Source organism: Uloborus diversus, chromosome 4, assembly GCF_026930045.1.
Source record: "Uloborus diversus isolate 005 chromosome 4, Udiv.v.3.1, whole genome shotgun sequence".
NCBI classification, from domain to species: domain Eukaryota; kingdom Metazoa; phylum Arthropoda; class Arachnida; order Araneae; family Uloboridae; genus Uloborus; species Uloborus diversus.
Window position 1 is genome coordinate 128,980,142 of NC_072734.1, and position 144,179 is coordinate 129,124,320.

General features: G+C 33.4%; 1 protein-coding gene across 1 annotated transcript; it reads right to left on the reverse strand.

Moving 5' to 3' along the window:
* Positions 1 to 25,714: 25,714 nt before the first annotated feature.
* Positions 25,715 to 104,370, reverse strand: LOC129220334 (poly(A)-specific ribonuclease PARN-like). Its single transcript, XM_054854737.1, has 20 exons — positions 104,265 to 104,370; positions 101,921 to 101,998; positions 99,716 to 99,783; positions 97,347 to 97,414; positions 97,175 to 97,256; positions 92,102 to 92,162; positions 89,968 to 90,136; positions 82,138 to 82,366; positions 80,519 to 80,653; positions 79,482 to 79,568; positions 74,621 to 74,696; positions 71,888 to 71,998; positions 66,896 to 66,965; positions 61,860 to 61,915; positions 50,759 to 50,845; positions 39,284 to 39,358; positions 33,751 to 33,907; positions 33,211 to 33,269; positions 27,745 to 27,798; positions 25,715 to 25,960 (listed from the first exon to the last, which is right to left on the reverse strand). Exons 1-20 carry the CDS (start codon positions 104,281 to 104,283, stop codon positions 25,869 to 25,871), a joined length of 1,833 nt encoding a protein of 610 aa, XP_054710712.1. The 5' UTR covers positions 104,284 to 104,370; the 3' UTR covers positions 25,715 to 25,868.
* Between the last annotated feature and the right edge of the window lie 39,809 nt (positions 104,371 to 144,179).

Below are 144,179 nucleotides of genomic sequence, written 5' to 3' on the forward strand. Positions count from 1 at the left end.
ACAAATCACATCAACAATAATTATTTCACAGTTAAAACCATAGCGTCGGAGTCGGAGTCAATCTAATTTTGGGATGAAGGAGTCGAAGTCGAATATCCAAGAATCGGAGTCAGTCATTTGTCCGTGTATAAATTTTTGCCAAAGCTAGGAAGTCATAGCCGAAGTCGGGGAGTCGGAGTCCGATTAGTTGTCGGGCACAGGAGTCGGATTCGGATTCAGGTGCCCCTAAATTCTCGGAGTCGGAGTCTGGAGTTCGGCGTCAAGAGCTATTTCCAACAAAATTTGTTTGAAGTAAATCCGCCTTCAAGTACGGAATCTACATTGACTTTCAGTTTCCCCGTAGGCGCTGATGTTAAGGGATTTGAACTGTTCAAAATTGAACAGAAAATTGTTCAAATCAAAAAGATATTTTATATACATGTTTTTCATCAAAAGCTTTTTCCTACAAAGTTTGTTTGAAGCAAATTCGCCTCACAGTTCGGAATTGCCTTGAATTTCCCCGTAGGAGCTAATGTTAAGTTTTTTTAACTGTTCAAAATTAAACAAAAAATAGTTCAAACCAAAAAGCGAAATATGGGAATGAGGTGTCCTTGCGGAGATCTTTCGAACAAAAAAAAGTTTGTTCGAATCGGACTATTCATTCAAAAGTTATTAGGGGGGACAGACAGACAGACCGACAGACAGACCGACAGACAGACCGACAGACAGACCGACAGACAGACCGACAGACAGACAGACCGACAGACAGACCGACAGACATTTTTCCCCATCTCAATACCCTACTTTCCAATTTTTCTTTTTTCGATATTTATTTAATTATTTTATTTATCTTTGACTTTTTTTTGTTTTTCGGGATATTTTTAAGATGCATTAAGCCTTCTTTCATGCTTTTTTCTTCTTTTTCTGACTTTTACTGGGAAAGTAGGCTAAAAACAACCGCTTCACTTGCAAAAGGGCTATGTTCCGGTTGCGTGGTCGCTTGGCGCGTCAAGCGCTGAGCAGTTCAGTCTAGGATAGCGACCCTTTATACTAAGAGATGCGACACAGGCTGAAATAGCGTTTCTGCGCATACTTCCGAGTCGAAAAAACCGTCCAACTCGAATTGGCGAGGGCAATACAGTGTACGGTCCCCCCCCCCCCCCATCACAGAAGGACAGTCGCTATTCTCTTCATCTTTACTTCTGAACTAACGCAAATCAAATCTTGTTAAAGGTTTATAAAAAATTTTAATAATAATATTGAGGCAAACCTAACACGGCAGCGCTGCGTAGCCTTCACAATGTTGCGAGGTTATGTTTACTACCCCAACCATAGAACTTTTTATACATGTATTAAACACATTTAACATATTAAAAATTCATTAATATCAATATATGATATTTTAAATAAATTTCAGTGATGAATTAAGTTTCAACTACTTAAGTTTCAACTATTTTTTACTTTCTTCTATATCTAATATATAGAAGAAAGTATTGGATTCGTGCAAATTTTCGAATTTCGAATTTTGACGGATTCGAACGTTTTGAGGTGTGCTGAGTCCATTTCGACCATTTTTGGAAAATATCTGTCTGTCTGTGTGTGTGTATGTATGTGTGTGTGTGTGTGTGTGTGTGTGTGTGTATGTATGTGTGTCACGTCTGTGTGTGACCAGTTTTTTGTGGCCGCTCTACAACAAAAACTACCGCATGAAATCGAACGAAATTTAGTACACATATGTGCCCCTATGTGAACTTGTGCCCATTAGTTTTTGGCGCGAATTCCTCCAAGGGGGGTGGAGCAATGGGACGTTTTTCGAGTTACGCGTGCTTGCTATTCCTCAGGAAGTTACTGGCGGAATCAAACAAAATTTGGTCCATATGTTGGTATTAACAGGAACAGGTGCTGATTCAATTTTGGTGTCAATAACTCAAACGGGGGTTGAGCTATAGAACGTTTTTTGTCGTCAATTGTGACTGCTGTATCTCAAGAAATAATGAACGGAATGAAAGAAAAATTTATCGGCAAGTAGCCCTTAGTGGGTATAAGAACTGATTTTATTTTTGTGTCAACAGCTAAAAAGGGGGTAGCGCAATCACCCGTTCTTTTTTTCCATTTTGAGTGCCCTATCTCAAGAAGTAATGCTACGTTCTGGTTGAAATTTGGAATATATGTGAATCTATATGTAAACAGGCTTTGGTTTAACTTTGGCGCCAATCGCGCCAAGAGGTGCTGATTTATTTTTATTATCATTATTTTTTAGCGAATAAAAATAGTTTTATTAATGCAACAATAAGAAAGATAAATCGTAATAGATTGTCGTCTGCGTATTTCTCGTGATTTTAATTGTATGGAAATGATCGGAAATATTATCTCAATGATTTAAAATTTTTAACTGTTGCCATCTTATATTTGTTAACAAATAAAATATTATTAATTAATTCAAGCAAGGCTTTTAAAATAACTTTCAATTTTCGCTCTTTGCTTTGCTTTTGCTATAATTCAGACATTGGGATGGTCGTCAAGTTTTTGCATGTGTAATTTCGTTTTTGTTGGGAATATTGCTTCCTCGTCAAGCATGGGGAGGGATCAGAAAAAAAAAAGAAAAATATAGAAGAAAGTTTCGTGATGGCCACAACATACTAGTTTTTTACAGGAGCATTTTGAATTCAAGGACATTAGCTTTTAATATCGTATGAGGAAGAAATCCGTAGAACTGAATTACAACGAAAATCGTTTCTTCGCTCAATTAAAATTAAATTCTGTAAAAGAATAATTGAGTACATTATTTGTGCAAGTCATTTCAAAAAATTTCTACTTAAAAAAAAATCTTTTTTTTATTTTTTTTACAAATTTTTATTTAGTAAAAAATTATTATAGGATTTTAATTGGTGATAAAACTAATTATGGCAATGATAATACTAAAAGTTTAAAATGCGCTGAGGAAAACGATTTGCTTCCATCGGGAATCGAACCGACGCCCTCTCTAGCTTTAAGCGCGTCCCTTACCCACCATGCTACATAGCCTCGAAAACAGAGGAACTAAGTAATATTCATATACGATACTGCAAGCATCGTGTTTCCAAAAATAAATATCGAAATTATCAGATATCATGATAATTTTAAAATAAACGTCGGATTTATATGTACTAATATAGCAGCAAACCCTGCGAAAACAGGAGGGAATAAAAAGAACTAAAATGTTTTTAGAATGTAGAAGCCAATTGATTAAAAAGTTCACGCTATCAGATTTAAAAATTTAAAAAAAAAAGGTCAAACGTACACTTGCTAATGGTTTTAAAGCAACAACTTTATTATATAAATCACGTAAAAGAGTATCCTTCAATTATCCAGCTTTGTTTGCTTGTAAATACAAACTTTTTAACATTGAGTACAGTAACCTGATTGGCGCGTGTTTAAATCCCGAATGTCGCCAAAGCATGCTTTTTTTCATGAATCGGAAAATCCAGCATTAAAACTAATATTACAGGAAAGAAAACACTAGGAATTTCGAGAGAAAGTAAGTTAACACATTAAAGTATATCCTAAATGTATTGGTTTGCCATCAAAGTCGAAAATATCGCTTAGGATACAAGAAACAAAACCTTGAACGTAAGCCTGGCAAAACAAAACAATTTTTCAGAAATTCCTGGGGGAATTTTCTCCTTAGTGAAGTCAAGATATAGGTAACCAACACATCAAAGAATGTAAAACCAAAAATTAAATTGCATAGTTCTCCGTATTTTAAAAGGAATCCACCTTTTTTCTTTGAGCGCGTGTTGCGCGCAATGTAAATCCTATGGACGGGAACTTGAGCGTTGGACGGTTTTTGCCAGTGACCAATCAGCGCGCAGTACGCCTGTGTCGCATGTCTCAGTATAAAGGGTCGCTAGTCTAGGATTATTGCTTTAAAGCAGTCGTAAATGTAATTCATCGTTTTGGCGATTTGTTTTGGAAGAAAAGAAACTTTTGATTTGTTTTTATCCGAGTGAAATGTACGACATTTTCTTCTTTTTTCTGACGATAATTTTTAAATGCTCCAATGGATGTTTTTTTTTTTCTTTTGTTTGTTAGACGGATGGTCTATGAGAGCGTGGTTGCTGGGCGAGTTTGGCGATAAACAATAGAGTTGCGGAACTATTTTTACATTTGAAAGATATTATTTGATGTCTTTTTTTTTTTTTTTTTTTTTTTTTTTTTTTGTTTATTTGGCGAAATATTTTAAATTGCAGTAAAAACCGCTTCACTCGCTAAATAGAGTTTTAAAGCAACTATAAATCTAATTTGATGATTTAACGGAAAGTTTTAAATTCCAAAGAAACTTTCATTTTTTTTTTCTTTGAAAAGGTGTGTACGCATTTTATACAAAGAAAAATGATCATTTTACATCAGAGGGGGAGGGGGTGTCAATTTTTTTTATTCAACGGACTTCCATTAAATTTTTAGCACGGGCATCGCTGTGCGGGTACTGCTAGTACTTATAATAAAAATGAAAACACAATTTGTGCGAAGTCATCTGAATATATCATGTTTCTTTCGCAAACTATTCTTCTTTCAGCAACAAATTGTTCTATTACTGTCTGTATGAGGCCGGACTGATTTTATTCGTATCCCTTTTATAAATATTTCTTTCCAATAACAGTAGAACCTCATTCATCCAGATTTATGATCCAGGTTGTCCGAATTAATGAAAGTAAGGATGAAACAAAATAACCTATAAACTGAGCTAAGGATCACAGACAAAAGTACTGCATGCAGTAAAAATTCTCAAGAGCACCCCAGCTTGCTGTTATTGACATTATTCGATGCCACCGGCACCACAGTTACTTCTATTGCCGTGCCACGAGCATAACACAGGCCTACAAAAAATATTAGTGCTCCTACTCGTCTTTTATTTATGCAATCTTTACATCAAAATGACTGTCCGGATAAAGCGAAGTCCGGTTTAAAAAGGTTCAGATGAATGAGGGTTTACTGCATATTTTGTCCTGGCTAAAAATTATAATTTTTTTTTTTTAATTTCTAATATATTTCATCGCACTTATGTTTCCTATTTTTGCTTTTTACCTTTTATAGCCGCTATTTTGAATTTTGCCATTTTCTGAGAAAAACGCTCAAGGTTTAGCGGCTGGTACTCAACGGATTTGGAATCAGCGGGTCAAAATATTATAGGAACAGGAAAAAAAACATTATATATGTTCGAAAAAGAGGTATACGGCCTTCTAGCCAGAACATTCGCGATCTGGTGATTGTGAGGTATGTTCTTAAAACATTAAAAAGGGTTACATTTTCTTGATCTGATGACAAATTAGCTCTAAGAGAAAAATAGTGAGAAATATTTAGGACAAAAAATAACCGTGCAAATAATGCTTATTATGCGGGTGGTCTGAAAACGTGCCGCATACACATGAATATTTGATTCATTTGGCGAGTTTTCGGACAACACCCAAGTATCGTAAATATAGTTATTCCCTCAGACCACACATCGACATGTTGTTCCTTCGTCGAAATTGATAATCGATTATACACAATTTCATTTGTTGTTGAGAACTCGCATGAGGTGAACGTTATGAGCGATTAACATTTTGTGAGCTAATTTAACGAAATTTCTAGCAAGTTAGAGTTGAAATTTCGAAAAAGAATAATGTAACACGCCCAAATAGTTCAGTAAAATTAGACGTTGATGCAAAAAATTGAACCTGTTTCTGTGTTAAATCTTTCAGCATCACTAAGAAATACAGCGGGGTACACCGATTTTACGTTTTCTGTCGGACCAGTGATAAAAAACACTCCAAGCGGAAAAATGTCAAATTTGGGCCTCGTTAAAAATTTAGCCTTATTGTTTAAAAATTACTCTTATTCAATGAAGTCGTGGGGGTACTAATTTTCTTTTTTTAAATTTGCTTCTTAGTTAGATTTTTGCAAAAATTTAGAAGTAAAAATAGTTTTAGAGTTTTTATGCTTAGAATATTTGACTCTTATCTAATAAAGTGTAGGTGGGAAATGCGTAATACACACGTACTTACTTATTTTTTCCTTTTAGATACAATTTCATTTATAGCACGATCTGATTTTTTTTTTTTTTTTTTTTTTTGGTTTTGCAAATTTACTTCTTAGATTGGCGTTTAGAAGTAAAAATAGTTTCAGAGTGTTTATGCTTGGAATAATTGACTCTTATCTAATGAATACGGGGGTAGGATGTGTAATCTTTACTTGACTTTTCCTTTTAGGTAAAATTTCATTTATAGCACGATCTGTACCAAATTATTTTTGCAAATTGCTTCTTAGTCGGCATTTAGAAGTAAAAATTGTTTTAGAGTTTTTATGCTTAGACTCGCTTGATCAGCAGTGAGAGCACCCGGGACACGAATAACCTCCGAAATTACAGGAAACTCGGTCTCATTTTGGAGTCCTACACTTTTTTTAATAAGATATTTTTCTAAACATTCTATGCATATTGACACAACACTGACAAATGCTAAATGGCTTAACAGAAATCAGATTTAAATTTATTCCACCTTACCGACTGATAGAAATTTTACTCATTACATACACTATATGACCAAAAGTATTGGCACTCTTCCAAAATTTCACATTTTTACGGATTTCTCGAGAAATAAACGACCAATTGATCTGCTATTTTTTTTTCACATAAAAGGTACACACCAGCCGACATTTTCAACAAAAATTAAGTACACTATTCATTTAGGGGACGGCCAATAAATAGAGGAAGCAAAAAAAGGTTTTTAAACATTTTTCATTGTAAATAGCTAGGAATAAGCTAAACATTTCAGAAATAAGTTAAAAACCTATCTAAAATTTATTTTTATATTTTCGTGAAAGTATGTTTTATACCCACGGAAATATAGGCATTTCTTTCAAAAGTGCAAATTTTTTTTGAAGGTTTTCGGCTTATATCACGCAGAGTGTGCCGTCAAACGTTACTAAACTTTCAGAATATTTGACAGCATATTAGAAAAACATAATAATAAAATTTGAAGTTAAAATATTGAAAATTTAATGAAATATGAACGTTTAAAGCAATTAATTTTTCACTGCGCATGCGCGAAAGATAGCAATTTATAACGTTTATAATCCAAAGCACAGATATATCATAAATGTCATATAAAAATTCCACCTTGATATCTTTAAAATCTAAAAAGTTATCAGCGATCTAATGAGCAAAATCTTTATATATTAATAGGCAAGCCGTTTTCTTTCGGTACCGATTTCTCCTCCGTTTGTGAACCGATTTCCTTCATTCTTTTTTTGTTCGGTAGCTATTGCCGAGTTTTAGTGTCATCAACAAATTTTTTTGAAATTGAACGCTAATTAACGGAGATATTAATAAAAAACGCATTTTCGTCCTAAACGGCTCTTTCTACGCGAACAGATGGTGCAATTTTTTGAAATTTGATATGGTTGGAAAGGTCTTTAAAAAATACTCGTAACGAAAAAATTGTCAGGGCGCCCAAGGTCCAATAACCTAAATCCAATAGAAAAAAGTTATAAGCGTTTTTTAGTTAGCGAAACTCAAAAATTTTAATTTTATCTGTTTTCCATTGTTGAAATTCATTGTTGGAAGCGTGAAACATTAAGTTTTAATTCATTTTTTAAACCGCTTTTTCTACACGAAAAATGCATTTTAATGCTTCAAGCTTGGTATGGTTGGAAAGCTCGCAAAAAATGCTTTGAAACACGTTCTACCCGGTTTACCGAGCGAAAACGCCAACCCGCTAGAAGCACTAGAAGCAATTAAAAGTTAGTGAAAATTCATTTTTATTTGCTTTTTCACGCGACATAGTTAGCGTAAAGAAATTGCTGGATAATATTGTGCTGTTGCCAATTCTCGCTTGAGTATAAAGAAATGAAATACTTGCATTTGTTTTTATCATTGAGGCTTTTTGGGTAACTACGGGCATTTAAAATATTTTCATTTTGATTATGTTTTTGCGATTTTAATTCGCAACTCCAATAAACTAAAGGGGGCGCAGCATTCAGTGTCTAACGGCGGACGAAAAAGGTAAAAAAAAAAACCAATGCCGTAACTCATAACTTACTTTGAAGCTTAGTGACTAACAGTAATTTTTTGTTGTGTTTATGGGAAGCTTTCTTTCTATTCCTTTGAAATTACATTACATCGCAAACTGTCTGAAATCTCTAATTACCCCAAAGAAAACACGTGGAATGGAATGTTTTACCTTTTTCAGTTGTATTGTTAATCACCGCAAGGTAGCGTATTCGAGCTCTGGAATTGCGAATATTTAAATAAATTATTTTACGGAGTGAGGGACGACTTTCAGTTAAAGCTTCCAATAATACCTGCATTTACTATCACCACAAACAGATCTCAAGGTGAAACTATTGATAAAATTGGCGTATTATTACGACGTCCAGTGCTTTCGCATGGAAAGTTATATGTTGCCGTGAGTGGAGTTTGTTCATTTGAATATTAGAAATTTTATATTTAACAGCAAGATCATGGCTACTTTTACAAAAAATATTGTTTGTGTAGAAGTTTTACGTATTAAGGGAGTTTTGCGGCATCATTTCATTCAGAACGACTTCCATAATTGTGAAATTGGTGAACTTAATCCATTTTGGCACCAATGCCAGGACGAGAAATATTTTTCTTCTGCATTCGTAAAAAATGAGTACAGAAATGTGTATTGGCAAAGAACTGACTACGAATGAAACTTTAAGGCGGGGTTCATTAAATTGTAACCGTTCGTGACAAGGCGGAGGAAATAAATGACAAGAGGAACATACGATGGGGAGAATGAGACATCAAGCTTTTTTTTTTTTTTTTTTTGATAAGAACGTTTATGAAAAACAGTGTGATATGTGGCAAAGGGAAGAAGGATTATGGTGAAGTGTGAAACTTTGCGACAAAAAGGAGAGAGATCAAAAATTTTGAAAAGTGCATTTGTCAGTTTTCCCCTAAACCGTAAACAAATCACAAAAACGATTTTTTTTAAAAAAATACACTATTATTGCGACGTCCAGTGTTTTTGAATGGACAATTTTTAATGTAGAAAGTAGGATTCGTTCATTTGACTGTTTGGAATTTAATAATTCTAACGGCAGAGGTCAAGGCAACTTACTCAATAATATTAAACTTATGAAAAGAAGCATTGTTCATGCAGAAGTTTTACGTTTAGTCTGAGTTTTGCAGGATCATTTCCATTCGGGAAGATTTCGATAATTGTGAAATTGGCGGGCGCTCTTCATCTATTAGCGTCAAATTTTTGGCACCAATAGGGTTGTTTCCTTCAGTCAAAAGTACTACTTTTAGTCACTAAACTTGATAGAATAAGCAAAAAAAAATATGAACCCAGAAAATACTTTCATTTTTCTAACAGTTATTTTTTAATTAATTTTTAAAATGTCCGATTTTTCAAACAAGGCGTGGTCTTTATGACGACACAAATGATGCAATTTGGCGCATCTTTCTACCAAATTTCCACGTTATGATTATCAAGAAGCGAATTACATTTTGCGCTCTACGCTTGCTATCAACCATATCGTTGTCAATACACGTGAGTAAAGATGCGAATTAAATATTGTAGTCTGTGAATGGCAACATTGAATGGCATTTCATCATTTGTGATGTCACACGACAGAAGCGTAAACAATGAAAGCGCACCAATTTAAGTATTTTTTTTTAAATATTAAACTTAAATAAATTATTTTAAAAATGGTCAGATCCTACGTTTTTAAGCATGCTCATTCAGAAAAAAAAACTTTTAAAATTTTGGAAACGACACCATTGCAGCTCGAGAAATGTTTTTACTTTGCATACGAAAACAAAGAGTAGGGAAATGTATATTTGCATACGGTTGCCACAAAATAGGGGCTGTCCACAAATGAAATCCCGCTTTAAGGTGGGATTCACGAAATAGTAACAGTTTGTGACAAGGGAGAGGAAAGACATGACAAGAGGGGCATACAATAGGGTGAACGTGACAACAAGACTTTTTTTAATAAGAACTTTTATGAGAAACAGCGTGACATGTGACAAAGAGAAGAGGGCGTATAGTGAAGTGCAAAACATTGTGACAAAGGGGGGGGGGGGAGAGGGTCGAAAATGTTGAAAAGTGTGACATCAGTTATGCACCGGCCTTAATCAAAAAGCAAATCACAAAGTCTACCGTTTTTAAAAATTGTACTATTATTACGACGCCCAATGTTTTTGAATGGACAGTTTTATGTTGACACGAGTAAGAGTTCGTTCATTTGATACTTGGAAATTTATATTTCTGATGACGAAGAAGCAACTTACTCAATAATAGTAGACGTTTTATAACTAACATTGTTCACACAGAAATTTTGCGTATAAATTGAGTTTTGATGCTTCATTTCATACGGGAAGATTTCAAAAATTGGATAATTGGTGATTTTTATCCTTTGGCGTCAATTTTTTTGTTTCCAATGCCAGAGCGAAAAATGTTTTTCCTTTGCATACGTAAACAAAGCGTACGGGAAATATTTATTTGCCTAGGGTTAGCACAAAGTAACATAATATCCAAAATAAATTATTCAAGCCAGCAATTTGTCGACCACACCAATTTCTCAATGAGGTTGTTTCCTTCAATGAAAAGTACTACTTTTAGGCACTGAAATAGATAGAATAAGAAAAGAAAAAAAAAACGTTGAGCCAGGAAAACAGGAAAAACTTTTATTTTCTCCACAGTTGTTTTTTAAAAACTATTTTGAATGTTCGATTTTGGAAATAAGGCGTGGTCTTTATGACATTATAAGTGATGTACTTTGGCGCGCGACTCGACTGCCGCGCTAAATATTTACGGTTTGCTGTCAACCGTGTTTTCGGGTTATGATAATTTGCGCTGTGGCTAATGGCATCAATGAGTGGCATTTTATCGCTTTTGATGTCAAAAAAGTACTTTCAATCTGCGCACCAATTAAAATAGTTGTTAAAAAATATTAAATTTTTTCATATTATTTAAAAAATGGGTAAAACCTTTGTTTTTAAGCATCTTTTTTCAGTAAAAAATACTTTGAAAATTTCGGAAACGACCCCATTAACGAACCCTTTCATCCATTTATTTTGAGATTAACAGACAAAAACCAAAATTTTAACAAATTATTACTGTTTGGTATTGTGTGCCCGTATAAAAATACAGCTATGCAGTAAACATGAGTAAGAGTAGAAATAAAAATGTTGGAAATAGTTAAATTCATACAAGTTTTCTCAAATATTCATTTGTGAATATGGTCGAATTTCGACCACTGGGCGAACACTAGTTTTAATAATTCCTGGGTAGACAATAGGGTGGAGTGAAAAAATTAAAATTGGATAAAAGCTAAGTAATAGTGCGGAAACGTTGTGTGCTGTTCAGATATTTAGTCATGCAAAAGCATTTTTAAAACAAAAAATATCTTGAGGGTCCGCTTTTGCTTTGAAAGTGACCATTATTGCATCAAAACTGATAAAAGTTATAAAAATTTCCTCAAAAATCAAAATTTTTTAAAAGCTAAGCAATAACGTAGAAAATTTGCCTTTTGTACAGATATTTTGTCATGCACAAACAGTTTTATGACAAATAATATTTTGAGGGTCCGCTCGCGTCTTGAAATTGATCATTATTTCATCTAAACTGACAAAAGTTGTAACAGTTTCATAAAAAATCAAAATTTGATTAGAGCTAAATAATAGTGCTGAAAAGTTTCCTCTTGTATAGATATTTTGTCATGCAAAAGCATTTTCATAACAAAAAATATTTTGAGGGTCAACTCGGACCTTGAAATTGACCATTATTGCATCAAAACTGATACAAATTCTATTGATTCCATTAAAATTTTCCAATATGATGAAAAAGCACTTTAAAGTTGACCGTTTGTGTAAATTACATACCAAACTCAAATATTTAAATAATAAAATATACTAAATATCATATACCTTAAAATCACCCAATATCGAGTTAAAATTAAGTGACATTACAATACTTAGCACACTGAGAAAAATGTATTAAAAGCTACTCCTTTAAAAAGATTAGCTTTAATATGCATCAATTATTATTTATATAAAACTAAAAATTATAAAAAACTAACAAGTAAAAGCATTTTTGACGTAAAAGATTCTCTGCTTGACAAATGTGACTTTGCACCAAAATGTGATTTTTAATATGATAGATTACAAAATTTAAACATAAAAGTATGAAATTATCAATCCAATTTTTTACAGTCACAGGAATTACACAGCAAAACTAAAGAAGTTACTAAATGAATTCTCAAACTGTTGTTCCTTCAAATTCAAACTATAATCCGCACACTACAAACAATCACGCATAGTTTGGCGGAAAAGTTGACTTGGAGATCAGTTTTATGACTGACAATATTCAGACTTAGTGTTATATTGCGACATAAGTTTTCTGGATTCTAATCTTACTCTAATTAATCCTTCTCTCTTGCTTACACCACAAACCATAGACGGTTCTGTGACTAATTTAACGCATCGTTCCACTGCTTGAGTGTGACATGGGAGGCTATGGAAATCAAACAATTCAGAAGGTACGCCATCAAGCATCTGGAATTGTAAATTTTCGCAATCCAATCGGTGCCGTAGATCTTGCATTCATAATTCGACGCAAATTAAGTTCTCTGACACAGTGTCGATCATCTGTGATCATCGTTATCAATATGTTTTCCGGATTAACAAAGTAACCATTGCGCTGAATCACAGGATCGATTACAGCTTTTAATTCAGAAGAGAAATAACGTGATTTTTTTATTTTGACATTCCCTTGCCAATTTTGGTAAAGGAACTCACATTTGTTGAGGGTGGGTGGTAGCTTCGTGAAACATGGTGTCTCCTTCACTTTTGCTCTAAAATTTGAAGTAGAAGCCTGGAAAATTTTGTCATTTATGTCCATTTCTGATGAACTTGAAGTCGATTCTAAAATCATAGGTGTTTCACTTTCAGTTTGTTTTGCAACTTTAGAAAGGCGAGCATTGTCTTTTGATTTTCTCTCTGCCTTCCGTCGAAGTCTTTTTGTTGCAGTTAAGTCAACAGTGCTCATGATCATTTTTCTAACAGTTCTCTGGTCATGAAGAAACGCCTGTTCTTCCACAGGAACTTTGCGAGACTTTTCACAACTACAAGAGGAAAATTTACATTTACAAGACGAGATATCAAACAATTTTTGTTTTGCATCCTCAGCGAATGCTTTTATTTTGACCAGATGACATTCATTTTTTTGTTTTTGTATAGATTTTAATAATTCTTTGTGCTTGGTATTGTATGAACAAATGAGTTGAAGAACACGAGTGTGAGTAACTATAGGTATTGAAGATTTCCTCCACAGTTCTTTGATTTGTAAAGTTATTGCCTCTGAGACTTCAGTTACCGTGGGTTCTTTCGTTACTTCATCTGTCTTTAAATGGTTCCTAAAATGCAAATAGTATTTCATCATGTCTTCATACGTGGGCAAAACTAGCTTACTCAACTCTTCGGGTATTCCAAACACAGGACACTTTAATTTAGTTCTCGTTTTAATTCTGCAACTAGTAGCCATTTTCCTTACAACTCGACTAACAAATCGACACTCAACTGCTCACATACACTCATTCGAGAAAAACAAATGTTCGACTATGTAGGCAAGGCATAATCTCAGCTAAGCAATGTGATTGCTTATTTTTTCTCAGATGACATGCGAAACAGGTGCCACATGACTTTGGACGAATTCATTCCTCAAGCTAAGAATGAGAGGGAATCGAAGTACCCCTATACGCAGAGGCTAAAAGTAAAGGCTTTCAAGGGCCTCCCTTGAAGTAAATAAATAGGCAAGATAAAAGTGTTTTTCCTCATATAGTGATATTGGAATTCTTTCATGACATTTACAGTTGATTTACGGAAAAGAGAAATGACTTATAAAAACCGTAGTTAAAAAAGTAAGATTTTTCAAGAAAAAAAAAAGTAAAAGCAGATATTTAAAATGAAATCTAGGATATAAATATATGAATTCTAAGTTTATAGTATCAAATAACAATTTTTTAACTTATTAAATTAAGTACAGAAAAAACAAAGTTGCGATTAATTCACTACAAAACAAAAGCAAGTTTTTGAGATGCAAGGTCAAAGCGACCCACAGAACTAAAAAGTAAAATTAAAATAATTTTTCCCTATTTTTTATGATACCCAGTCACAATTCTTTCCCTCCACCAAAAATTGAGCATCTAAAATAAAAATTACTTGCATTAAAAGTGGAATTTTAGGAAAAAAGTGTAAATTTTGTAAACTTCAAGGTCAAAGCGGACCCTCAAGATAGAAAGGTAGAGCAAAAATATTTTAGCCCTTTCTTTGTGGAACCAAACCACAACTTTTCCGCGCTATTAGAAGTTGAATTTCGAAAAAAAATTTTTTTGCCTATACAGTAAAACCTGTAAAGTTGACCACCCTTGTAAGTTGACCACCTGTCTATGTTGACCGCTTTTGTCAGGAACGGAATTAGTCCTATCTCATATAATGAAGGAAAATCTCTGTAACTTGACCACCTCTCTATCTTGACCACCTCTCTATCTTGACCACCTGTCTATCTTGACCACTAATGTACGCCAAATTTGGTTTGGAGTATTCTAAAAAACCCTTTGTAAGTTGACCACTTGGTTTATTTTCTTAAACTTTCTTCAGCAAATTATTTTATTTTATTACCTATTTATTTATTTATTATTAGGTGTCAGTAGAAAAGTTTAAGTCTTTTCTTTCAGTTGCAATATGTTGTGGCGACACAGGAATTGCGTTACAAAGAACAGGCCCGGATCTATACATTTCAGCCCCCCCCCCTGCTATAAAATATGTAGGGCCCCTCCCTAGTGGCCAGCAGTATCTATTTATAAAGTGAATAAGACTTAGTGCTAGTTTTTTTTCTTATTTTTTCTTCAATTTCTAGGGCCGTTAGCTCCTTTAAGGATGCGGGCCCTCGCATTGCGGGTACGCAGATCTGGGCCTGCTAATGAGTTAAGTTACATATTTCTGGTGCAAGGGATTAAGAGATAAGACATTTTAATTGTGCCTTTATGAATTGGGAGAGTCGAGCTTGTTGCTCTTTGTGCTATAAGTTTTACATAAAAAGGCTTCAAAAAGAAAGTTAGCTGAACTTGAGATTAATAAAAAGTATGAAATATTAAAATTAATTTAAAATGAAGAAAGCCAGAGAAAATTAGCTGGCACATATGGAATTTCTAAAACTACAGTGTCTAATATTAGGGACAAGGTTAAAAATAACAAAATTATTTGAATGGTATTTTTAATTATTGTTTCATTTTCAATGATGTTAAACAATGAAAGTGAGTTGAACAGAAAGAATAAGGGTGAATTACTTAAAAAATGAGTACATGGTGCAAGAAATGACAAAAAAAAAAAAAGCATTACCGCCCTTTATAAGTTGACCACCTGTCTAAGTTGACCGCCAAAGTACTGCACCGCGAGTGGTCAACTTACACAGGTTTCACTGTACTTTCACTCCACCCTAGTAGACAACGAACTGTGTGGGATCGTTCGCAAATAATCTGTTCTTATCATGAATCACTCTGCGACGATAACAGGAAAGTATTGCCAGTTTGCGAACGGCGCCTTTCCATTCGTCACCTCGCGCATACCACCTAGATCGTACGACCGATTTTCAACCAATTTGGCATAGAATTAGTTCGTAGCATAGGAGTGAGCACCTCGAAGCGATTTTTCGAAAATTCGATTTTGTTCTTTTTCTATTCCAATTTTATGAACATCTTCACGAGCAAATTATCATACCGTGGACGAGTAAATTACCAAATTGTCATAACGAGAAACCGTAACATGAGCGAGCAAATGAACACAGCAAATTGGCCAGAAATTCATCATCCATTATTTGTAAATATGCAGGCGAATCAACTGACCTTTTCATTTTTCTTCTACGGGCAGAACCGTCAACCGTGCGGGTACCACTAGTAACAAATAAATAGAGAACAGGCTTCAACAATAAAAGTGGATTCAAGCAAAATTTTCTGAAAACAGTGTGAAATTTTCGGAAACTATCCGGAAACTCGACCTCCCCCCTCCCCCGTAAAAATTCTTCAAATATGCATACAAAATCATTGAGAAAAAAAAATGTTGAATCCCCCCCCCCCCGGCCTTCTTTTGAATATTTTTTCAGTTTTATGTGTTGTCAGCTCTAAATGTTTCAGAAACAGCAATCCAAAATTTTCGGAAATTCGGGTTACAGACACCCCTGCTTCTTAGAGTTGGCAGGATATTTAGAAATTGTTTCTTTCCCAATGACTTCGAAACGCCACTCATCCCCACTAAAAGCACTTGGAAAAGATCCGAAAACACGATCAAAGTGAATGAAAATTCCCTCCCTCATTAGCCGATTGCCGCATCTTTATTTAATAAACCATTCGCGGCTTTTCAGCACACCGTGTTACGTCTCGGTAATTGAAAAGACCTCAGCTGGATTGATGATAGGCATTTTCGTTAACGATGCGGACGTGATACATTGTTGTGGGAATTGCGGAACACAACCAATAACCTTTTGACACGCCGCTTCTTTAGCCCACCGAATCTTTTTAATTCCACTATTAAATCTTCATTCACATTTTTCTATAGCCCCGAGATTCATGGCAATCATTAGCATCAATGATTTTCTTTTACAACTACCTTCATAAAAGCTGATGGAGAGAGCGCATTAAGAAAAAAAAAAAAAACATTGGTGCGCAAAACAAAGTTAATCCGAGAAAATGAATTAGTCAGCAAAATTGCTTGGTCAAGACGGTGTCTATTATTAAAAGTATGCTGTTTGTGTGATACGAAATTCCGTTTTTTTATATCTAATGTCAGGGGCCATGGAAAGGAATAATAATAAGAAAAGTGAACAAAGACGCGATAACGATGTAGTAAAATCCAAAAGTTCATAAAAGTCAATGGTTATCGTTCTGTAAGCCTTATAAACATCAAATATATTATTCTTGAAGACATCAAATGCTTTGAATAATAATGAAAAGGGGAAAAAATAAAATAGAAAGAAAAAGATATCGCTTCCCAATATCTCAATGATTCCGCATTTTCACGCAAAGAAGTATTCTAAAATTGTTGAAACTTTGTGTGAGAATTCCAGGGGAATGCTTCGAAATCCTTTCTAACAACATGATCGAAGAAGGTTATTTAAAATTGCACTTTTTAGAACTTCAGTTTCAAAAAATTGTCGGAGGAAAGTCAATGAACTTATTCCTTCCCCTAATACTACATGAGATGTCTACAATAGACCTTTTAGGCTTAAATTTTGCAAAATGCCCGTGAGAAAGATTTCAAACTCTTTCTTCTATCATTAAAGATCGTCTAAAATTTGCCTTTATGGCACTCCGATGACGATAAGTTCCCGGAAGAGAAATTTGAAACCCATTCCTTTCCTTTTCGTCATCAAAGATGGTGTTTCGTTTTAGAACTTCACTTCGGAAAAATTACCGGTGTAGGGTCTATGTGCGCCTATATGCAAAATTTTTAGGGGGGGGGGGGCTCAGATATTTTTTCCAAGGAAACCGATTTCAGTACAGATTAGAGTTAAGATAGTTTGACTTTTTTATAACTTATTCATTAATGTCTGGAGAATAAATGTTTTTACACTTTTGAAAAGAAAAAAGTACTAAAAGCAAGGAAATTCTAATTTCTATGGAGGGGGGGAAGCTTGAGCCCCCACTTGCCCTCCTATGTGGGCGCCCATAGTAGGGTCCCTCAAGGGAGCACTGTTATTGAGATGGGCGGTAAGGCAGTCATGCCCGGTAACTAAGCAAAATGCTGCCACTCAACCAGATATATCTGAGAATGTATGTATATAATATACACAGGTGTGCAAAAATTAAGGACGAGACGGTTTTTTCAATATAATTTTGTACAAAAGCTTTCCAAATCAACACATTTAATACCGTAAGATCTCCAATACGTAGGGACATGTGTAATGTAAGCAACACTTACTAAAAGAAAATTCAGAGGGATGAAAAGAAGCTTTATTGAAAAAAAAAAGCATGGAGCGCAATGCGACTGAAGGTCGAAACATCCCTGTGATGGGAATGGGTGTCCAGCAAGAAACATCCGGTCTTTAGCAGGGAACATGATCTCCCCCGACTGCTAGGCAGGTTCCACAGCGTCTGCCCATGCTGAGAATGAGGGTGTCAATGAGTTGTTGAGGCATTGCTGCCCATTCGTCTTGCAGCGCCTATCGAAGCTCCCAAATCGTTACTGGTGGTAAGGTACGAGCTGCCAAGCGTCTGCCTAGAAAAACCCATACATGCTCGATGGGATTGAGATCCGGAGATCGTGCCGGCCAATCCATACGTTCAATATCCTCACTCTCTAAGAGCTGTTCGGCAGCTACTGTGCGATGACATGGTGCATAGTCGTCCATATGAAAAGGAACTGCGGACCCATATAGCGCCTCTAAAAAGATGCACATATGGAAGAAGAATCTCGTTACAATAACGGGTCCCGTTGACTGAACTTGCGCCGAAGATGTGAAGGTCTGTACGACTACCAAGCATGATGCCTCCCCAAACGAGAACACCGCGACCTCCATACCTGTCCCTTTCAATGATGTTCGAGGGATGATTGCGACTTCTCCGCGCTCTCCAGATGAGTATGCGAAGAGAATCGCTATTCAGACTGAATCTGTTTTCATCTGTAACGAGTACTCGTTCCCATTCATTGTCTCTCCAATTCCGGTCTTCCCGGCACCACACAGAGAACGCCTTCTCCGATGGGCAGGCGTTAGAGGTACACACCGTATAGGGCGTCGTGCAAACAGACCACCACCGTGCAGTCTTCTGGCCACGGTAAAACGCGATATCGGTCGTCCAGTCGCCTGTGTCGTGTGTCTAGCGATTTCTCCCGCTGTCTGTCGCCTGTTGCTTCTGGCCTGTAAGACAATATACCAGTCATCTGCGGGCAGTGGCGCAGCCACGGGAGGGGTTTTGGGGTTAAAACCCCTCCCAGAACACAAGCACATTCATTTCTTCCATTAAGATCAAGGGAAAAAGCAGAGTATTTGAGCTTTTCCAAGCGGAATAGGTTTCAACAAAATATTTACTGTTTTTAATAATCGGGAAGCAGTCAGAAATTGCTTTTCAATTCGTAAATATAAAAGTTGTATTTCATGATAAGCACCCCACGTCCCCCTTGGTATAAGATAGCTAAAATGGTGTCAATAAAGCTCTACAGTGTATCATGGTCCCTCAGCACTTCCATCTTTGCACAACTCCTTTTTAGGGACATCTAGTGAGAGGAAGCCTACCGCACCCGATTTTCTGACGCTCTTAACCAATTCTCATCGAAAGATAGAAACTGTTATTAGCTAGCATTTGACATTCAAAAATACATGAATGTATTTTAGAGGAGCTTCTAAGTGATCTTGCGAAAAACACGCAAAAAATGAATATAAGATTAAAGTAAAACTAATAATAAATATTCTGTGCTTTTCCCACTTTCTTCGTTTCATAGTGACAGCAATACGAATTATTAATTGTTTTTAAGAAGTTACTTAGAATGAATAATTACTAATCTGTAGAAATTCTTTGATATTGAATAATTACGCACAAGGGCACCCATATGCAAAATTTTAAGGGGGGCTCAAAAGTTTTCCCCATGATTTAGCAGAATATTTTCCCCATGGAAACTGATCTTAGTACAGATTAAAGATGTTAAAATTTGACATTTTTTATAACTTATTCATGATTGGCTTATATTAGTCATTAATGGCTGGAAAAGAAATTTTTATACATTTTTGCAAAGAAAAAAGCACTAAAAGCAAGGAAGTTCTCATTTCTAAGGGGGTAAATGAATGATAAAGAAATCAACAATTTTTGGTTTTGAAAACCCCTCCCAGAAAATTTTTCTGGCTGCGCCACTGTCTGCGGGTGTGGTTCCTCGTGGACGACCACTACTGAACCCCGGATAGCTGTTCCTGTAGTTTGAAATTGTCTCCAAAGTCGTGAAACGATGCTGAGAGCAATTCCGAACTCTGCAGCCACACTTGTCACACTGCGGCCTTCCTCCAACTTCCCAATGATTCGACCTCCGGTAAAAGCATCCAGATGTCGTCTAACAGATTGATTATTCGCCATTTCTCGCTGAGGCAGCAACTCGGTGTGATTTTAACTGCTATACGGCGTGCACTCTCTTTGCCAGAAATACTGATCTTACACCGACAACATGCTTTATACTACTCAGACACTCCCCCATTATGTCTGCCTGCATATCTGCGCATGTGCTACCGTACATCACCTTACTTAATCTCCTGATTGGTCTTTCTGTCCGCTCTGCCTCTTCGTTCAGCTGATATGCTAATTTTTCGACTTCGTCCTTAATTTTTGCACACCAGTGTAGAATAAATCTCCCCATCCGTCGTTGTACTGACTAGAAACGCTGAATATATTGGAAGGGTAGATATTGTCCCAAAGTTTCAAATTCCAGTGAAAACGCCATTGTAATTCTGGAGTGGTGTAAATCAGTGTGGTTCAGACGGCAAAAATTTGGGAGTCACGAATCTGAATTTAGGTCAATTCGTACTCAACATGAGCCCAGTTAAAATCGTTTGAGTGCATAGACTCGAGTTTGGCTGCAAGAAGGGTCTAAATTTGCATGCTTGGCTCTGGAACTGCGATAGCGTTTTCTTTGGAATTTGAAATGTTTGCACAATAGAGAGAGAGAGAGAAGAGGAAGAGGATTCAGCTTATGATTAAAGAGGGAGTCATTAGCTATTACTAAATCTAAGTATTCACTCAGAAATTGGATGTTGTTGAATATACTTCCCCGTTCATATTCCAAAATTGAAACTTTACAAAAGTAGTAGTTGTCTGATTATATTAAAGAGAGGGGGTTTGGAGGCTCTTCCCCGTCTATAATTTATCCCAAATCACACAAGTCAGTCATGTTTTTCCAAAATAGTTCACTCACGTAATCTCTGATTGAGCTATATAATACCATTTCTTACAGCAAAACATTTAATATTATTTATAAGGCTTTCTTCAAATTGTGTAAATTAAAAATTGATTCACTTCAAGAAAAGTGACTTGGAAAACTTTTTTACCTTGAGCATATTACTAATTTTCTATTTAAATTAAGTCATTCAAAATCAGTCATTTTCTCTGGATAGTTCTTCTTGAAATTAACCTACGGCGTTCTATTCTAGGGTTGTCTCGGGTAGGATCGGCGGGCGGCGGAAAGGTGCGTTCTGACTTGAAGCGCTTGATTAGTGATTTTGACCAGGGCTGTGGAGCCGAAGTCAAAAAGTCGGAGTCTGTCTGATTTTAATGTGAAGGAGTCGTTCGAAAACATGCCGACTCCGGGCTTCTTTTTTTCTTTCTTTTTCACTGACTCTCCTTGCATTTTTTAAAAACTGACTACCAATTGGTTCGATTACATGTATAAAAAGATACTAATGAGAAAATAACTGCCATTATGGCAATCAGCTAGCTTGAGTGCTTACCGAACTTTCTGTAGCCGTCCCCTAGTTTGCTTGCTTTTTAACTTAACTAATAGCAACTGTCAGCAAACGGTTTTGTTGCCTAACATTTTCAAGTAATCACTTTCAAATATAAATATAGTGTTTTGTTCGATCTCAGTTATAAAATAGTAGAAGAAAAGTAACAAATTAGTAAGTCGAGGCCCGTAGTTAAGGTTGAAACGTTTAAGGGTGATCGACAAATTCAAAGAAGTTCTGGCGCGAAAGCAAGTATGCAAAAGATTCGATGAAATAATCTAATGTTTTTGTCTTTATTAAGACTATTTCTATAAGCTTGGTTCTCACTAAAAAGTATGGAACAAAGTAAGTGTAAATGATTTCTTGATTACAACACTCAATAATTGCAGTTAATCTTAAAATCTTCATATTAAGGTTAATTCTAAAGCAGCCAATAACATTTAAATTAAAAATTTAGCGAAGAAGAAATATAGATGTAGTAAACGCTATTCGTACAAATTTGTATACTGCCGTATTTCGTGTAAAATTAGCTCCTGACGTATATGTGCCCTATTTTCGTGGAAATTTTATTGATGAAATATAATTTAAAATATATTCACAAAAATTTTCAGTATTAAAATATTTATATTTTTCATAAACTCTGAAATTAACTTTGGGTGTCACCTGGGGCAAACCACCCCCTCTCAAGAACTTGGATTTAGAAAAAAAAAGCTTTTTTTGCTCTCAAATTACAGTTTTCAAAAATTGAAAGCACACGATTTGATCAGTATCTATTTGTTAAACATTAAAGGGGGGCAAATTACAAATAATCCTTTCCAAATTTTTTATAAGGGATTTTTAAGTCATCTCACTTTTTAACTCGTAACTATTGGAAAATTTGATTTTTAAATTGAATTTCTAACGTTGTATGCGTCTTGGGTTTACAATAAAAAACAAAATTTTCATAAATAGGAATTAATGTTTCAATCTCTGTTTAGAAGTTTTTCCCCTTCCCCTAAAGGGGGAGAGGGAGTAAAAAAATACCAATTAAAAATTTTTTTTAAAAATCCGGAGTCGGCCATTTTTCTTCCCACTCGGCAGCCCTGCTAAAAACGCAATTTTAGAAGAGGAAAAATCGGTAGCCCACCTACAGAAATTTTGTGAATTTGTAGTCTTAAAATCGCCTTATAGGCGATCTTTGGTAAAATTAGTAGAAACTAATTTTGATGGAAAACCTGAATTTTGATGAAATTTTAAAGAACTTACCAAGAATAAATGCACAGTTGAACTCTCCCCTTATTGTTTAATGTGCTGATCCTTTTGTCTCCTTTTACTTCCTAAAAATCATTAATTTTTTAAGTAAATGTAGCAATTTTTCATATATTAAGCTACTTTTTAACTTTATTTTTATACGAACGAATTTATCGCTAATCGTTTTAATATATTATCATTTGTTATACTTTTACGTTGAAACAGCAGTAAACCGCAATGAAAATTAGTTCCTATTCAGAGTCACAACTGACTACAACTGTATTTATGTCGAGGACTGCATACTAAAAGCCTTGCCTCCATTATTTTATACACCGATAGATGGCAGCACCATCACCGGATCGAACAGTTAATGAGAATTTAGAACTAGTCTAGGAGCTAATAGCTACCTAGTGCTAGCACCCCCAGAGGTATCGTTTCACTTGGAGGACATTGAGACCACGAGCATATTTAACGTCGCCCAGTCCCCTTTAATGACGACGGTGGATCTTCGACCATCGAGATTCGAACCCAGGACCCTCCGGCCCCGAGTCCGACACTCTACCGATCGGGCTACCACGGCCCCATGAAAATTAGTAACAAGGAGTTTTTCTCATTATTTACTCTATACCAGGGCTTCCCACACTTTATAAACAGCAAAACCCTTTCATACACCAAAATTTAGGTACATTTTTATACTTTTTTTTTTTTTATAAATGAAGTGAGATATTCACTGAAATCAAGTTTTTATCTTCGAAAAGGAATTTAAAACAGTTCAGTTATTATTCGAAGTTTTTTAAATAATTACTACTATTGATAGTTATTTATGTAATTCCAATAATAGCCAATGACTGAAGGTACATTTCCATTGGGTATAATTGGAATTAGTATATTACGTTCATTTAACTTCAGGGGAAAAAAAAACTTTCTATAAAAATGAAAAAGCATATTTTCACTTGTGCTACAATTAGTGTAGTCATGGAAGAAAAGACTGAGGACATATAGAACCACTGGAGTTAAACAGTCATGGTTATTAAAAGTGTGAGGACGCTTGATTTACAATAAATAGGGAAAAGGAGGACGCTGCTCCCGATTGCATCACTGCTGCTGTGTAATCTTTACTAATAATAAAGCTGAAAGTCTTTCTGTCTGGAATAGAACTTTGTGCGGCGCCTAGACCATTCGGCCGATTGTTATGAAATTTGGCACTAAGTTAGTTTGTAGCATAGGGGTGTGCATCTCGAAGCGATTTTTCGAAAATTCGATTTTGTTCTTTCCAATTTTAAGAAAAATTTATAAAGCAAATTATCACAACGTGGAAGAGTAAATTACGAAATTTTCATAGCGTGGAACTGTAACATTGGTGAGCAAATGAACATAGCAAATTGGCGAGAAATTTGTCATCCATTATTTGTAAAGATACAGGCGAACCAAATGACCTTCTAATTTTCAACATGGGCAAAGCCGTGCGGGTACCACAAGGAGAAATATAAAGTGAAATATGTAAGGAAGCACAAACTGCCGCCAAAATTGCATACATGTTTTTTAAACGCAAAATGAAATTCTCCTTCCATTTGTGGAAGACAGAGCTGTATGACAGCTTTTTCAAAGGCTGAAGAATATGCAATCAAAAATGTATGCCTTAATATATAACTATTATCTTTCTTTATACAACTTTTTTTAGCTTAAATTCATAAAATTGGCTTAAAATTTTCTTCATATTTTGACTTATATTAAAAAATTGGGACAAGGGACATGGTCTCTTGGATTCCATGAAGAAGATAGACAATGACATAAAATGAACTTTCATTTTTTTCAGCAGAATAGCCACATAAAAAAAAGTAGTAGGAACTTTTTGATTGAAAATCAATGTTGATAATGAGTTTTTTTTTTTCCATCTCACTTTTTGTTTTTGAACTTGTGTCCACTAATTTCTAAGTTTTTATGTGAAAATTATTGAGGGGGACTGCCCCCTCTACCAAATTATTGGGGGAGACAAGTTCTCAAATCCTGTAGTATGTTAGTTTTCCATTTTTTTATTGAACAAAAACGAGACCATTGAGTTATTTTATTAGCTTCTTCAATGTGTACAAAATTATATATGCTGAAAAAGATGTTGACTTGGCACTTCCACGTGGCAGGCCCGGTTTGATTCTCAAGTTGGGCATGGTCGACTCAACCATTTGTATCTTCAGTAGTTGACAAAATGAGTACTAGAGATGAGACGGGCTCAGGCTATAGAACCGAAAATAGGTTTCGGGCTTGGGCTCAAGCACAGGTATTCAGTCGCAAATTTCCATACAAATTCAAAGCAAATAAAACTTTCCGTACTGTGAGAGAACAAAAGGAACATTTAAATCAGTTCAATTAATGTCAAATTTACCCTCCCCCTCCAAAAAAATAAATAAATTAACGCTTATAGCGTTTTTTCGTGATTACTATTGCAATATGTCATACAGTAATGCATTTGAAGTGGAGCATTTTAAGAAAATTTAGAAACTTCTCTGTTAATGAAGAACATTTGACTAACATTTTTCATTAACAGAGAGATCATGTCAGACTGTGGAAGGCTCGGTTTTTGATACAAGATAGTTTCCTCCGGATTCGGGCGGGATTTTGGTCTGAGACAATATGACTCGGGCGGGCTCGGTTACAAATTTTTGGGTTTGGATGGGCCCGGGCTCTCAAAAATGAGCCCGAACTCATCTCTAATAAGTACCAAGCGTGCTTGGTAACTAAACACTGTATGTTCTGCGTTCGGCTGACCACATAAACGGAACTAACTGCCTTGCACCCCAGAGCCCTTGGTCAGGAAAACTGGGACAGGCACAGTAAGCTTTGGCCCTCATGGGCTGTTATGCCACTGGGTTTGGTTTTGAAAAAGAAAGTTTTAGTACATCTAAATCTTTTTCGGTAATCTTTTCAATTACAATTCCTGAAAATAAACTTGTTTCAGATTAACCTGAATTTCGGGTAAGCGGGGCATCTACTGTAATTAATAATTGAGACTTATTTTGCAAGACTTCAAAACAATAAAAAGATACATATTTATTACAAATAAGTTCTGATGATTTACAAAGAATGATCTCAAAGGATGTTAAAAGTTCGCACAAAGATCTTGTGCTCAAAAGAGCTGCTGATGATGCTGGATACTTGGAATAACTATGAAGCGTCCACATTTCTTCAGTAGAATTCCTGCCTTTACCAATCATTTTCTTCTTCAAATACAGGTGCAGTGGAGGTCACCTCACCGTCTTCATTGCACTGCCTTAGCCTCTTAGCCGATGGAGCAGCTGAAAAATCAAAAACAATTGTTCATACAGGCGACAATTTGTAAACACAGTGCTACAACACATGCACAGTAGATTCTTGAAAATACATGTCTAAAGTTCAAGGGGTTCTATTCGATTCAAGGTGCTTTATTTATTTTTTAGGCAAAATTTTTCATAGCTAAACAAATTAAAAGCTTAAGAACTTAAAATATTGCAATTGTAAAACTTTCTCAACCACATGGCATATGCAATTAACAGGGAACACTCAGTTAGACAGATTTATTGCAACCTTTGGAGCAGGAAAAATCATTCTAGTAAAAATAGAAAGGCTTGCTTTAAATCAAACTTATGGAAAACGCGTGGAAAAGGTAATATACCAATTTTTATTGCATTAAATATCATAAAAGTAAACAGTCAAAGATAAATTATTTTTTACCAAGTGTTTTGAAACTTGTTTGGAAAAATTATCTGATAATGAGTGACTCTAATAACAAGTTTGAACATGCCAATTAATTGTTTTGTAACTTTAACCTTGCCCTCCACTCCCTAGTCACCCCTCTCATATAACTAAAATAGCAAAAAATAACCTATACTTATGTCAGAGGAGTTACTATCACAAAAGTAATGAAATGGGGCAGTAATTTAAGGGGCCACTCCCCCCCCCCCACATCACACATGTAAAAAATGAAAAAAAAAAAGAATTATTATATTTTAACTAAACATGAAGTTAATAAAATATTTTCAGAAACAACTAATTTTGTATTTTGTGGAGCAACAAAAATTTAAATGAAAATATAAGTATAAATTCCAAATGCATTTTGTGTTGAATTTGCCTTGGATGCATACATAACCACCCTCTCCCTGTAATATTGTGCTCTATTTTTGTTGCCATTTGATAGATTAAGTATGATTTAAGATACTTTGGGAAACATTTTCAGAACCCAAGTTATATCAGTGACATGTGGTCCGCCCAAGCGAACCAAGCAGTTTGGGCACTCCAAAAATAATTTTTAATTATCATTTGTATCCTCATAATTGAGAGAAGCATACTGATTTTCTTTTCATGGCTTTCACTGAAAATAAGGTAAAAACATTTATTAGTCACTCAAACAACGATTTCCCTGGAAAACGTATGCCCAGGCAAAGTAAAGAAAAAAATCCACACCAGGATTAGCGAATAACCAAGCTGGAGGCAGATGTCATCTCATTGAAGTTGAGAGTGCTGAAAAACTGGTAGATAAACTTATTTTATCTATCAGTTTGTTGGCACTCTCAGCTGTAATGAAATCTGCCTCCAGCTTGGTTATTCGCTAATCCAGACTAACGAGTTCTAATAAGAACGAAATTGCAGTCTCTGAATGTAAAAACTGGACTGTCTGGTATATTACATTAAAAAGCATTAAAAAAAATAAAAACTTTTGTTTTGGAACAGAAAACACCAAAATAGCATTTTTTGCAGCAGGTTGTTTTTTCATTTGACATAGGAGGGTGACACCTCAATAAAGTAATTTAATAATTTTGATTTGATCTTAAATCCATTTATCAATTTTTCATAAAGCTAAGAAGTAAATTTTAAAATCCATTGCACTTTTACAAAAATAAATTTTTTTATGAAATGTGCCAGAAAATGGCATTAAACAGCCAGCAACAAATTCCTTGGTAAAAAAAACAGAAAAGTATATTTTAAATTCAATTCTAACCTATAACCATGCATCTCAAATAAAAAGTAATTCGCTGGATTAAGCAGAACTTGTAGCATGAGCAAACAGAATAGAGAGAAAAAAACCACACGAGAACACCCTTACTTGAAGGACTTGCTTTGGATTTCTGAGCACTACTACTTTCAAGGCTTGTTGATACTGAAATAAAATACAAATGCATGAGCATTTTGATAACAAGCAAGCATTAATTTTTCTTTCATGAGAAGCAACACCTACAAAGGCATAATTAAAGCGACAGAAAATTATGGATTTTCTCAGAAAGGCGCATTAGAGGGCATATTGTAAAAAGGTTCCTTTTGGCTTATTTTTCCATAAAAGTTTTTAAAAAAAGAAGTCATGAAAGATCGCTTAATGCATCGCAAAAACATCACTACAGACAAAGAAAAAAAAAGTTGAAAATAAATAAAATAATTAAATAAATATCAAAAAATTAAAACCTTGAAAGTAGGGTTTTGAGATGGGGAAAAATGCTTTTGACTGTAACCTTTGAGTTAATAGTCCCGATTTGAACAAACTCTTTTTTGTTTGAAAGATATCGGAGCAGATATCTCATTCCCATTACTTACTTTTTGATTTAAACTATTTTTTGTTCAATTTTAAACAGTTCAAATTCTTAACATTAGTCCACAAGAGGAAATTTAAAGTTAATCTAGATTTAGACCTAAAAGGCAGATTTGTTTTTAATAAACGGTTTTGGAAAACTATCTTGATAAAGAACATGCATAGAAAAAAATTTCATTTAGCGATTTTAAGGGTCTTTTTGAACAGTTCAAAGTTTTTAAATTGTTTTTCGTGTTGTCGTTAACGTTATGTAGCACCAAAAAATTGAAAAAAAAGAGTGACTCTGAATATACAGCATAACTTTGATTTAACGATACCCAATTGAATGATTTCTTCAATTTAATGATACATTTCAATTTAATGATACAGTAAAAATGAGGAGTTTTCTAGGGAATGGGAATCCCTGTTGGATAAAGCAACCAGCTTTTCGATGAATGTCCAAGTGGTTGGTTTGCTTCCCAGGTATGGAGTTCATAAGAGCTGGCTAAATCAACGTGCGGGGTGTATGAACTTGCTACTGAAGTCAATTTGCGAAAAGCGCTGTATCAGGTTCATTGATGTATGGAGTCATTGTAAACGGGATTGGATTGCTAGGGATGGCCTGCATCTGAGCTCTACAGGGGTCAAAATGGTTAGTGGATTAATTTTAGGGCCTTCGGAGTCAAAAAACTAAGTTGGAATGGGGGGCATGGTTCAAGCATCAGGTATCGAGAGAATGAAATTTTTTTGGGTATTGCTAGAAATGGAAATAAAGTGTCGAACAAGAGTAATAATAAAGTCAGACAAATTGTAATTTAGGAAATTTCAGGGTGTTAAATAAAAGCAACTTAGGCATGCTTAAAGTTTTCTATACCAATGCTCGCAGTATTAGGAACAAGATGGATGAATTGAAAAGCATAGTTATGGATGAGAAGTTGGATGTTATTGGAATTACAGAGACATGGGCTACCGAATCTGATGCAGAGTTATTACATATTGCTGGGTATAATTTGTTCAGACAGGATAGAGTAGGTAAAAGAGGTGGTGGGGTTTTATTTTATGTTAGAGACAATTATATTTGCAATGAATTGGTCATAAATGATAAGCTTACTGACATTGATATGGTTTGGTTGGAGTTGATGAGCAGTAAGGGCAAAAAGCTACGCTTTGGAAACATTTATAGGTCACCTAATTCAAACCAGGGACAAGATGAACAGATGTACCGTATTATTAGTGTCATGTCCAGAAGGGATCCATTATCATAATGGGGGATTTCAATTTTCCGGGTATTGATTCGAATAATTTTCCTGGTAATGGCAAAGAAGAGGAATTTTTAAAAGTAATTGGTGACTGTTTCTTAGATCAAGTTGTAACTCAGGGAACTCGAGAGGAGGCGATTTTGGATCTAGCTTTTTGTGACATAGGTAGTTTTGTTCAGGGGTTGTGTGTAGGGGAGCATATTGGAGATAGTTATCATAACAGCATTAGGTTCCGGGTTAAATTTGAAGTGTGCAAAGATGATAATTTTAGGTTTGTGCCCAATTTCAGAAACACTGATTTTGTTGCACTTAGGCAGAGCTTGAAAGAGGTTTTTTCGTCAGGATTGGAAAATAGCGACGTAGATCAGCAGTGGACCGAATTTAAGGATAAACTTGCTAAAACGGTTGGGGACTATGTTCCATTTAGGAGAAAAGGTGTTAGTACCAAAATTTGGCCCATGTGGTTCTCCAGGGAGACTAAAGAAGTTCTTAATTATAAGCAAGCCACTTTTCGTCAGTTTAAAGAAACTGGTCAGAGTGCGGAGAGGCTCCAGTATGGTAAGGCAAGGCGAAAGTTTAAGTATTTGGTACGGATTCAGAAAAGGGAATTGGAGCAAAGGCTGGCAGATGACATTGATGGGAACCCTAAGAAGTTTTTTGCTTACGCTAATTCTGGGAAAGCTCGTAACAGTCAAATTGGGCCTTTGGTTGATGAGTATGGAAATTTAATCCAAAACGATAGGGATATTGCAAATGTTCTAAATAACTTTTGTTCCAATGTGTTTAACGATAACTGTATCTCAACAGTTGACACTAACAAGACACAAGCTATTATACAGCTTGAGGATTTCGTATTTTCCAGGGAGGAGGTTTTATTTCATTTGAAAAAGATTAAAGCAACTAAAGCTCCGGGACCAGATAATATTTATCCAAAAATTTTATTTGAATGTGCAGAGGAATTAGTGGATGTTATTTTGAATATTTTCAATGCTTCTTATAACTCGGGGATGGTGCCAGAGGACTGGAAGCTGGCTAACATAACGCCACTCTTCAAGAAGGGGTCTAAAGGTATTGCTGGGAATTATAGACCTGTAAGTTTGACTTCGGTAATTTGTAAGATTTTCGAAACTTTGATCAAAATTAAGATCATGAAGTTCTTAGAGACTAATAGTCTGTTGACTAGTTTGCAGTATGGTTTCAGGAAAGGTAAATCCTGTACTACTAATTTATTGCATTTCTACGACAAGGTTACTTCAGCTTTAGATAACAAAAAATGTGTGGATGTTGTTTATATTGATTTTCAAAAAGCTTTTGACAAGGTACCGTATGTTGCTCTTCTCAGCAAGTTAGCCGACATAGGAATAGGAGGAAAAACTTTACTTTGGGTTAGAAATTGGCTTACTGGTAGGAAGCAAAGAGTAGTTGTGAGAGGAAATCATTCTAATTGGAGTGATGTTTTAAGTGGGGTTCTCAGGGATCAGTTTTAGGGCCTCTTTTGTTTATTATATTTATGAATGACATCAATGAAAATATTTCTGGAAGCATGAATTGTTTTGCTGATGATGTAAAAGTCATGGGGATTGTCGAAAATGAAGAACAAGTAAAACAGCTGCAAGAGGATTTAGATCATATTACTAAGTGGGCAGATAAATGGGGTATGGCAGTTAATGTAGGGAAATTTCAAGTGCTACACTTAGGTCATGGAAATAAGCGTATGAGATATCGTTTACAGGGTTCAGTCATAAATCAGGCAGAAAATGCTATGGATCTGGGTATCTTTATAAATCAGGACTTCAAGTTTAGTCAACAGTGCAGTATTGCTAGTAACAAAGCCAACAAAATGTTTGGGTTTATCAATGAATCTATTTCAAACAAATCTAAAAAAGTTCTTCTGTCTTTATATAGGAGTTTAGTAAGACTTCATTTGGAGTATGCTATTCAGTTTTGGTTGCCTTATCTGAAGAAAGATATTTTTGCATTGGAAAGGGTTCAAAGAAGGGTAACTAAATTAGTAAGGGGACTCTCAGAGTTAGATTATGATACCAGACTTAATAGGCTTAACATGTATAGCCTGGAGCAAAGGAGAGTCAGAGGTGACATGATTCAGTTATTTAAATTTATCAAAATGAAAGATGTAAATGGGTTAAATTTTTGTGGGGAAAGCAGGACAAGGGGTCATTGTTTTAAGCTATTTAAATCTCAGGCTAACTTGGAAATCAGGAAAAACTACTACTTTAGCAGGGTCGTGGGCACTTGGAATAGCTTACCGGAAGAGGCAGTAATGAGCAAGGGAGTGGATAGCTTTAAGAGGGCCATTGATCTTCACTGGGGACTAATTAATTGACTAGGACCAGCCTAGCTGGGCCCAGAGCCTGTTGCTGGTCGTCACATTTGTATTTGTATTTCAGTGGTTCAGATTTGACTGCATTTAATGTTTATACTACTCGAAATAAAGGATTTTCTTGATTTAACGATAATTTTTTCCTGTCCCTTGACAATCGCTAAATCGAGGTTATACTGTATTTTCAATTTTTAGGTTCAAGAAATAGAAAAAACGCTATTCATAAAAATCCTAATACCATGTCCATTGATGCAAGTTAGCGAGAAACATGACAAAATCAAAATGAATGAATGAATTCAAAGCACAAATGCTTTTACAAGGGGTGTGGAGTCAGTGGGAAAATGACCAAATACCGACTCAGACTCCTAGAATTTTAGGTCATCAACTTCTGTACCCCAAAATCAGCCTAAATCCAGTCTTGGCAGAAACACATACTCAAAGGGAAAATTACTGTCACTAACTCTTAGAATTTTAAAGCCTTTGAGTCCGACTGCTTTACCCAAAAAGCAGTTCTACTTCAACACTGCAGCCCTGGTTTTAACTGGGAAATTACGGTAGTTGAGATGATTTGTTTTTATTTTCTTTCTTAAGTTTTAATTTATTTCTTTTATTTATGGTAATGGAAAATATAAAGAAATTTGGAAAGCTTTATTTTTTAACAGAAAAAGAAAAGAGCTATGCAGACTAATTTAGTTTTGATTTATTTAAGAGGACATTTCATTGTTCATTTTCCAAAGTATTCCTTTTTTTTTTAAAATAATTTCTGGCAATGAGGGAAAAACGAAGTCTGAGGCACTATTACTTTACCCAAAAGAAAGAGCAATAGACTTTTCTTTGTTTTTTGAAAACAATTAAAGATTTTTTTTTTATGCACAAAAATATTTTTTTTTTATACCTGCATTGTTCAAAAGGTGATACGATTTTATTTGTTCATTACTCAAAGACATAAAAACATTAAACAAACTAAGTAATTTTTTATTAACAAACTAATTAACTAATAATTCATTGCAGTTATAACAATTTAAGGCATTGTTGATGTCTAGAATTTTTCTTACACTTTTAATGCGTTAGTTCTCGAATAAAAAAAGGTGATGTTTTCAGACAACGACAATCCTTTAATATTTTTCCTAGGTGATAGAACGAGATTCAAAAATGCATTTACGTGAAGAAAGTACAAGAAAGACAACTGGTCTACAGTCTTATTTCTGTGGGTTTTTAAAAACAAACAGTAAGTTTCAAGACAAACAAATACTAAATTATGCTAAATTATATTAAGAAAAAATATTTCTACAATGGGGGAGGGGGGGGGGCATATGCAAATTGGACAAATTAATAATTTTATCTTAGAGAAAAAAAACTCATGCAGAGCTAAATTTGTCATTGGACAAAATTGTTAGAACAGATAGATACCTGAATCATCAGCTTTATCTGCTTCATTTTCATCTCCTTCAGGTATCAAATCCATTTCCCTAAAATTACAAAAAATAAAAACATATGTTAGGCATTACAAATCAAAAGTACCCAGTCTTGCATTCAATAATAGAAAAAAAAAGGTCTGTCACATATGTTTTGTTATCAAAAAAAAAAAAAAAAAAAGAGCATTCTGCATATTCTGCTATCCAATAAGAAACAAAAAACTTACAAAAAAGGGGTTGAAGCAAAAAGACTCCTGTAAAATATATATAATATTTAAAAATAAAAAATAAAAAAATGTAAAAACCCTTTGCAGTTAGAGCACACTAATATAATACTCATCTGTCGCTACTTAGCTATAACACTAAGTTATGAAGATTACTGTTCATTACATGGAATTTGGAAAAAAATTAAATCATACGACGGAAAAATTCTAATAAATAAGAAAAAATATTTTAATGGAAAAAAAAGAAGAAAAAAACCCCCTATAATAGTGCATAAATTATACGGAAATTATACTGTGAACGATCTCCTTACTCAGCAGTGATAATGGAATTCCTCTTTTTATGGGCTGATTCATTATTCAATGCTGCAGCAGATGTTTTGTTTGACGCAGGCATACACATTTTCTGATAGTCCGCATATGTCTTGACAGTGTACACTTTGCTGGTTTTTTTAAGTAAGCATGTCTTTGCTGGAAAGAAAATCAAAATTATTCAAGAAGAATTTAAAAAATAAAACAAATTAGAGAAGAAAGCATCCAAAAACAGAAAAATATGCTCATGAACAAAACAAAGTAAAATAATTTCATCTTGATGTTTTTCTTCCAAACAATGAACTGTCGCTTTATATATAACAAATAAAGACTTTATCAAATATTCTTGAATTCAAGCTTTCATTCGGAATTTATTGAGTGAAACAAATTGATGCAAAACCACTGTTCCTCATTTTTTCATACAGGTTATTTTTAACAAAACATTTTTTTTTTTCAAAATTAATAAAAAAAAATTGTGTCATTACAATTTAGTCTTTTAAGGGCAGTACTTTCAGAAGAATTATCTTATCAAACTCTAGTTTGTGAGAATTCTAAGCTATGGAATGACTAACATCTTATCTTCTTCAAATGCAACTTTCATGAATAACCTGCTTCTTTCTCCTATCCCAATGGAGTTATAACGAGTAACTTTTATTGCAATTTTCAGACTTAATAACAGGTCATGACTTTCTATATGGATATTTACACCATATTGTATAGTAAGTAACAATAACTATTCTTCATGCTCCTCAAACGAAGTAATGAACCCTTGGCATTTGACAAAACATTCTGCACTGTCTAGCTTTAAGAATTTTATCTCTACATAGTATAAAATGAAGTCCCCAAAAAGCGTCTGTGTGTTTGAACTCGCAAAACTCGAGAACTACCCGGCCGATTGTGCTGAAATTTTCAGTTTGTCCCTTTAAGTCCTGAAGAGGTTTGCAGATCAGTTCGAATAAAATTCGATGAATAGTTCATTTTTTATTCCAATTTACGTCCAATTTTCACATAAATTCTCAAATATGGGGGGGTGAAAAATTACTTGCACATATTAATATTACATATCGTTAGAAAGGGTCGTTTTTTCCGCGTTCCACTCAATTTGCTTTAATGCTCTAACTTTATTATGGCGGGAGTTATTTGCGTTTTTAGCTCGAATTTTTTTTAGGTTTAGCTGAAATTTATGCACTACTTCCTTCATTAAATAAATCAATAAAAAGTGAAGGAATTGTCCCACAGCTTTCTTTTTGACGCCATTGGAAAAAGCGACCTTTTTACTCCAGATCTAACATGACCTATGGTCGAAAAAATAAGCTTTTATCATGAAAGGAAAAAAAGTTACAAGCCTTTTTAAATTAAGTTTAAGAAATCTCGATTCCAAATTGTGAACCATTTTCTTTCGCATTTTAATTCCGTAAAACTTATTTTATTTTGTGTTTCCATGGTTACGCATTTTAAATACATCTTTCTGGATTTAATTTCTTAAAAGTATTTTCATATCTGTCGTCATTGTTTGGAAGGGAAATCATGATGTTTTTTTATTTATTTTTTACGCCTGATTGTTGAATATATGTCACTTGACACAATTTTTATTTTCAAGGTAGACCGGGGCGAAGACTGGCAATGCAGCTAGTCCTAGATAACTATACCTAAGGTAAACTTTATTGGTCTACTAGCTGGTTTGTGGCAGATATTGCCACAGAGTAATGATGAATCAAGGAAAAATTCACGAATAAAAATATTTCCATTTATCAAACTAATTGCGTAATCCTAAAAGTGTTATTAATGTAGAAATTTAATTTTTGTAATTCATTCAATGATTTGAACAAGGAAAAATAAACAAAAACTCTATTTTAAGCAATTTAAAAAAATCTTTGCACATTGAAAGTCCTTGCTAAACTTCAAAAAAGAAAATATTCATTATAATATTTTAACAAAAAATGTTTGAAAAGTAATATAAAAATTTCAATAGAGTTAATCATTAAAAGTACAATTAAGCTTCAGAAATTAACTTGTAGCGATTTTATAAAAAAAAAAAGAAAATTCTTCACTTTGAAGCTAGATTTAATACTAAAAGAGCACAGACTTTCATACAAACAATTGTTTGAAGCCTTATGATGCATCAGCTAAACAGAGAGGTGAACCATTTTCGGGATGACTTTGGAGAACTAAGATGGAACTTTCACAAAAATAGACCAGGGAACCAGAATACACTAGGATTTTTATTACTAGTAAAAGTACTAACACCTTTCAAGTCAAAATTTTACTCTCAAAATGTGGTTTTACTCTTTTTACTCATAAACATTTCTCTGACCAGTAAGTAATATCCTAAACTCTCTTTAAAATTGTGGAATTTCTTAATATTCCACTTCGCTTGCCGCCAAATGAAATATATATATATATATATATATATATATATATATATATATATATATATATATATATATAAGGATATAAGGGTATTTTTCTAACAACCTCACAAAAGATTATCATAAAATCTGCCCAATAACAGCTAAAAGCACATGTTATTTAAAAACAGTGCCAAGTACATGCATCAAACAAACCTTAACGTAAAAGTAATTAAAATGATGTTGAAATTAAACATACTATAAACAGGAACAGTTTATTCAAAAACAGGAAAGAATGAAAGAAAAAGATAAGTGCTTGCTTACTCTATGCAAAAGGATGAAAAGCAGTGTAAGCATGTTATAAGTTTTCATTTTTGATTTCAAAAATTTGGCAGTGTCGTCCTTCCTTTCTGTTCAATAAAATTGGTTAAAAAAATCATTTAAATTTTTGTTTACATTGTTAATGTTCCACAATTTTGAAAATGAAATTCAAGTACTTTTCAAGGACTTTTTAAGGACTTCTACAAAATTTTCAAGGACTCAATTTTTCGGAAGTATCTATGAAAAATTTAGATAATTGACAAGACGAAAGTAATTATTGTACAATATTATAATGTATTAAACCATTAATAACATGAATTCCTTTTTCATTTTATCTTCATAAAATTATTAGTAATGCAAAAATATTAATGTTGATGTTTAGTGCATAGTTAATATAATATTAACTATGTTTTTTTTTAAATTCATGTGAAATAATATTTCACGTGAATTTAAAAAAAATCGCCCTGACTGACAAATGCATATTTTATAAATCTAAACCATCACTGTAAAAGTAACTAACAAAAGAAGATTGAATAATCAGTTAATGCTAAAGTATCTCAACTAAAATCTATTAAGTTTAAAGTAAAATCACAATTCTGAAACACACGTTATAAATATCGCATCTTCTGTAATTAATAAACTATACTAATATAAAACGCAGTGGTTGCAGCGCTGACCATCGGTGCTGGATTCGGCATCCGACCTAGAAACTAGCGCATGCTACGAACTTTCAACGGATTGACACGCCTCCTTCGCTTCGCGCGGCGCGACGGTATCCACATGGGCGTCTAGCCGCAGCCCCAAAAACTTATCACAAATGCTCCGAGTCACATGCGCATGCGCAGACTTGCTTAACTGTAGCCGTATTGCCGAACCGCGCTCGCTCATTCATTTTAGCGTTGTTGATTTTTTCGCACGTGCTGTTTCATCTTGTCACATATAAATTTAATAAACCGGCCCAAAAATGGTGTCAATTTATACATATTACTTGTCATTATTGTACATTGAACAGAAGGAGCCACCCTTGTGGTGTCTCCTCTAATGCATAAAAAACTGTGACTTATATCCGACTGTGATGTATATAAACAGTCGGAGGGATAACGGACCGAGCGGAGCGAGGTCCTGGAGAGCCAGAGGTCTCATATCCCGGAGAGAGCGTGAAAAAAAAATTAATGCATTAATTTCAATTTGTAATTAATACGTTAATTTATTTCATGTTATCAGATGTTGTTTACAAAAATCCCCGGCCCTGTAGGTCAATTAGAAAGCGAGAACCTACGATCTCCTGTAGAAGTTCTCTTGGAGCTTTTCATTATACGAGACAGAACCTTAAAATCTGGGACGTTTGGCAATCCTGCTAATAAGTGAAGTCAAATTGTCAACAATAGTGGAGTTTATTTTTCAGAATAGCTTTTCTACCATAATCTTCAAAAACAACTCTCTGAAAAACGCCTCAGTATTATAATCAGGAATATTCTTAATCTTAATATTTTTAGCATAAGCCTGGTCTGAAGGTAAATTTCAGCATATATCTAAAAAACAAAAACATCACTATAAGCATTTTTATTTTGTCGTGGATCGTGAATATATATAGCGCAAATGATGATAGATCATTTTTAAGTGCAATAATAATGAAATTTTTGTGTGTTAACATCAGATCGATAATCTATTTTGCGTAAGAAGAAATAATTTATATTTTTGTTTATACGATCAGAATCAAGCAGTTTGAAACTAAACACTTATTTTTTGCGACAACGGGTTTGTCTTATGCAATAAATGACAACTTCTATGACAACTGTAAACAAACAACATGGATACCGGAAGTCCGAAACTCGGACATCCTCAATGCGCAGTATGAATGCGCAGTGAAGAAAGAGCATTTGTGATAAATTTTTGGGGCTGTCGCTAGCCGCGAGTGAGAAAATACGCCCGCGCATGCGCTATTGATGGCTCTTATCGAACCGGTTTGCTGGAAAGTCACGTACGCGGTTCAATGGGAAAAGAGAAATTTTTGATTTTCGCCATCGGCAGTTTGCAAGGACTTTTCAAACTTTTCAAGGACTCCAGATGATTTTCAAGTACTTTCAAGGGCCCTTGAAAGTCCAAATGAAATTCAAGGACTTTTCAAGGACTTTGGCAAGGCCGCGGGAACCATGTGTAAACAAAAATTTTTAACTAATGCATGCAATGCATTGCATGTATTGCATTGAATACATTTATTGTTTGCATGCATGCATTGCATGCATGCAATGCATTAATGCATTGTTAATGTGTATGAAGTTTTCCCAGTCTCAAAAAATGTGTTTTGAATTTTTTTTACATGCAATAATAATTGAACATTACTAAGCACCTGTGAGTATATTAAGCACCTTTGAAGGCTCTTCAAAAATAAAAACCAAAATTAAGTACATTTTACGTACTACATGAAAACCATGTTAAATTTCTGGTGGGGCAGAGCTATAGATAAAACTGTTTCGTAGATTTTTGCTGTAGGGTACATTGTTACAATGCATATACAATATATAGTAAAATCCCTCCTAACGGACACCCCTCTTATATGGACATTTTTTAATTCCCCGATTCCAATGCGAATAACTTTATTAAAACCCCTGTCCGGCAGACACCCCTCTATTGTGGACAAAAAAACGTGTCCCGTTAGTGTTCGCATTAAAGGGGTTTTACTGTATGTTTACAAATACATATACAATTTATTTGAGTACTTGTTCCTTTCTTTTTCAAATGTGCATAGATAAATTCCAGTTAAAAATTAAGCAATGAGAATAAGTTCATACAAAAAAAATATGGAGAGAACATTTATACAAAAATGAAATCATACTTCATATGTATGGTTTAAAAAAGGATTTACCATTGATTATGTGATCTCTGTTCCTTAAAGCTACTAATGCAGAAACATCGTTTAGCCAACTAACATATATATTACCTAAAACATAGCAAAAATATAATTAATTAGCATTTTTTTTTCAATTACTGTCTGACCAAGGATTGTATGGAAAGACAAACATCCGTTTTACAGCTGGAAATGGACAAATCTAAGATTTTCTACCGATGTCAGCTTTTGCAGAATTCAAATGCAGAATGCAGGATTCAAATTAGCAGAATATGCGCATCAAATTTTTACTTTTCCCCTTTATTCACATAGATTCGTTTTATCTGGATGTTTGAAAATTCCATGCAATCCGTGGTTGGACAGTAATAACACTCACATTTTGTTATTATGTTCAAGCATTTGGAATAAGCAAACAAAGTAACCTTTACTCTACAATGGGTCCTTATGGGGTTGGTCAATATGTATTTCATATACTGATTTAAATATGAATAACAACACTGGGAATGCTTTAAAATCAATATCTTGGCTTTTAAGTATAGGGAGAAGCAATTAAAAGAAATTTTATTATTTTCAAACATACCTAAAATATCAGCTACTAACAAGCAACTGAATAGTTTCTTGTTAGTAGACATTGCTTGTTAGTTACATATAAGAGGAGGCGGGAGGGGGGGGGGGGATCTCAACAAGTGTTTTTTCTTTTTTTTTTTTTTTGAATGAAAAAAGAAATAAACAAACACAAAAAATTTATTTTTTGGTATAATAACACATAAATAAATATCAAGAAGAAACTTATCAGAGCAAAAGTCTGAATGAGAATCATTCAACAAATGAAATGAAAAAAATTTTGTGCACATTAAATAATTCAAATGTATGTGCACATCTCATTTAATGAGTAGGGGCAAATCCCCCTCCCCCCTCGGCTTTGAGAAATCAATTTTGTTACACATAAATGGCATTAAAAAAATATATATATAATTTGCATTGAATTTTGACCCTTTTCTACACTTGCAAAAATTCAAAATGAGTCTTGGATGCAAGGTTTAGTCTTACAATAGTGAGCTACAGAATGCTTGCTCTACCTGAAAACATTGCATTTGAAACAAGTTTTGTAACAAAAAGAGCCTACAGATCTTTTGTTACTGCTGAAAATTTTGAATTGCACAAGTCATGAATTACTAATAAAACTAACTCAGGTCTTGAAGCCTTTAGAGTCCTGCATGCAGGTAGAATGAGAACAGAAAAAGAATAATAAGAAGAGCAACTAATCACAATACAGCTTCCACTGGTTACATTGCTCATTCAGATATAGCATTTTCTCAATATTCCCAAAAAATTAAATATAAGTAAAGCTTTGCTTTGTATGTTCTTTCTTTATCTAAATTTCCTGCAGCTGAAGCTCCAACTTCAAATTTTTATTCCACCAAAAAGGAACAGAAATATATTAAGGTTTTTTTTTTTTTTTTTTTCAATTTAAAAGAACAATTTGAAAGATAAAATTTTCTTACGTAGTTCACATTATGAAAGCAATCCAAACACGTCAGAAAGCAACATTTTTTGTAGTTACACACATCGCCGATAGAGGGCGCTAGTGTTGCTGGGGTGATATTTTGCTGCTCCTGAGATAAGTGATTTTTTACTGTAATTGATTATTTTACTGCTTTAATTTCAGTATTTTTATTGTATTTTATTATATATTTAAGTATTTTTGTGCTTTAAAGTCTTATTTTTGATTAACTTGCTTTCTTAAAGCGTTTTTCTATTCTTTGTAGCTAAGCCTAAAATGTGCTGATTTCTTGTTAAGCCTGAGTGCTCTATTAAGTGTGTAACTTGTTTATTTTAATTTACTGCTTGTATTAGGATTTTGTAATTTTTGTACCTTTTACTTCCAATGCTTTCTAATTCTAATAATTGGTTTTATTTATTCAATTTTGCATTTTTGTATTGACTTTTAAGTGTATCATTTTGAGCTAGAATAAGGGTTATATGCATAATGAAGCAGGTTAAAAGTGGTAAAGGGGACAAGTGGATTTCTTGTGACCTATGTCAGATGTTCTGCTTGTTTAAGGGAAAGGATGAGCCTGAGAAGGATTTCATTTGCACTAACTGTGTTGAACTCTCAGAAATCAGAGTTAGGATGCTTACTTTGAGGGTGAGTTAGCATTAGGCTGTAGGAGTGTAGATGGGGTAAACACTCAGTGGCGGATCACCGCATAGGCGCATGAGGCGATAGCTGGGGCCTCCAGAAAAGCAGGGGGCCTCGGAGCTGCGAACTGGCCTATCCTCAAAACCAAAATTTTTGTTTTGAGAATTTGTCATGGAAAGCTATAATTTTGAGTGGTAAATGTTCAAAACTCATGAAAATTGATATTTAATCATGAATTTTAGGCACGGGCTGATTGCTTCCAATAGGGCCCCCTGAGTCTTAGGGGGCCCCTGGCTTCAGGTGCCTTTGTTTGGATTTTCCCTTGAGTTTGGATTTTCCTTTTTCTTCCCACAATTTCAGCATAAAATTGTCTTTGTAAAATACTCGACAAAATTATTCTGATAAAATGCACAGTTAGTCTTGCCAGCAGGCCCTGCGTACCCGCAAACCACGCAGTGCAGGGGGGGGGGGGACACGACCTGAAAGGGCTCAATGTCCCAAGAAATTGAAAAAATAATAATAAATAAAAATAAAAAAATTAACACTAAGTTCTTATTAACGGTACGAATGTACACACTGCTGACCTCTGGGGAGTGACCCTACAGAGTTTTTGCAGGGGGCCCAAAATTTATACTTCCGGGCCTGCTTGCCAGAAGAACTTTTCCCGTTCCATTGAGTTCTTTGACCACTTACAAGTCGCCTTCGTCTGAGTAAGGAGTATGCATCTTGTTTTAAAAAAGTACTATTGATGTACACATGAAGATACTTGCTTTAATTGGAATAGCCATATAGCTAGCAAGTGTCGAAAGGGGGTAGAATGGGGTGAGACCCCCCCTCTTCTCAAAGAAATGATAACCAGTAGTCATTTTTGTGTCAGTATTATATCAGTCCTCAAATTATACCAATCGTCATTTGAGCGATTATGCGCGAATCGGTGTTTTTCTAAATAAGGGGAGCAGGCAGCAGGATTTACAACATGGGTTGTAAAACTCGACCTCTTTTAATGGTCACTCTTCTTGACTAACAATTATATTCCCTTTCCTTATCTAGAATGCTGAAGGGAGAAGACACAGATCTGTGGGGGGTCCAGCTCGAAGTCGTTTTCACACGCTGGGCACAGCGCACAGCTGTTTTCCTGTGTTTTCTTTTTTTATTTTTTGCTAAATTTCCGACTTTCCCATCAGTAACCAACTCATAACAAGATAGTTTTATGACGTATTTAACTAAATAAGCAGTTTGGAAAAGGCAGAATTTTTTCTTTCTTTCTTTTTTTTTTGGAGGAAGAACGAAGAAGTTATGTCATTTGCTGTTTTGATTCACTCGTGCTCGTGCTTTTGCTCTGTGTCTTCAATCAAAGACAAGACCATCATTCCTTTTGAGATAAGTTAAATATGTTTTAATAACTATTTTATTTTTAGAATTATGCTGCAATCTTGGTGTTAAATGATAAATTTTGAAATAGGCTACAATTAAAGTTGTACAAAGGTATTGCTTTTGAAGAAAAGAATATACTGTTAATTTTTCTTTAAATTATATTTCCATTACAGAGAAAAGAACCATTTGTCAATTCATTACAAATGCGCTTTATAAAATTATTATAAAACTTTTAAATGCCTCTGCTGCGAAAGTAGTTGATTTTGAGTGTTCTCCCTCTTTCACTGGTGCCATTTGTTGTAATATATTTTACAATTTCAACTTCATTAAGATTGATTTACTTATTAAAGACAAACGTTTTATATAAAAACTGTAGTTGCGGCAAACCTAACCTGACAGCGTCGTAATGCTATAATTAAGATCTGCGTAGCTTTCTTAATGCTGCCAGGTTAGTTTCTCCCCAACTATTGAAGTGTTTCAGTTTTATTTTCAGGAGTGTACATCAACATTTGCCATATACTAAAAAGCATGTTTTACTGCTTCAAAAAAAAAAAAAAAAAAATGATGGTAATGATTATATAAAAAATACATAAGGTTTAAGATTTGCTTGAAAACTTCTGAAGAATCAGAATTTTCAAACATTAAAGGAAATTAAATTACGAATTTTGAATTTCAGTATATAAATAATTTCAGGAAAAGTAAAATATGAGAGTAAGAATTTCACTTGGATTTGTTCATAGTTGCGCGCGCGCGAACTCATTATACTTTTCTGATAAACACTAAGTTTATCCTAAGCACAATGTTATTATTTAATTATATGTATCTCATCATTTACAAATTAAAGCTATTTAATTGTAAACTTACTATGCATGTTAGCATGTTCGCGTTGTACTATCCTTTTTGCTTTGACAAGCAATTCTTCCCGCGTACTTCAACTTCAGATGAAAACGTAAACAATGAGTGAATCTGTTTTCGCTTCCCGGCGAATTGAAGGTCAGATGATGTCACTCGTTCTCAGACATTCTAGAAGCTTTTTGCACACGTCTTTTCCGCACGTGTCGAACTTGAGATGACGCGTTATGCTAATTGGGAAAGCAGTATTTATACGCTCGTGTGATATGACTCTTTCTCTTTTTCACTTCTCGCATCTGCGATAGATGTTTTAGTTTGCCAACTTGCAGGTTGCAGTTGGGGGTTTTCGGCTCTTGGCTTTTCAGCCATCGAGATAGCCATTCAGTTTTTAGAATGGATTAATAGGAAGTTAGTTTTCTGATCGGTAGTTAGATGTGATCTAATAGATACTACTAGAACTCGCCGAACTTAGTGTTCGTGATGCATTATTGAAATGTTAGTATTAGAGATCTATGAATAGAGATCATGAAAACATCTTCAATGGAATATTTGGTAATACTTAATAGAATTAGTAAATAGATATAATAGGTCTACAAAGCTCATGATTATACTTTAATTTTGCGTATGGCTTTGAGTTATTGATTCTTCAAGTTACTTTATTATTTTCTCATTTTATCTTTTATAATTGTTAATTGTTTAATAAATCGTTGATATTTTTAAAGAATGACTTTTCGTCACTTAATATAAGATTCTTCATGCAGCAGAAGATAAATTTCTATTTGATAGTTTGACTACTCCAATCGCGTATTACACTTTGCTAATTTAATAACTTTGAATTATCATTATTCTTTGCAAAACTTGGGCTATTCTCTTTCTTGCTTTATGCTGGAGAATTATAGCCCATCAATGGTTATGGTAGCCCAGATTATAGAGTTGGTCAAATACGAGATGAAATATAATGCTGTTGTCTGAAGTCAGATTATCGGAAATTTAATTCCTTTTTCAAGTGTCAAGATTTAAAAGAAGATTAGGAGGAATTTTTTGCAAGATAATTGAACTTTTTGTACAGGTTTATTCAAGATTTGATGAATTTTTTTCAAATTTGAACTTTTTTTCAAGAGATTACCGTTCTTCAAGATTTCTATGATGGTTAGTGACGGGGGGGGGGGGGGGACCGTTCACTAATTTACAAAATGAATCGATGGATCCAAGAGTCGACATCTTTGACTATTTTAGTTAAAATTTAAGAAAAATTTGAAATTTTTTTTGAAAATGGCAGGTCCTACTTACACCATAGAAAAATTGAATAGCAACAACTACACCGAATGGGCGGTAAATGTCAAATTCCTACTTATGGAAAAAGATTGCTGGGATATTGTCATTGGTTCCGAAGAACTTCCCGTAATTTCAAAAGACTCTGACGTCACTAAGCGAGATATCAAAGATTTTCACTACCGCAAGAGACTTGCCCTATCGTTAATTTTTCTTAACATCGAACAAGAATTTAAAAAGATAATTGAAAATATAGAAGAACCTACCTTATCTTGGCGAAAGCTCAAAGATCACTTCTTCCCGGAAAACCGCTGCATTCAGATGCAACTGTACGCAGAGTTAAATAATTGCAAAATAGAATCGGGAGAAAAATTAAACCTATACGCAGCCCGCTTAAGATGCATTTACGAGAAGATAAAAATTGTACACAAAGATTTCCCTGAAGATTTTCTAATTTTTCAATTGTTACAAAACTTACCTATAGAATTTGACCATATAGTACAAACGATATTAATCAGACCAGATGCAACTTTTAAATTTGAAGAAATTATAGTTGATCTAATAGTAGAAGAAGGACGTCTAGCACTTCGTGAAAATTTAAATACTAAATCGGAAATCGCTTATGTTGAAACCAGAATGAGGTTATGTTACTATTGTAAGCAGCCTGGACACTTGAAAAGAGATTGTCCACGACTATATCGGAATTCTTCAGCCCAGAACAAGAAAAGTCAAGGATCCCAGGACAGAACCAATAGAAGAGGACGGAGCCCATATAGGAGGAAACAACATTTTTCAAGGGAGAGGAATCGTTCACCTTCAAGCACCCGATGTGAGTACAAGAACTTTTTTATTTGTGAAGCTAACTTAAACCATGTAGAGGAAAAGCCCTCTGTATGGCTTTTTGATACTGCTGCCAGTGATCATTTTTTTGGAAACAGAGACTGGTTTAGAACTTTTACACCTTTAAAAAATAGCAAAATGGCTGTTGCCATCAAAAATCAGACCTTCCCGATTGAAGGGAAAGGAGATATTAAAGTAAGATTTAGAAAAAGGTCTGTAGTTCTAAAAGATGTTCTGTATTCCCCGCAATTAAGGCGGAATTTGTTATCTGGTACAAAATTCGACAAAGGAGGAGCTAAATTTAAAGGGGGGAATGGTTTTGTGGAAGTTTCTGACAAAGAAGGTCTAATTTTAAAAGCAAAACTTAAGAAGGCTTCTCTGGAGCAAACAAGACATTTATTGCTTTCTTAGGATTTTTATCCTCATCTATATATATAAATGGCTACTTCTGTATGTAAGGATGTCCGGAGTAATCTTCAAAACTACTGGATGGATTTTAACCATTTTTTCACCATAGATAGCTACATTATCGGTAAGCAACTTAGGCTATAATTTATTCCTAAAAAACGTTTAAAAAAGTTCTGATGGAAAATAGTAAATTTCATGTAATTTCCCCATTAAATGATTAAAAATTAAACCCATTGTTACAAAAATTCGTTGCCTTACAACAGCAATATTAATAGTAATCATAATGAAAATTTTGAATCAAGGCTTCTCTTTTGCACACTTAGGGAAACATAGTAGAGAGCTTTTTTTTGTGTGTGTGTGTGCGTGTTTGCGTGTACTTTATTTTTAATTTAAAAAAGTGCATGATTTTTTAATGATCTTTGTTTTTTGTTAGTTCATATTTTGGAAATTCTCCAAATTTTTATATGCTTAAATTTCGTGCTTTTGTTCCTAACTGAATATTATTTTGTTCTTTATACTTATTGCTATTTTACTTTTATGGCTATGGAAGAAGCTCAGTTTTTAATCACGTTAATGCAGTGTGTTTTGAGTTCTTTCATTTAAAATAGAAAATGAATGAAAGTAGCGATACTTTCTCACAATTATTACTGACCCAGGCAACGCGAAGTATACCAGATACAGAGTTGATTGTGAGTTCATCAAAAAATACCTGAAAGTTTCAAAGCGAGAAGGGGGGGGGGGGGTAATCTTTGGCCCCTATTACTTAAGTGCACCTTTGCTATAGCTTTAAATAGTTATGAGTAGTTGATGTGGATCGGGTAAATACCCAGCGGGTAGGTAAATATTTTTTGGGTATTTACCCAAGGCCTGGGTAAATACCCAAAAACTGGGTATTTTATAAAAAATGCAAAAAAGTGAATGAGAATTTTTTTAAAAAATCTAAATATGAAATAATTGGTAAAACTGATACAGTCGGACCTCCATATATCGAAGTAGCAAATTGCCGGAAAAAAATTCGATATATAGAAATTTCGATATATAGAAACGATCTGTTTTTATCACAAAAATCTCCAAAAACATTAAAATTAAAGCTAATTTTCGTGTATGAAACCCAATTTCTAATTTATACGAGCATCGGATTAAACGAAAGTTAAGAATTAAAAAATTAACAGAAATTACATTCTTGCGCTTTCATACATCTTCATTCTTCGGCAATTCAACTTGATGCGCAACTTGATGCGATAGTGAGGGGATTTTCGTTTTGACAATGGAATCGAGAGAAAAGTAAAAAATCATTTTACCCAACTTGAATGATTTTTACTGAAGCTAAAAAGACTAGGAATGATAATCAACAGAGAAAAGGGATAACTTGAAACTGATTTTACAGTGCTACTGATTAAAACTAAGATTTGAAATAAACTTGGGGTAATTTAAGAACTCCAGAACGAAACAACGACCTAGCTACTCACCCCTCAACACCAGATTCCTTTTGAATTTCATAGCAACCTTTAGTGAACATAATTTTCTCCCATAACCTTCATTTTTCATGAGACAAACAGTCTGAAGTGGGAAAAAAATCTACGAATGTCTCGAGAAAAATTTCGATATATAGAGATTTTTTCGATATATAGAAACAAATTTTCTATGTAATGAACATGGAAATGTGCTGGGATTTCGATATATAGAAAATTTCGATATGTGGAAGTTCGATATATGGAGGTCCGACTGTATATACATATGTATTACACAGTTTATAAAAAATTTTATTGAAAGACTTGATGAAATCATGAAAGAAACATATCGTGAACCAAGGAATCTTTCTTTTCAATGTCATAATTGGAGAAGTAAACCAATTCATTATGAACTTCAGGATTTCAAAATCACAATCTAGGTTAGTCATATCCAAAATGAAAAAAAAGGAAGCATGAGGGATGTTTGGAAGAATAAACTGAGAAGTTATTAAGACACTATGGTGTTATTTATTTTATTGATATTTAAGTGATAACATGGAAAATATAGAAACAGTTTTCACATTAATAAGCAAAAAAAAAAGCAAAATTTTCTTTTCTGTTGCCTTGCTCGTTTGCATTTGCTCCCCTGTAGGGTGGGAAGGTAAATATTTTTTTGGGTATTTATCCGAAGACAGGGTAAATCCCCTAGTAATTGCGCATTTTGCAAAAAATATTTAGGTAGTATTAAAAGGTGACTATTTTTTTTAAACATAAACCCTAAAATAAAAGATTAAAAATTTTAAATGTTTATGTATATTATGTGTGTATATATATATATATGTGTGTGATACAGAATACACCTGAACAATTGAACTAAGTTTGGAGGAAATTTCTGCATAAGATATAAGTAAATAAATAGTAATAATAAATTGAGCGACATTTCGTTACATTTTGATGCCATGCAAGGATATATTACTGGGTTATGAAAGACTAGGACCTTAAAAAATTGATGTTTGCTTTTTTTTTGTAACCAGTTAAGCTTTTTTCTTTTTGTAGAATGGCTTTTTATATCTGAAATTTGGCTATCAACATTGATTAGGCATACAAACACATTTAATGTGAATTAATATATATCATCATAGATATATGTCATATCATATTAGATTGCTAAGCTGTTTCACACAATAATTCTTTAAATATGTGATCAAAATACAATTTTTGGGCACAAATTTATTGTTTTGTACATGGTTGATTGTATATATACATAATGAAATACATACAGAAAAGTATTTTAGTTGAATATAAAATTTTGAAATAAATACCCGGGTATTTACCCATTTTGGGTATTTACCTGGGTATATACCCTGGGTATTTTACCCCTAAAAATAAATACCCGGGTATTTTACATCACTAGTTATGAGTCAAAACATTGTGTGTACATTTAATTAAATTTTTTCTGACGTTGGATTACTGATTTTTTGAATTTTCAGCACAAAGGTATTTATTCGTTATTTAATGAATATATCTTCTGAATCAAATGTACTTGTTTACTTATTTTCAAATGCATATATGAATAGGTTTTGGGAAATCAAGAACAGTGTTCAATTCTTGACATTGTACATAGCAGAAGGCCACAGGGATTAGTTTCATAGGCTATATGTTAAGACACTACTGTTTAATAGTACACGAATTCCCCTATTTCTGTGTTCTATTGCCTCATTGATTATCTTCATTTTCTAAAACCTTCAGAAAATTAAGATAAATTTTAAAAATTTCATAATCAAATTTTTTGGAGGAAACAAAATTTGATGCAATCGAATTGAGATTTTTGAGTGGGCGTGGGAAAATTAAGACTGTGTAAGTCTGCTATGACAGAATATAAAATATAAGAAGAGGTGAAAATAATGGTAAGATCAAATTTCGTGATGTCGAAGCAGTGAAATCTCATTGCAAAAGAAGGCTGGCAGCTGCTACAGAAGTGGATGAAATAGTATTTTAAAACTCGGACTTGTTTTTGAGATCGTTTAATTTTCCAGTTTTAATATGCAACACTGTTGTTAAATCACTGAAGATTTTTAATGTTCTTTTAGCTACTGTTATTTTGTTTGCCATGGACCTTTTTTCATGACTTTAAATAAATTTCCATGACTTTTAACATAAATATTGATTTTCCATGACTTTTCCAGGTCTGAAATGTGTTAATTTTTTTCCCATGACTTTCCAGGATTTCCATGACCCGTACGAACTCTGAAATTTTAAACCTTGGTGAGTGACTGGTTTTTGAAACGAACACTTCAACTAGAAAACCCATAATTTTGGAATATGTTACTTAAAAAAAACCTAAAATTCTGAGTAAGCCCCAGAAATGTCCCCCCCCCCCCCCGATAGACACAAAATGTAAATATTTTTGAAGAAGATCTAATAAAATCTCAAAGGTATCAAAAGAGGGTTTTGGAAAAAAAAATCAATAATAAAAATTTTTATGTTTTTTTCTCTCTGTTTCTTTTTTTTTTCTGAAGAAGGAGAAGACTATTTTTAGCTTCAAAAGTTTTATTTTGAACAGATCAGTGATGGCGTGATGCACTTTTCACTCCAGGGTTCCCTGTACCTACCGTTAATTGTGATTTAACCAGTTGGATGAGACTCTGGAGACAGCTCTGATTTTTTGATCCAGACGGAAAACCGAGCAATCCCTGGTCCAGCACTCTGCAGAGTTATTGCTTCACTTAGTGGATTTTGAGGCCATGAGCATATTTAAGATTGCGTGATGCAGTGGATGTTTATAGTTTTGTTTTTTAATCAAAAGGCAAGGTCATATTCAAAGCATTTAGCTTTTTATTGATGTATAAAGAAATTTTATTGATGTATACCGAAAGTGAAACATAATACAAGACAAATATCACAAAAGGCTTTTTAATGTCTTCCTTTTTCTTTCTTTTTCGATTAAGAAACATTTAAGTTTAACTTTGCAATTTTACTTCGCAACTATCTCAGATTTTACAATCAAAAATATATTTACACAAAAACATTTTCAAGTAACAAACAGCATGGAAAAAAAGAAAAAAAGTCAAAAAAAAATCAACAAGGAAAAAAAATGCAGTAAGCTGATAGTTTTAAAGGTGATTAGCAGTAAATAGTTTTTATTTTACTTACCAAATGGCAGGAAGAGCTCAACAAGATCTACTGTTTTCCATTGTGGTGGGAAACTAACATAAAACACATTCGCTCGATCAGGTTCAGCTATTGAGTAATAAAGATTTCTTTTTAATATAAACTTTATTTTATGGCTGCATTTGCATATAAATATTTATACAAGGAAAAAAAAACAAATTTACAGAAATGACTGCAATATTTAAAACAAACTCTATTTTTTTTAAATTGAAAATTTAATACGTAAATTTTATTTGTAATGCACTGAACGAGTGAACATAGACCCATTTTACATTTAAGAGGGGTTTTCAAAAGGTAAGGTAACAAGCATTCTGACGGAAGTGCAGATTCTCTGTGTGAATAAAATCACATTGAAGATAACAATGATGATCAGAGCTTTCAAACAGTAATGGTGGATTGAGCTGGGTGTCCACTAACGAGACAAAATATTAGTTAGAAGATGGTTGCGTTGACGGAAACATGTCCCCCCCAATGAAACAAAAAGTGATAAGATTTTTGCGTCGGGAGGTATTGGCACCTTCTTTACAGTCCTGACTTTGCGCCAAGGTATTTTCTTTGGACCTTAAAAGAAACACCTTTTTAAATTGATTTATTAATCCCTCCTCTTAAAACGGAAAAAATATTAATGCTAAGTTACTGTGTGAAATCAATCAATAAAAAGGAAACAACTTGCACACATATCGTCAGCACCATGCTAAACTTACAAATGTGAAAATTGGCACTAGTCAGGAGAGCCAACATAATATCCCCCCCCCCCCCCAATGCATTTAGTGATTTTCAATGCTTTATTTTTAAAGATAACTTTAAGTGTAAAACTAATGCTTAAAGTTGTTATAACCAGTAGGTATCCCTATTTTAGCATCACAGCAAATCATCGAATTTGAAAAACACCATTCACGATTTTTCACATTTGTTAAATGCATGGTGCGGATGATATGTTCCCATAATACACTGGTGTGCAAAAATTAAGGACAAGACGGTTTTTTTCAATATAACTTTGTACAAAAGCTTTCCAAATCAACACATTTAATACCGTAAGATCCCCAATACGTAAGGACATGTGTAATGTAAGAAACACTTACTAAAAGAGAAATCAGAGGGATAAAAAGAAGCTTTATTGAAAAAGTAGCATGGAGCGCAATGCGACTGAAGGCCGAAACATCCCTGTGATGGGTGTCCAGCAAGAAACAACCAGTCTTTAGTAGGGGATATGATCTCCCCCGACTGCTAAGCAGGTTTCACAGCGTCTGCCCATGCTGAGAATGAGGGTGTCAATGACTTGTTGAGGCATTGCTGCCCATTCCTCTTGCAGCGCCAATCGAAGCTCCCGAATCGTTACTGGTGGTAAGGTACGAGCTGCCAAGCATCTGCCTAGAAAATCCCATACATGCTCGATGGGATTGAGATCCGGAGATCGTGCCGGCCAATGCATACGTTCAATATCCTCACTCTCTAAGAGCTGTTCGGCAGCTACTGTGCGATGACATGGTGCATTGTCGTCCATGAAAAGGAACTGCGAACCCATAGCGCCTCTAAAAAGACGCACATATGGAAGAAGAATCTCGTTACAATAACGGGTCCCGCTGACTGAACCTGCATCGTAGATGTGAAGGTCTGTACGACTACCAAGCATGATGCCTCCCCAAACGAGAACACCGCGACCTCCATACCTGTCCCTTTCAATGATGTTCGAGGGATGATTGCAGCTTCCCCGCTCTCTCCAGATGAGAATCGCAACTCAGACTGAATCTGCTCTCATCTGTAAAGAGTACAGGTCCCCATTCATTGTCTCTCCAATTCCGGTGTTCCCGGCACCACAGAGAACGCCTTCTCCGATGGACAGGCGTTAGAGGTACACTCTGTATAGGGCGTTCGTGCAAACAAAACACCACCGTTCAGTCTTCTGGCTACGGTAAAACGCGATATCGGTCGTCCAGTCGCCTGTGTCGTGTGTCTAGCGATTTCTCCCGCTGTCTGCCGCCTATTTCTTCTGGCCTGTAAGACAACATACCGGTCATCTGCGGGTGTGGTTCCTCGTGGACGACCACTACTGAACCCCCGGATAGCTGTTCCTGTAGTTTGAAATTGTCTCCAAAGTCGTGAAACAATGCTGTGAGCAATTACGAACTCTACAGCCACACTTGTCACACTGCGGCCTTCCTCCAACTTACCAATGATTCGACCTCGGGTAAAAGCATCCAGATGTCGTCTAACAGATTGATTATTCGATATTTCTCGCTGAGGCAGCAACTCGGTGTGATTTTAACTGCTATACGGCGTGCAATCTCTTTGCTAGAAATACTGATCTTACACCGACAACATGCTTTATACTACTCAGACACTCCCCCATCACGTCTGCCTGCATATCTGCTCATGTGCTACCGTACATCACCTTACTTAATCTCCTGATTGGTCTTTCTGTCCGCTCTGCCTCTTCGTTCAGCTAATATGCTAGTTTTTCGACTTCGTCCTTAATTTTTGCACACCAGTGTAGTCCAGTCAACAGATACATTTTACCTACCAAAAAATGGGGTCAAAGATTTTTTTTAAAATTTGTACATATTGATGCCGACATGGAAAAACCAAGTTATCCAATACGAAATACCCCAGGAGAACTTTTGGGGACCGAAAAACCTCAAAAATTTATGACTTTTTTTGTTTTTTCCAAAATATCTCCAAAATGGTTCAACTTAGGAAAAAGTATCAAATACAAAGTTTAAAGAACATTAAATTTCCTACAACTTTCGTATTTACAACTTTTTGTAGCACAAATAACAAGTTTGCTATAGCTCTTTGAAAATAGGCAGTTTTCCTCCACTCCGCAAAAAAAAGCATTCACATCGAAAACAAGGTGTCATAATTATTAGAACTCGAATAGAACCTTTAGTTTCAGAGAGTTTATCGACATTTTGAGTTTCCTGCCCCTTCCCCACTGCTCATGGACTAACATTTCTGGTCTGACAGATGTAGTCTTCATCAGACTCCAATAACAGATGATATATTGCAGTTTGTAACTAGACTACACATTATATACATTCATTTGAGGCATTTAATTCGTATATTCTAGTCTAATTATTACAAAAAAAGATGCGATCTTTAAATATTAATGTGAAGGAATGAATATGAGGCAGCTAATAAGCAAACAATCAACACAATCATGTATCCTATGTTCATACAATAATAATAATAATAAAGCCTCTCCCACTGCTCATGAACTAATATTTCTGGTCTTATAGAGGTAGTCTTCATCAGATTCCAATAATATTTGATTTATATTTTAATTTGTAATTTAATTACATAATCTACACATTCATTTAAAGCACATAATTCGTACCATCTATTCTAACTCTTACAAGCGAACATGCAATAGTTGAATATAAAATGTGAATGAATAAATATTAGGGTGCTAAGAAGCAAACAATAGACACAATAATGCACAAATGAAGGTACAATAGTAATACGTAATGAACACTTTGAAAAAATTCTGCAGAAACTGACTTTTTAAATCATGAGAAACCCATAAGAATTACCTTTCAAAATGAAAATCCAACTGTAGAAGTTTAATACGTACATCTAAATTACAGGGAGATTCATTCGACCTTAAAGCAAATAGAGAAAAGACAACAAAACACGTTGTTTATCTTCTTCGAAGCCGTTTTGAAGGCCCAGGTTCTCCTTGTTCAGAATCTGTAGGGGGTAGAATGAAGCTGTGGCCTTGAATTGTTCATCTCCTTGTTGCGGTAATTCCAAAAGCTTCTGGAACAAATCATCTTCTGCAGTCTCATCCAAAGATGAAATTTGTGCAACATTTTCACAATTTATGCCACTGCAGTGTTTGCACATGCTGGAGCATTTCAAATCTACCTTGCAACAAGAACAGGTTCTAGTAAAATTTTTCTCGCAGGTACAATAAGATAATCTTCAAAAGAATCTGAGGAGCTGAATCTCTTTTTAAGTCAACAGGCAATAGACCTTGCATTCTGCGTTCCCAACCCCATTTCCCTAGATCAATTATGTTGCCCAACCAACTTAGAATTTGCTGGTAGCACCGATATGAGTGATATTGTCCAGCATTTTTCACGCTGGAGATTTATCGCAAGATTTAATTTAGCCCTGTATACTAGTTTTATAAAAAGATTAAATCGCAAAGTATCCAAAGATAGGTTCAAATACTTTACGTCACCTGTGTATAATATTTTCAAAATATTTCCTCCAGCTGCAGCTACGGCATCATGATAACTGATTGGATCCATAAATACTTCAATAGCTTCCGAAATTTCAGGAGTTTTTTTTTTTTTTTTTGACTATGTTGCACAACTTAATTTTGCCTTGGCCAAAGATTGCCAATGTCATATCACACCCGCTAAACACATAGGTAAAAAGAATATTGCTGGGGTCAAACTTAAAGGATTTAATGGGAAAAAAAATCACAAGTGTTCCCTCTTCCAAGTTTTAAAAAGAACAAGTTGCTGAAAGGCTGTCCTAAAGCTGTCATCAGTACCAACAGATCTATATCCTCTCGCCCACTATAACAACCTTTTAAATTTCCTTCACCTTTGAAAGAGCAGTAAGTCGGCATCTTCTTGAGCCTGCTTGGCATCAATGCCACCCTCTTCGAAATACGTCTTAAGAAGTTGGATAAGACGATTCTTGTTGTTATAATTTGCCAGAAATCTTCCTTGGGGAATTTAGCTTACCAAGTTAGGTTCAACCATTACTTCAAGGGAAGAGATTGATTGCTCATTGATATAGCATTTGTGACAGACAGTGTGAATTGTCACTTCTCTTAAGTCCTTAAAAAATCGCTGATGTTCTTCATTTTGACGTTTTGTGCTGCATCTCTGAAGATTTTCTATTCCCTTCTCCTTCACAATCCTTATAATGCCTTCGTTTAAACTGATTTCGCAAATAAAAAAAACCATCTTGGTCAGGCGTAGTCATTTCTACAAAAAAAAATTGTAATACAGAACACGCAGAATGATAAAACATACTCTTGCTCGAAATCTGAAGTGACCAATATGCATAGCTATTGAGTTGATACATCGCATTTGGAGAAAAAAAAAAAGGGATAGAATGGGGGTGTTTTGTTTATGTTAAAGGGAACAGAGGCTGATTTACCCTCAGCTGCGAAAGACAAATCATTTCCAAGGTTTCTCCTTTTTTCCTTCGTTATCCGATACGCCTTTACGCATCGTATAGTATGTTAGCTGAGGGGTTCAGAAAAAGTGTGACTTTCAAGAAGTTGTAACTTGCTTGCTTTTCATGCTACAAAAATGTTGTAATGACAAAAGTTGAAGGAAATTTAATCTTCAACATTTACATTCGAAGTTTTTTCTAATTTTAACCATGTTTGAGATATTTTGGAAATACCACAAAAAGTCACAAATTTTTGGGGGTTTTCGGCCCCCAAAACTTCTCCCGAGGTCTTTTGTGTTGGATAACTTCGTTTTTTCATATTGGCATTAGTATATATGTTACGGCTAAAGTAAGAATAGCGGGTAAACCTAGCTTTAACCGGTTAAAGCGGGTATTAGCAGCGCTTAGCGGTTAAAGCATGAAGAGCTTCTAATGTTTCCTCCTTTAACCGGCTAGCACTGGGTATAACCAACCCGAGTCAGTTAAAGTCCGAAGTGTTCTCAATGCTTCCGCTTTTAGCCGGCTTATACCGGGTCTTACCGAGTCATGAGCAAATTCAGAACATTTTTGCGACGCAGTTCGTTCGTAATGCATATGTGTATTTGCTTCTGCAGACAGAGTTAAAAAATGGAGATCGAAAGTATGTTCAAATCAAGTTTCTACGGGAAATTCGAAAAGATTCTTTCTTCTAAGGAAAGTAATAATACCTTTTATATGAACAATGTACAATATAATCAGTTTATTGAAGACGTGAAAGAAGCTAAGCAATCTGCCAAAAGAACAACAATGCATTATCATCGTTTGAAGCGCTTCGACATATGTAATGTTGGTGGCATTGATAAACTAATAGCTCCTGTTTCTACAACGGACCCTGTAATTAAATATTACTCTCTTACTCTCTGTGTATCCGGTCAGGCCATGACCGCGGAACATTTAAACGGGTGCGCTGCCCTTAGTGATTTTAGTTCCATTGTTGAAAAGTATTGGAGAGCACGTGCCCTAATGGCATAAATGCTATTTTTAGTGTGTGGCATTTGCAAAATAAATATATTATATATCGTGCTACGACAACGTGCTTCCAATCCTGAGCCGTTCAGCGCATCTGTCGACTCCATCTTGGCTTCTTGGCAATGTAATTTGGAGCAAACTCCCTTAAGGTTATTTATTATCGGGCTGAATATATATGTACATATTTTAAAAATGGCTACCAAAAGTATCTACCCTTTTTTTCTGTGATTCTGGTAGCCAGGTTTCCATTTAAATGGAGGCATTTGGTCTGTCACAATATGAAACTGCCCTAGGAGGTTTATTTGACCGTGATTGTTCAAGCCAAATGAATTCTCATGAAATCTTTAACGTGCGTCATAATCATACGACATGGACAATGAATGTTTTCTGCATCTTTAATCAAGACTGTTTTTGAAAATATGTTGTTTATAAAATGTTAAATAACTTTTAATCATTTTGTAATTAATTTTCCTTATCATTTATGTTTTTGAAAGTAACAACATTTTCCCTTCAAAATTGTACTTAAAAAAATTATTTATATGTTTTTCTTCAAATTGCAATCAACCTTAATTATGTACACAAAATGTTGATTTTGATGGTGTTACTGTATTTTGTCAGAATTTCAATCAAGTCAGCTGTTGTTCTGGGTTTCTTAGTTGGATGGCGTTGGAAAGTCACTCCACATCTCCCACCAAAACTGAGAAGGTCTTGTTAATATTCGGGAGAGAAGTGGGGGAGTTGTCTTCAGTTTTCTTAAAAAGATGCAGACTAGAGCCGTGTTTGAATCCGCGCCTTTGGCATAAAAGGACAACGCCTTACCACTATGCTCCTCTGTCAATCACCAGAGTTGCATATGAGGCGAAAAAGTACCATAATTTAGCTCTCCTAGAGTTGTCTAATTTAATGCTATTTTTATACACACGTAAAAGGGTGTCATTTTGCACTGACATCGAAAAGCATATATATATATATACATATATATATATATATATATATATATATATATATATATATATATATAAAATTAAGCAAACAGAATTACAAAAATTAAACAAATTATAAATAACAAATGATGATAAAAAGGAAAAATGCAAACAGCTATTAAGTAGGAATAGAAAAAGAGCTCTGGATTCACTCTTTTTCTATTCCTACTTAATAGCTGTTTGCATTTTTCCTTTTTATCATCATTTGTTATTTATAATTTGTTTATTTTTTGTAATTCTGTTTGCTTAATTTTATATTTACTTGGCTTTTTAGTTTTGCTGCGTTGCGCATCTATGGGCTATTGGTGTGGTCTTTTCAATATTTTTCACTTTTATTATATATATATATATATATATATATATATATATATATATATATATATATATATATATATATATATATATATATATACATATATATATATATATATATATATATATATATATATATATATATAACAGTGTTATAACAAGCGTCCATTGTGCAGTGGTTGGTTGAAAATCTCGCAAAACCAGAAAACAACCCAAATTGAAATCTTATCGGCAAGTTTATTATGTGCTCTGGTATTAGCTATATTTCGCTAGATGGTAAATTTTTTGGGAAAAATTCTCTTTGAAGAAATATAGATAATTGGAACGCAAGAAATGACAAAATATCGAAGAGGAGGCTCTTATGTATTTCTGTTTGGTGGATTTAAAAATGTAAAAAGTCATTCCGAGCAGTCTAGTCGCTAAACAGGGTATTTTTGTTGCATATTTAAATTACCCCTCATCACGCCAAAATATGGCATAACCTTAAAAGAGGTAACTTTTTCAGGTTTTATGTATCATCACTTTACTGAAAATGAAAAGACATTAAAGGTAACAAGAGATAAGAAAGAGATATAAAGAAGAGAGAAGAAAAACGAAAGATCTGACATCTTCTTGACCTGACCATTTCCGATTTTAATAAAATTTTGCATAAAGGACACATGCGACAAGAGAGTAAGTAATCTTACCAATTTTTATTTATTATCACTATGCTCCTCTGTCAATCACCAGAGTTGCATATTAGGCGAAAAAGTACCATAATTTAGCTCTCCTAGAGTTGTCTAATTTAATGCTATTTTTATACACACGTAAAAGGCTGTCATTTTGCAACGACATCGAAAAGCATACATACATACATATATATATATATATATGTTACGGCTAAAGTAAGAATAGCGGGTAAGCCTAGCTTTAACTGGTTAAAGCGGGTATTAGCAACGCTTTGCGGTTAAAGCACGAAGAGCTTCTAATGTTTCCCCCTTTAACTGGTTAAAACTGGGTATAACCAACCTGAGTCGGTTAAAGTCTGAAGTGTTCTCAACGCTTCCGCTTTTAGCCGGCTTATACCGGGTCTTACCAATTCGTGAGCAAATTCAGAACATTTTTGCGACGCAGTTCATTCGTAATGCATATGTGTATCTGCTTCTGCAGACAGAGTTAAAAAATGGAGATCGAAAGTATGTTCAAATCAAGTTTCTATGGGAAATTCGAAAAGATTCTTTCTTCTAAAGAAGGTAATACTTTTTATATGAACAATGTACAACATAATCAGTTTATTGAAGACGTGAAAGAAGCTAAGCAATCTGCCAAAAGAACAACGATGCATTATCGTTGTTTGAAGCGCTTCGATATATGTAATGTTGGTGACATTGATAAACTAATAGCTCCTGTTTCTACAACGGACCCTGTAATTAAATATTACGTACGAAATGAAGATATGTTTGACATTCTTCATAAAATACATGTCTCCATCGGACATGGTGGAAGAAATAGAATGGTGAACGAAGCTCAACAAAAATACAAAAATGTCACTCAGGAAGCTGTAATGTTATATCTTCAGCTGTGCAAGTCGTGCCAAATGAAGTTAAAATCTGTTAAAAAAGGTGTTGTGATCAAATCTATTTTATCAAATGAAATGAATAGTCATTGCCAAGTAGATTTGATTCACATGCAGACTAATCCTGATGGCAATTATAAATTTATTCTCGTATACCAAGATCATCTGACGAAGTTTGTGCAGCTTAGACCCTTGAACAGTAAAACTGCTGAAGAGGTCGCTAAAGTGCTGTTGGACATTTTTTGCATATTTGGATCCCCGTCAATTTTGCAGTCCCATAATGGGAGGGAGTTTTCCAACGAAGTGGTTGAAAATTTAAAATCTCTCTGGACAGGATTAAAAATAATACACGGGAAACCACGTCACAGTCAAAGCCAAGGTAGCGTGGAAAGAGCAAACCAGGATGTTTAAAATATGCTCATGACCTGGATGAAGGACGAAAATTGTGAAAAATGGTCTGAAGGACTTCGATTTGTTCAGCTAATGAAAAACAGAGCCTACGATGATGGCATAAAACGTTCACCATATAAAGCAATGTTCGGCTGTGATATGAAAGTTGGTTTGAAGTCATCTGGTCTCCCGAATGAAATAATTGATACTGTCCTTAGCGAAGAGCACTTAGAGGAACTAATTAAGAACATGAAAGAACAAGAACAAAGCCTCAAAGAAATTGAAAGTGGAGAAGAAATGGAATTCAGTGCTGAGTGTGAACTATGCGAAAATATAAATGGATTATGTGATTTATGCTCTAAAAAAGATAACAATTAATAATAGAAACGAAGCGAAAGCAAACTTAGCAGAACAGGGTAAAAAAATGATATCTTTGTCCAATACTATCCACCTTGCAAAGTTGGTGATAATGTAAGAGTTAAAATTCCTCACGTAGATAGAGGCAGGGGTGACTTTAGAAATATTATTTTAACAGTTCTTGAATATAATGAGAACGGGTTGTATAAATTGGGTAATGAGAAAGGAACAATTCCTGAAATGTTTTCAAGAAATCAATTTACTGTATGTGAATCCCAATTTGTATACATTGGAGATGTTTCAGATGAGAGCAAATCTTTACGGCAACTTGCAAACCTACAAGCAACTTCTGGTGGTCAAGGATTCAAAAAATGCCACTGTAAAACAAAATGTGGAACCAAAAAATGTCTTTGCAAAGCAGCAAATATTTTATGTAACTCTAAATGCCATTCAAGTTTATCTTGTAATAACAAATAGAAGTTAAAAATATCTCTGATTATTTTAACTTGTATTCGTATTAATAACTTAATGTCCTTATTCATCGATTACTTTTAACTTTTATTTTTATTGATAACTTGATTTACTTTTATTTGTGTACTACCTATTATTACACGTATAAAAAAACTTAATATATAACATAATGTCCTTATTTATTGATTACTTTTATTTTATATTTTATTGATAACTTAATATCTTTATTTACGATTTACTTTCATTTGTGTACTACCTATAACTATAGAAAAATGATTCATAAAAATTTAAAACGTAACTTCGGACTTTAACAGACTGGTGTTGGTTAGACCCAGTTTTACCCGGTTAAAGCGGGAAACATTAGGAGCTCTTCGGGCTTTAGCCACAAGGCATTGCTAATCCCCGCTTTAACCGGTTAAAGCTAGGTTTACCCGCTATTCTTACTTTATCCCTAACATATACAAATTAAAAAAAAAATGTTTGACCCCATTTTTTGTAAGGCAAGCCCGTTTTTTTCTACCCATTGACTGGACTATAAATACATTCTTATGCCACAGAACACAAATCATCAGCACCATGCTAAATTAACAAATGTGAAAAATCGTGTTTTTCAAATTAGATGGTTTGCTGTAGTACTCAAAAAGGGCTATCTACTGGTTATAACTCTTCAAATGACAGTTTTACACTTCTATAAAAATTAAAACATTGAAATGACTAACACGTCACATGGAAAAAAAGCTATTGTTTTGGCTCTCCTGAAAAGTGCCAATTCTCACACTCGTAAGTTTAGTATGGTGCTGACGACATAGCTAATTGTTAAATGACGTATTAATGTCAAAGATAATTTATGAGAAAGAAAACAAAAGCTTACGATCAGGACCAGAAAGATTTAGTGTAGAAATATCATAGTGTTTCATAACAAATAACCTTAAAGAGAAAAGTTTAATTACGAACAATAAAAAATAACATTAAACATATATAAAAGAAACTAGTTCAAAATCATAACCAGGTACTTTTCTTTGTCTCAGAATTTAATGCATAATTAGAACAGACAATTTTTTCTGGATTTTAATAACCTCTTACGGGGATAATCCTATATTGCAAATACTTACATTGCTCATAAGTCAGGACTCATCACTCATCAATAATAGTCACTAATAAAAACAAATTTATAACAAGCAAATCATGTTGTTACATATAGCTTTATTCAGGAAGATATTAATCCATGTAAAACATGCAAAACATGGTACTAATTTTATTGTTGACAAGCAAAACATGGTACCACTAAGCAGTCTTGCATAATATAGAGGAACGCGCGAACGGCATTCGCAGAAAATATTTGGCTCTGCAGAAATTTTTTTTCAAACTGCTAACGTTGATTAAAAATTTTTTTTTAAGGGAATTTTAAAGAAAATCCCAGAGTTTATTTCTGTTAAAGCCTTTCTCCAAAAGCCTTTTAAAGCACATGTGTAAAACAAATAATGGTTTTGGCAGTTTTCTTCAGTTGGTGAAAAATAAGCAAACTATATGTTATTGTAAAAAAAAAAATTAAATGATTTAAAGCACTTTTTTTTTGGTCTCTTTCATATTTGAATATAAATTTAATTTTTTATTCAAGGGTGAGTTAGGCAAAATAATTATTTGCAGAAAATTTTCCAGTTAGGATTTGTGTTCGCAGAAAGCTTTTCATTTTATCTAACAAGGAGATGGCACGACCGTGGGGTCGGAGATTTGTGTCAATTTTTCTTGTGGTGAAAGAGGACCCCTAGTACCTAACGTGGTTAAAGTAATACGAAGCAATACTCAGAAAATTATGAGAAAATCAATTTAAAATCGCCATAGAGTCTCCTAGGCGCTTTATGTGTTTAAAATGTCAGTCATTTTACGAGCCGCCGCTAGCCTAGTTGGTTAAGGCGAGATCTTATGCTCCGGAGATAGCACGATCGAATCCCACTCTGGACCTTTTTCTTTTCTCTTCTTTTTTTTTTTTTGCTATCACAACGATTAGTGATAATGCTTTTCCCCTCTATAATACTTTCTGAAATTTATTTTTGCCAAGAATCGCTAACTTTTTCATTCACTGAAAATCATTCTTGCTTGTTATTCTGCACCGTTTGATTTGCCTAGTAAAGGTTTTTGACCTGTGGTCCCCTTACGGTTATAAGAGACATATGCTCATAGGACATTCGGATCTTTTTTTTTTTTTTGTTATCACAGCAGTATTGAAAGTTTCTCTTGCCTACATAATTTTTAAGAATTTATTTACATCATTTTTTTTTCAAAAAATATGTTATTTTTCTTCCAGCAAAACACAATTTTAAACAATTTATATTTTTTATTCTACCACTACTTTGTTACCACTAATTGTTGTGGTAGCAAAAAAAGAAAAAAAGAAAAGAAAAAGGTCCAGAGTGGGATTCGATCGTGCTATCTCTGGATCACAAGATCACGCCGTAACCAACTAGGCTAGCGGCGGCTTGTCAAGAAACTGACATTTTAAACTCATAAGGTACCAAGGAAACTCTATGGCGACTTTAAATCGATTTTTCTCATGATTTTCTGAGTATTGCGTCGTATTACTTTAACCACGTAAGGTACTAGAGGCCCTCTTTCACCACAAAAAAAATTGATGCAAATCTCCGACCCCACGGTATTGCCGTCTCCTTGTAAGTCTGCCACTAAGATTGCTAAAAAGTGCGCTTTTTTTTTTTTCTAAAAGGAGATAGTCATACCATGCCACTTCATGCTTCAACTCTCGCGGCTTCACTCTATTGTTTTTTTCTTCAAATATATTCAAATTCATTAGGCTTTCACTTAGGGAAATTCACTCATTGTGGTAAAGTCTAGGACGGATTAACTGTGATGAATGACGGTTGAGTGTGATTCTATATTTTTGCTAACAAAAGAAATTCAATCACAAACTTGAACATTTCTTTTACAGATGTTAAAACCTTGGGACATAAAAGATTGCTTGATTGTTATAGCCTGTTCGCCTAGTCTGGATACAACCCAATGAAATAACTGTTGCAAAACATTTAATTGAAAAAAAAGAGCAATTAAATGAATGCCCCCAAAATAAAAATAAATAACTAAATCATGAATGATTAAATAAAAATAAAATAGAAACACCAAGGTCATTCAACTGCATTGAAAGAAAAGTAATTTATGCAATGCATAAAAAACTAATAATATTAATTATAAAAGTTGTATTGGGAACTGGGAGTTTTTTTCAACATTTTGATTAGGTTAACCCTTTTTGATGAAATGCAGATGGATTATTTAAGTTAGAATTAAATGTTTAAAAAAACAAAAACAAAAAAAAACTTTGAAATAGCATAAAATAGATATTTTAGCCTAAAAATGCATGTCTGTATCTCCTATATGGGTCATTCTTCAAAAATTGTAACTTTTCTATCCCATGCCTTTTACAGTAAAACCTTTAAAGAACTATTCATTTAACAATGATTTTTAATTTCATCAAAAATATATCTATTTAAATATGCCAACAGTTTTTTAAAAATAATTTTTATTTTAGTATAGTTTTGATTCACATATGAATTCTCCCCTCCGTGGCATGTCACACACCATGTGTGACTGTTTATGTTGCTTAATAAATCATTTAATTAAAAGTATATACTTATTTATTGATTATTCCTTTCACAAGTGTCTCAAATACTAATTGTTTAAGTATATTAAATTTTTTAATATTGTGTTTCAGTTCGCTTTATTAAGACAAAGAGTCATGTCACACAATAATTCTCACCTCCAGTACCTAAACACAAAATGTCATTCCTCATTACACGTGGCAGTAATGACATCAAATTTTATTTTCCATGATACATATATCCTTGTTTATTTTCAGCCTTAGTTGAAGTTGTGAGATTTTTGTCGAAAAATAAGAACATAGATTTTGCTTTAAAAACTTAGTATGGTTATTCTGAGTTCTCACCTCCGTGAACTTGAATTTCAGGGATGTAAATGAATGTAAAAAAACAAGTGAACATGTTTTCATATGCTTAACATGTGTAGATTGTAGCAACGAAGGAAAAAATTGTTTCCCTGAAAAATGTATCTATTAGGCCTATATTAATGGAAAATTCTTCACCTCCGTGAATCTCACTTCTGTGACAGACCTTATCAATGCAATTATTTCTGAGGTGAAAACAAATGATGGAGGGGGAAATGAATCAATAATAGGCATTCTACCAAAGTTATAACTTGCCAGTATACCCTCAAATTTGTTAAATACGATTTTTTAAAAAAATTTGAATTTACTAACTAAGCTGTACTTTAATTAAGAGAGCTTAATATTATATTCCCACTAATCATTAAAATAGCTGATTGTTTGCACAATTAACAAAATTACTACTTAGACATTAAATTGGCCTCGATTTTTAAATATTTAAAGGGTTTTTTTTTCTCCATGAGCAAGACATTTTTTTTTTAAATTTACGAGTAAAATAATTGGAACTTAGCTGGGCCACTGTTTATGGTTATTTGTAGTAGATAACACTTTCATGTAAGAATGAAAAAAAAGAAAACAAAAGGTTTCGATATTGAAATATATTTGCGTTCAAAAATTACGTTTTCTGGAGAATGACCCATATGTTTTATCATATTTATATATACACTAGAACTGGGCGATACATCAATACATCGCAAAACATCGGTGTTGAACAATCTTTGCCATACCGATGTTAAAATTTCGTGTCCTTCCAATACACCACAGTTCTCGATGTATCAGGATACATTGTGATGCACAGCGGAATTTCCGCCGGCAACACGTCTGTGCTTATCACGATGTATCCCCAAAGGACCGCGTTCACTGAAACACCGCAATGCGTGGGAGGAACTGCCTTCGCGGATTCACCGCGGCTCGAGGTCTGAGCATCGCCTCATGATGTTATGCATGGTGTGTTAGCACTGCTATGTATTTTTAAATTGTGCGACATTGTCGCCATTTTGCATTCTACCATTAATGGCACATTGTCTTTGTTATGGCTATTGGCGATGGCTCCCGTTATCAGTGATTGTTTTGACTATAGTTGTGTGCTCCACTTGTTTGCTTACACCCAAGTCAAGTTTTTGTCAGATCTTTTCCTAATTTCGCAGTTTCTTTGATGCTGAGGAATTCACGTAGGGCAGTTTTCGGGGCCCTGCTATGGGCGGAACCCCCCCCCCCCCCAATAGAGAGTCTCCTTATAAAAATCCAGTATTAGTCGGATCTTTTCCAAATTCGGCACATAAGTCCTTTGATGCTCCGGAACTCGAGGAAAATTCAAATTTTCAATTTGGAAAGACAGGGTAAATTTTCCTCCTTCTGTGGGTGGGGGGGGGGGGAATACCCTCAACCCATGGGGGGGGGGCTCTTCTTATAAATATCAAATTTTGTCGGCTCTTTTCCAAATTTGGCACAGAGGTTTTTAGATGCTCGAGAATTCACATAGGGCAGTTTTCGTTTCTCTATAGATGTGGGGGATGGGAAGCAATCCCATCCCCCACATCTATAGAGGATGGAAAGCAATGGAAGCAATTCAATAGAGCACCCTGCAACATGTCCCCTCCCCCCTACACCTGATATAATGAAAAGAAAAAAATATCGAAATTATTCCGTTGAGATGTATCGGAATATTGCAATGTATACTGGGGATGCATTGCAATGTTAAAATTTGTAACATCGCCCAGCAGTAACATACACATTGGTAAAATACCGGGCATAAAAAATGATTAATTTCGAAAGACAATAAAAAAAAATGTTAGTAGCTTTTTTTTTTTTGATGTTTTTCCTTATTTCAATAATTTGATTGCACATTTCACTACAAAGTTAAACACTGCTTTAGAAAAGTACACTGTCCTGAGAAAACTAAAATTTATTTGAAGTACAAAAAAGAAAAAAAATATCATTACCTATTGATAAGTGGTGAAAGTAATTTGGATGAAATAGGTACATGTTGAACAGGAGGTGACTGAAGAGAACCTGCAAAAACAATACTACCAATATAAAACTAATTACACAACATTACTAGTATATCACGAAACTTTCTTCTATATTTTTCTTTTTTTTTCTGATCCCTCCCCATGCTTGACGAGGAAGCAATATTCCCAACAAAAACAAAATTACACATGCAAAAACTTGACGAACATCCCAATGTTTGAATTATTGCAAAAGCAAAGCAAAGAGCGAAAATTGAAAGTTATTTTAAAAGCCTTGCTTGAATTAATTACAAATATTTTATTTGTTAACAAACATAAGACGGCAACAGTTAAAAATTTTAAATCATTGAGATAATATTTCCGATCATTTCCAAACAATTAAAATCACGAGAAATACGCAGACGACAATCTATTACGATTTATCTTTCTTATTGTTGCATTAATAAAGCTATTTTTATTTAAAAAAAAAAATCAACACCTCTTGGAGCGATTGGCGTCAAAATTGAACTAAAGCCTGTTTACATATGGATTCACATATATTCCAAATTTTAACCAGAATGTAGCATTACTTCTTGGGATAGGGCACTCATAATGGAAAAAAGAACGGGCGATTGCGCTACCCCTTTTTTAGCTGTTGACACCAAAATAAAATCAGCTCTTATACCCACTAAGGACTACTTGCCAATAAATTTTTCTTTCATTCCATTCATTATTTCTTGAGATACAGCAGTCACAATTGACGACAAAAAACGTTCTATAGCTCAACCCCCGTTTGAGTTATTGACACCAAAATTGAATCAGCACCTGTTCCTGTTAATGGCAACATATGGACCAAATTTTTTTTGATTCCGCCAGTTACTTCCTGAGGAATAGCAAGCACGCGTAACTCAAAAAACGTCCCATTGCTCCACCCCCCTTGGAGGAATTCGCGCCAAAAACTAATGGGCACAAGTTCACATAGGGGCACATATGTGTACCAAATTGCGTTCGATTTCATGCGGTAGTTTTTGCTGTAGAGCGGCCACAAAAAACGGGTCACACACAGACGTGACACACATACACACACATACACACAGACAGACAGACATTTTCCAAAAATAGTCGAAATGGACACAGCACACCTCAAAACGTTCGAATCCGTCAAAATTCGAAATTCGAAAATTTGCACAAATCGAATACTTTCTTCTATATATTAGATATAGAAGAAAGTAAAAAAGCATTACAACAATGATTGTTGTTTTACCCACCATACTCAGGTGGCAGTAAAATCTCTGATTAAGATGTATACCCGCATTTGGGTGACATTGAGAATTTAGAAAAATATTTGAGCCGATAGTATTTTTAATTAGTTTAAAAAAAAATACTTTAATTCATTGAAAAATTTATTAATAATGTAAAATATTATAATTCTTCTCAAAACTCAAACTAGGCAGGTCAATTTAAAAAAAATTGCTGTTCCTCTTCACAATTCTTCAGCTTTTGAATGACTTGTATCAAAATTTTCATGAAACATTTTCAAGCTTATCTAATGCTTATTACAGAATTTTATTTACTTATTTATTGATGTTTTATTTTTAATTTATGAAATAATAAATTGAACTCAGGCACGAGCGGTGGCGCAAAAGAGTATCCAAGCAGATGTGCTCTCTCTCTGTCCCTTTGTTCCCTAGATATACTCACACTTTATAATATTTTTCTGCAGCATATTTGTGTTTTCTGAGTAAAGCATAATTATTCTAATAACTGTTATGCTGAGTAGAACATTTTTAATGCAGCAAACACAAATACATCATACACAGTACTGATTAATTCAAAAATACAATAGAAATGCAAAAAAACAATGCATGCAGGAAACAAATAATAACTGAAACTGGCGTAAAAAATATGCGGTGGTTTAAAATATCACCAAGTTTAGAGTTTTTAGAACTAAATGTGAACTTAATTTATTTACAAAAGAATTTCATACTTTGCTCCTACAAAATGCTTACTTCTTGAAATAACCCCCAAATTTGGAACTGCCTGCTTAGTTTCGAATCTGAAGAAGCACATATTGCGGTCTCCTACATTCCTCTTTGTGCTTGGGTAGGACTTGTAATGTGGTTTTCTCTTCTTTTTTTTTGCCTGAGAGTACGTGTTCCAAGGAAATCGTTGTTTGAGGGACTCATAAATGATTTTAAACTTATTTCCAGTCAAAGAAAAATTTATAAAAAACATATAATTCTTACTTCCTGTCTTTTATGAGCATAAAAAAGAGAAATTAAAGTATTTTATTTCTGGAGAACCAAAGCACTGCTTAGTTTGTTTGGAGGGACCACAAGTTACTAATTGAACATATCATACACAGTATATCATACACATCATACATCTTATAATAATATCCTGGGTGGTCAAAGCAACTAAGATGGTGATACAAATCAGATAATGAAATCCAAACAGGAATCTTAGGAACAGATCCTAAGAATCTAATTTCGTATTTCCTTTAGTAATTATGTGATGCTACAATAAGCAATTAGAAAGTTAAAATTAAGCTAAACAGACATTGTATGCAATGATGAACGAAAAATTAAACACAATACTTTAACTAACTCATTTGCAATGTTTATAAAGACTGCATTTTTTTTAAACCCATTCCATGATCAGCCCGAAACCCCTTAACGTGCATGTTGCAGATAACGAACGGAGTTGCTTTTTGCTACGTTGTAATAGCGCTTTTCTCCCCATTTTGCTCTCGGGATTTTAATGTTGTTTTTGCTGTTCAGCTTGCATTCGAAAATCGCTTCGCTTTATTAGTTTTTTGGCACTGAATTAAATAGTGCAATAAAATACAAGGTTGCTAATATGTGCTGAAATATTCATTAAATTTACACAGTACATAACAGGAAAATAATAAACAATAGAGGATAGGACGAAAAGCAATTATTTTTATAACACTAATTATTTTATTGATTTATTTTTCTTTTTGCTTTTATCTCAGTATATAATTTTTTTCTTTTTATACACTTAAGAAATCAAAACTGTTAAATGTAAAATGATCTACCTTTCAAAAGGGCTCAACAAAACATTCTTATCGATCCAACCTGTGAGCAAGAGATTTGAATAGAAAAAAAACGCTTTAACTGTGGGAATGATTTTCTAAGCGGAAAAAAAGTATTCTTCGGTGCCTTTTGATACATTGTGACCCTTCAAAACGACCAATAAACACAGAGACATCTCTTTGCTTTTCGGTTCTTTTATCGTAATTGCGATGACTTTTAAATCCCTTCTGAGTGTCCAGATATCAGTTGCTCAATCGTGGGAAGTATTTTAAAGATAAATGATTACAAAAGATCAAAACTTGCGGCTAATCCCCTATTTCTCTAAAGGATACTTTTGTGCATGCAACTAAAAGCCCCCAACTGAGAGAGGAATAACAGAGACTGCCTGGGCGGATTCCCTAAGGAGATGTCCCCCTTGGTGTCTTGTAGTCAACCCTTCCACATTATTTTCTTACAACAAAACAGTTTGATTCCAAAAGGAATTTCAAAGCAAGCTTCACTGCTTGTATTTGAGAACATGTCTTCAGAAGAAAAAAAAAATCTTGCTTGAAATCGAGTCGGATTGTTTTTCTTATTTTAAAACATATTTGGATAAATTTCAGTTAGTTTCATAGAATTATTTACTAATTAAGGCAACTTGATTATTGAAAAGAAACCAAATATTTTATTTCTATTTTTAAAATCTCATAAAAGAAGGTGCAATTGGAGCTATTTTAAAACAATAAATAAAATCTGAAAAAGAAAGGGAGAAAAGAAATGTTTCGTTTCATATGAGTAAAGCGAAAAGAACTCAAGATATTATCATTTCATTTGTACTGTAGTATATATTTTATGTTTTGCATGGTCAACTATTACGTATAATCAATGCGGTCGTCATAATTTTTGTTTGTGAAATTAAAAATATTCAAAACTGTATCACTAAAAATCCATCAAAGGATGCCGCGAATATAAAAAGTTAAAATTTAAGTTTGAAAATATCACGATTTAAAAATAAATAAATAATAAAAATAATAATAGTATACAAATAAATCAAAAGCGTAGTAAAACACATTATAATTTAAAAAAAAAACATACTTGTACAAAATTAAGATGTGTAAGATAATTTTTAAAAAATGTTGTGTAAAATAAATTATAAAATTTGAGGATTATGAACAATTTAGTGAAGGTTGCTTGTGTAAGAAGGTGGATTTTTGATAACAAGAAAAATTTTTTTGTTTATTTGATTTATTCAGGCATAGAAATATTGTTAAATGTGTAAGGAAATATTTTCACACTTGTTCATCAGGAGTTCAAATGCCAGAATGCTAAGAAACAAAGCTTCCACGAAAAGATAAAAATATAATGCCTGATTATTTGAAGCATTATACGCCCCATCCAGGAGTACTTGAAAGGTTAAAATCTTAGTAAAATAAAATAAATTACAACAAGTTTCGTGAAATACTATAAGTTACATCCCTTTTGTCTAAGGAAAAGAGCTTGATTACCGCTCCCCTAAAAGCACCAGAACCCAACAGAGAAGTGCAATAACAGGCTTCTGCCCCTGGAAGGATCGCCGACACACATTCGGCCGAGGCAAAAACTGCCAGAAACGCCGTGACGACACAGGTTTGTCGAAGGCAGTTAGGAACCATTTTCTTGCGACGAGCCTGAATCGGCCGGGGCAGTATTAACACAAACTGCGCGGCCGATCCTGTATCAGCCGGGGCAAAGAATGGGTTAAATTCAAAGAAATAAACACTTTTAAGATTTTTGAAAAATATTTATGAAAATTTGAAAGTAAATTAGTTTTTGAAACTTCAGCACATTTAAATAATGTGTTCATGAAAATACATGTTTAAAATTGAAAAGTAAATTGTTTTTTGCCTTTTCAGCACATTTAGATAAAGTGTTCATGAAAACACATATTTATTTAAAATTCAAAAGTAACTACCTAATTTTTTTGTTAAAGCAGCATAGCAATAGCCTGTCATGAATGCATCATAACCAGCTTCATGAGCTTTCTCAGAATTTAATTCATATCCTTCAAAGCCATCTGCAACTTCTGTAAAAGATACATGTACATACAAAACATGAGTTTTAAACATAAACTTTTTACACAAACAGTTGGAGGGTTTATGCTTTGCTTGAAATTTTTCTAAAGGAGGGAGGGGGGTTAGGTTCCATTTATTTTATATCAATGGCAATCTAGTAACCAAAAGCAAGAGAACGGCAGTACAAGATAAAATACGGAACAGTTTGAAAAGTTTACACTCCTGTCAAACCTGGTAAATGTTAAGGTTATTTTTCTATCAGCAAAAAAAGGTTTAGTGTCCACAAAAATTTTTATTTAAAGAACTAGAGGGCTCCACTTTCTGCTCGCTGACGTTCACCAACTCCCAAAGATTGCTATGCATAGATTTAAATCGTCTATTAGAATGAATTCAACTGTGTTAAGAGTTCTGTTTGGAACAAAATGAAAATCCCCCATCTTCCTCTTATATAAAATAGAATTTAAGTTAAGAGCACTTGATCAGAACACAATCCTGCTCCCACCAGAAAACAAAAAGAACTTAATAGAAATATGCAAAAATCAAGATATTAAAAAAAAGTGCTCTCAATAGCACTTTTTCCCAGGTTCCAAACTAACCTGTATCAATTTGCACAGCTATAGGTGTTAAGAGGCTCCTGAGCATTGCAAAACGGCAGTTTTGTATATTTGAAAAGTTGGTTTCAAATTCATGATCTCTTGTAATATATTTTGCTCTTTAGCTCTGGGCTTGAATTGAATTGAGCCTAGGACTTTTTGCTAAAATAGAAACCCTTATATCTGCAGTTCTAATTGAGAAAATTGGAGCAAACTTTATTTGATGCAGAAAAAATTTTTTTTTTCGAATAACATTAAATGTCAAAGGGTGTGGGAAGGCTTTCATCCCTTTAAGAGACAATTTATGAAATTTTAGCTTAATAAAACTAATTTGAATTTTTTTTTTAAGCCCAAGTGTAGTGCTGAGGTGTTGGCCCAGCTAAAAGTTACATTAGAGCCATATGTATAGTGGTAGAATAATTGCATGCTTTTGCTAGAGAATTAATACTGCGTACTTGAAAGACTCCTTCAGTTGCTTCGGCTGACGCTTATACCATTTTGGTTCGGAAAGAGATATCCTCGTAAATGCTCGATCGACTAAAGGATGGAGAAAAAGACGAGCGGTGGTTTGTCAAAGACACAGAGTCAAACTTGAAATCAACTAGAACTGTTGGCTAAAGCAATTAATAAAATGATTTTTGGATTCGAACAAGAACCAGAGTTGTTAACAGAAAAGAGACATAAGTTTGACTAGTATTTCTTGAACCAACCCATCAGCGAAGGAATTTGTGCCCAGTCCTCATGATGTTTGGTGGTTGGCCACGTGTTTGTTCGATGTACTTCTTAAAATTATGGCTGCGAAAATGACATTCGCATGCCATTGGTTTGATGATTGAAATTCATGCTGATAGTCTCACTTTCTTGGATCAATATGCTTTTCCGGCACACTACTGGAATTACTCACAAAATGACCCTAGACGTCGCTGAGATGATATGCATTGAGCCATTTTCCGGCGGCGTCCGGGATGTCTCTCCCTAGGTCCGGCTGGGTTTGGACATCGACTTTGGGGCGGCTGGGTCCTCCTTTAGTCGCGGGTCGTTCGCTGGGGCATCTGATCTCTGCAGGGGGGGGGGGGGGGGGGCTCAAGCGGTTCAAGCTGCGTGCCAAATCATCAATCTTTGAACATTGCAGGCAATTCTTTAGTCAAACTTTTGCTTTTTATTCCAACTTTATTTCTTATTATTTGCTTCAGCTGACAGTTCTAGTTGATTTCAAGCTTGGCTCTACGTTTTACTAAACCATTACTCATCTGCTTGTCTTTATCTCCATCCTTTGGCCGATCGAGCGTTTACGAGAATGTCTCCTTCCGAACCAAAATGGTATAAACGTCACCCGGAGAACAATAGGGGCAAAAACCAGAGGAAACCTGTTAACTTTCCAATCAGCCTCGCTCGCTTAAGCTTGTGCTGCCATCTAGGTTGCACTTGTTGCATGAATTATGATCACATTATTTTTGATTACACTGAAATGCGAAACTTTATTGTCACATTAGGTGCACATCCCCGGGTGCTTGAAGTAATTTTTTGCAAAATTTTAAAACTGCATGAGCTATGGGATCTTTTGGATGCAGGCCCATCACAGATAACTTTCCACAATTTATTTCATGTTGTTTTTAATACATAGAGACAAGGCATAAGCCAAATGTGTTTATTTTTTATGCGTTGAAAAAAGATATCAGATAAAAAAAACCTACACACATTACAACTAAAAAAAGTTTGTTTAATAAAAAAGTTTTTTTTTTTTTTTTTTTTTTGCATTTAGAGCACAGCCAGGAGCAATTTTCCTGTGAAATATCTCCTTTGGTTCAAGACAGTACAGAATTTTTATTTTAGCATTCAAAGAGCAACTGAAGCAGCCATTTTATCAATGTATTTCTTAAATGCATATGGTAAAAACATACTATGTGACAAATAGTAACACTTACTAAGATCACTCAAAGAAATGTGAAAGAAATACTATTTAAGCCTGCATTAAAACAACTCAACAGAAAATAATGTTTTAATTTCAAAAGAAATTCACTATGAAAATAAAATACTAACCAACTTTTAGCTCATCAAATGCTTTTCCCCGTAACTGCCTTCCTAATTCCATCAAGTGTGTACTTTCAAAAAATGGCTAGAAATATATTGAATTGTATGTGCAAATGAAATCATTTTAGCAAAATCCTATCACATACATATGTTACTGTGAAAGTCAGAAACCTTTGTAAATATCTACATTTGTAGGTGAATATGAACATTCACATATCAATGACATTGGGGAAAGACCAAATATTTCCGGTTAACTAACTGGAACTTCCGGTTACTAATACGGTTAATTACCAGTGGATGTTGGTATTCTTCAAATTCGTTCCCCACAGTAACAAACATTGGGCTCTCTCTATTCTGAACTCATGGGGCCGAATATGAGTATTCATATTATGGGAGTATTCATTATAGAAGGAGACTGAATAATGCATGTATATTTATTCCATTGCGTTAATGGACTATGGTCAGTACTTTGCCTAGTGAGCTATTCCAGTTACTGAGAAAGAGGTGCTGAATTTTGGATTTGGTGGCAAGTTAAATGTCTAATTTAACTTCGTAGGACATGAACTCTTGCATAGAATTCTTTCTTTTTTAATTTAAAAAGTTTTACATAACATTCAACAATAAAATATTACACAATACAGCTATTGGTACAATATTTGAAGAAAAAAAAAAGAGTAATTTTTAATCTGTTTTTGTACTGTGTATTCTCGTGCAAGGTTATTGTTATCATCCATGTGAAAATGATTTTGGATGATGCTCAGCTGATTTTACTTAAAAGGTCGTGATTACTGCTCGATACAATCATTGAATTCTTGAAATATAGCTCAGTGGCAGACACTTCAGGCTCATATTGCTCAGTTGAATGACTTTATGTGATGCAATAATATCCAGGAAAATAATTTTTCTTCTTCCTTTCCCCATCTTCCCCTTAATACCTTTCCATCATTGTCATAAAACTGTAAGCTAGTTCAGGCTTTCTAATTTGATTCGTAGGAATTTCCGAGTATGGATCTTGAACATGTTCAGTATATAGAGAGTTAATTGAATAGGATTAAAAATAATGTTCATAATAGTGTGGTGTTTGGAGTAGAGAGAGGTCAGCCCATGTTAAGTCAATGGAGTTTAGCTGGGACCATCCAACTGTATTCAGAATATCAAGGAGTTCACATAAGGGAGTATTCAGATAGAGAGTCCATTGTACGCAATAAATTAAATTGTTTTCACAGCATAAATAATTTAAGTTTGATTATTTAATAACAAATAATCTTATATTACTCAAGCTACACTGGGATTCTAAAATTATATTGCCTGAATACTCAGGACATGCAAAAATTCAAATTGAGCACACATTTTTTTCTCCTCACATGACCAGCAGGGCATGCAAAAAATTATTCAAGAAACTCATTTCCCAAAAATAATAAAATGTGCTACATTATTGAGAAACATACCAGCATCCTACACTTGTTTATTTATCAGGGCTACCACTGAGTTCTGCTATAAAACACAGTTGCTTTAGTAGCCTGTAACATAAAAAAGTCTCCAACATAGTAGCCAAATGCAAAAAAAAAAAGTTTATAAAATAGTCTCTCAATCTTTTTAAAATTGTATTTATGTCACATTAATGCAATGATACTTCAATAAATAGATCTTGGTTGTGTGGCGTGTAAGTAGTGACCACTCACAGCATAGGGATGGAGCTATAAGGAGGGACAATTTTTTTGCAAATTTTCATTAAATATCTCATAAAAAATAATAATAATAAAAAAAAGACATTGCCCAGACTTAGGTAAAAGACCGACTATATAAGAAAAAACAGAAATGCCACATTCATTCGTTTTCAAAGAATGAAGGTAATATAAGGCTACCGTATGTACTTGCCTATAAGTTGAGAAATTTACTACAAAAAATGAGGTTTAAAGTTAGGGGGTCAACTTATAGGCAAGGCAGAATTTACGAAAATCTTCCCTGACTTTTTCTTAGAAAAAAACTCAAAAACATGAACATTTTCCCGATTTTAGTCCATTTATTTTAAGCAGAGGCTAAAGAAGTAAATATTTAAACGTTATGCTATGATTTTACATGGTCTAACTGTGAAATAAATTATAAATAATTGTATTAAACAGCCGACTATACAAAAACTGCAGGATTGCCGTATTTGCCAATTTTCCGAATAGTCGCAAATAAATGCTCATTTTTTTTAAATAATGTAATATGGTGACAGCATAAATTTTTATTGAAATAAAATCAACACAAAAGCAACAAATAAAACAAAATCAAACCGTTAAAAAAACGCGATCGCAAAGTCAACCCTTTTGGTGCAAAAGAATAAAAATCGGACGTTTTTCAACATAAAAATGTTCACAGGGGTCTGTCCAAGATTTTTCACAGGGTCTGTTTTTTGTGAAAAATCAAATAATTTTGAAATAAAAAGAATTTTTTTTTTTTGTAAAAACGAAAGTTTAGACTTTTCAGATGGTGGAAACTGCATCAACACTTAAAGTTGAGTGTTTTCCCTGTTTTCTGTTGAGAATATCATTCTTGAGTGATTTTCTAGCATTTGGGGAGGGGGGAGGCATCGCTCCATGGGAGATGGGCATCCCTCAAGTATCAATATTTATCTACCATTCTACATCAAGCTAAATTATACTAGAAATGTTATTTGTATAGTATTTAAAATAACTATAAGAAAAATATTCAGGCAGGGGTTCAGCATTTAACTTTTTAACCCAAGACACTGTTTAAGAGCACAGAGTTTCGTTTAAAACTTATAAACTCCGTGATTTTTACAAAAATAAAAAATATTTTATTTGTTTACCTCTTAACTAAGCGTACTAAACATCAAAAATTCGAAAAATCAGATTTCCACAGCGGATGCAAAGAAATAGCAATCCTCAAAGTGAAGGCATCAAAAGTTTAAAAACAGCTTGCAAAATAAATATTTTTGATAAAATTATTTTTGAATTGCATTTTAGAGTCCCTATGGTAAATATATCATTAATATCTGGACACAGTTGAAGCAAATAAATAAATAAATAAACAATCGATTCAGCATTTTAATTATTGACTCGTAAAAGAAAATAGAATTCCGCTTTAAAAACTTGAAATAAGTTTTGTTACAAAAATAGAGAAACTTTTCATATATTTGCATCCTAATAAATCGAAGTTAACTTGAAAAAAAGAATAAAATATAATTATCATATCGGATGTAAAAAGATTGCGTTTTTCAAAATGTAGGCATCTATAGAAAAGAAAACAGTAAATAAAAGAGTTTATTTAAAGTTAATTATCCTTTTTAGCATTACCACCAGACGCTAAGTGGCGATAAACAGTTAAACACAGTTAAACATCGCATCACCAGACAGACGCTAAGTGGCGATAAACAGTTAAACATCGCATCACCAGATGCTAAGTGGCGATAAGTTTGAATTTGGTAACACTATCTGAAACGATCTCTCCGCCCCCCCCCCACTATCCTTTGCAGTTCTAAGTTCATTTTGTTGTATATTATTGATTATTAAATCATGAGTGGGGAGAAAAGTGCTTACTACGCCTGTTCAGAGAATGTTGACGCTTTTTCAAAGAGGTTTACAACAACACTGCTGCATAAAACAACAAGCAAAATTATAAACCAAACTGACTTTCAGCTGTTAATTTCCTTCAAAGAAACCAACAACAGGCATTATATTTATTTGGCCGTAGTAATTATTTATGGCTTGCAGAAGCATCACAAGAGTGCCGTTTTTTTTCCTTTTGCAATATTAGCTGATTTTGTATAAGTTGATTCCTCTAATTTAACTTTAAAAAAGGTTCCAAACATTATCATTTTTATACAGGAAATATACTGCATTATTTTAATTTGAGATATGCTCTTTCAATAAACAATTTGTGAAAGATCCATTTTTGTTTATCAGAATTTTGTGAAGGGTCCGTTTTGGTTGATAGGGATTTTGTGAAAGGTACGTTTTGGTTGATCGGATTTTTGTGAAAGGTTCGTTTTGGTTGATCAGACTTTTGTGAAAGGTCCGTTTTGGTTGATCGGATTTTTGTGAAATGTCCGTTAACGGACATAACCTAACCCACAGGCCCCTTTTGGGGGAGTGAAAAAGCCCAATTTTAATTTTTTCTTAAGTTACAGCAATTTTTTTTGCCATGATGGACTACTAGTATCAGCCTATTTTTTCTGTGCTTCTGGTATGCATAACTAAAATTAACAGGAACAAAAACTTCTCTCACTGTAAGTCCCTCATTAATTTTTTCAGCTTGAAATGACGAAAACAGCACTTTTTGAACCATGATTTGACATTAGTAAATTTCTTATTATGCTTAAGCTTTTAGATAAGGAACAAAAATGCCTAATTTTACACATCCAGGAAGCAAAAAATAGGCTATATCTAAGGAATAAAATTTTTCCAAGAAAAAATACAACAGTTTGGAAATACAGAATATTGAAACATATTACCTACTAAATTTCATCTACATCAAAAATGGATTGAAAATTTGTTGATTATATGGGATGACCCAATTAAAAGGCTATTTCTTCTCTGATTGAAACTGGAAAATAACAAGGAACCCACTACAAATAATTTTGAAGAGCAAATCTTTTCAGACTATATATTTTAGACTTGATATTACAAATTTAAAATGATCACTTTCTTGTTTTTTTCTTTTTTGTATATTAGTTTTTTTCAAGACTTCAGCAAAACTGAATCATTTCATTAGCTAATCCATATATTTTTTTCTTTTTTTAATGATTCAGAATATATATATTTTTAAAAAATATAAATTATGTATAGTTATAAAAATTTAATAAAATAGTTGAAATAAAATAAAACTAATGTTTAACGCTTAGACAGGTCAAAATCATACATACACGCAACTTTTCCGAACTTGCCAACATTTTTGTATCAGCAATCCGGGGAAATAACTCACGCGCCATCTGTTTGAATTCTTTAAGATCCTGCAAAACAAAAATGAGAAAGAAAAATAATAATATGAATCAAAATGAATGATACAGCAAGTATTTGAAGTATTTTACTGAAACAAACACATTGCAACAAAAATGATAAATATAAAACCTCAAAATGAAACGTTAGAAAATTAAAAGTAAGTGACAGATAAATTTTATTCCGGGCATCATAATTAACTTACATAAAGAAATACAACAAACAACACAATCACTTAATCTTATGGCTTCCCTAAAACAGGTAGTATTTTTGAACATGTTGCAAATAAGAACACAAGAGATAAGGTAAGATTTGTAAGCGTCTCCTTGCACTTTCAAGCAGGAAGAGAGTGACATTTCAATTACATAACTATCTTTCTTGAAAAAACGTGATTTTACACCACCCCCTTCTCATTTTTAAGTGTAAAATCTACTTAGGGGAAAAAAAAGAATGAAGGTAAATTGCAGAAGATTTGTACCCATGATGACTAAAATTAGCCTCTATAAATGAATATCAAAAGCAATGAGTTAGACTTATTCCAGTCATCCTGTTAACCTGAAAAATCAAAGGAACATCAACTATGGTTAAGTGAGGTTACTAAGCAATTTGTAATTGATCAAAAAAAAAAAAAAAAGAATGTTTTAATACTCTTTTGAACTCTAATATATTTGCATTTGCAAAGTTTGAAAATCGTAATTTGTCAAAGACCTGATGTGATAGAAAAAACAAAAGCCAATTTTGGATTCAGGGATTAAAGTCAAAATAAAAATTAATTACAAAAAGTTTCAAAAATTGAAAAACTTGCATGCTTGTTCTAAGCAGGTTGGAAATTTACGTTATATGAGGGGTTTATATTTATAGCTGCATGATTTTATTTCAGCTATTATTTTTTTCCTTTCTAATTTTCATTATATTCAACCAAAACTTATCATATTATAACATGATTATATTTTACAGAAATTACCTCAGGTAAAGGAAAATAAAATTGGTTTATGGTATGCATGAGATCCAAGATCATATTATGCCCAACTACCAGTTTTTTTGATTGGGATATAAGATCCATGACTTTGCGAAAACCAACTGCTGCCTCCAATTCCTCCTAAAAAATGAAATGAAAAGAGTTTTACTATGTACATAAGGAAGCATACAGAAACTTTTAACACTGAAAAAAATATATTCAACAAATTAAAACGAAAATAATAATATAAGTGCATTATGAACGTGAAAAGGTTGAAATCTATTACCATTGTTTTCAACAATAACTATGATGTTAGAGAAATAAAAACCTTTTGAAATTGATAAGAAACTAAATGCCAAATTTACATTTAAAAAGCACAACATTAGCAAAATAGAAAGAAAGAAGAGCACATCAAATAGCCATCAATAGGGTATGAATTAATGTAGCAGAGTGAATATACAATATTTCAAACTCACAAAAGCTGACCATTACCATAACATTAAATAACTTACAGTAATAAAATTCATCGTTGAATCAGGGAAGCAGTAAGTTAGGAGTAAATCTCATTAGTTGGTAAATGTCTTATTGTTGCTCTGAGGCAATGACATGATTCTACATTTTTTGACAAAACAGCAACAACAAAATCAGTTGGAGTGAAAAAAGTAGCAAATTTTTAATTTCTTACACTATTTGTAAATAAAATACTTAATGGAGCTGCTATGTAACGTGTTTGATTTGTGAAAGCTTCTCAGTGATAAAAGCAAACAAATATACAGCATTTTCGATAGCATCTCTAATAGCACAACGTGTCATGGCTCAGTCACATTGACACCACTGGGAGTCACAGTCACAGAGTGACTGAATTGTGAAAATACAGAAAAGTCACATTGTTACCATATTTGAAATTTTTCATGCGAATTCAGTACAATGTCACTGTAAAAACTGACTTGTGACCGGTCACTACGTAATGTTGAGGAGGTTACATTGTGACCTTCCCGTGATTTGATAAAAAATATTTTTTAATGACTAAGACTGTTAATTGATCACTCTCACTTACAAAATCAGTCAAAAGCAAAATTTTAAGACTTTTAATAACTTTCCAACAGAACAGTGATTAAAATGTGACCCATTACCTTATTGTCTTCCTCCCACAGTGATGCCACACTTTAACTCCAAATAGCACCGTCACCAAAAAGGGATATGTATGCTTAATCAGTTCTTTTTTCTAAGAATGTTTTAATTAAATTATGATTGAGACAGCTCTAACTCAAAATTGTTGCTTCAGCATTGTTAAAACATTGCTGCCATATTGGTTTGTGGCACTTAATTAAAATATTTTTAGTTTAATTTAGAATGTATATGTGTCTATGCATAGGAGTTGGTACAATATGTTCAACCTTAATATGAATATTTGATATGCAAATGTAATGAGGACTCAATAGTTTTAAAATTGGACCCACTTTCTTTTTAAACCATGAGTCCAAAGGACCCGGTTTCATGAGCCGTTAGCAACAGCTGAACAGCACTCGTACTATGCTCCAACCAAATTGCTATACTTGATAATACTAACCAAAGTTTATGAGATACCAGAAGGCAAAACAATCAAAAGCAAAACAGATACTCACCACATCCATAATCTGCTTGGAATTTAACTTTGCAGCTTTTTCTTCATCAGAACACTTAACTATAGTTATGAAAATGTGATTATCTGAATTCTTCATGGATGACATTTCAATACCCGACTGATGCTTTTGTTGCACAGTTTCGTATATTAGTTTGCGAAGATAGGAACTACATGGATCCAGTTTGATGACTGTCTCATTTTCATTGGCGATGAATGCATCTACCTGCTTGCTGAAACAATCAAAAATTAATTTAAGTGAACCAATAGCAAATTCAACTTATAAGGTCAGTATTTCATATTTAAAGACATCATCCTACAAATCATGATAATAAATAGAAAAAGTTTTTTGTCAGGGGTTTGCCCCAAATTTTTAAGTTATTACTTCTGACATTTTAAAATACTTAAATCTGCTTAATTCAGAAAAGATTTCTTTTTTTTTAAATTTAGTTTCAAAAGTACAATGGATGAAAACTTTAAAGTAGATATACCAACAATGAGACTAATGACTAGATTGTTTCTTCTCTTCTATAGAAATATAATGCATTTCTCAATAATTTGTGAGTAGTTTAACATTTCACAGCAATTCTCTGTTAAAATTTTTCTTGATTTTGTTCAACATAATCAAATCAAATATTACTTACGGATAAATGAGTAAGAAAGTAATTGGATTGAAAAACAAACCGAAAACATTCAATACTTTCTAAATTCACTTTTGAGGAATTAACTTCAATACTTACAGTTTAAAGGCTGAATAAAATATTAGGTCATCCGAATAGTAAATCCAAAGTTCGAGAGAAATTCATAAAAATGAAATATGTAAAGAAAACTGAAAATTTTCATTTGATACTGAATAAGGGGGGGGGGGGAATTTAAGTTAATTAGGGGTTGCACTCAGTCAGAAAGATTTGTAGCAGTTTTCGGAGCAGGTAATAGCTCCGAATGAGGCTCTTAATTAAGCTAATTTTGTGAATGAGGCTCTTAGGTGAGCCTCATTCACAAACGCTCAAATTAACACTAACACTTTCTCTTTCAGTTTTGGTTGCACAATTAACACGCAATATACATCAAACTATAATAATTTAAATAAAACTTTGTTCAAACAAAATAAATGAAGCCAGCAAACACTTAAATACAATTAAAGCATTAAGGGCTTTAGAAAATGAAAAAGTTTCAAATCAAACACTTCCATATAAACGTTTGAATATTTCCAGTAATCCCCCCCCCAAAAAAAAAAATCTATAAATTAATTTTTAAATATAAGATGTACAAGCTCCATTACATAGGTTATCTACATGAAACAAATTTAAATTATTTTAACAGATAACCAAAAACAGTGAAGTAGAACATGAAGAATAAGTGAGAAAAAATGAATAAACAAAAAAATATTAAAATTAGATTCTTAACTCTTGGTAAAAGTTGAACATTGTACTTTGCCATTACCAAAAAAAATTTTTTTTTTTTTTAAGAAAACATTTTTAGCACCATATCAATAGTAAAGTAAAGCTAGAAAATTTGGCGAGTCTAATGACCAATATGATTGCCAGAACTTTAAGAAAGGCTAAAAAAAAGAAACATTCCTGCATTTGAGTAACACAACATTTTTTGAATTTTGCTTAAATTTTTCTAGAACATTAGAATTTGGTGATTTCTGAAGTCTAACTCTATCCTAAGTGTTTCCTACAAATTTCACATACCAAACCTTTGGTAAGCCTAAAAAAAACTAAGCAATGTTTTTTATGGATGATATTAATTTGATTTAACTTGGACGCAAATAGATTCGTTAGTACAATGCAAAAAAATTTCTAATCAATAAAATGAATATTGATTCTATCTGTGAAATACACCGCCAGCTCAGTCATTTCCATTTACTGAATATATTGATTCTATCATTTCATATTTAAAAAAAGTCAACTTTTTCTTCTTCTTTTATTTTTATTTTTTTAATGATGGAATATTATTTAGTTGTAGTTTTTAAGTTCCTGTATTACTTCAAGTTTTTTTTAAAGGGTGGGAAAGGTTATGCACACATTACAAAGCTATAAACCTGAAAAATGACAGTGGAATGCATGCACCCTAAACATTTAAATTTTTTTAGTTAAGGGTCATTCTCTTGAAAACATAACTTTTGAATGCAAATATTTTTCAATTTTGAAACTTATGTTTTCTTTTTTTCATCCTTACATGAAAGTGTTACCTAATAGAAGTAACAATGAACAATGGCCCAGCTAAGTTCCAATTATTTCACTCATAAATAAAAAAAATAATAAATAAATATAAATGTCTTATTCACGGAAATAAAAAAAAAAAGAAAAAACTTTTAATATTTAAAAATTGAGGTCAATTTAATATCATAGTAATTTTGTTAGTTGTGCAAACACAGGGTGGCGACAGGAACTGGAAAAAAAAGTTCCCTGACTTTTCCCTGATTAAGTTCACCAAATTTCCCTGATTTACGTTATCAATGATAATGCTTTTCTTTCTCTGCCGTACCTGAACAGCATTGCAAATTAAATAAAACAGTGTTTAGAACGGTTTAAGCCATTAATTAAAAATATATTTTGAAATGATGCTCTTTTTTTTTTTTTTTTTGATAAAAAATATTGTTCACGGTGGCAACAGGAACTGTGAAAAAAAGTTTCCTGACTTTTCCCTGATTAAGTTCACCAAATTTCCCTGATTTACGTTACCAATGATAATGGTTTCCTTTCTTTGCTCTACTTGAAATCCATTGTATGTTTGTATAAAATGCAGTAATTTAAACGTTTTAAGTTGTGTAAAGTTGTTGAACTAAAGATATATTTTGAAAAAATGCTACTTTTTTATATAAAATGGTTAAAAAAACATATCAAGTCAATCTTTTTTTTGGGGGGGGGGGGAACAACAACCTACAAGACAGTATATTAAATTTTTCTACATGGAAAGATTATAAAAAATTTAAAAAAAAAAAAACTTTACTTCCAGAAACCACTTAGCATAAGAATTTTAAGAAACTATTAAAATCACTCTAAAAAACATATGTGTGTTTATGATAGAACTAAAAAGTAATTGAAAATATTTTGAACTAAATTTTCAGTAATAGTGAAAGAATAGAAGTAATGTAGTTATTCTTATATAACTAATTGACATATTTTTGCAAAACAGATGAAACCATTTGACATCCATTCATAGGGAGCTTTTCTCTAATCAAGAACATAGGTTTTAATGAATGAATGCAGCATTTTAACAATAAAAAAATTAAGATATTTACTTAAGTACACAAGTTCTCTATTTCAAATGATTTCAGTATGTAACGAAAAAAATCTTGATTGCTTTTGTAACAAACTTTGAAATGCAAGGAAAAAAAAACAATTAGTTAATTTCAAAATACATAAAAGAAGAATACAGCTTGGTTATAAAATAAAAGAATCATTTAAGTCTGAAGAAAAGAAAACCTTTATAATCTGCGGCAACAACAAATAGTATAACGGCAAAAAACAAAGTTTTTTTTTTAATTGAAAGTTCAATTTTAGCAATTAAATTAAAAATGCAAAGAAGTAATAACTTTTAAGCTTTTATCAGTATTGATTCAAAAACCAAAGATTTCTTCTTGAATCGTAATTACAGTACGCTAATTACTTCGAGACAAAGGAAAAAAGGCAAAGGAGCTAAGGCATTAATGAAGGCTCCCTCTTTGCCTGTATGGTTGTTTATTTTACGTAGCATTTAAAGCGTGAAAGAAAATTTCAAGCTAGGTAAAATTAACAACCTAACAGACAAAGAAGCAATCTTAGGAAGTTCATCCTGCGGTTAATAAGTAGGATCCAATACTTTGACGTTCAGGAAAAAAGATGCACAAATATGCGGCAGTGTATAATTGCATCTCCTTAATTTTACTTTTTTTTTTTGAACAGATAATTGGCGGAAAATGCTCAGGGAATTAGAGTACTTAATTTTGTGAAGCAAAAAAAATTTTTTTTTTCTTCATAAAATCAATTTTCTATGATTATTTGTTATTTTTTCGAAATTCCCTGATATTTAACTGATTAATAAAGTTCCCTGACTTTTCCCTGATCTCCCTGATCTGTCGCCACCCTGAAACAATCAGCTGTTTTAATGATTAGCGGGAACATAATATTAAACTTTCTTAATTAAAGTACAGCTTAATTAGTAGTTTCAAATGTTAAAAAATATTATTTAGTAAATTTGAGGATATACCGGCCATTTATAATTTTGGTAGCATGCCTTTTAATGATGTATTTCCCTTCCATCAGTTATTTTCACCTCAGAATCAATGAGATTGATAAGGTCTGTCACGGAGGTGAGGATCTTTCCATTAATATAGACCTAATCGATACATTTTTCATGGAATTTTTTTTTTCCTCGTTGCTACAATCTGCACATGATAAGCATATGAAAACATGTTCACTTCGTTTTTTACATTAATTTACATCCTGGAAATTCAAGTTTACAGAGGTGAGAAGTCAGAATAACCACACTAAGTTTTTACAGCAAAATCAATCTTCTTGTTTTTTGACAAAAATCTCACAACTGCAACTATGGCTGAAAATAAACAAGGGGGCTCCCTTGTATCATGGAAAATAAAATTTAATGTCATTACTGCCACATGCTAATGAGGAATGCCATTTTGTCTTTAGGTAACAGAGGTGAGTATTTATTGTGTGATATGACTCCTTCCCCTTCTAAAACGAACTAAAACACAATATTAAAAAATTAAATATACTAAAACAAAACAGTTAGCATTTGAGACACTTGCGAAAGGAATAATAAATAAGTGAGTACATACTTTTAATTAAACAAGTTATTAAGCAATATAAAATCATCCCAGGTGTGTGACATGCCACGAAGATGAGAATTCACATGTTGTGAACAAAAAATTTATTTAATAATTGTTGGCAGGTTTAAATAGATATATTTTTGATGAAATTAAAAAGCATCCATAAATGAATTGTTCCTTAAAAGTTTTACAGTAAAAGGTGTGTGACCGAAAAGTTACTTTTGGAAGAATGACCCTTAACTGTATATGAAGATTTTAATGAAGTTTTAAAAAATATATATATTTGCCTTCGAGTAAATCTGAATATATATCGAAAATGATAAACATCCAATTCCAATTGCTAAAGGGGGAAAATATATTAGTTTTTTTTTTTAATGAAGGCATCAAATAATAAGCGTTAGCAAACAAAATTTTTTGTTTGTGAAGTAATGTTAGAATTGCATTTTAATGAAGATACAAAGAACAATTATTAATAAATATGGACATAATCGTAGAAACTGAATTATGTTCATGGTTTTCCAGTTATGTTAGCCTCTATTGTTCTATGTTTTGTTGTACCTGTAAACACCAAAATTAAAAGAAAAAAAATTGCACACAATTTCTAAATTTTCAGGAACTAAAGAAAAAGCTAGCCTGTTTCAGGATAGGAAAACATTTCATTAAAATAAGGGACCTTAGGAAATGTACAACTACTAAAGAAATAAATTTTTGCTAAATACTTTAAAGAATAAATAGTTTTTCTTTTTCTTTTCTTTTTTTTTTAATGCTTACAGATGAAATGAACGAATGTAGAACTTGATGTTATCATTTGAAAACAGTTGTGTTTAAAGGTTAAAGTATATATCAAAATATACCTCAGACTTTTAGAATAATTGAAATAATTAAGGGATGTAAAACAATTGAGATGACAAACACAATAGGAAATTTTTGGCAAAGCATATGTCCAATGCTGGCAAGATTCCCAAAAGTATGTTCTTTATACGTACTGGGCAGAAATTTACTCTTGGGGTGAGTTTTTTGGTTGGTCATAGCAGTCTTTTCACGTATGTATGAATTTATACATATACATAAAGAGAAAGAGGGACTGAGAGAAAAAAAAATATTATACTAGGATTGACTTCAACCAAGGGTTCTAGGAGCTTAACCCCCAAACCATTGCTCCTCTCTGTACCACTGTTTATGTATTTTAACATTATGAATATTCAATTAAGTAGGGGAAAGCTCAGATGAATGAAAGTTTTATTTAGGTTGAAATAAAATCTGAAAAATGATTTTTTGCCTATCCAGTAGAAGTTCTAGCATCGACTTTTGTTTGGTTTTAATCTGCCACCTCTCCTTTACTACCAATTTAAGAGTTAATAAAAATAATTCAGGAAATTTTTTTTCCCCCTTGGAATTATTTTTTTTTTTTTCAAAAGCGATTTTTATTTCCAGACATTAGTTTAAAAAGCAGAAGGAACTGATGTGATATACCCCACCCTTGGCGACTTTTTCCTGTTGGCGCCAAGAAAGCGTCGCCAAGAAAATGATGTATGACGACATATGTCATACATCGTTCTTAGCAATGCTTTTTTAGCGCCAACAGGAAAAAATCAGATAAAAAAAACATGATCAAAGCACTTCAGAACACAATATATATAAAAACAACATAAAAGCACAACAAAAAACATCACGAATATATGCTTCAAAAATGTACAGGGCCAGGGTTTTTTGTAAACATATTAAAATACAATGAAATAAATTATTGTATTAATTACAAGTCGAAATTAATGCATTAATTTTTTTTTTTTTTTAATCATTTCTCCGGAATACGAGCCCTCGGTCTCATAGTACTTTCGTAATGAGACCTCGGCTCGCCGGCCCTGCCTCGGTCTCATTACGAAAGTACTATGAGACCTCTGGCTCGCCAGGACCTCGCTCTGCTCGGTCCGTTATCCCTCCGACTGTTAATATACATTACAGTCGGAGTATGGTCACAGTTATGTATATTTTCATGGAGACACCTAAGGGTGGCTCCTTCCATTCAGTGTACAATAATGACACAGTTTTAAGTGTGAAAAATGCATCATTATTGTGCAGATTTATTAATAAAATTCAGCATTTTTAAGAGTACAACCGAAAGAACTTTCAATTGTTAACATAAAATTCGGTACCTAAAGGAGGCACGTTAATAGAAAGTCTAAATAATTTGTGGCATCGATAAGAATTAACTTTTAGAACAAAATAACAGTACTACTTCTGTAAAATTAATTTACATACAGTAAAAATAAAGTTAAAAACTACAAGAACCCCTCAAGAATTTGTAAAAACAAAGAATTTTGGAAGTGAGAGGTTTTTTTTGAATTCTAAAATAAAGAACTTACCTTTTTATATGGTATAAATATTCACACTCAGTCTAAAACAATACATCATATGACAATGGCACGTTACAGATATACACCACGTTGGAGTTAACTTTTAATTAACCTTCAAGTTTGAAGAAACTGGCATTTTCTTATGTTTTTACTTCAAAACAGAACTACTGAATTTAAACTAACACAAAATAAGCATTCCTGTAAGGTATATTGCACGAAACAACACCACGTATCTCTCCTGCGTGAAACCCAAACAACCCAAGTAAACAAGTTTGAACAGATCTGTAAGATTGCCTTCAGGTTGCTAAACACAGGTTAGTTTGGCCAGGGGTGCCATGCATAAAAAATTATCGCCTCATTGGCGAGAAAAATATTTTAATTTTGTGCAAAAAAATCGAATGTCGCCAAATGGGGGGGTATATCACATCTGTACCAAGCAGAAATCTGCAAAAAACAGAAAATTATAATTCCTGCATATGGCATGCCTTTTGTTCATAAGATTCAACGTCAATTTTGCCTTCTTCAAAAGTCTACAATCAACTCTGGAATTAAGTGTACAAAAGTGTAGCGAATCTTGCGAAGGGTCTAATTTAGAGACCAAAAAAGGTTCTAAAAGAACCTTGTTATAGTTCTGAATGAGTGAATGGCAGGCTAACAGCAACTCTGCTTTAGATTTTCAGGAGAAAAAATAGATATATCATACTTAATTTTTGCAATGAAATCTTTATGCTCATCTGGGACATCAACTGATTTCTTGCCATTTGCGTTAGAAGTAGTTTTGGACGTTAACAAGGCATTTTGTTCATCCTGATGCTTTTCTGACAAATAGGATCTAATTTCTTCTTCTTGAGAGGGTTTAAGATATGATACACCTACAGAGTTTAAAAAATAATAATAATGCAATTGAAATAACAACATAGACTGAAAAACATCTCCCATCAAGTAATTATTGAAAATGTTAGCAGAAAAAAAAAGTTGCATGACCAATGGGCGTATTCCCCCTCTTCACCGAGTGCACTAAAATAATGAAAAAATCCAAAATAATACAGACAACCATGTTGCATGATTCTGAAATTAAAATTTGAAAACACTCATGATAACCTACAGGGTCCAAAACATCAAATTTGGCTTTTAGGCAATAACGGTGCTGAAACATATATTAAATGTGGGGAAGATTGGGAATTCACTGATTTATTGGCAGTACTCACTATTTTGTCACAATCAGTTAATTTTTACTGATTAATTGGTCAAAAAATAATTTTTCAAATAACATTTGTTTTAGTATGTCTAGAATGAAAACTATGTTGAATGAGTTTATTAACAATAAATAAATGTAATTTTCTGTTACAAAAGATAGCCAACAATAATAAAATAAAATAATAAAGAGTTAATTCTTTCAATTTTACAATAGTTACTAAATCAAAGCTGTCAACCTTTTTCAGACAGCAATGTGTAGTATTAATGAAAAATGTATAGTTTCATGTGTTTATGTGTAGTCTCCTAGCTAGCGAGGTTTATTTACCCCTAACTCTTAATCTTTTACCACCATGAGGAGGGAGGGAGAGTTACGAATTGAAATAACAGGCCATAATTATGTAGCGTAAAGATAGTAAAAATACTACATTGGAGAAATGCATTATACAGCAACAATTCATTGCAACAATTGGAGATAAATATGAGTTTATTCATTTTTAAAATCACCATCAGAAAATAACTGTAGCAGTCTCATATTTTTTATACAAATCAAGCTCAAACTTGAGAAACGAACTGTAAAATTTGAAAATAATTACAACATGCAAGAAGATTGAAATCTCAAACAGAAGAAACAAATTTGCGCAAAGTATGTATTCACTGTTGACTTTGGCATGATTCCAAAAGTAAATGACTTCATTAATTATTAAAATAAAGAATAAAATCATTTAATCTTTGGCAGTATGCATTAAAATAACTGCCGATTATCTAAATTATAAAAATAAGATGCAAAAAGATTGAAATCTCAAACTGGGGAAGCAATTTTTAGTGACATACGTGATTAGTTCTGACATCTTTGCAGAAAAGAAATTCTTAGTTCCAAAATTATTACAACAAAAAATAAAATGAACTTATCTTTGGTAACAAACAATAAATTAACTTCCCACTGACCAAAATATTAAAATATTTACTAGATGCAAAAGGATTAAAATCTTAAACACAGGAAACAATTTCTCGCCATGTACTGTACGAGTGTAGTTTTTGTTTTGTAGTAAGCTAGATAAACGCATAGTTTCTAAAAGAAATGAGCAGTATTGGCAGTCCTGCTAAATTAATGCATGTTAAAAATATGTAGGAGAATGTTGTATTTAGTTTTATGTTTATTTGTTGGGGGGATATAATCATCATAGCCTGGAGATATTGCTCTATATTTGTTTGGAGAAAATTATTTAGACTGGATCATTGAATAGATAAGACAGACTTGATATTTATCTGCTTCAGCAGAGGAACAACAAAGAGAAAGTTTTCAATGGTCCAGAGAATGAGTACAACTACTTTACGACTCAGTGTATGCATGGTATGAGTGTACTGATTTCAAATAGAAGTAAAAACAATCTGACTTTTGGAAAATTAATTATGGAGAAATCAAAACAGAAAAATAAAGAGAAGAACCTTTTAGTTTTAAAACACTGACATGATTAAACAGGGTACAATTGAAAAGAATTGGTCTGTAAAAATAGGAGAAAACATAAAACAGAAAAAACAAAATATAAAGCAATGAACCAGTGTTTGATTTTAATTTATGGAAAAATATAGCATCATTACACACATGGAAAAAGAAAAAGATGAACAAAGATAACCCTTACCATCATAAATGACTTTATTAAAATCAAAACCATTGGAAGCAAGGAAATGTAAACTTGAAGTCTGAAATTAAAATATGTAAATTTTAGTGATGGAGCAAACCAATGTATTTGTTAAAAATTTGGAAAATATTGCATACATGTGCTTTCCAATTATAATCATTCTAGTTCGTTAAAAAAAAAATAATTTTGTATTTTTCTTTTACCAGCAGAAAAAAGGTATAACTGGAAAAACAAAATTTTCAAATTGTATCTTTTAATGTTTAGCATTTACATGCAAAATAAATACATAAATAATAAAGGGGGCTTGAACTGACATGTTGAATTTTCAAATGATTTCAATTTAGAAAAAAAAAGCAGACAACAATCAAATTTCTTCAAATGACATGCAGAGTGAATAAATGAATATATTGTAATATATTCGAAAATATCCAATACAGGGTGGCGACAGGAACTGGAAAGAAAAGTTCCCTGACTTTTCCCTGATTACGTTCACAAAAATTTCTGTGATTTATGCTACAATGATAATGGTTTTCTTTCTTTGCCCTACTTGAAAAGCATTGCATATTAAATAAAATGCAGTGTTTAAAACGGTTTAAGCTGTTGATTAAAAATATATTTTGAAAAGATGCTTCTTTTTTTTTTTTTGGTAAAAATTGTACATTAAATTATCGACAGAGAAATATTGTAGGAAATTTAAAACAAAAACTTTACGTCCAGGAACCAGTTAACATAAGAATCATGGTTTAAAATAGGGTTCAATTTCTAGGGGGGAATCTCCCCCTTTACTTCAGATTCCAGGGGGGATCTTTTGAATTTGGGGGAGAATTTTTATAAGTTCTGAAAATTTGTTTAGAATTTGTTTATAATTCATTTTTATTTCATTTTTCTATTTATTCATTTTTAAATTATAATATTTTTAGTGAAATATCAACCCCACACATATTCAAATAATTATTCAGTAATTTTGCAATTTTATGTTAGTATTTCATTTTTAATGAAATATTTTACATCTATGTAACATACACATACGCTCAATTATTTTTTTAAGTAGTCCATTTTCTGGATCTAATTATCCGAATGGGGTTCGGTCTCCATTGTTTAGAATAATATTTCTACTGCACAAAGACTTTTTTTCTAACGATCAAAAAGTTAAAGTAAGAAATTGCCTATACCTTACGAAAACAGACTGTCGTTTCCAGCAGCTTTCGGATCACATTTTGACCGGCGGATCGGAATCGGTTGATGTCGGCGGATCGGAATCGGTTGATGTTGGGGGTCCGAATTCGTTGATGACAGCGAATCGGAATTTGTCGATTAAACTTGAATTGCTTTGAATTGACGGATGCTGTATTAATTTTTTTTCCATCTTTCCAAAATGAAAATGGATTTTTAAATTTTTTTTTACATTTTCCGCTTTTAAGGTATGGGGTTCGTTATCAGGGTGGCGACAGGAACTGTGAAAAAAAGTTCCCTAACTTTTCCCTGATTAAGTTCACCAAATTTCCCTGATTTACGTTACCAATGATAATGGTTTCTTTCTTTGCCGTACTTGAAATCCTTTGTATGTTTGTATAAAATGCAGTATTTTAAACGTTTTAAATTGTGTTAAGTTGTTGAACTAAAGATATATTTTAAGAACATACCACCTTTTTAATAAAATGGTTAAAAAAACATAAGTCAATTTTTGGAGGAAAAAAACCTACAAAACAGTACATTAAATATTTCTACAATGGAAAGATTATAGAAAATTTAAAAAAAAAAAAAACTTTACTTTCAGAAACCACGAAGCATAAGAATTTTAAGAAGCTATTAAAATTACTCTTAAAACATATGTGTATTTATGATAGAACTAAAAAGTAATTGAAATTATTTTGAACTAAGTTTTTAAACAGTATAATAATTGTTGCAAGAATAAGAAGTAATAGTGAAAGAATAGAAGTAATGCAGTTATTCTTACATAACTAACTGACATATTTATGCAAAACAGATTAAACCATTTGACATCCATTCATAGGGAGCTTTTCTCTAATCTAGAACATAGGTTTTAAAGAATGAATACAGCTTTTTAGCAATAAAAAAATAAAGATATTTACTGAAATACACAAGTTAACTCTATTTCAAATGATTTCAGTATGTAACGGAAAAAAATCTTAGATTGCTTTTGTAACAAACAACTTTGAAATGCAAGAAAAAGAAAAAAAAAGTAATCAGTTAATTTTAAAATATATAAAAGAAGAATACAACTTAGTTATAAAATTAAAGAATCACTTAAGTCTGAAGAAAAGAAAACCTTTATAATCTGCGGTGACAACAAATAGTATAACGGCAAAAAACAAAGTTTTTTAAATTGAAAGTTCAATTTTAGCAATTAAATTAAAAATGCAAAGAAGTAATAACTTTTAAGCTTTAATAGTATTAATTCAAAAACCAAAGATTTCTTCTTGAAATCATGATTACAATATGCTAATTACTTCGAGACAATGGAATAAAGGCAAAGGAGCTGAGGCATTAATGAAGGATTCCTCTTTGCCTGTATGGTTGTTTATTTTACATAGCATTGAAATCATAAAAGGAAATTTCAAGCTAAGTAAAATAAACAACCTAATAGACACCGAAGCAATCTTAGGAAATTCATCCTGTGATTAATAAGTAAGATTCAATACTTTGAAGTTGAGGAAAACAGATGCAAATATGCGGCAGTGTATAATCGCATCTCATTAATTTTACTTTACTTTTTTTTTTGAACAGATAATTAACGGAAAATGCATAGGGAATTAGAGTGTACTTAATTTTTTAAAGCAAAAAAAAATTTTTTTTTTCTTTATAAAAACAATTTTCCCTGATTTTTTGTTATTTTTTCAAAATTCCCTGATTAATGAAGTTCCCTGATCTCCCTGATCTGTCGCCACCCTGGTTATCGAGTTTAAGACTTTGCAGGGGGGAAATCCCGCACAAACCTTTGAATTGCGGGGGATTTACCGATTTTTTGCACGTTCCGCGCAATCCGGCGCTCTATTTCAAACCCTGAGAATTCTAAGAAATTATTAACCCCCCCCCCCCCCTCACTCTTAAAAACTTTTTTAATCATGATAAAACTAAAAAATTTAAATGGAAATAATCTTGAACTGAATTTTCAAACAGTATAATTGTTGCTGCAAGAATAACAAGTGATAGTTAAAGTATGGAAATAATGTAGTTTTACTTACGTGAATAATACTGCCGTGTGCAGGTAAACGACAGTATCTGCAGAAATTAGTTTTTCGAGGTATTTGAAGACATGTGTGGTGGATTCAATACTAACAATAGGGTAATGTCGGAATAAGACATTTTTTCGCGCCTCTTTTTAGCGGAAATCAAATAAGCGAGTATGTACAGTAAAGGTAACGTACCACAGATGACAAAAATGCAAAAAAAAAAAAAAAAAGAAAGGAAGAAAAAAAAATGTGCAGTTTCTGCCCTTTACCTGCACACGACAGAATCGACATATTTATGTAAAACAAATTAAAATCTTTCAACAACCAGTCATATTGAGCTATTCTCTAACCAAGAACTTAGATTTTAATGAATGAATACAGCATTTTAACTACTAAAAAATAATAAAAATATTTACTTGTGTACACAACTTAATTTCAAATGATTTCATTAGTTGCCAGAAAAAAACCTTAGATTACTTTAGTAACATTGAAATGCAAAAATAATCATTAATTTCAAAATTTATATGATTTTGAAACAAAAAAGTTTTTAAGTCTGAAAAAAAAGCAAGGGAGCAGTCATTAATAACGGTTTCTTCTTTGCCTGTAGGGTTGTTTATTTTACATTGCATGGAATGCATGAAGGAAAATTCCAGCTAGGTAAAATAAACAACTTTATAGACACAGAAGCAATCTTAGGAAGCTCATCCTAAGATTGAACACTTTGACCTTGAGGAAAAAAGATTCACAAATATGAGGCAATGTATAATCGCACCACATTAATTTTACTTTTTTAAAACAAATAATTGGCAAAAAATTCGTAGGGAATCAAAGTACTTCATTTTTGAAGGGAATTTTTTTTTTTCATTTGATGAATTTTCCATGAATTTTTGTTATTTTTCTAAAATTCCCTGATATTTCCCTGAGTAATAAAGTTCCCTGACTTTTCCCTGATCTGTTGCCACCCTGCAATATTTTGATATATATCCGATATTTTCAATCAACACAAGATTAAGTAATTAAATAGTAACTGCTTCTCAAATCACTGCTGTTTTTTTACTTTAACTTTACTACAGCATTTACTTACATTACTTTTTTTTTTACTACAGCATTATGTTATTACTTTATTAATGTTATTACTTTAATAATGCATCAGTTTTAAAATTAATGTTTCCTTCATTATTTAACATTATACAAACTTTGAATGACATTAGTCCAAATTATATTTACAATACAATCATTTGTAAAATGTGATAATTTAATCTATTAGAAGTAAAATGTAGCATAACTGATACATTTCTATTAGTTTTAACTGAATTACTTAAGCATTGGATGCTTTACCCATTTTTCTTTGGAAATAAAGAAACATTATATTAATGATACATTAATATGTTATAAGAAAATATTAGTTTTGATTATTTATAATTATAAAAAATATTAGTATGATTAATACATTTATTTTTTACACTTCAAATGTGGTACTTTGAAAAAATAAATATCGAAAATAGCAAAATATCATGATATTTTCAAAACAAATATCAGATATATATCATGATATATATCATGATATATAGCAAACGATTATATCGGCAAAACTTGTATGAAATGCTCTTTTGATTTGCAAACACAGCTAGGTGAGCTGCCATAAGTAAAGCTTTACAGTATGCATAAAATAGGTTTACATCAAAATTTACTTAGTGCTTGAATTTAATAATAATAATTATAATAAAAGAGCAGCAACTAAAACAACAAGTTATTTCCCTTTTCAAATTTGGTACTTTATTTGGTTCAATGAAAGATTATAGGCAGAGTTAAATAGAAATTCTATGCAACAGAAATAAATAAGCTGAATTTTTAAGTGAAAAATTAAAATTTACCTTACCTGACATAGAAATCTATGATCAGGAGCTTTTCTGATGTGAGAACGTGGAAAAATATAAATGTTAAAATCCTTATGAGTGTACCTTGAAAATATTTTCAAATAAGTTACTATTAAAAATGAAACTTTGAAACAGTTGAATATCAATATTTTAAAAGAGACATAAAATACAAACTTGTTTTCCTTTGCGTGATACTTAAAAGTGCTAATACCAAACTGTACTATAAGAAACGGAAGACAGTTCTGAAAAATGAAAATGCAAAATCAATTTTCACTATTTAATAGTATATTTTAAACATTAATAATTTATTAAAACAGTTGCAGGCCTAAAATTCAGGGCAGGATAGTAGGATTGTAGTTTCAGATTTAATAAAAGAATCATTGGGAGACAAATCCAATGAAACGCCTCTAAAAACAACAAAAGATTAATAATGAATTTAAAATTTCATTCAGTCACTTAATCTGGCATACTTGTACTCACATTTTTTTTTCTTAATGATACAGATGCTAACTTTTCCATTATTTCAAATTTTTCCACAGGTTATTGCAAATAATATTGAAAAACATCAAAAAGCATGCCGACTTGCATGTGTTTAGCTGGGGGGGGGGGGATTGCCCCTCCTGGCCTGATCTAACTGACGGGCCTGGATGCTGCTACAGACTTATGATGTAAGGAATGCCAACTTGACTTTTTTTTCACCAACTTGAACTGCCATTTCAGTACTGTTCAGACCTAATCATGTTGCATATCATTGAAAATTTCATTAAAAATGCTCTCAACTGGCACTTGTTCCAGCTCGTTATCTAAATTAGAAAATATTCTAGCTCATTTTTAAAATTGGTCATTTACATAATTTGATCCATTTTTGGTACTTTTATAGCGATGTAGCTTCAAAACAGTTTTATATTTTTCAGAAAATTTAAATTTTTTGATGCCTGTATAAACATTACCTCTGTGAAACAATGTATAAGCACACCTCAGATATGTTCTGCTGCTCAGCACAAATTGAAAATGTAGCAGTATCATGCTAGTGACTGATAAAATAGATGTATATAAGTTCTCTTTTATGGGAGGGGAGAGGGGGGGTTAGTGCTAGTTGACTAGTGTAAGGTATTGAAGGAAAGATGTAAGCAGTGCCAGAACTTCAATTTTTCAGAGAAGGAGCACTGAACTGAAACTTCTGCCCTTACTCACTTTCCTTCAAGTTTCTATATCAAGTCTTAATTTAAAATAATAAAAAAAAGAGATAGAGTGAATTAATAGAACATGGAATAGGTTTGATACAGAGAAATTTTTTATGCATACTTTATTTCTTTAAAGGAAAGAGAGATAAAAAAAGTGTCAAGTCTGAAAAATGCAATTTTACACTAAGGGTGACTAAAAGAATGGGAAAAGTTCAGAGGAACTCTCTTCAAAAATTAGGAAAGAAGTGTTTTAAGGGTCTCCCACACAGAAATTTCTGAAAACAAAATTTTAAGTTACATTTTTCGGTTAAAAATGATGTATGTTCAGGGAGCTGAAAATGTTTTAACACTGAAGTATGAAAAATCAATAATAAGTTATCTTTGGCAACATTAGGGGGATGCTTTAACCTCACTAAAGATTAAAGTTAACCAGTTCCTCTTTGGAAATTATTTGAAATTGCCCCCTTAAGAATGCAACATTAGGTTTTGTTTGGTAAGGACAGGGGAAAGAAGGAACAGGGAAATTGGGGATATATCTCGATATTTTTTTACAAACTGAAGTTTTAAGCTATCATTGGGAAGGTGGGGGTTTGGGAGAGCTCCCATAGAAATTGCTAGTTACACAATTTTAGGCTATCAGTAGTGATATTAGTGAAGGGGGTGGGGAGAAATCTGCTCTTTCAGAAATTGCTCTAAGATTGTAAACAAAATTGTAGGCTATCTTTGGAAATGTTAGGTGAAAGTTAGGCTTTGAAAAATTTATGAAACTGAAATCTAAAACATGCAGCTTTAGGCTATTTTGGTTGTAACTTTAGGGGGGGGGAGAAGAGGTTAGGTATGCTCTCAAAGCGGAATTTCAAAAGTAAATCCAAAAGATACATTTCTGGCTGTCTTACTAATTAATTTCATGAGCGATGAAATGAAGTAGTATTTCAAAAATTTACCTCTGAAAATTATTAATGAATTGGGAAGATATGTGAAATCGTTTACATCTTACGCATAAAGTATTTGAACACCATGGATGGATAATATTGTCAATGGTTTTAGAGGAGTCTTGACCCCATGACTCGTCTCTGGTCTAATACAGCCATCTATATCAAGTTTGATGATATTTTTTTCAAACCAAAAATCTCTTGCTTAAGACTATTTTAAGGAGATGTTTAAGATGCCATCCAACCATGATTTTAGCTACCACTATATTTATGTGACTCAATAAATTTATATTAGTTCTAGTTATGTGAGTATCATTCCAAATTTTTATACATGACGTTAGTTTTGTTTATAAAAATAATTTTTAAAAAGTTTGCAGTTAGAAAGGTGAAAGCATAGATCATATTTATACATAAATTAGATTATTACCTCACGTTGCTTTGCATATCTTTCTGCCATTGTATCAAAGGCATTATCAGTAACTTTATCATATAGACCTAAAAAAATAGTAACCACATTTAACTTTTGAAGAACAAACATCAGAAAATATGACAAAAGCAATATGCACACATTTAACAACAGATATTCTGCCATGGGCAGGTAAACGAAGAAACGTGTTTTGGGTTCAATGCTAATAGGGATAATGCTGGAGTTAAGACTTTTTTAGCAGCAAGCTTGTAAAATAAAGATAACGCAATGCAGCCACCTCCTTGTAGTAGATTCTGGTTTGTTAATGTAATAAAATACAGTAAATAGTGTTGCCAATAAGAGCTTTCCAGTGCATCATTGGAAAATTTGCAACACTGGACTGTAAAAGAAAAAATACTGCAATTCAAAAAAAAAGTCAATTTTTGGTTAATATCGCCCAATTTTAGGTCTTAAAAACTGTTAAGGAGGGTAAATAATTTTGAAAGATATGTAAAATGAGTAAAAAGAAAGCATTTGAGTGGTACAGTGGACTCTTGATAACTGGAAGCCTTATAACTCGAATAGTCTTTTTATCTCAAAGTTCTCTTTTGGTGGCAAAATAATTCAGTGTTTACAATACAAAGTAGACTATTTCTTGAATGTACTCCTTTTAAGTTTTTACAGGAGTTTCATTTCCATTTTATGCATAAAAATGCAGCCAAAACAAGGGCTGAAGGGCAAATGAAGAACTCCGGCTCCAGGAATTTTAGAGCCTTTGCCTCCGTTTGAAGCTCCTTTACCCCAAATTCATTCCAACTCCACAAGCACTGGCAGAGTTGCAGACTTAATGGGAAAAATGACTGACTCCTGGAATTTTATACCTTTGACTCTTGACTCCAACTCCTTTACAACAAAATCAGTTTGACTGAAACTCCACAGCCCTGGCTAAAATAAGAAAAAAATGTGTTTTTTCCCCCTGAAACATATTGCTTTGCTTATCAGCTTGGGTAAGAAGGGTAATTTATTCGAAATAGTCTTCCTTAATGCACACTGTTGCAAGATTACTTTAGAAGCAGCCAATTGGGGCACTTTTTTTGTGGCTGACAACTTAAGAATTTATTGGTGCTAATCTTTGAATTAAAAAAACTTAACTTAACTTGACTTAAAATTTTGTCAAAAATAGAAAAAGTAGCCCCTTTTTTTAAGATAACTCAAATAATCTACTTTTATGACAAAATGATGTTTAAAAGCAATAGGAACTGAAACCAAGAGAAAAGAAATTGGGATTACGACATATAAACTTAAAGGCGTTTTAAGATGCGATAAAAAATTTCAAGTCAAAAATAACTTGCTTTTTTAAAATATCATAATTAAAATTTATTCTCTGAAGAAATATTATTTTTACTTAATACTAATAATTACAGAGCTTCTGATATCTTGAACTGCCAATTACTCCAAGGTTTTAGCCATTCTCTTGGGAGTTTGAGTAATAGAGAGTCGACTGTATAAGAAAAAAAATATTGGTATTATAATAAAAAATTTTGAAATTTGTCCATTTTTTACAAAATTTTTAAATGTTTATGCTATTATTAGGGATGCGCAGACAAGCAAATTGTCTGATTAATCAGCTGTTGATGCAATGTATATAAAAATCTTGACACTGTTTGGATAAAATTTAAACCAATTTAAAAAATTCTGAAAAAATACATTAATGATTTATTTAGTAGTAATAGTCTATATCAGGGGTCTCCAACCTTTTCTGCTCAAGGGCCATATTGTAAATTTTTGGAGGCAAGGTGGGCCAGCAGTTCAAAAATATTTCAGTTCAAAATATTTAGCGAGTTATTTTTGGTCAAATAAGGGGAACATAACAGGTAAGCGACTATCCTCCAGAAATTTTTTGAAATTGAAGTCCCGAAAATACAACTTTAAACTATCTTTTGGTGTTTAATGGGAGGAAAGAGAAAGTTTAGACTCTCCTCTAAAGGGAGAGGCCATTGTATCTTCCTGCAACCCTTTGGGCTATGTTATGCTTTGAAGTGGTATTTGAGACTTTATGGGCTAAGTGTTCTTCTAAAATGCTTAAAGAAACATAGCATCAAATAAAAAAAATATGTTTAAAATTTGCAAGCTTCCTGCAGGCTGGGAAAAATCTGTTTGTGGGCCGAAATTTGGAGAGAGCTGGTGTATGTGATTGTAATGCAAATCATAAAATAGTTATGTTACCTGTTAATTCTGTGTCAATTGCCACATAATCGCATTCATCAATGGCATCTTTTATGGATGGGAAAGATTCAGCAAAATCTAGAAAAAAGATATGATAGGTATCAGTGCAATTAAAGAACCTACCTAGAGAAGATAGTGATCAGCAACACCATTGTTTAAAAATCAAATGTATTACAGACTACTTTTTTTTCTTTAGATAGAGAGAGAGATACAAACAAGAAATCTGTTGATATTAGAGTTTGAATGGAGAGTAGGACTACACAACAACCAAGTTAAGGGCGACAAGGTTTAAGAAATGTCAAATTTTATGTCGAAATTCATAAAAAATGTGGCACTTGTTTTATGTCAAAAGATGTGGTGATACCCGGAGTTGTTTGATTTAAAATGTGGTCTAAAGCAAACAGTTAGCAAAGACATGCTGGTTGTTTTTGAACAACCGAATCTTTTCCTTCAAAACATTTTCACGAATTTTACGTTATTGGAAAATGTAGAATCCAGTTTATGCAAAATAAGTAGCAAAGCTTTGGAGCTAAATAATGCATCAACAAATTTGCAAAATTATTTTTCTTAATGTAATGCACATTCTCTGAAAAGTTTTATTTTTTTCATTGCTATTTTTCTGATTACGTGTAACATAAATGCACAAGACAGCCAAATAAGTTTTCCTAAAACTACATGTAGGTACAGTAAAAATCAGTTTTATCCTTCTTTCCTTAACATCAACAAAGTTTACAAACTGAGTTTTCAAGAGTTCAATGTGGAGAATTTTTTGAACAGGAAACAGGACTCTCAAATTTTTTTCACTCCCTTAAAATTCCCGAAGATAGCGAGAAAGCGCATTTTAAAACTCGTATCTCGGGAAAACTTCCAGCAAACCTAGATAAAGTTTTAAACCGTCGGTGAACTTAACTGTGTGCTTAAAAATTTTCTGCCAAAAAAACATGGTACTCCTGAGTCTTATATCGCGACCAACAGAAAAAATGTGCTGGCAGCCTTGTCTACTGGTCAGAGCAATCTGACTGTGATGAGGAAATCCCAGGTGGATCTTGATTTAATTAATTTCAACGAGAGAGCCCCTGCCAACTGAATAGCAGGAGGCCAGAGATTGAATACAAAACAGGAGAGTTAGCACTGCAACTACAGATTTGGTGGTTTTCTCTTGTTGCCAAAACCAGGAATCCAAAATTTAACTTGGTGCGCCCATGAACAACTAAAATGCACCAAATGACTGCTCTTCATTGGTGCATTATTAGCGCAACTTCTGCTGCAGTGGCATTAATATGCAAGTTCCGAGTTGGCATGTTAGTTTTTGTTCTAAGCACTGAAGAAAATAATTTAGTAGCAATATTGAATAATAGGTGGACCAACACACCGAGGGCATGGGGAATGTTGGTCCATTTAAGAAGATCCTGTTAAAAAGTTCAATTCAAAAAAAAAGTGAGTTAAACATTTTCAGAAAAATCTAGGATGAAGAATAAATGAAATTTTTGGTAAAAAATGAACTGTTCATTTAAATTTTTGATGCAGCAAAAAAATGAAAAGTAGAAAAGAGGACCAGAGGGTCCAACTGCCCCTCTATCATAAATTAAATTCCAAAAACTGTAACTTTATCTTTGAAAACTAAACAATTAGAGAACAAAACACTTAGGGGTTGCATAATGGACAATAATGAAAAGAAAAAATAAACTGTTTTCAATTCATTTTTGCAGTTTTTATTTCCCAGAGCTATTTATTTCTACTTATTTTCAGTTTCCCTAACCAGGAACTCTATTTAATTCAAAACATGTGCAAATTTTTTAACATGAGACGAATAAAAAAGAAATACCTTTCGTCTTCGATCCACTTTAAAATATCAATTCTGAAGCAAGTAAAAGCTAGAAAATGCATTACAAATAAATCTGTGACAAGAAAACATAACAGACCAAGCATTCCTTTCTTGGGAAAATAATCATAAATCGAAAATAAATTTGAAAAGTGACTCTACTAGCAAAGATCATCTTGGGAGGAAAAAATGAGAGAGAGTGGGGAGGAATTTTCGAAATTAACCAGATTTCAAAAGTCAACAACATTTATGATTAAAGATCTAAAGCTCAAATAATATAATTTTTTTTAAGATACACAAGAGGAATGAAAAGTGAAACCAGTTTTATTTAGAAGAACAAAAAAAGCCTTAGTTGTTTGCTATGGGGCGGTAACTTGTAGGATTGCACTAAATAAAGACTTGGTTATAAAAACAAGCGAGTAAGTCAGGAACGGTGCCGATTCAGAAATAAACACAAGATTCTTTTAAAATAAAAATTCAGTCTTTATTTATGACAAATGAAACTATTACGGATTTCCTTACTTTGCCTTGTGATTTCCATAGTTCCAATCCAAATTAAACTTATGTCAGAAATACATTGATTCACGTCCACACCGAAAAATCAAAAACAAGTCAAACAACAAGGAACGGGAAACCGTCAAAACTTTAACTGTTTAACTGCAAGGAGCAGAACATAATGTTTGCGTTCGACAAGCTCAACCGGTCGCTACCGATTAACCGATGACGTGACAGCTACTGATCGCTTGTTTCGATGATAGAAGAAAGGGGAAACGCTCACGCTCAACGCATAGACTAATAATAAGAGTAGTATTACAGTTTTTAGCTAAGTGGTTCTGTTTTTTCAAACATAAGTAACAGATTCCGCTCTTTCTCAAGGCTGCCTTTCTGTCAGCGATCGACTTCGGGCAAGCGTTAGACGAATGTGTTTTTCTCTCTGACTCATCACAGAATATGCATTGAGGCCCCACTTGGGGAATCGAAACTTTCAATGCAACGGCTGAAGGAATAAATTTTTTTGTTTATTCCCTTGATTTCCTTTCGAACAAAATGTTCTGACTTCTGAATGCTTAATTTATCTTGCATTATTTGTATCACCGCTTCGCGGCATTCAATTTCCGATTTTAAAAACTCAATCAGTTCGTTAACATCAAAATTATCTTTAGATTTTCTTTTTCTTTGGAATTCCAGATGGAGAGTATTAGGAATTAATTTTAACAAAATTGGTGTGAGCAATGTACCATATGCACCGGAAGTTACCTTAAGCGATTCTAAGCTTCTAATCTGTATTTCAATGTCATCATAATTTGCGCAAAGCAAAGGTGTTGCTCGGATTTTTTACTGGTTCCAAATTTCAATTTAGTTAATTAAGCAAAATCAAAATGCTTACCTTCTTGGTCTTCTTTGTGCCATACCTCGCACAGTGATTCAAGGGCGGAAAAAATAGCCATTTTTAAGTTTTAAGATAAAAAATATTTCATGCCGTAATTACTTAGCCTTTGAGTTGTAGTAACTTACTCCATAAGAGTTTTTTGAAAAAAAAATTCGTTTTTACAAAAATAAGCCGAGACTGCTGAACAATTACGTTTTTACTTTTCTTCGGATGTACGCCTTTACTTCAGTTTTAATGCATTCGTTCAATAAGGAGGACTAAAATTTAATAAAAGTCATTTCTGATTGGTTTTTCACACTTATAGGATGCATATTACATCGTAGTTAAAAATTAAAAATTCATCAAAATTAAAAACTACCTGAAGTAAAAAAAAACATTATTTTCTTTAAAATATAATGAAAAGTATTGTGGAATATACTTTTATCGGCGGCTTCCGGTGGGCTAAAATTTACATATATCAATAGTTTAATCCTTCCTGTAAATAAACAACAACATTTTAGCTGCGACCACCTGCGACTGCAGTTGTGGCAGATGTTTTTGTTTGATCTTCACTATTTACGAATACCAATATAGTAAGTTAGAAAATAACTCGTAACGGTATGACGGGGGTTAATTGCTTTTTTATCAAAGAAATTGGTCATCAAATGTGACATGCTCCAGACTAACGTATGTCACAGTTTCATAACTTTGCAGGAGAGCCTAAAAACGTTTTCTTACTGTATTACTGTTTCCGAAAGTTGGGCTCTTGAAACATTCATCAATAAATATAGAGGATTTTTTAAAGTAGATTTACGTTGTTATGGCTTAATGCGGAGTATTATTCTACATGCAATCCAGTAGTGACCTGAAAATAACAATTTTCGGACCCGTTTAGCTTTAAAGAAGATACATATGAGAAAGAAATTTTTAAAACTCATACATAATTCTATATAAAAAGTTAAATAACCATTCTGTTCATAAAACAATGAAATTAGAAAATCATTAAACGTTTGAAATTTCCGATTTCCTTTTCAAAATCATTCTAGTATAAAGCTGTTCCCAGTTTGTCAACATTGCCAGAAAATATTGTTCGAAGGTATCAATTGCAATAAATAAACCTTGCGTGAGGCATACGACTGATTTAATTTATATTTTTCACTTAAAACAGAAATGAATTTGAACTACAGAGAAAACCCGATTTCACGTTTCTCAGAGAGCAGGCACGTAGCTAGAACTTTGTTAAGGGGGGGTCCAAGGTTTCACGAACTTCAAAAGAGGAGGCATGCTAAAGCAAAATTAGTAGCTCATATTTACGTTAAAAAATAAATCCAATTAAAACTAATTATTAATATATGATAATTAGCTAAAATTAATTAAATAATTGAAATTGATAGAGCATTTATTAAAAAATTATTTAACAAAAATTTTACATTAAGTGGCAAAAAAAATTAGTTAGTTTATAAAATTAACATTAAACTAAAAGTTTTCCCATACTAAGTTTTCATACATGGATAGAAAAATTCCATCACATAAGCTTCCTCTGTTCTGATGCTTTGAAAATAAGTGATATAATTCCTATTAATAAAAAGTTCACAATAAAAGAAAATCGGAAAACGAAAACTGTTCTATGGATTACTTGGAAAACGCAGGTAATAGTTTAATAAAATATTAAAGCTTTGTAATATATTTCAACAAAATATGTACAAGTCATTTTATTTGAAAAAAATAAAGAAATCTATATCTATCGAGTCGAATGTATAACTATGAATGCAATATAACGTAATTCCGCCACCCTGTCCGATTTGAACAAGATTTCTGGCAAAATTCAACCACCCTCTCGACGAAAATATTAGCAAGGTTTCATTTAAAAAGCTTGAACTAGTTCTTTATTTCAAATTATCAGTAATCCAAGTTTCAGCACAAAGGTATTTATTTGTTATTTAGTTCTTTATTTATCTACTTTATAACATTCCTTCGATTATACGAAATTGAATGAAGTTTCTAATTTTATCAGTTTTCTAATTATCATTTCTAACCATCATTTAAAAACTTGAACAAACTATTAACTCTTTGATGGATGGAGGCTTCCTTTGTTGCAATCATTAAAAAGAAAAAAAAAATGCGTATTGCAGTTTTTTTTTTAAATCGTTATTATTATTTTTTTGGCAAAACGAATTGGTAAAATAAGCTATCTTAGGATCCGTTATGGTATTTTTTTTTTTCCTTCTAATGGGGCTTCATTAGAGGCTTTAGCCTTTTCGGACCTATTGCGAACCACCGATATGGCATCTAGTCTTTCAAATGCTACCATTAAGGCGCGGATGTAACTGCACAGGAAATTTCGATGCCGAGTTTCCACCAGATGGAGACACTTGAGCTCTCTTCGGTGCGAAACTGCACTAGGGGTTTAATTTTGTCAAGCCAAACGAATACCTGAGAGATCTTTTACTTGTCGAGTAGTGGAATGTATGGTGAATGAAATTAAGCATCTATGTATTTTTATTTTAACAACATTTTGGAAAAAATGCAAATGATTGCTTTTTATAAATGTTTTTTATAAGGTCATGAATGATTTAAACATTATTGGCGATTTTCCTCTGATGTTTTCAATTTGATGTTTCATTTAAAAGATCAAGAGGAGGCATCGCACCCACCTATCTCACCACCAAGCACGAGTTCAGTTTATTCTGCCAATACAAAAAAAACTTCTGTACAAATCAGTCTTTTTCAAATTAAAAATATAATTGTAAACAACTACAGGGAAAATGGCAATATACTATATTACGAATTATCGTGTCAATATTTGATTATAACTTGGTTACTTTACTGTCTTTATTAGCAGTAAGCAAGTGTTCGACTCGAAAATTCCATGATTTGGAGTCAAACGTCAAATTTTGATCATTAAGGTAATCTTCGTCCCGTTTGCGATTGCGATAATACAGTAGCATTAAATTAGATACATTTTCAACAATATGTAATATACATAAAGCTAGCCAATTTTTGAAATCAAAACTTATATGTTTCTTATAGCCTCAGTTTATAAATTTTTTGCTCAACAGTCATCTGATGTTCAAAAGCCTACAGACAATCTTTTGTAAAAAAATCTTAGAATGATTGTGGTTAAAAATCCAGTAATGATTTAAATCTACCTTCCAAAATTCATCTAACAATAATAACACTTCTGATTCTTTCATTTTCAAATTGGTATAGCTTCCATTCTAGGAGCGATTTTGTAATCATCATGTATTTTCGAAAGCATATCATATTTTTTAACGTAGGTATTGACTTTTTTTTTCTTTCTTTTATGTGATGTTAGTAAAAGATATTCTATTGCAAGAAATAGCAAATAATTTTAACTTGAAGAAATTAAGAGTTAAAAAAAAATCTAATATAGACGTGAAAAACACAAAAAAATGTACCTCGCATTGACCTTTTTTTAATTATATGTGTAGTAAATAGCAGAAACTTTCACCTAGTAATTTTATAGTTAAATGCACATGTCCGTTTTTTGTTACGTTTAATGCTACCTTCGCAATTTACTAATGATGGATGCATAGACGCTTATTAAATAATTCCTCAGTAAAAAGGCGGTAAATACTAATCAGAAAATTTATTCCAATGAAACAAATACAAATATGCTTTTCTTGAAAAACGGAACAACATCGAAGTAAGATTTTTTTCTTCAGTTAAAAATGACTAGCTGCTCTTCTCTTGGGACCATAGACTCACATTTCAGTAAGATTTAAAAGTACGAATTTCTAATAATTACTTTTAAATTACATGTGTTAATATGGCCGAACTTGCAATTTCATAAACTGATTACAGTAAAATATTCAAGTAATTTTCAATTTCATTCTTCGCTTCATAAAATTTTGATACAGCGAAAAGCAATTTCGTTGCATCAACTTCAAATTTATTTATTCACTTATGTACAAAAAAAAAAAAAAACGAACTTTTCAGGATTACAGTTTAAAAGTTGTAAGCTTCCGGGGAGATAAGTAATCTATTATTGTTAAAAATAAACTAAAAGTTTAAATAAGATTATTAATCAAAATATAAAATGAATCTGAAATGAATCATACCAAAAATATAAAGTTCAAAAATAAATTAATAATTAATATTTATTTTTTCTCATCCTCAATCACACGAAATGTGTAGAATTTTTTTTTCATTGCTGTCGGAACTTAGTTTTTAAATGGGAAAACATATTAACACATAAATTGCTCGTATTGTTAAGAAAACTTTAAAAGGAAACACTACAACTTACCTAGTTTATGTACACTTAATTTTCTTCTGATTACAATTTTGTTCAAGATATGTTTCCTATAAGCGCGTGGTAGAAAAAAACTGTGTGTTAAAACAGAAAATAATAGGAATTTCAATTACTAATTCACTAGGGATGCAGGGATGCACCTCACTCTGGCTGTCCTTCGTGCAGCATGTGTCTAGGAAATCAAGTCCAAACGGGAAAAGAGTCAAAATGAAAAGAAGAAAGAAAGAAAGAAAACCACCCCAATGAGACTGGGGAATGTTTGTTTTCAATTACTTTGCCGATTGCAATTTGGTGGGCTGAGGGAGAGGGGCCGAATTTCAAGGTCACAACCCAGTTGGGTTGAATTGGAAATTTGTCGTTTTCGGACGGATTCTTCGCGACACAGGAAGAGACCGGCGGCAACTCGGAACCCGCAGTTATTTCACGAGGTTCTCGTGTTCTGAATTGACTCGGACGCGGGAAAATTATCGATAAATGGGAATATTTAAGGGGAAAATACCGGGTTTCCATAAAATTTCTCTCTTTGGAAAATTTTTGTTGTCGTGAGGTGCAACAACCGAGAAAAAGCAGACAGTGGTCTTTCGGGAAGGGGGGGGGGGGGGGTCCGGACCCCATGGACCCCCCCCCCTTGGCTACGTCCTTGCATGAATCAAACATAAAATACATAAAATATGGGAAAACGTAAAATACGAGAAATGTATAAAAAGCAAAAATCAGATAAGGAAACAAAAATAGTAATAAAGGTAGCTACGATAACGCTTATAAAGTGTACAAATGCGATATTTTACGAAAAGAACATTATTGTACACACCAGTTTAGGTCATTCTAACACATTAAGTAACCAATTCGGGCGTTTAGGTTGAAAATAGTCAGTAATAATGAGTTATTGAATCGAAAGTAAATACAGCATCTTCCAGGATTGGAACACTTTGCAAAGTTTTTTTTCCTGGTCTTTATGATAAAGAAAATGTTCTTAAATGCAGTATTGAAAGAAAAGACGAGTTGTGTTTCCTCTTCTTGTTCATCTTCATCGTCGCCGAAAAATCCATAAGGTCAGCTACAGATGGAGGAGAAGCGTTTCTGTTTTCATGGATTAACTTTCAACAGAGTGGATTATGTTTAAAAATGCACAGAGGGAAAAACTTTTCTTAGTTTTAAAACATTTTTTCTCTCTTTTTTTAACTGCCAAGGGAAAACGTAAAATGCGGGAAATTCATAAATAACAAACTTTCCATCTGAGTTAAATTAATATTATTAGGGTAAGGAAAAACTGGGGCCTGATGATAAAAAACGTAGATTCGAGGGACGTAAAAATCAGGGTTTTCGCAGTGAATACGATCAGCAAGCGTGAAGATAAATATTACCATGCAACAATTTTAACAATTTTCCAAAGCATTTTTTGAGAATATTCAAAGTTATTGAATTTTTTCCGCTTTTTTGTTGTTTTGAACCACTGTGCGTCGTGTCGGTTCTTTCCTACATCAATAGGTGAGTTAATTCTATACTGAAAACTTAGACTCATAATATATCAGAGGCCTGAAAAAAGGACTAGACAAACTTCTATTAACTAAACTATTTTACTATTTTACATTTATGTACAATATTAAGAATATTAGAAAATTCGACAAACATAATCTAAGAGATTCCACCGCACAGCTCGCGGTTCGAAGCATCACTTGAATCTGATAAAAGTTCGGATGGAAAAGTTCTAAGAGGTCAAACTCAAGTGGATCTTTGAGGGAAAAGGAGGAGAGAAGATCGAATGTTCGTCACAATATGTATGTTCCCTATACAAATCCAGTTTTCGTCCGATCTGGACTAAATTTGGCAGGGAGGTACTTGGGCACCCGAGAAGGAACGTAGGGGGTTTTTCGAATGCCAAAACAGAACCGTATCGTTCGAATTTTAGTTTTAGGGCCCGAAAATTGCATTAAATGGCTCTTTCTATCCGAAATTACTATCCGATCAGTTCGATTTTGGCACCATTCAAAAGCTCGCGAAAAGCACCCATACAGTTCCTTCCAAGCGCGGATCCAATGTTGGGGGGGGGGGGGGGTCATGGGGATCATGACCCCCCCCCCCCATTAGCCAGATCAAACATTACACAACAGGGCCTTTTTAATCTTCCTGTTACTGAATTTTTCGAAGGAGAAATTGAGGACCACCCAGTTTGTGAACAAATTTAAATTATATCCAAGCACAAAATTATGGGGAGGGGGGGGGCAAGTGTTGGTCAAGGGGGAGGTCATTGGGTCATGACCTCCCCCCTAGCTAAACCAAACATAGCCCAACAGAGCATTTTTAATCTTCCAGTTACAGATATTTTCGAAAGAGAAATTGAGGATCACCCACTTTATGAACAAATTTAAATTATATCCAAGTGCAAAATTAAGGGGGGGGGGAACAAGTGTGGATCCAAAGGGGGGGGGGGTTCATGGGGATCATGAGCCTACTTCACTTAACCAGACCAAACATTACCCACCAGATCCTTTTAAATCTTCCAGTTACAGATTTTTTCCGAAAGAGAAATTGAGGATCACCCAGTTTGTGTACAAATTTAAATTATATCCAAGAGCAAAATTAAGGGGGAGGGGGGGGGGGACAAGCGTGGATCCGGGGGGGTGGGTCATGACCCCACCGCCTTAACCAGAACAAACATTACCCACCAGATAATTTTTAATCTTCCAGTTACAGATTTTTTTCGAAGGAGAAATTGAGGATTACCCAATTTGTGTACAAATTTAAATTATATCCAAGCGCAAAAATAGGGGGGTAGGGGAAGCGTTTTTGTATTTAAATTAGAAAGATTTTCGTGCTGAGAGCTCAGGCTTTAAGAGCCATTGCCTGTAAGGATCAGGCAGGTTGTGATTGTTGGGATTTTTAATTTTCTTTATTTTCACATAGGTTGTCCCTTATCATGAATGTAATGTAAATCCGAAATTTGAGCTTTGTCTGACTCACCGTTTTTGAGAAAATAATATTTTTTGTTTAGGGGGAGTTGCACATTTTTGCTGGTTTTCCAAATTTGCAGATTTTAATGTGCTTGTTGCTTGAAGCACCCTTATAATGAAACGGATTTTTTAATTCCATATTACTATATGGTCTTGTTAGATACTGTTACAGCTGTCAAATCGGTGACACTACGAGGGCGACGCCCACAAACTCCGTTTAAAAATGACCAAAAATGAATTTTTTTCTATATTCAAGGCCAATTTTCTCAAAGCGCCTTCATGATGACACCAACATTTTTAGATCATTTTCTAGCCACACTTACATACATCAAAAATATGTATCAAAATCGGTGTCACTATTAGGGTGCCAGAAGATATTCGAACGTTTATTCGATAAATTTCAAAAACACAAATATTTAAAATCTAACTACAACTGTCGCCCTCATAGGAGAGATCTGATACTACATTAGGTTGATAACCAACATGTTTGTCTAACATTTGCACAAAAAAAATCGGTGTCACTCCTATTATTTTTGGAAATATAATCGTTCGAAGTTAGTACGTTATGGCGTTTTTTTTAAATATTTATTTAATCTTTTCACCCCCAGATAGTTTTTTTAAACATATTTATTTTTAATTTAATACAAAAAAGTGTATCTTTTAACATAAATAGCTTTGGGCAGTTAGAGCGTCTTTTTCTTGAATAGAAAATGCCCGTTTTGATATAGGTACAGGCGGATATATTGTGCATAATGTGTCTAGATTACCATACCAATACTCATCTTGTTTTTTCGGACAAACAAATCTATTAATTACAATTGTTCTTGACATACATTTGACCTCAACTTGCAAATGCATTTTATACGAAAGATGTATAGAGAGAAGCTCTTACAAACATCTTGTATAAATGCTTCAAATTTTCAACTAATAAATACCCCTGCATTGCCACAAGTTCAATTTAATGAAATTGGATGGGCCCGGGCCCTATCTTTACGAGTTCAGTTTAAGTTCACTTTGAAGTAGAAGCAGTATTTATAAGAACAATTTACGATTGGTGAAAGTACTGGGAAAAAACAACATCTCTGTCAAGTTACACACTTGATGAGAAATGAAGTTCGTAACGGGGAAAAAACTGTTCGTTGCTTCAGAGTATTGTACTATGAACCAAATCCTATCCCTTTTTTTTCGATGGAAGAAACAAAAAAACGAATGCATTTTCAATACATCAAATGAGAATATTGAAGAAAGCGAACATTCAGAATCTGAAACTGAATTTGAGGATAATGTAGACCAAAACGAAGAAAACATTAAGAATCAAATCAACCAATTTCAGAAAGCCGGTCATCTTTTATTGAAAACTGCTAATTTTGTAGCATTAAAGCATGGGAAAACATGGTATCCCAGAAAAATAGTAGAAGTTGACCATTTGCAAGTTTAGGTTAAATGCATGTCAAGAACAATTGGAATAAATAAATTTGTTTGGCCGGAAAAACAAGACGAGTATTGGTACAATAATCTAGACATGTTATGAACAATAGATCCACCTGGTACCTATATCAAAACGGGCATTTTCTATTCAAGAAAAATACTCTCTTGCTGCCCAAAGCTGTTTATGTTATAAGGTACACTTCTTTGTATTAAATTAAAAATAAATATATTCAAAAAAAAAATCTGGGCGTGAAAATTTTAAATAAATAAATATAAAAAAAAACGCCATGACGTACTAACTTGGAACGATTATATTTCTAAAAATAATAGGAGTGACACCGATTTTTTTTTGTGCAAATGTTAGACAAACATGTTGGTTATCAACCTAATATAGTATCAGATATCTGCTATGAGGGCGACAGTTGTGATTAGATTCTAAATATTTGCGTTTTTGTGAAATTTACCGAATAAAAGTTCAAATATCTTCTGGCGCCCTTATAGTGACACCGATTTTGATACATATTCTTGATGTATGTAAGTGTGGCTAGAAAATGATCTAAAAATGTTGGTGTCATCATGAAGGCGCTTTGAGAAAATTGGCCTTGAATATAGAAAAAAAAATCATTTTTGGTCATTTTTAAACGGAGTTTGTGGGCGTCGCCCTCGTAGTGTCACCGATTTGACAGCTGTAACAGTATCTAACAAGACCATATAGTAATATAGAATTTAAAAATCCATGTCATCATGAGGACGCTTCAAGCAACAAGCACATTAAAATCTGCAAATTTGAAAAAAACAGCAAAAATGTGCCACGCCCCCTGAACAAAAAAAAAACTGTTTTCTCAAAAACGGTGAGTCAGACAAAGCTCCAATTTCGGGTTTACATTACATTCATCATTCATGATAAGGAACAACATATGTGAAAACAAAAAAAAAATTAAAAATGTCAACAATCACAAATGCCTTAAACTGCCTGATTCTTACAGACAATGGCTCTTAAGCAGTTTGAAGCAGCATATTGCAGTTATATATACACTGGTGTGCAAAAATTAAGGACGAGACGGTTTTTTCAATATAACTTTGTACAAAAGCTTTCCAGATCAACACATTTAATACCGTAAGATCCCCAATACGCAAGGACATGTGTAATGTAAGCAACACTTACGAAAAGAGAAATCAGAGGGATAAAAAAGAAGCTTTATTGAAAAAGTAGCATGAAGCGCAATGCGACTGAAGGCCAAAACATCCCTGTGATGGGTGTCCTGCAAGAAACATCCGGTCTTTAGTAGGGGATATGATTTCCCCCGACTGCTAGGCAGGTTTCACAGCGTCTGCTCATGCTGAGAATGAGGGTGTCAATGAGTTGTTGAGGCATTGCTGCCCATTCGTCTTGCAGCGCCAATCGAAGCTCCCGAATCGTTACTGGTGGTAAGGTACGAGCTGCCAAGCGTCTACCTAGAAAATCCCATACATGCTCGATGGGATTGAGATCCGGAGATCGTGCCAGCCAATCCATACGTTCAATATCCTCACTCTCTAAGAGCTGTTCGGCAGCTACTGTGCGATGACATGGTGCATTGTCGTCCATGAAAAGGAACTGCGGACCCATAGCGCCTCTAAAAAGACGCACATATGGAAGAAGAATCTCGTTACAATAACGGGTCCCGTTGACTGAACCTGCGTCGAACATGTGAAGGTCTGTGCGACTACCAAGCATGATGCCTCCCCAAACGAGAACACCGCGACCTCCATACCTGTCCCTTTCAATGATGTTCGAGGGATGATTGCGGCTTACCCGCTCTCTTTAGATGAGTATGCGATGAGAATCGCTACTCAGACTGAATCTGCTCTCATCTGTAAAGAGTACTCGTCCCCATTCATTGTCTCTCCAATTCTGGTGTTCCCGGCACCACAGAGAACGCCTTCTCCGATGGGCAGGCATTAGAGGTACACACCGTATAGGGCGTCGTGCAAACAGACCACCACCATGCAGTCTTCTATCCACGGTAAAAGGCGATATCGGTTGTCCAGTCGCCTGTGTCGTGTGTCTAGCGATTTCTCCCGCTGTCTGCCGCCTGTTTCTTCTGGCCTGTAAGACAATATACCGGTCATCTGCGGGTGTGGTTCCTCGTGGACGACCACTACTGAACCCCCGGATAGCTGTTCCTGTAGTTTGAAATTGTCTCCAAAGTCGTGAAACGATGCTGTGAGCAATTCCGAACTCTGCAGCCACACTTGTCACACTGCGGCCTTCCTCCAACTTCCCAATGATTCGACCTTGGGTAAAAGCATCCAGATGTCGTCTAACAGATTGATTATTCGCCATTTCTCGCTGAGGCAGCAACTCGGTGTGATTTTAACTGCTATACGGCGTGCAATCTCTTTGCCAGAAATACTGATCTTACACCGACAACATGCTTTATACTACTCAGACACTCCCCCATTACGTCTGCCTGCATATCTGCGCATATCTACGGTAGCATGTGCTACCGTACATCACCTTACTATCTCCTGATTGGTCTTTCTATCCGCTCTGCCTCTTCGTTCAGCTGATATGCTAATTTTTGCACACCAGTGTAGACTGCAATGCACATCTCAACACAAAATACCTGGTACCTCTAAGAAACGAGACAATGTAGAGGCTTTGCTTTAAAAAAAAGTAAAGAGGGGGTGGGGCAAGGGTTAAAGTAATTTTTTTTGGATATTTATTAACAAATTCTGGCAAATAGGTTTTTTTTTTTTTTTTTTTTTTTAAACCTGGTATTACTTCTTGGATTTTTTTTTAAAATTATTTTTTTTTAAAGAGGAATATCTTGTTTGAATAGATCATTGCTAAACCTCTATTGCGGTTACATCTATGTTTGCACATAAACAATTAATATTCGCAAAAGAGTTGTTTTGCGGAAAATAAATTTCTTTAAGTGTGCGTAAAACAATGAAACCTCGCTTAGCGTGCACCCCTCATTTCGGACATTTTTTTTTGAGCAATCACGATTGCTTATTGTTCTCATTTGACTGTTTTGATGTCCTATCTTTTTATTTTCCCACCACCACCCTCCGCACCCTGTCACCGTTGACCGGCTCCTCACGATGCTGCTCCTATAGCGAAAGCAGTCTCCAGGTTGCATCCATGTCCTACACACGCACGCATACATACGCAGATACATACACGCATGCACACATACATACACACACATACACACAACTACCCACACATTCATGCCTGCACACTGACACAAACACATACGCCTACACACACATACACATACCCCCCCACACACACATACACACATTCATATACACAACTACCCACACACTTATGCCAGCACACAGACAAACACACATGCCTACACACACATACACATACCCCTACACACAAACACACATACCCCCACACACAAACACACACGCCTACATACACACACTTGTGATTGCGAAAAACATAATTTGAATTCAAGATGTCAAAATTCAAATTAATTTTTTATTATTTTTAATTTCTTCCATTTTCTAGGATGAAAACATTAAATTTCCCTTTATTAAAGTGGAGACTCTCAAACTCGGTCACGGATACAACTTTTCTTGTAAAAAGGATTTTTACTCTCATTAAATCGGACACTCTTCGACAATTTTGGCGAAATGTGGTTAGTTTCCGTTTGAAAGAAAAAAAATAAGAGAATCTAAAAATCTTAGATTACGGTTCGCTTCCACCACATTGTAAACTACAGGTTTTAATACAAAAGAGTGAAACCTCCGTTTGAAAGAAAAAAGATAAGAGAATCTAAAAATCTTAGATTACGGTTCGCTTCCCACCACATTGTAAACTACAGGTTTTAATACAAAAGAGTGAAACCAGGCAATACAAGTTCCTGAGAACAAACAGGTCGGATTCCAAGAAATACAGCTAAAGTTAGTGAGTGAGGCTATTAAGGGTGCTCTTCACTGAGAGTCTGAAAGCTACGGATCCAATGCTAACCTACGGGGAAAGTTGAATGTTATTTTACAAAATTCCTTTGAAGTTTTCGGGTCAATTTTTTTTCTGAGTATCTTTCAAGCCTATGTCTGTGTATTTTAGTTTTTACTTTTTTGATACGTCCATTCTTCGATTTTTTAAAATTCGAGAAAAAATGAATTTCTTCGAAAACGAGGTACTGTTGGGCCTTTCGCTCTGTAAAAAAGCTGCAAATCGTGCTATCGAAATTTTAAGAACGCCCCAACACGCAAAATATTTCCAGCTCTCTTTTGAGACTAAGTTTGAAATGATGCGACCATTTCTAAAAAAATATCGGGGTTCCAACCATCTGAAATATTTTCGAAAAAGCTCAATTTCTCTACTAAGCCACGCCCCTCACCGGTCCCCTCCTTTCTTGAGGGGAAAAACCGGGTGAGGTGTAAAAGATTTACAATCATTAGCGCAAACGACCGTTTCCATTTACTACTCCCCTCTTTTCCGGAGGCATTTTTCAATGAAGGAATGAATGAGTGCTTTTGAAAGTGAATCCACATGCTTGGAAACATCTTCACGATTTGATTTGTGTTTAGAAAGGATATAGTTTTTTAAGAGTGCTTCTGAGATAATTCTTGTGAATTCTTGTGCTAAATGACCTCCTGAATCCAAATATGATCACCTCTTTCCATTCACATGTCCCGCTCTTTCGGAAATGTCGCCCGCAATTTTTTTTCAGTTTTTGACAGTTTCATAGCCATTATTTTTATTTGGAGGGGAAGGGATCGTTATATTATACATTAATACTTTTCTGAGGGGCTAGAGAGGTGCTAAGTTTGTACGCAAGAACATATGGAGGAAATTGGTGAACTCATGGGGGGTATTACCACTTATTATATTTTTAAAATCATCAAAACCCATCCTTTTTTCTAGGGGTTTGTTTTACAATTTTTTCCCTTATTTTTTGGCATGAAACCAGAGTATAGGACTCACACCTATAAACCCTATATCTGGAAAAAAAAATTTTCACGTTGTAAATTTAAAACAAAAGGAAGTATCGCATTTTGCGTAAAGTTCAGTGAAGAACCTTTCCGTGTTACTCAAATTAATTCAGGGATATAATTAAGATTAAAATGATCTTAAGTATGCTTATAATATAGCATTAATGAATATTTCTATTTCTGGGGATGAACTACCACCATTACTTTTCACTACATCAAGAAAGCATAACAAATGGAGCTGGCGCATCCAAAGAAAGATAAATATGTATATTAGGGTGTCCCGTCCATATATGAGAAAAAAATAAATTTGAGCTACACTATCACAAGAGGTGTCAAAATTTGCGAAATTTTTCACAGATCACGAAAAAGGTAAAAAAAATGGAATTGCGTGTCATCTTCAGGGCTCTACCGCTCTTTGAAGTTTTGCATATTTCACATTTTTGACAGACTTAAACGATATGATTTAAAAAATACAAAAATAAAGTTTAGAAAGCATTTTATTTAAGAAACTAATGAAACAAAGCACAAGAAAACAAAATAAACAAACTACAGTTAATAAATAATGACAAAAGTTTAGAATTTAAACTTATTTTTGTGTCCAAAATTTGGCATTTCTGCGCGAGATTGCAACCTGGTTCTAACGAAGTCATCTCTAGAAGTAGAGTTAGCAACACTTTGTGAAGCCTGTGTTATTAGTTTAACACATCTTTCCACAGATTGTGAGTGGCAAGGAAAGTCAACGATTTCCAAGCTATTATCTTTTGCCATAATTTGAAGGTTCTCGTTAGAAATATGTCGAAGAACCGGTGGTGCTGTAACCTGACACTCTTGCCAGACAATTATTTCCGTATAATCTTTAGCAGAGAAGTTAATTTTTGGTGTTTTAAATATTCTGCGTTTAGTGCTACTTTCAGCCTCTCTAGCTTTTTTTATTCTTCGTGATGCTAACTCCCGAATGTGCTCCCTATCATCAAACAACATACTGACCAGCAGGTTTTCTGGGTGCGCAAAAAAAAGCATTTCTTTCGATAACAGAATACACAACAGATTTCAAGTTTTCGGGTAAAAATCGAGAGTACACAATCATTTGAAAAAGATGTTTGGCTGCTTCCTTAAAAGATGACTTTTGCTTGATTAAGAACCAAACTGGAGCGTACACTTTAACCACGTAGTTAACAAGTAATCGCAAATTTTCTTTTGGATTAAGAGTACTTACATAAAGTCCGAGTATACGATTAGCAGAAGTAAGCCATCTCGAGTGCGCCATTTTTCCAGGTTGGCGATTTGCCAGCTCAGGACTACAGAAACCAGTTGATACAGCTTGACAAATCTCATAAATATTTTTGATCCGTGCTTAGTTCATCAACCACATTTTTCGGCAAATTAGGCAAATTATCATCCACCGCGCAAAAAAACGTCATTTAATTTTCACAACCAGCTAACTGTTTTCCAATAGGTCCGGAATATTCTTTAGGTCCCAAAGTGCAACCATCTAAGGTCAAGAATAAATGACGAAGGGGTAATTCGTTGGCATGAAGCATACACACACACCATTGCAATGGTCTTTCCAAATAATCCTCTAAATATTGAATCACGCCACCCTTCCAACCGGTGTTTATTGCAGTTCCGTCACATCCAACGCAAATCACGTCTTCTAAATTCAAGCATTGACCTTCTAATAGAGCTGTAATCGAAGTTAGAATTGCCTTTGCAGTGCCACGACTTGGCGTTGTGTGTCCCAAATAAATTGATCCGGGTTCTGCTAAAATTGAGATGTGCTCTTCTAAAATGTCTTTGCGATGGTAACGAGCTCCTATTTTCTCATTTATCAGAGTCTTGTCTTTACGTCCATCAAAGTAAATGCTTTTTATAACAATACTTCCAATATCTTTGGAAGCTTCTTTCCGAGCTTTAGCTATAGCTCTGTGGATTTTGTTTTTATCAACAACTAGAGTTAAATCTTCTTTTGAAACCAAGCCGACATCAGCTAAAACTGCAGAAGCAACAGCAGCAGCAGATCGCGTCGACAAACTGTATCTATCACAGACCTTAGCAACTGTTGGCAAGATCAGTGTATTCCTATTTGTCGTTGAAGTTGATGGTGTCCCTGTAGAGGCTGTATTCGTATCTGTTATGGGATACGTTTCTGGAGAAAATTCACGCATCGAATCGTCATCAAAATTTGCTGAGACAGAATCGTTATTTTCAGTAGAAGACTTTTTTGCTGCCTTTTCAAGTTTTCTCTGCTGTTGTTTCATTAATCTAGCTGTTTCTTTCTTATCGACACCTCTTGTCACCATTTTCCTGTCATTTCTCTGATCCAACAAGAAACTTCTCTCATTGATGGGAACTTTTTTAGGTTTGAAACACGAACAAGACTCAAATACGGCACTTACAAGCCGCAACGTCGAAGAGCTTCTCAGATGACTCTAAAAAGCACTTCAGTTTATTTTCAAAACTATCACTTCGTTTGTTTCTGGGGTATCGTTTCAAATAGACGTACTTTTCGAAATAGAATTTTAATAATTGAATTACTCGTTCCTTAGTTACGATTGGAATTGAAGCTTTTGTCCAAATACTGTTGATTTTTTCAGAAACAATTGTATATATATCTGAACTGGAAGGGTCCTTTCCATTATGCATACATTTCTGTTCGCTCCTGACAAATAAAATAAATTTTATGACGTCTTTTACAGTAGGTAGCTGCCGATCATCAAGTTCCTTGTAGGGTCCCAGTATAGCACAAGTAGTCTCACTACGTCTCGAACTCATTACTTAAAACTAACAGAATCGGCATATAACACTAACAATTGCAACTGTACTTTTATAGCATTAAAATTACTTTGGCTACGAAGAAAACACCCGTGAGTCAAGCCAAGAAAGTCCTCGAAACAAGTAAAAGGAATTAGCAAGTTGAAACCAAACAAAGTCGAAGTCGTCAGTAACATATTGCTGCATGCAAATCGAGACGTGGCGCCAAGCTTCGTGGACGATTCTACTGCGGAAATGGGGGTTATTCCCATATAGGCATTTACAGTAGTAATCACCATATGTTTTTTTTTTCTGTTCGTGTTAATATTACGAATCACGATCTTTTTATTTCAGCTGTCGAGCTTTTATTTCACAGTAAATTTATAACTTTATTCACAGTACTTCTTTTTCAGTTGCCATAAAAATGACAATTTTTCAAAACTTTGACGATCGGTAGAGCCCTGAAGATATAGTTTTATTCTATTTTTTAAATTATTTTTGTAATTTACGATCGATTTCGCAAATTTTGAGAGGTCTATACTATCCTTTAAATTTAAAAAATATTTCAATTTAATTTTTCTCTTTTTGTATAAAAGTATTCATGAAGCAGAATTTATAACTTGTTGAGTGTACTAACATTTATTGCTCTAATTTTTCTAATTTTTCTTTTTTTGATCTCTTCTCGAATTCCCGGGAAAATTTTAAACTGTTAGCAAAATTAGGGTAACTCAAATAACTCTAGAACGTGGAAGAAAAATCTGTCAGGCCCAATAAAAACTTTTTGAATGATGTAAAAGGCAGAAACACATGTATCTATCTCTATTGATAAAGATGTTCTTAGTAACCCCGAAACAAGTGTAATTTAATTTGCACGTTTGTACATTAAAATATTGTAATTTCTATGTTAATAAATGTTAACATTTAAAATCAACAAAAGTTGAGAGATGTGCGCAAAGTTGCGTGAGACTAATACCAATCATTCGCCCTCGAATACCTTATTATTGCTTGACCAAGACCAAATATATTCTTGTTTTGAGCGACCACAGTTGGTTATTGTTTTCACTTGTCCGTAGTTGATGTTCTTTCGACTTTATTTTTCTATGCTTTTAATGCAAACTCGTCTGTTCCACGTGTCTTCGCGAGCATGTCCCTCCTCCTGGGCGGTGAAGTTCATGTCCCCCGCCATCGACTTTACTTATTCCCGAACCTCTCGATTTTACACAATACTTTTCAGACAAAAACAGCATTCAGTCAACAACGTCCAGCATCCAGCCCCTGGAATTCATTTGAATGTAGACGTCTTGTATTCAAATCATGACTTTTACAAATATAATTCGGATGGGAACCATTTGTAGAAATAAGAAACTCAACGAGTAGGGTTCTACCACAATTCGTGATTGTGAAAAACATAATTTAAATTCAAGACGTCAAAATTCAAATGAAAGCTATGGGCTGGATGCTAAATGTTTCTTTCTTTTCTGTTTGGTATTATTATTATTATTTTTTTTTTTTTGAATTTTTTCCCCCCATTTATGAAAAATATTAAGTAATGATAATGTTTCAATGAAGCTTTAACACCATTTTAAATCGGGTGTTCCAAAATATCTTCAATTTTTAAATGTGTAAATTGTAAATAAAATATGCACTTTAAAAAGCATGAGCTTTGTGCAAGAAATAGATAAAAGTCAAAAACAACGTCTTAAAAGCACAAGTAAAAGATGTAAGTTATAAGTGTAGAAAATGCATTGCTTGATTGAAAACTTGTGGCTATATATTTGTTTTTTTTTTATCCAGTATATTAAAAAACTTTGACCTTTGACACTTTGAATTAAAATTCAACTAGAAATTTGGTTTTTCGTACTAATATTCAAGCCAAGCAATATTGTATTTATGGTTCAGTCCCTTCTTGTTGTTTACCTTTTTATAGCGAAATTGAGGCTATAAACGAAATTGTTATTCGGTTCCTTAGACTTCACTATATGAACAGGCGCGACTGCACAGTGCATACACACAAATATATATTGATAAAGACCGGCTAAAATTGAAAAACCTTAGGTTTCAGGGAAATGTTTTAGACGTCAGATAAATTATTTGTCTGAGCTTATGAAAATTTCAGTACAACACGACTACCGAAAGATTCTTAGAACATTGTGTATTCATCCAGTTAAAAACAAAATGGTCAGTGTTCTCCCCCTTCCCCCATCAGTTCTCTAATTATCTGTAAATTTAAACCAGTGGTTCCCAATCTTTTGCACGTTTCAACCCTTTTTTGACCAAGTAAAGGACCTGTGATCCCGTAGCTGTGTCAGTAAAGTCTCGCTAGGTGTGGACCTAACCTGGCAACATTGTGAAAGCTACGTTAGATGGTAGGAATAATGTTTCGACCGAATAAGAAACGCTACACGACCCCATTTGGGGTCACGACCCTGGGAACTCACCCCTGCTTTAAAACAATTCTTTTATACTCAGTCCCGATTTTGAAGTTCATTGTTACTGGATTTCCCTGTATTATGAATTACATGATCAATGTGTACATACCTTGTAAAGAATGTTTTACGAGTTTGGCTCGAGAAATTATTTTCAAAAATGTTTGTTGAGCTGTGGAAAGCATTTTATGCGTTTACATTTGTAGTAACATAGTATAATATAGACAAAAATAGATTCCAAATATCTAGTAAGTATCTGGAATACGGTTTTGGAACCCGGTTTTTTTTTTTTTTTTTTTTTTTTTTTTTTATAGAAATGGTCGCATTACTTCGAACAAAGTCTCAAAAGAGTGCTGAAAATATTTTGCCAGATTTTTTATGGAGCAAAATGTCAAACAGTATCTACCACCTTTTTCAACGAAATTCATTTTTTCTCGAATTTTAAACAATCAAAGAATGGATATTTCAAAAAAGCAAAAAGTACACGACACACATAGAGGCTTGAAAAATACTCGGAAAAAAATTTACATGAAAACTTCAAAGGAATTTGTGAAACCTTCATCCAACTTTCCCCGCAGGTTAACATTGGATCCGTAGGCTTTCAGACTCTCAGTGAAAAGCATCCTTAAATTTGCTTATAAAGTGGCATTAATATACATATTTATCTTTCTTTGGATGCACCAGCTCCATTGGTTATGCTTTCTTGATGTAGTGAAAAGTAATGGTGGTAGTTCATCCCTAGAAATAGAAATATTCATTAATGCTATATTATAAGCATACTTAAGATCATTTTAATCTTAATTATATCCCTGAATTAATTTGAGTAACACGGAAAGGTTCTTCACTGAACGCAAAATGCGATACTTCCTTTTGTTTTAAATTTACAACGTGAAAATTTTTTTTTTCCATATATGGGGTTTATAGGTGTGAGTCCTATACTCTGGTTTCATGCCAAAAAATATGGGAAAAAATTGTAAAACAAACCCCTAGAAAAAAGGATGGGTTTTGATGATTTTAAAAATATAATAAGTGGTAATACCCCCCATGAGTTCACCAATTTCCTCCATATGTTCTTGCGTACAAATTTAGCACCTCTCTAGCCCCTCAGAAAAGTATTAATGTATAATATAACGATCCCTTCAACTCCAAATAAAAATAATGGCTATGAAACTGTCGAAAACTGAAAATAATTGCGGGCGACATTTCCAAAAAAGCGGGACATGTGAATGGAAAAAGGTGATCATATTTGGATTCAGGAGGTCATTTAGCACAAGAATTCACAAGAATTATCTTAGAAGCACTCTTTAAAAACTATATCCTTTCTAAACACAAATCAAATCGTGAAGATGTTTCCAAGCATGTGGATTCACTTTCAAAAGCACTCATTCATTCCTTCATTGAAAAATGCCTCCGGAAAAGAGGGGAGTAGTAAATGGAAACGGTCGTTTGCGCTAATGATTGTAAATCTTATACACCTCACCCGGTTTTTCCCCTCAAGAAAGGAGGGACCGGTGAGGGGCGTGGCTTAGTAGAGAAATGGAGCTCTTTCGAAAATATTTCAGATGGTTGGAACCCCGATATTTTTTTAGAAATGGTCGCATCATTTCAAACTTAGTGTCAAAAGAGAGCTGGAAATATTTTGCGTGTTGGGGCGTTCTTAAAATTTCGATAGCACGATTTGCAGCTTTTTTACAGAGCGAAAGGTCCAACAGTACCTCGTTTTCGAAGAAATTCATTTTTTCTCGAATTTTAAAAAATCGAAGAATGGACGTATCAAAAAAGTAAAAACTAAAATACACAGACATAGGCTTGAAAAATACTCAGAAAAAAAATTGACCCGAAAACTTCAAAGGAATTTTGTAAAATAACATTCAACTTTCCCCGTAGGTTAGCATTGGATCCGTAGCTTTCAGACTCTCAGTGAAAAGCACCCTTAAGTTAACAAGTCACATGGTAAACGGCCGAAATTTTGATCTCATCCCCTAACAAAACTGTCACTATATGGTCTACAGAGTTTACAATAGAGGGGTTGAATAGGTGATTCTGTCTATTTCCTTTTAAGTTTTATTAAAGCTTCTGCGCACTTTGTCCGTTTCCGATGGACGGGACTGATGGTAGAGGAATGAATGTGTACTTAATCTGAGCAATTGACAGTCTCTTTTAAAGGAAAAAGAATGCCTTGCATGGTTCGGCTAATCGCGGAACGTTGGTTGATTAGAATAGTCCTCTACTTAAAACTCCCAAAAATCAACTCAGTTTTTAAAAAACTGACTTGGATTCTTCAAAATTACAGCTTAAAATTAGCTAAAAACGGAACGAAGCTCATGTCACACAAAAAGAGGAGGAGCATGCACAACGTCAAGATTCAGTCCCTGGGTTACAATAGAACCGGTTGCGAAGGCGTCGAAACGAAGCGGATAGGAGCGCACGTGGTTTGCCGTTGTTTATTGAAAACAAAGGTGCTCTTATTTTGATCTTCAGAAGAGGAAGAGGTGTATATCTTAGCTGTGAATCACCCACCCTCAACCCCCGAAATTCCGACAACAAGAAAACTGACTTTGAATTGAACATCAATATTTTATTCACAAGTAAATTACTTCATATTGTTTACACAATAAATTAAATACAGAGCATTTATTGACCGATGTCATGGGCGTACGGTTTATTGAGACCCCCCCCCCCTTTGAAAAATTCATTTTGAGCTGTACATCATTAACTAATTCAAAATAAAATCACTTTAAAGTAAAATTTAAAAATTAATAAAGAAAACAAAAATGAAAGATTTATTTCTATATTTATGGATACCACTCAGAATTTTACAAACTAGACCAGTGCCAGTGTCTGCAGGGTCTGACTAACTAAAATTGAGGCCAAGGCCTACAATGCTTTGGAAGCCCCACCCCCCTCTCTATTCTATCACTTTAAGTCAACGCAAAATAATGTTTAACATTTACTTAAAACATGATTCATGATTTTTTTTTCATTTTCACAAAAATACATGATTTTTTTAATGCTGTGCATAGGTTTTTTAAAAATTCGAAGCCCCTTAAGAAGATTGACCCCAGGCCCAGGGCCTAGTAGACATGTGCCTTAATCAGGCCTGGAGTGACTGTCACAGCTTTCAAAAGATGCTGACATTCATAAAACAGTATTTGTGTTCATTAATGAGGCAAAGCAAATAAACAATACTTGCCATTTTATCCATGAAAAATAATGACACTCAAAAAATAAATTAAGATATCAAACAAGTTGCTAGTGTCAAGCTAGGCAGATACCTCTCCCCGCATGGAATATGGGGGAATAAACCTTCTTAATTTAATACTTTATACCATTAAGCAGATATCAACGTTACTGTTTTCTATATTTGTTTGTCAAATTTACGCGCTTTTTTTTCCTAATGGGGTTGTTTCCATCAGTCAAAAGTACTACTTTTAATCACTGAAGTTTATAGAACGAAAAATAAATAACACGGAGCCAGGAAAATCTTTTATTTTCAAAACGTTAAATTTTTAATTAATTTTTCAAAACGTCCGATATTTCAAACAAGGTGTGGTCTTTATGACATCAAAAGTGATGAACTTTGGCGCGCACTCCACTGACGCGCTGAATGTTTACGCTTGCTGTCTAGCACGTTTCCAGGTTATGATAATTCAGAAGCGAATTAAATATTGTGCTCTGCGGTAATGGCATCAGTGAATGGTATTTCATCACGTGTGGTGTCATGTGAAGAAGCGTAAAAAAAAAAAAGGAAATTGAATCTGCGCACCGATTAATATAATTTTTAAGAATATTAAACTTTGTCAAATTAATTAAAAACTGGTCAAATCCTATGTTTTTAAGCATGCTCTTTCAGGAAAAAATATTTCTTATAAATTTCGGAAACAACTCCATTCTCTTTATATCTTTTTTTTTATTTTGACCAGTTCAGATTGATATTATTGGTCTGAAAAATAACACGTAATGTGTTAGGTTAATTAATATTCATTATTTTTGTGCTTTTAAATGCTTATACATGTTTTCAGATTGCTTTAAATTCGTAGTGATTTAATTTTTGATTGCTTCTTTTTTATCTGATATAGTGACATTTTACAGATAAATATAATTTAGTTTTTTAACACTATTCCTTTTTTCGAAAATTGTTTTTGAAAAGCTAACACTTAATAAATATAAATAAAAGTTTCATTTGATACTTTTTTAATATTACTACCTATTCAGATTTTTATTCATAACAATTAAATTACGCAGACGTTCGTCTATTGTGCATTGAAGTTACAACGAACCAGTTTAATTTTTCTGGTCGCATGGGGGGGGGGCGTGGGGGGGGGGTAACGTTACGTCTTCGTACGACCCGGGTTTTGGACGCAGAAGTTAGAGCAGAGGAAAGTAATACAAATTAATAAATGAAAACTATATTGATCTTTATTGTAACTCCTTTCGAATTTTCTACTTCTTTCTATATGTTTTGAAGTAAAAAGGAAATGTGGTTTTAAATTTAAAATTTTTGAAAATTTATCATTTCTTTAATACGTTTCTTCCTCATTTTTATTGTTTGCTCGTAAAGTATTTTATTTATTCATTATTATTTTTATTCATGAATTTTGCAGACTAGAGATGCAAATCATTCAAAAAGCCTGTTCCTTTTTTTTTTTAATCTTAAAAATTACTCAAAATTCAAATCGAGACTTTTGATTTCAATGATTGTTTTGAATGCAATAGTTGAAGCAGAGCAAAATGAAATAAATCAATACATAAAAAATAATATTCTATCCTCAAAGAAAATAAACTCGTTTCAATTCGAAGAATAAAAAAAAGGGGGGGGGGAGATCAGGGATAGCTTTTGTAAAAAATACAACAATTTTATATAATTAATATACAATTCTGTTAGTTTCTGTAAAATAACTTTTGCAAAAGAAGAGTGAATAACACAATTTAGTTTCTCTCTCTCTCTCTCTCTTTTTAATAGTGTTGATGGCATTGCACTATGTTTATCTCTTGGTACTCTAAAAATATTCAACTTGTTATGTACGATGCTGAATATTTCAAAGAGGTAAAATATAGTACTTGCAGTTCGGCAGTTTGTGCGTGTAGCCATCTTTAGAATGATAGCGATGTTCTATACAACGCCCGTGCGTCCCGTGCGTACATGCCAGAAGGAGCGGGGAGCGGGAATGAATCTTGACGTCATCAGCGGAGATGGGGAAACTAAGGGGACGGGGCTAATCGGGAGACTTTAAAAATTAATTAAAAAATAACTAGCCGTCCGAATGAACTGAAATCGGTGTCTATCGTTATAAAATGGCTTAAATTTTCATTTAAAAAAATTAAAAAAATGCATGCAGGTTCCTCATTGGGGATTGTGGTCTGGCGGAGGTAGTAAAAGAGGCATTTCCTTGGAAGGATTTCAAAAGCTTTCAGTTAGGAGTAAATCAACGCATTTGAAAGGCGTCTACTTGTCTAGTCGTAATGCTGTCATGCGATAGTAACTTTTCTTTTGCGTGAGAATTCACTTATTTAAATCGTCGATGATAGCAAGAACCAAACATGTAACAACTATCAAGATCTCAACAACCTTCTGAGGGAAAGGTAAGGATTTTTAAACTTTTTTTTCTAAACAATTGAAATAACTGCTTTGTCAAAATGTATGTCGTTATAAAATATTATATTAAGTGAATTCTATATTTTATTAGTAGTTTTCATATTTCCGACCCGACATTCTGAATTTTTCCAGAGGGAAAGGCGGAAGGGGAGGATGCATATTGTTTCGAAAAACAGCAAAAGCCATGCCCTATACATAAATTTTTCAAAGTCAGGAAAATTAAGGGGGGAGTTGCCCCCCCCACTCCTGAAACCCCAATTTAAAAGAAAAAAATGCTATAGCAAATTTGTTTTCATATTAAAGTGTCTTGAGGGTAATTGTTAATATATTATTCACTTTATGGGCACTAGCCTGAAAAAGATGGGGGAACCGCTGTATTAAGTGAACTTTAGTTTTAACACATGTAAAACTTTTTGCGAAGGTAGCCATTGTTTATGTCTTTTCAGGGGAAATATGTTAAAATGTAATTACTATCCAGCTCAAGGACCCCCCCGGAAAAATTACGAACTTCGCGGATCCCCCCCCCCCCCCGCCCCCGACGCGCGCAAGAAAAAGAAAGATTTGACACAGTTAAATCTTTTTTTTCTAATACATTTTTACTTTTTTTCCCCTTTAAATTTATTTATTCATTGTTCTGTATATTTTTCAGAGCTCTTGTCTGGTTTATAATTCTTATATCATTACTTTGACTGTGTTTAATTCCGAGAGTTCCGGGGGGGGGGGAGGGGCTGCTGCGTTCTACACGTACTTAAGCAAGACCTTTTTTGTTCCTCATTAATGTGCTTTCCTTTTGAATTAAAATGTCGTTACTCGTCCTTCAAGTATGTATATATATATATATATAATATTAACCACAGAAAAGTTGAATAATAAAAAGTTGAACAATAATCCCAAAACACCCTGGGGCTTCATCAAGGGGTTCGTTGCGTTTGAGCTTATTTTGATTTGTTCAAGTCAAAAAAAAAAAAAAAAAAAAAAATCTGTTATTATTATTTCGATAATATATACAAATATATACGCGGGATATGTTCCAACTCTCTTCGCGTAAGTCAAAATTTTGTGTTGTGAAAAAAGTCATATTTACGACATTCCGATAGGCATACATAATTGTTTTAGAGAGGTTTAATACATCATCGCTGCAAGTTGAATATCAACTGTGGGTCACGAAGTGGACAAGGGAAAAGAATCAAAATCCAGTTAAAGATTTCTCTCCATGTATCATAAAACTTATCGAAGAATGTGACAAGGACATGTATCCTGGAATAAATTTGCCTTCTTCAACTCATAGCTACATTGCCAGTTAGTATTGCCACAAGTGAGCGAACCTTCTCGACATTGCGGCGTTTAAAAACCTGGTTAAGAGCCTCAATGTGTGAGGAACGCCTTGTGGGACTTTCTCTCTTAGATATCCACAGAGACATCGATGTAAACATTGACCACATAATCACTATAGATTCGCAAAGAAGTCGAAAATTAAGTTAAACATTGTCTTGTGAGAAAATTTGTGGAAGAAAATCGTTCAGGAATACTAAAATAATGTTTGGAGGGGACCCCGGAAATTGAAAAGCGCTCACCTTCACCAATGTTATTTTTCATAACAAAGTTTTCATGAACTTATTTTCAAATGTCTTTTAGGATCCCTTAAGGTTAATTAAATTACTTTTTAATGCATAAACATTACACACTAACACACTTTTGATGTGGAGGTAAAATATGTTTAACATTTCAAGCCAATTTAGTAGGGGAATGTGAGGCGAAGTGAAATAGCAGGGCAAAGTGAAATGGTGAAATATCTACTCCGTTTTTAACGCTATTTAACTAGTAGTATTTTAACTATGTAGTAAGATGTGTCATGTGTAGTCTATTCCAGTCAAGAAAAAATTACCTCCGAAATTCTAATCGTATGATAATACAAGCAACTTTTTAAAAAATGATACTCAAATTGTAATATTTTGTTGTAACTCAAAAATTATTTTAATATTATCGAATGATGAATTGGGACCTTCCAATATTCGGTGCAATATTTATTTAGTTAATATTTAACTTACTTGTGTTTTTAATATTTCACACAATTAGTCAAAGTCACTCATTCAATCATCTAATAAATCCCCCGTGTTTTATTTACTTAGTAATTTGATCAAAAATATTTTTCACAATCGAATAGAACATATTTCATTCGAAAAATATTTCAATTTTCTCTTTGCCCCATGGAAAAAAAAAGTGAACATTTTCCACCTTTTTATTTGAAGAAACAATTTTACTGCCAAAAATCAAAAATAAGGTTTCAATGCAAGTTTTGTTATAAAATACAATGTTTTTTCTTTATGTACTGTAATTTTAAAAACAAATTTCTAATTTGTTCATTTTGAAAAAGCTCAGTCATGTTAACTATTTCACTTTGCCCCACATTCCCCTACTAAAAACCTTGTATAATTTCACCGAGATGCTATAAAATAAGCGGTTTCAATTAGAAACATTGGCATAATGATTATAACACGAGGGTAAGGTTTTTAATAATACCCATACTTCATTTGAGTTTTTATAAATTAATTTATGTGTTAAGTATAAAATATTATGTAACTAAGAAAATCATACCTTCATAACGTGTAAGTTTTATTGTATTTAGTTTATAGTATATTTACATTAGTAGCATTGTATTATATTTTATTTTATGTAGAAATTATTTCTTTCAAAGTAGTTGTCGATTTGTTCTTAATGCCCTGATATAGATGACATACCATTTTGATACTAAATGCCGTTTCTATAAATATTATATGGCTTAGCCAAGAAACTACCATGCGATTTTTTTCATTCTACATTTTTTATAAGCTAAAAAATAAATCTATTGTTTCCAAAATAGTTTCTTGGATAGAAATGACTCTTCTAGGCTACACATTATTTTAAAATGTTAATAGTTGATTCCCTCAAAGAGGATTTAACAGACGAAACGCGGTATTAGGTTCTTCGATGAATTAAATGTATTCTGCCGCTCTGGCCTCTGACTCCTGAAGTACAGTCGACTCTTTTACCTGAACACCCAGATATTCTGAACACATTTTGATGGTCCCGGGAATCACGTATGCATTACTTCCGTCTCCCCCTATACTGAACACCCTCTTAAACTGAAGACTTTCGTTCGGTCCAATGAGTGTTCAGAATAGAGAGAGTCTATTGTACTTCCTTAGCAAACAAAATTCTTTTAATCAAATATGCTTTGTGTGTTTTGTGTTCTTTTTCATGACCGAAAGTTTTTTAATTATGTAAAAGAGAAGTCAATTAAAAAAATACATGAAATAGTTGCATTAATTTATTCCTTTGGGAGGGGCCTGAACCCCCTGGACTTCCCCTAAAACCTGCTACTGACTATTCAGTATGGTATTTGTACAATTTGAAATTCTTGTTCGTTTTATAATTTTTTCATTTTCATTTTAGTATAATCTAGTGCGTTGACCAACATAAATGACTGCTGCTGCTCCTAGTTCAAATTAAAAAAATTAGGCCTCCACAAAGTTTAAAAATTGTAACATTTAGAAGTTACATAGAATTTTAGAATATACATAGTTTTCTTAGAAGCATACTGTATTTTTTGTTTTATATATGCTAATAATGCAACAACGATTTGTTGGTAAGTAAGAAACAAGCACAAGATTTCAATACCAACGTTTTCAGATTCTTCATACATAATGAAATGTGGGGTAAAACTACGATTTAGATCGAAGAACCCCCCTTTTTTTCGACAAGCATGTCGTAACCCCCCCTCCAAGATACCATTGTTTGTGGGTACACGTTTGGTGACCCCCCCCCCCCTCCTTAACCGGAGCCCTTGGTTCCTTCATTTCCTTCGAATTTCCAAAAAAAAAAAAAAAAAAGCTGTCAAGTCACTGGGAAAGAATTAAAAAGCACTGTTAAGCCAAATGGAACAGAAATTATAAACGCGAAATTTTTTAGTGGTTTTTCCCCCCCTCTAATTGAAGCTGGAATGTTGAACATGCGTCACTTGACGAAACTTTTATTTTCGAGGTAAGCCGTGCAAAGCCGGGCAATGCAGCTAGTATGATAATAAACAGTATTGGACTTCTTCATTGAGACGGAGGAAGGGGGGGGGGGGGGTATGAACAGGGCTGGATTCAGACTAAACGGGTCTCTGATCGATTTCATGTAAGGGACCTATTTCATAGCTCGAACAACTATACTGCCGTGCTAAGCACAGATGTGGTATCTGCAGTAGAGCTCAAAATGAGAAATCGACGATTAAAGTTTTACAACCCATTTCTTTGATTTATGACTTAATTAAATGCTCAACTTGCGGTAGTTGTTCTGTAAATAACTTATCTAAAAACCGTAAGAGAGTATTTTTGTAAAAATCTTAATTTAAAATGAATAAATGTAGTTACGACAAATTTTCTTTTCAAAACCTTTTCATATACTAAGCTATTTTCACCGTAAGTAACAATTACTAAGCATTTTTAGGGGTATCTGCAAAGATACGACAAAAATAGCTTAGTAAAACGTGCTCAAGGTATCATTAAATAATACTGAAAACATCTGCTTTCTTTGGAGTTTGCTGTTTCGCTTTATTTTGTTAATACAAATCTAACAGAATCTACCTTCTGAAAGATAGCATTTTCAAAACTCCGGACAGTTAAAACTGTAATCCATTACAGTTTTCTGTTCTATATATTAAAAGAATGTGTTTTTTATAATGTTTTATTTTCTAGATTCATTTTTACCGAGCATGAAGATAATTTTGACAGCAGACGATACTTAACTAAAAATATTACTGGCCGTAGAATGAAATGAGTTTTTTTTTTGCATGAAAGAATTAGATATGAATATTTTACATGCTTTTCATCTTTAGAATTCGCATTTTAAATAACCATTTAAATAGAAAAAGCTGAATATTTACTTTAACAATTATGCAAAGTTGTATTAGTTTTTATTATCAACCTGTATCAACTATTCAACGGTAAACTAATTTTAATATTCTGTGTTACAATAAACTGCTACATTATTAAATTTGCTGCTTTACTAAGGTATAAAAGTCGTATCTACAAATTACTAAGGAAAAAAGTGGTAACTGCGCAGATACCACATTAAAGCCTTAGTATTTGTCACTTACGTTCAAATTGCCTTAGCAAACTCCGCTAACTGCGCAGTTACGAGTTTTTTCTTAAAGCTTTTTTTGATATTTCGCGTTCACAAATCGCCAAAAAACTTGAGATTTAGGTAAATTAAATTACTAACGACCACCTGGTGACAATAACTCAATTTTGATAAAATGTGCAGATACCACATCTGTGCTTAGCACAGCAGTATACGTTGGAGCAAAACGGAACACCTTTTTCGCAGTGAGTTTTAATTTTTCTTTACGCCCATGTTTTTGCTCGATTTTTAATTTTTTTCCCGTGTTTATATTTTTTGTTTTCGTTTCATTGATTTTGGAAGGGGGTGGGTATCAACTGAGTGATGCATGGACCCCGTTTACGAGAGGTCCTGAGTATCTCCAATGCCAAGGTGCGGTACTATTTGAGAAATTTTTTGAGAAATACATGTGAACTTTTGCGTTTTGAGGCGTTTTAAGGGGCAATTGGGACTACAAAAATATCGGGAAACAAATTGGGCAAACAAAACTATTTAAAAGTTGTAAATTCTTTTTCAAGTTAAGATGAATCAAAATAAAAATTACTTGCGGTTCGTCAAATCGTTTTTTGTCAATAGAAAACAAGAGAGTGTAGAAATTTTAAAAAACATTAAGAAATAAAATTGTAGTATGTTTTGAGGAGTTTCAAAGACTTATTTAATTATTTTCAAGACGCCTAAAACAATCAAAATAATTTAAGGCATTGAATTAGCAATTTTCAGTCAGACATTTTAATCTTTTTTTGCGTAATTTTTAAACTATCTATCTTTGTAATAAGCTCCTTTTTTATGTTAAGAAAAAAAAAATATTTCTCACATTTTTTCTTTAATCACAAAAAGTGAAAAAAAAAAAAAAAAAAAAATAAAATAAAAAAGGCAGTGTATTTTTTTTCTAATTCTAAACAGATTAAAAGTATGCAGTAAAAGTACAATAAAAGCAAACAATAAAAAAGAACTTCCAAAATATTGAATTCGGGATTAAATAATAAACAGCAAGATATGAAACATATGAGTAGCAAACATTTATCTCACGCAATATGCTACAGAAAGGCGAGAACCATTACCTTTTGCATTGTTGATGTAGTAGGACGTATAAAGGAGCTGAATATGGTGCATTTTGGTATCCTCTCAACTTTGCATTTGTTAACGCTTCATCCTCTTTTTCTTTTCTTCCTTTTTTTAAAAATAATATTACTTTCATATTTTTTTTTCAATGTTTTTTCTTGATTTGAGCACAATGAGATTGTTTTCGAAATTTTAAAAGTATTCTTTCTGAAAGAGCATGCTTAAAAAACTAGGGTCTGACCAGTTTCTAAATAATTTGACAAAGTCCAACATTTAAAAAAAATATTTTAATCTGGGCACTTTCATTTTTTACGCTCTCGCACATGACATCACAAATGATGAAATACGATTCACTGATGCCATTAGCGCAGAGCGCAATATTTAATTCGCTTCTTTACTCATATGTAGTGGCAACGACATGGTTGATATCAAGCATATTTAATTCGCTTCTGAATTATCATAACCTGGAAACACGGTAGACAGCAAGCGTAAACATTCAGCGCGCCAGGGGAGATGCGCCTTAGTGCATCATTTGTGACGTCATAAGTACCACGTCTTGTTTAAAAAATTAGGCACTTAAAAAATTAATTGAAAATTAAACGTTTTGAAAATAAAAGATTTTCCTCGCTTCATGTTTTTTTTTTTTTGCTCATCCTATCAACTTTAGTGACTAAAAGTTGTACTTTTGACTGATGGAAATAACCTCATTAGATTGGTGTGTACCTTTCATGATATTAAAATTTAAACTGATTTTGTAGTTCGATAGATTGAGAGAAAGATAGCATTGAGAACAGAGGAGAAAAAATCTAATCTTCGTTGAAATTTTATTGAATCAAGTTAAAATTAAAATAAAAACTGTATAGAACTTTACTTTTCCGAAAAAAAAAAACTACATGAATCTGGGAGGGGTTGGAAAAATGCTGATTTTGCCCCTCTTCTTTTATCCGAAAAATGCGAGCCCCTACCGGAAAAAACACCGGAGTGCGCCACTGTTCCACTCTCATATTTTAATTTTCTGTTCAATTGCATACCACGTTTACAAATTTACCAAAGTTCAAAAATTTCTTCCACCTTTTTTTGCCTTCTTGATGTGTTAAATATGCACACACAACGCGCAAAAGCTGCAGCTACTTCGTGGTCCATTTTGTCAACAAACGAAGAGGAGTTGACATTGACACTTGGAAAAGTGCGGGAATGCTCGTGACGTCACCGGCTGCTTTGCGCGCAAAACACTCGACCGAGAGTGTGTACGGCTCTCTCGTTCAGCGCTCCTCTCGCCAATCCCTCGGCCATAAAAAAAACCTCTCGTGCTCTCGAGGGAGGATGTGGAGCAGGTGTTAGAAATTTTTAAATTCAAGGTTTATGACTACATTTTTCAAAATTTTCAAGGTTTTCAAGCACTTGGAAATGAAATTTATTTTTTCAAGTCCTTTTCATTTTTTTAGAGAAACGAATCGTGCTGTTTAGGGATTTTGTGGGCCCCAACAACGTGGGGGCTCTAAGCAAGGACGTGCATAGAAATTTTGGTGCCTGTCACAAATGACTTTTCCGGGGCCCCCTTCATATTGTTTTCCCCTATATTTCACGCCTAGTTTTTAAAATATTGGGCCCCCTTCAGGTTCGGGCCCGGGACAACAGGTGTCCCTTCTTCCCCTCTGTGCACGCCCCTGTACGGAAGTAGCCATATAGATAAACTCTTAAAATAACTTGGGGTGTCCCCCCTCCCCCAGGTTGGTGTCACCCACATTTGCAAGAAAGCTTCTTTTTCTGAAGTTATTGCTTTCAAAAATTGAATTCACACAATTTGATGAACATTAATATGTCAAACATTAAAAGGAGAGCAAATTAATCCTTCTCACTCTTTCAAAAAATAGAGTTTTTGAGTAATCTTAATTTAAAAATCGTAACTATTGGAATTGTAATATCAAATTGAGTTTCTAACATTGTATGCATCTTAAGTTTGCAGTAAAACATGACCGGAAAATTTCATAAAAAGGAACTAATGTTTCAATCACTGTTGAAAGGTTTTTCCCTTTCCCATGAGGGAGAAAAATTAAAAAAAAATGTTGTATTCGCTATTCGCAAAAATTTTTTTACTCAAATATCGGCCTAAATTTAAATTTTGCTCACCCCCAAATGAATGTTGAGTTGTTTTTTCGGTCACTTGCATATACATGGTTAATTATGAAAGTAATGAGCATGATTTTATTATGACGAGACGGTCGTTGACAGCGCGGTAAAACAAGGAGGAAATGTGGCGGGGGAGCCGTTCTTTTAACGCAGCTGGTCGTCAGTTTGCTCCGAGCAGTGTGGGCGGTAAGACATGCCTTTGCGTGATAAAATCATAAAGAAGAAAGATATGTTGCCATTTTTCCTAACTGTGAACAAATGAAATTCTTGCTAATAGAGGAATTTGAAACTTTCTTCTCCTTTTGATAATTTTTTAGTCATTTATCTTCTTTTTTTTTTGTATTGCCAGCAGAAGTAAATCAAGGATTTTAGTTGTATAAATGGAGGGTTGCGTTTAATGTAATCGGAATTTTTAAATTTTCCGTTAACGTTATTTAAGAATGGTTGTTATATTTTAGAGCTGACGTTATTTCAAAACTATAACCCTTATTCTGTAAGGGATTTTTGTTGACTGATGTCTACATTTTAATGGGTATTTTTAGGGACAGTGGTCGTTACTTTGACGGAAAATTTTACATTATTCTTATTTTTTTCTCATTTATTTATGGCTGTTTTTGAACACGCGTCACTTCACATGACTTTTATTTTCCAGGTAGATCGTGCAAAGCCGGGCGACGCAACTTGGTATGAAATAAAAAAAGAAAATGCACAAGTTTTAAAATATAAGTGCTTGCATTTAATCATCAATTTAGTGTTCTTTAATCTATGATTAAAAAAAATAGTTTTAACATCATGAAAAACTTACTATCTGCAGAAGCTATTAATTTAAGCTTTTCTGTTCTGCATCTGGAGCTCTAAATGGAACTGAAATTAGTTTTCTCGCTAGTGTTGTGAATTTCTTTTTTGCAACACTACCAACTATTACACAAGGAAGTTCTTTTGTAATAGAGTTAAAGGCAATTTTTTAAAGTAAAATGTTGTTAAAAATGAACATTTCAGAGAAAAATATTCTTTAATGCTCCTTAATTAAAACTTTTTAATATTCATATTTAATCAGTTAAAATATTCAAGTTTAAGACATTTTCGGACACTTTTGAAGAGTTTTAGAGTTTTGGATGGTAAAAACCACTTGTCCTGTCCAAAACCTATTTCGGATGTCAAAACCCAGCCCTGATTTTAATAGCATAAATAATCAAGAGTTTTTTTTTGTGATGTTTAGAAACATTTATATCTTTGCAAAAGCATTAATTCTGAAAAAAATTAAGGTGGCCATAAAAATAATAAAATAAACAAAAATAAAATAATATTTTTTTCCTGCAAAATAGATTGATTAATACAGTCGAACCTCATTAAAACAAACTCAAAGGGATCTTTCAATTCGTCTTAACCGAAGTTCGTCTTATCCGAAAAAACAATGAATAGCAATATGAGGAGATCGCATTTGTAGTTTTTCTCGGCAGTTATTCGTTTTAAGCGTGTTCGAATTAATGAGGATTGACTATATTAAATCTTTACTAGTTAAAGCTTTTAAAGTCAGTTATCGATAAGAGGCATAAATATTCCCATATAGCATTCAGTTATCTTAGTAGCAGAAATACGTTAGAAAATATACTTCGCAATATCAAGGGAAGACATATGTAACAAAATCGTTTTGAGGGTTCGTTTATTTATTTCTTATTTTTTACCCAAATCGACAACGGGCAACGGACAACAGGTTCAACGAAATTGTTTTATATTAGAGTATAACAGGCGTGTACGTTATCCTACAACGGTCGCATTATCGAGATCGTTGACAGGTGCATTTTGAATTTTTCAGTTTGAACCAACCTGCTAGCTGGTCCTCCTCAGAACATCTTCGGATTCAGTCTGCTGAAGACAGTTTGAGCGTTGAGATGGTCTCTAAAACTTTTGTGGACAGTATTAGAAATTTATTGTTCCCAAAGAAGATCTGGAAATTAGCTTCTTGTAAAGAAATAACATCGATAAGGTGGATTAAGAATGGGAAAGCTATTCAAATTGATAGCAAAATCTTCATGCAAGAATGTTCCGGGATTTTTAACGTATGCAGCTCGAAGCACATTCTCCGCCAGTTCTGCTATTACAAGTTTGAAAGATTAGACCATAAAAATGAGTAAGTATTTTTCTTGGAATGTATAGTGTTTATACAAATTTGTTTTTAGTTTAAGATAAATAGTTTTCCATCTACAACTCAAATTAGCACTTATGTTTTGATTTGCCTATGAGAGTTGTTCTGTTTGAATTATAAAGAATGCATACGACATCAGAGCTTAAGTAGAGGACAATACATTTTTTTGTACAAAATTCGTTTTTACGGTTCTTGTTTTTTTTAAAAAGATATTTCCTAAAATTTATTTAGTCATTTATTTATTTTTTAACTTAAGAAAAGGAAAAAGGAAGAATTGTTTAATATTTGCTTCGAAGAGAAATGCTGCTCAAAATCAAAATAATCTATTACAATTTACCGAATACTTTTTTTGCTTTCATAATCTAATTTGCTTTTTTTTTTTAAACCATGAAACACGTATTTTTACTTTTGAGATCTTAATTATCAAAGTAACTATATTTTTCACTGTAGTTTTAATGCATTAAAGCTGTAAGATAGTAAAATATTCTTTGTTTCATATCTTGTTTTCACCACTTTTGAAAACTGATATCTTTTGCGTTTTTTTTTCTTATTTTTTGCATGTTAAGAGCTTTTATCATTTAGTTCCGATTTTCTTAACACATTTCCTCGCAATATAGGAATTAAAACGTGGTAGTAAAGTTAACATACAAAAGTTGTATGTAAAAGTTTTCTGAGGAAAATTACGCGAGACAAAAGTTTGCGCAGCAAACTCATCTCTTCTCTTCTTAGGGAATTAAGGTTCATGATTTAGAACTTCTACTGCAATAAGAATAAAAGATAATAAAATAATAATTAAAAAATTTCTATTATAATACACATATTTCCAAAAATGTTTACTGTGCATCCCCATTAAGTATTATATTAGTTTTCATGGCTGTATGCTTAGTTACTTTTTCAAAAATATCTAACTTCTACACATATATCTTTTTTCAAAATCAACAAAATGATAAAAGGTTTTATTTTTCTAAATCACTCTTGGTTATTTTTTCTAAAAATTCATTGATGAAGCATGGGAGTGTCTATAAATGATGTCACACAGTTTTCCAACATATTTGATCCCCTTCCTCTTTGTCGCAAAGTGCCCCTCTTCACTGAACCCCATTCCCTTCCCTTGTCACACGTCACGAATTAAAATCTGTTACATAAACGTATTGAAAAAAAATATATATATATTTCAACGAAAACGTGTGATGCCACAAGTCTTGTATATTCTTCCCAACTTTGTCAGGGGCGCCTCAATGGGAAGTCTCGGGAGGTCACTGTGACCTTTTAAAAGTTTTCTGTCTGGCGTTTCGGTAAAATTATCATCATTTGGCAAATATTGTTATCATTCGGGAAATTTCGTCTGATGTTTCGGCAAAATTATCATTATTCGGCAAAAATTATCATCATTTGGCAAAAATTTGGAGCTGCATTTGGCAAAATTATCCTCATTCGGTAAAATTTTGATCCATTCGGCAAACTGAAAGCATTAAAATTTTTTTTGTCGTCATTGTGAATATCACTTACAAAACAATAAAGCGTTTTTCTCCTGGTTTTGAAAAATTTGATGTTAACAAGAACATCGAAATTCTTTAAATTTAAAGGGCCAAATTCTATAACATATTTTTTTTTAAAATCATTATCAACAAATAGGAATCTAAGAAGTATTACTTCGAATGCGCATGTATGAATACATGCGCAGTCGAAGTCTTTTGCGTTTTTGAAAAGACATTGATTTTTTAATACGAGTGCAAAGAAATAATGAAGTGTGCACATTTGTTCAAAAAAAGGTACGTCATCTTTTTTTTTTGCTTTAAATAACCAGTTGTAACAATAGAATATATATATGAAATAAAATTTAGTTGATCATGCAGATTTCCTGAGAAATGTGATAGGTAAAACCTTCCCCGAAACTAAAGTCTACGACCCAGGATGAAATGCACACGCGTTTTGGGTTACAAGGAAACCATTTTGTCGGATATATTTTCATCCAATAGCTCTGCACTTGTGGATTGGTAAAGGAGTTTCTTGTACCCCTGAAAGAAGAGTTTGAAAGTTTGTTCCATTCATACGTTGGTTGAATATCTTTTTTTCTCATGGAATATTTGCAATTATCGTACGAAACTGTTCATCAATGATGCTACACTTTTTTTCATTATATGTGATCTCTCCCACCTTTGTCACAGTATCACAATTCATATTACCCCACCCCCTCCCCTTGTAACATGTCATATCAATGCAGTGATGTTCTCATCAATTTTTCTGGATCATATACATAGTATGTCATAATATGAAAATTTATTAAATTTGAGGGTGTGCACTATATGCCTAAAAAATGTTTGAGAGTAGGTACGGCGTATATGGAGTATACCCTACGGGAACACCACTGCATATATGAACATACTGTTACAAAAAAGGCGCAGCGCCACACTTGTTACCCCCTCTCACCCCTTGTCATAAACTGTCATAATTTCACGAAACTTCCTTCCCTCAAAGCATGACGTGATTTGTGGCACGACTCCTAGGCATAAATTAGCTTTAACCCCCCCCCCCAAAAAAAAACTCTCCTTTTTTGAATAACTAGAGTAACACCCCCAGTAATTGGCACGGCACCAGTGATTGGCACTTCCAACAAAAATGTCCTAAAAAAAAGACTCGTATCCAATTTTTTTAAAATAGAAGACTATATACCAACTGAATGTACATTAATTTTAAAGATTATAACTTCAATTCATGTTACTAAATGGCAGCAGTACGTAGGAAAGAGAAACAATTGTGGCCTGTGTCAAATCAGCCATTTTTGTTGCAAAAGCTTCTTCTATTGCTTAAGGGAAGCATGCACATAAATCCATTAAAATCTGACTTAAAATATATTTTAAATTTTCCTTGTCAAAAGTTTTTTTTTAGTTGAAAGGTGTTACTTTAATTGTGTAGAAGGATATTTTCGTCCCTATTTGGAATTTTAAAATAATGATGGGTGCCATTTACTGGTGCTTCAATTTTGCTAGTCCCCTGTAATTGGCATGTGTGCCATTTACTGGGGAAATAGCGTCATTTCCGCGATAAAGCTGAGTGAAGTGTCATTATCTTCAGTTTTTTGCGTAGACGAATATGATAAAGCGGAAATTGAAATCGATAGCTTTTGTACAGTAATTGTCAAAAAAAAAAAAAAAAAAAGCATCAAAATCATCAATTTTTGAAGTTGCAGCTTTTTGTCAATTGGAGTGACTTTCACCAGAAAAAATATCCAAATGAAAGTTAGTCAGTAATTAATTTTATACTGGGGGCTCCGTCCTCTGCTCGATTCGCTCGTTAACCCCTGTTCGCCACCTACGGTATCTCAATGCCGCCTGCAGCGGGTGGTTTTCCAAGAGAAAGAAAACCGACTTGTTGCATTTGATAAATAAAAAAGAGGAAAACTTATGCAAAAAAGTATGCTATATGAGTTTTTAACTATATTTGGGGCAAACCTAACTTGGTAGCATTCGTAAAATCAAAATTGTAAACCGAAGGATGAAACAGCATTAATTTCAATATCTTTTCCATGGAGCATTCCAAATTTATGTTTTTATTTTTCTAAAATACTTTTCCAACATGAAAAAGAGTGATTTTGCATTAATTTATTTAAAACTAGTGGTAACCGCACGGCTTTGCCCGTAATAGAAAAATTAAAAGGTCTTTTGGCTCGCCTGTGTGGCAAATTTTCTCTCCAATTGCCTTGTACCCATGTTACGGTGCCATGTTATGATAATTTCGTATCTCGCCAATTGGCTTGTGCCCATGTTACGGTTCCACGTTATAATAATTTCGCAATTTACTCGTCCATCTTATGATAATTTTGTTCTTAAAATTGGAATAGAAAAAGAACTACATCGAATTTTCGAAAAATCGCTTCGAGATGGACACCCCCATGCTACAAACTAATTTTGTGCCAAATGTCATGAAAATCGGAGGAGCGGTCTAGGCGCTATGAGCGTCACAGAGATCCAGAGAGACAGACAGAGATTCAGACAGAGAGACTTTTAGCTTTATTATTAGTAAAGATAAAGATAAAGATAAAAAAAAAACAAATTCTTCCCCATATTATCAAATTTTTATGAAAAATGGGCTCAAAACTGGAATAGAAAAAGAAAAAAATCGAATTTTCGAAAAATAGCTTCGAGGTGCACACCCGGTGCTATAAACTAATTCTGTGCCAAATTTCATGAAAATCGGCCAAACGGTCTAGGCGCTATGC

Bases quoted from the DNA above. Each gene is read 5' to 3' on its own strand.
- LOC129220334 (XM_054854737.1), bottom strand. The intron at 80,654-82,137 runs GTGAGTATCTGT...TTCATTTTTTAG, and splicing joins CCAAGCAGATTATGGATGTG to GAGGAATTGGAGGCAGCAGT. The intron at 27,799-33,210 runs GTATCTATCTGT...ATTTTATTTCAG, and splicing joins AGATAAAGCTGATGATTCAG to TATCAACAAGCCTTGAAAGT.